Raw genomic sequence first — 144,179 nt, forward strand, 5'->3', positions numbered from 1 at the left:
CAGATGCCTTCCACTGTTTCCAGCAGACGAGTCACCAAATTTGGGGGCTGCCGTTTTCTTTGCTTTCAGGGCCACCTGTCACCTGGAGCAGTCCTGGTCTGGAGGCATGAAATAGGCATGTGCTCTAGTGCGCTTTAAATATGGCGCCCGGAGCAAGGAAGCGCTGAGGTCATGGCGTGATGGACAAACCCGAGCCCACCCGCCAGCGAGCCAATGTATGCCCTGTGAATGCATAATTAATGAAGTGGCTTGTGGGATGCACTGGGATTGGACGATATGGTGCAAAAAGCCGTCATTGCGGTCAGCGGGTAAAACGTCCTTTTTCCCGCCCACTATCGCACTTAGTGCAAATCTGCCCATTGCTTCAACTATATTGTATGGTTAGAGCTGAAATATTCAGGAGGCTCAGGTCATGTTAGAATAGGGAGCACAGATCGTGACATTTGGTAAGTAAGGGTCACTGAGAGTGAAAGTGAAGCAGCAACAGGTCAGGAAAAGTGATGTCAATAGCCATGTAGTGGGATGGCTAGGCCGAGAGTTGGCTTAGGAGTGGAGTGGGTGGATTTGTAAATGACTGAAAAACAGAGAGAGGCTGGACCCAGAGTTGACCTGGAATGAGCACCAAGATGGCTGCTTTCTTTCTTGGTATTCATGCGTCACACTGATATACCACATTTGTTCAATTCATTATCAGGATGCAAACGTTGCTTGTATATGGGCATTTATTACATAACCTTAGCTGCCCTGAAGAGGTGGTGGTGGACTCCTGAGTGACTTGTTAGGCTACTGTTGAGAACAATTCTATGTCAACCACCTTACTGTGGGACTGGAGTCACATATTGAACAGACTGGGTGAGGACTGCAGGTTTCTTTATCTTAATGAACCATTTTTTAAATCAACTATCCTGCAGCTTCATGATCATTTTCTGATACGTTTATTTCCAGATGTAAAAATAATATATACAGTTCTATCTGTTCTGGATGTATGAGATATCACACTTAATAGTAATATATAATAGGCAATACAAATTTGACTTTCCACTAACTTGGCAAATTGGTAATGATATCATTCTCATGCTTCAGAAAGAGTAATCTTTCGATAATCAGCCAATGTTTTCATTATTCTAAAGCATTCATGTGTTTTGCATATTGAAGCTTGATCCTTCTTGAAATCTGCTAAAGTGTTGATTGAATTTATGAATTTTGCAGTGGACACAAATATTGGATCAGGAATAATGGATGATTGTCTTTCTTAGCCTGAGCGTGCCTGAGGGAAATGAAATGCTTTTATCCATTCTCTTATTATCTTCATCAACAGTGTGGCAGAGGTAAAATAAAATTATTTGCTTATAACAGCACCACATGCAGAAGTTTCAGTCCTTGCATGAGGGATGAACAGTAACTGAATAACTACGGGGAGATATTGGCAGAGATATATGATGGGCAGGCAAATTATTTGCTATGTATAGCATGAAAAAGATTTCAAGCACATACACAGGTCTACAAATTACTACTAAAATAACTCCTAAAACCGCTAATTAATCTGGCTTCCAGTTACACCCCTGTTAAGGCAACAGTAAAAAAAAAAATAGATTTAAACAGATCCAGGCATGTCAACACAATACCCTGGACAGTAGAATTCAAAGTGGCTTTTTGCAGCTTTGGTTTCTGTAGACAGCAGGCTTAATACACAACTACTGGAAGCTTTTCACACTTCTGGTAGATCTTATAATGCCTCCCCTGACACATAGCCTCAATCTCCTTTATACATGTTTCTCCCTTTTAATGTAAATTTCATTGTTCTCATATGTCTTTGGAACTTTACTTTTCTCATAATATAAATCTATTCATGGTGCTAATAATGTCAATAATCTTTGGGAAAAATAAACACACTGCTTGGCCTAGCTTCTCTGGCTAAGTGTAACATTTGAGCTTTAAACTCTAGACAATGCATCTACTATTATATTTTCTCATCCAGCCACAAGTATAATCTGTAGATTAAATGGTTGCAGTAATAAACTCCATCTGAAAAGCCTTGCACTTCAGTCTCAAACTTTGTCCAGAAACTTTAAAGGATGTGGTCTGTATAAACAATTGTTTCTGATGAATTGTTTGCAATGTAATTCTCGAAATTCTACAATGCTAACACCAAACCCAGAGTCTCCTTCTCGACTGTTGAATATCTTCTCTGTTGTACATTCAACTTCTGTGAAAAATACCCTATCGGTTTCTCAATTCTAGTTTCATCTTCCTGTAACAGTACGGCCCCTATACCTATATCGCTTGTGTCAATGGCCAACTTAAATTGCTTGGCATAACTGGCTACTGCCAAACTGGTGTCAAAGTCAATACAGTTTTCAATCTGTCAAATGCCTCCTAACACTCCTGTGTCCATTGAAGCTTCTTGTTCTTTTTTAATAGTTCAGCAAATGGAGCAACCACTTGGCTAAAATTTGCTACAAATTTCCAGTAAAACCCACTCACGCCCAGAAATCTCAAAACTTCTCGTTTTGTTGTAGGCCCGGGGAAATCCATGATAGCTTTGACTTTCACATCTCCCGGAGTCACCTTACCATGACCAATGGATTGGCCTAGATTTGTAACTTGCGCTTTTGCAAATTTACTTTTAGCCAAGTTCGTCACCAAATTAGCTCCTTGCAGTCGACTAAATAATTCTTCCAGATGTTGTAAAGACTCCTCCCATGTTCGACTGAAAACTATCAAGTCATTAATATAAACAGCACAATTGTTCAGTCCTGCAATTAATTCATTTGTTAGTCTTTGAACTATTGCAGATGCATTTTTCATACTATATGGCATGACTTTAAACTGATGTTGCCCATCTGGCATCACAAAAGCCCATACCCCCGTTGCTCTCTCCGATAATGGTACTTGCCAATATATTCTCAGCAAGTCAATCTTTGTGATAAATTTTGATTGTCCCACTTTCTCAATGCAATCTTCCAACTGTGGTATAGGATATGACTCTGCTTCTATCACTGCACTCACCTTTCCATAGTCCACTGTTAGGAAAAAGAAATAGCTTAAGTAATTTATACTTGTATTTTTGGGTGTTAGGACTGAGTTTTAGCTTTGAAGCTTAAGTTTGATTTGTATTTCTGTATCTATATGTTAAGAAAGGTCAAATGGAGTTTTAGTTCCACTTTAAAAGGCTGCTTGCATTTCTAATGAGATGTTTATGATCCCTTTAAAGTGAAAGTAAACACAAGAGTAGGGAGAACAGTGCTGTTGCCTAGCAACAGTGCGCCAGATAGGCAAGTTCCTCCCACAGGCACACACACACAAGAAAAAGGCAGCAGTTTGTTTTGGAACCTGTTTGAGTTCAGTTGGCTTGGAAGCAGCTGTGAAGCAGAAGCAGCCTAAAAGGGGAAAGATAGCAAGTCCCAAGCTAAGAAAAACCCCAAAAGTCCAGGGGATTGGAAGAAGAGAATGTCCAAAGAAGACCTTCAAGTTAAAGAAAGGACAGGAATCTGGGAAAAGGTCCTGTTGGGTGAAGTTAACAGTTAGGGATAAAGAGAAAGGATCCAAGCTTTAGATTTAAAATGAGAGCAGCTTGTAAGAAGCAAAAAAGTTCAAAGAGACAACTGAAGATCTATAATTCTTTGCTATGGGCACGTGAAGCAGTGGTATACTGTTAAGGCTGAGTTGATGAGAGAGAGTGCATGGAAGGGTGGTAAGTAGTGAGGAGGATAGCCGTAAACTGCAGGAGGATGTCAATGTACTGATCAGGTGGGCAGAACAGTGGCAAATGGAATTCAACCCAGAAAAAGTGTGAGGAAATGCACTCAGGGAGGGCTAACAAGGCAAGAGATTACACTATGAATGACAGGACCATGGAAAGTACTGAAGATTAGAGGGACCTTGGTGTGCATATCCATAGATCCCTGAAGGTAGCAGGACAAGTAGATAACGTGGTTAAGCAGGCATATGGGATTATGCCTTTATTAGCTGAGGCATAGAATATATGAGCAGGGAGGTTATGCTGGAGCTGTAAAAAGCATGGTTAGGCCACAGCTGGAATATTGCATGCAGTTCTGGTCACCACATTATAGGAAGGATGTGATTGCACTGGAGGGGGTGTAGAGGAGATTTACCAGAATGCTGCCTGGGCTGGAGGGTCTGAGCTATGAGGAAAGATTGGATAGGCTGGGGTTGTTTTCCTTGGAGCAGCAAAAGTTGAGGGGGGACCTGATAGAGGTGGATAAGATTATGAGGGGCACAGATATGGTGGATTGGAAGGCACTTTTACTAATAGAGGGGTCAATAACTAGGGGGCATAGATTTAAGCTAAGAGGTAGAAGGATAAGAGGGGAGTTGAGGAGGGTGGTGGGGGTCTGGAACTCACTGCCTGAGAGGGTGATTGAGTCAGATACTCTTGTAACATTTAAGAAGTATTTAGATATTCACTTGTGTTGCCATAGCCTTCAGGGCTATGGGCCAAGCGCTGGAAAATGGGATTAGTGGAGTCAGATCTTTGTCGACCGCTGCGGCCATGATGAGCCGAATGGCCTCCTTCTGTGCTGTAAGTGTCTGTGAGTCTGTCTGTAAAGTCCAGCTTTTTAAGGCAATACTCTCTGCCCCTTTCCTTCATTCTTTCCTCCATTGCTAACTTTTCCTTCTGGAGATCAAGTTTTTGCATTTCCATTTCTTTTTGAAATAGTTTCTCTTTTTCTTTTTCCTCCAATTTGAGTTTCTTCAATTCCTTTGTTTGTTCAAATTCAAGCCTCCTCATTTCTAACAGAAGTCTCACTACCTCCAGCTGTGACTCACTGGTGTCAGGTATCACTTCCAACTTTAAATGCTGTGGTATCACTTCGACTATGTCTGCTTTCTTTGCTCCTACAGGTAACCTCAACTTCAACTTATCTGCCAACCTGGTTGACTTACCCTTAGACAGAGAAATGATCCAAATCCAACTATTAACATACTTTTACAATAAATCATCATAATATTATGAGAATTATTATCCTTTCATGACACCATGGTCAGAGAATATGGCCTCCACCTTATCTTTCTCTCTTTGTGCCACAGTTATTTCTGTTTCTTCAGAAGGGTCATGAGGACTCGAAACGTCAACTCTTTTCTTCTCCGCCGATGCTGCCAGACCTGCTGAGTTTTTCCAGGTAATTCTGTTTTTGTTTTGGATTTCCAGCATCCGCAGTTTTTTTGTTTTTAAACTTCAATTCTGCTTCATTGACAGTGAAGCACTTTGGGTCGTCCTGAGATTCGAAAAGGTTCAATATAAATGCAAACTCTTTCTTTTGTTTACTCCACTGATCTGTACTGCTACCTTCTCCTTAGGATGACCTGCTCAACTCCTGTATCCTTAATTCCACTTCATTCTGCTTTTCACCCTTCAATCACTCCCTCTCATTGCCACTTGCTTTCCATAAGGCTGGATGTGGAAGTGTGGGGTTTCCCTGCCTTACCCTCCCCCTCATCCTTTCTTCCCTCTCCCTCATATCAGTTTCTCTGAGAGGCTTTATTTGCTTTTGAAACTCAACTTATTTGGATGATTTAAAAAAATCAAATTAAAAGGAGGAATAGCAATCTTTTATCTTGCCTCTATTTGTCTCTCTTTCTTTCTCTCTGGAGAACTCTTCACTCCTTTACCATGTACAAGGACAAAGGCAGCAGGTGTATGGAAATATAATCTCTTCAAGCTCCTCTCAAGCCCCACATTGTCCCAGCTTGGGAATATATCACTGTTTCTTCATAGTCACTACATTACTGCAGTGACTACACTTCAAAAGTACTTAGTTGGCTGTAAAACATTTTGTGATGTCCGGTGGTCATGAAAAGTGCTATATAAATTGTAAGTCTTGCTTTCTTTCTTTCACTGGGTCAAAACTCTGGAACTTTCTACCTATCAGCACACTGGGAGTGCCTTCACTATATAGAAGGCAGCAGATTGAGATGAAGCCTCAGTATCACCTTCTCAAGGGCAGAAGGATTGTCAGGGGAAAACATCAACCAGAAACCACTCTCCCATCGTTGACCCCACTGCTCTTTCCCCAGCTTTGATCTCCCACAGTGACAGTGGGCCCTTTTCAACTAACTTGCCAAGGCCTTTGTGCAGCTACCCAACATTAGTGGGGTTTCCAAGACCATCCAGGCTGCAGCTGTTGGTGAGTCCAAACAATGACTCACATTGCCGAGGTGTGTCCACTGACTAAACTCGAAGGTGTGCTTAAAGGACTCCATCTAACCACTGACAAGGCTGTTGCTTGGCTCTGTGACCATACATTTGTTAAATAAGTTTAAAAAAGGCAACTTGAAATTGTTGTATAAAGGGTTAATGTTAAATATGTAAATATATAGTCTACATCATCAGTGTTGTAAGATCACATGATAACAGATCATATAGAGAGATGGTTTTATGTGGATTCTCGTGCTGAGTCCACCATGTAAATTGTGAGAATAAAGGTCAATAAAAGATAGAGTTTGCTAGCGGCATTGCCTCCAGCATTGTCTGTAAGTCCAGGACCATGACTACCAAAAACAACAATAACAGATGGTGACAGTGATTAAACATGATGAAAGAAATGTTATGACCACAGCAGATGTTGATTGTGGTGCAAGCCAAATGTAGTTGACTCTAAACTAAACTCTGAAATAGCCTAGCAAGCCACTCAGTTCAAGGGAAATTAAGATTGGGCAACAAATGCTGGACTTCCCAGCAATGCTCACATCCCTTGAAAGAATAAATAAAAAAAAAACAAGGCATAAACAAAGAGACAGCAACACATGAAGAAGTTATCAAAGCTTTTGGTACTTATTTCAGTCTTCGGAAAAACATTGTAGACAGAGCAAAATTTAACAGTAATGATCAGGAGAGAGCATGGAATCCTTTGTTAATGAGCTGTATTGATTAACAGAAAATTGTGAATCGGGGTCCTGAAAGTCAAATTAATTAGGGATCACATTGTTATTAGAGTCTTAGAAGGGTCACTATTGGATACTTTGCTGTTGCGGGAAAACTTGACGCTATCTGTGCAAATAATGAAGCTGACAGAGAGAGCAAAACAAAATGTTTCATCAAGGCAAAAAAGAAATCTTGTGGAGAGAACTGGCTGATACAATCCAGTTTATAGAACGTAAAAATTGCAGCACCTCTAACCCAAAACAGAGAAAAAGAAAAGAGAGTGCAGTAGCCGCCATTATTTATTGTTCTCCCTATGGCAGGAAAAGGCTGCACCAGGGTGAAGGTCACCCTTCCAAAAATGTGGAGTGCCATTCCTGCAAGAAGGAAGACCATTTCAAATCTGTTTACTGCAGCAAATAGGTCTCAACAAAACAATTAAAGGAGAAACAGCCAAGATCATGTGCCATTCCAGTGATAGAAGACATTGAAGAAGTTGAAGAATAAAAAGAACCAGAAGTACCATCCTTGGGAGAAATTATAGGAGCAAATTGAAACTATTGGATTGCAAATATTATGGACATAAAACAAAATTCAAGTTGGACACTGGAACAGGAATTTCAATTCTATCAGACTCAGAAAAGTGATTGAAGCCAGACATACTCCAGCTATCGACCATGAAACTCCATGGTCCAGGAGGCAATCAGCTTAAAGTCAAGGGTCATTTGACTGCTAAACTCCAGCTCAAAGGAAGTGAAATCACAGAAACTTTGTACATGATTCATAATCGAGGATGTTCACTGTTAAGTTGAAAAGCTTGCACGGATCTGCAACCCATCTTTCAAGGAGATGAATTGGAAAACCTTGGATAAACTGGACAGAAGGTTTCTCTGGAACAGCAGGAAAAGAACCAGACATATATGGACAAGGCAAGCAGCAAATAACAGCAGTTGGATCATCACACATTCCTATAATAATAATAATAACAAAAAAACTGCGGATGCTGGAAATCCAAAACAAAAACAGAATTACCTGGAAAAACTCAGCAGGTCTGGCAGCATCGGCGGAGAAGAAAAGAGTTGACGTTTCGAGTCCTCATGACCCTTCGACAGAACTTGAGTTCGAGTCCAGGAAAGAGCTGAAATATAAGCTGGTTTAAGGTGTGTGTGTGGGGGGCGGAGAGATAGAGAGACAGAGAGGTGGGGGGGGGGGGTGTGGTTGTAGGGACAAACAAGCAGTGATAGAAGCAGATCATCAAAAGATGTCAACGACAATAGTACAATAGAACACATAGGTGTTAAAGTTAAAGTTGGTGATATTATCTAAACGAATGTGCTAATTAAGAATGGATGGTAGGGCACTCAAGGTATAGCTCTAGTGGGGTTTTTTTTAATAATGGAAATAGGTGGGAAAAGGAAAATCTTTATAATTTATTGGAAAAAAAAGGAAGGGGGAAACAGAAAGGGGGTGGGGATGGGGGAGGGAGCTCATGACCTAAAGTTGTTGAATTCAATATTCAGTCCGGAAGGCTGTAAAGTCCCTAGTCGGAAGATGAGGTGTTGTTCCTCCAGTTTGCGTTGGGCTTCACTGGAACAATGCAGCAAGCCAAGGACAGACATATGGGCAAGAGAGCAGGGTGGAGTGTTAAAATGGCAAGCGACAGGGAGGTTTGGGTCATTCTTGCGGACAGACCGCAGGTGTTCTGCAAAGCGGTCGCCCAGTTTACGTTTGGTCTCTCCAATGTAGAGGAGACCACATTGGGAGCAACGAATGCAGTAGACTAAGTTGGGGGAAATGCAAGTGAAATGCTGCTTCACTTGAAAGGAGTGTTTGGGTCCTTGGACGGTGAGGAGAGAGGAAGTGAAGGGGCAGGTGTTGCATCTTTTGCGTGGGCATGGGGTTGTGCCATAGGAGGGGGTTGAGGAGTAGGGGGTGATGGAGGAGTGGACCAGGGTGTCCCAGAGGGAGCGATCCCTACGGAATGCCGATAAGGGGGGTGAAGGGAAGATGTGTTTGGTGGTGGCATCATGCTGGAGTTGGCGGAAGTGGCGGAGGATGATCCTTTGAATGCGGAGGCTGGTGGGGTGATAAGTGAGGACAAGGGGGACCCTATCATGTTTCTGGGAGGGAGGAGAAGGCGTGAGGGCGGATGCGCGGGAGATGGGCCGGACACGGTTGAGGGCCCTGTCAACGACCGTGGGTGGAAAACCTCGGTTAAGGAAGAAGGAGGACATGTCAGAAGAACTGTTTTTGAATGTAGCATCATCGGAACAGATGCGACGGAGGCGAAGGAACTGAGAGAATGGGATGGAGTCCTTACAGGAAGCGGGGTGTGAGGAGCTGTAGTCGAGATAGCTGTGGGAGTCGGTGGGTTTGTAATGGATATTGGTGGACAGTCTATCACCAGAGATTGAGACAGAGAGGTCAAGGAAGGGAAGGGAAGTGTCAGAGATGGACCACGTGAAAATGATGGAGGGGTGGAGATTGGAAGCAAAATTAATAAATTTTTCCAAGTCCTGACGAGAGCATGAAGCGGCACCGAAGCAATCATCGATGTACCGGAGAAAGAGTTGTGGAAGGGGGCCGGAGTAGGACTGCAACAAGGAATGTTCCACATACCCCATAAAGAGACAGGCATAGCTGGGGCCCATGCGGGTACCCATAGCCACACTTTTTATTTGGAGGAAGTGAGAGGAGTTGAAGGAGAAATTGTTCAGCGTGAGAACAAGTTCAGCCAGACGGAGGAGAGTAGTGGTGGATGGGGATTGTTCGGGCCTCTGTTTGAGGAAGAAGCTAAGGGCCCTCAGACCATCCTGGTGGGGGATGGAGGTGTAGAGGGATTGGACGTCCATGGTGAAGAGGAAGCGGTAGGGGCCAGGGAACTGGAAATTGTTGATGTGACGTAAGGTGTCAGAGGAATCACGGATGTAGGTGGGAAGGGACTGGACAAGGGGAGAGAGAAGGGAGTCAAGATAACGAGAAATGAGTTCTGTAGGGCAGGAGCAAGCTGAGATGATCGGTCTACCGGGGCAGTTCTGTTTGTGGATTTTGGGGAGGAGATAGAAGCGGGCCATCCGAGGTTGGGCGACTATCAGGTTGGAAGTTGTGGGAGGGAGATCCCCAGAGGAGATGAGGTCAGTGACAGTCCTGGAAACAGTGGCTTGATGTTCAGTGGTGGGGTCATGGTCCAGGGAGAGGTAGGAGGAAGTGTCTGCGAGTTGACGCTCAGCCTCCGCGAGGTAGAGGTCAGTGCGCCAGACAATAACAGCACCACCCTTGTCAGCGGGTTTGATGACAATGTCAGGGTTGGACCTGAGAGAATGGAGTGCAGTAAGTTCAGAGAGAGACAGGTTAGAATGGGTGAGAGGAGCAGAGAAATTGAGACGACTAATGTCGCGCCGACAGTTCTCAATGAAAAGATCGAGAGAAGGTAAGAATCCAGAGGGAGGGGTCCAGGTGGAGGGAGAATATTGGAGATGGGTAAAAGGATCCGTTGAACTGGGAGAGGACTCCTGCCCAAAGAAGTGAGCCCGGAGACGAAGACGGCGGAAGAAGTGTTCAGTATCATGCCGAGCCCGAAATTCATTGAGGTGAGGGCGTAAGGGTATGAAACTAAGTCCTTTGCTGAGCACTGAACGTTCAGCATCGGAGAGGGGAAGTCAGGGGGTATAGTGAATACACGGCTGGGGTTGGGACTGGAAGAAAGGGTGGGGACGGAGGGACAGGCAGGGGTGGAGGGTCCTAGATGGGTGTTGGTGTCGATGAGTTGTTGGAGCTTGCGTTCCTTAGCACTTGAGAGAAAGAGAAAAAGTTTCTTGTTGAGGCGTCGGATGAGCCGAAGGATAAAATGAAACTGGGGGCACGCGCAGCTTTGAAAAAGGGTAGGGCGGTGCTGCTGGAGGGAGAGGTCGAGTGTGATCATATGGCGGCGCATGGCACTGAGAGTGGATTTCAGAATGTGACGGGAACAGCAGTCCGAAAAACGTTTTATGTCCCGGAGATACCTGTAATCCTGGGTGGGTTAGAAACATGAGGGGTGGAATTTCAGTTGAAATCCACGTGGGGTAAGTCGGAGACGGAGACAGTCACTGAGAAAGGAGATATGGCTGTGAAAGCGGGTTTTAGTAAACACCTTGTCAAACACTAGGAGGGAAATGGAAAGCAACGAAGGTGAACAAGGCAACAGAGAGATACGAAAATCTTGTCGCAGAGAGGAACAGAACTTCTTCAAGGAGGTAGGCATTTCTTGAAGAGCAGTGGCAGTCAATTAAACACAGAGATAAAAACAAAAAAACTGCGGATGCTGGAAATCCAAAACAAAAACAGAATTACCTGGAAAAACTCAGCAGGTCTGGCAGCATCGGCGGAGAAGAAAAGAGTTGACGTTTCGAGTCCTCATGACCCTTCGACAGAACTTGAGTTCGAGTCCAGGAAAGAGCTGAAATATAAGCTGGTTTAAGGTGTGTGTGTGGGGGGGCGGAGAGATAGAGAGACAGAGAGGTAGTGGGGGTGGTGTGGTTGTAGGGACAAACAAGCAGTGATAGAAGCAGATCATCAAAAGATGTCAACGACAATAGTACAATAGAACACATAGGTGTTAAAGTTAAAGTTGGTGATATTATCTAAACGAATGTGCTAATTAAGAATGGATGGTAGGGCACTCAAGGTATAGCTCTAGTGGGGTTTTTTTTAGTAATGGAAATAGGTGGGAAAAGGAAAATCTTTATAATTTATTGGAAAAAAAAAGGAAGGGGGAAACAGAAAGGGGGTGGGGATGGGGGAGGGAGCTCACGACCTAAAGTTGTTGAATTCAATATTCAGTCCGGAAGGCTGTAAAGTCCCTAGTCGGAAGATGAGGTGTTGTTCCTCCAGTTTGCGTTGGGCTTCACTGGAACAATGCAGCAAGCCAAGGACAGACATATGGGCAAGAGAGCAGGGTGGAGTGTTAAAATGGCAAGCGACAGGGAGGTTTGGGTCATTCTTGCGGACAGACCGCAGGTGTTCTGCAAAGCGGTCGCCCAGTTTACGTTTGGTCTCTCCAATGTAGAGGAGACCACATTGGGAGCAACGAATGCAGTAGACTAAGTTGGGGGAAATGCAAGTGAAATGCTGCTTCACTTGAAAGGAGTGTTTGGGTCCTTGGATGGTGAGGAGAGAGGAAGTGAAGGGGCAGGTGTTGCATCTTTTGCGTGGGCATGGGGTTGTGCCATAGGAGGGGGTTGAGGAGTAGGGGGTGATGGAGGAGTGGACCAGGGTGTCCCGGAGGGAGCGATCCCTACGGAATGCCGATAAGGGGGGTGAAGGGAAGATGTGTTTGGTGGTGGCATCATGCTGGAGTTGGCGGAAATGGCGGAGGATGATCCTTTGAATGCGGAGGCTGGTGGGGTGATAAGTGAGGACAAGGGGGACCCTATCATGTTTCTGGGAGGGAGGAGAAGGCGTGAGGGCGGATGCGCGGGAGATGGGCCGGACACGGTTGAGGGCCCTGTCAACGACCGTGGGTGGAAAACCTCAGTTAAGGAAGAAGGAGGACATGTCAGAAGAACTGTTTTTGAATGTAGCATCATCAGAACAGATGCGACGGAGGCGAAGGAACTGAGAGAATGGGATGGAGTCCTTACAGGAAGCGGGGTGTGAGGAGCTGTAGTCGAGATAGCTGTGGGAGTCGGTGGGTTTGTAATGGATATTGGTGGACAGTCTATCACCAAAGATTGAGACAGAGAGGTCTTTTTTCCAATAAATTATAAAGATTTTCCTTTTCCCACCTATTTCCATTATTAAAAAAAACCCCACTAGAGCTATACCTTGAGTGCCCTACCATCCATTCTTAACTAGCACATTCGTTTAGATAATATCACCAACTTTAACACCTATGTGTTCTATTGTACTATTGTCGTTGACATCTTTTGATGATCTGCTTCTATCACTGCTTGTTTGTCCCTACAACCACACCCCCCCCCCCCCACCTCTCTGTCTCTCTATCTCTCCGCCCCCCACACACACACCTTAAACCAGCTTATATTTCAGCTCTTTCCTGGACTCGAACTCAAGTTCTGTCGAAGGGTCATGAGGACTCGAAACGTCAACTCTTTTCTTCTCCGCCGATGCTGCCAGACCTGCTGAGTTTTTCCAGGTAATTCATCACACATTCCTGTTGGGAAGCCTGAACAGAAGGATAAAAATCTTGTGGATGAGGTAGTCATACAGGTCACTAACTATGAAATTCCTACCAGCAACCTCACAGAAGCTGAATGAAATATGGCAAGCATAGAATACAGATAAAGAATGTGCTAGAATTAGAGAATGTTGCAAAAATAGATGGCCAGAATATGTCCTAACAAGCTCATCCTGAAACAGTACTTTGTGCAACGCAGATAGCTCAGTACTGTGGACCATTTATTAATGTGATGAGAGGTTGGTCATACCAAAAATCCCCAGACTCGAGATCCTTCAAAGAATACACCAGGGACACCTAGACATTAAAAAAGTGCCACGCTGGGATGCGAAAATCGGTTTGGTGGCCAGGAACCTCAAAATCACTAGAGGGAATGATTTTGAGTTGCATCACTTGTGCAATCCATCACCAAGAACAAAAAGAACTGCTGACAGTGTCATCATTTCCACCCAGACCCTGGGAATGTATCGGAATGGACCTTTTTGAGCTCAAGTGGAAGACATTCCTTAGAGCTGTTGACTAATACTCCACATGGGTTGAGGTTACATGTCTCCATGGAACAAGCTCAGAAGCAGTCGTCAATTCACCAAAATAAATTTTTGCCACACTTGGCATTCCAGACCTTATCATTCGAGTCAATGGGTCACAGTTTACAAATGAAAGCTTCAAGGACTTTATGGAAGTCTCTGGATTTGTCCACGCAACTAGTTCAACTAGGTACCCACAAGGCAAATGGTGAGGCTGAGAGGGGAGTGAGAATGGTCAAAGCTTTGTTGAAAAAGAATAACATCAACTTAGCACTGTTGAGCTACCATTCCACGCCACTTCAGAATGGGTTAGCTCCATCAGGACGACTGATGCAAAGAAGACTATGGACTCAACTTCCTGTTCTTCCGCATGCGCTCATGCCGTGTCTAAAAACGACTGATATTGAGAGAGTAAGGGAGAAGGAGGATGAGTATTGTGCAAATCAGACTAAGAATTACAATCGCCACTAGAGAGTGCATGAGTTGCCAGAACTCTAACCAGATGAACCAGTCTGGATTAGAGACCAGAATAGAGAAGGCCAAGTACTGGAACAGACACAAAGTCCAAGATCTTACCTGTTGAGGCTGAGAAAGGGATAGTGAGAAGAAATAGAAGTGCACTCATATCAACAAGGAGAGAACAACAATAGATCAAGAGTGCTCCCTGAACAGAGAACCTATAGTCTGAAGATTCACATGTTACTCTACAGAGTTAAAAAGAGAACACGGAGGACCTGAATTCTATGCTGCCTCTGAGAAGGATGCAGACAAGCTGAGGACGTTTGGTGAAACTACTACAACACTTATCTCTGTGAACTTGGCAGAGACTTCGGTGGGGGCAGAGGGGACATGTGAGAAAATGTAAATTTTATTTTTTGAGTCAGAGACTTTGGGGGGGGATATAGTATAAAAGGTTAATGTTAAATATTTTTATATATATATATATATATATACACATCATCAGTGACATAAGATCATATGATAAGGGCATAGCGAGTGACAGTTCTATGTAGAGCCTTGTGCTGAGTCACCCGTGTAAATAGCTAACATAATGTTCAATAAAAGACAGAGTTTGCTAACAACATTGCCTGTAGCATTATCTGTAATTCCAGGACCTAGACTACCAATTCCAAAATCAAAAACAACAATAACAGAGGAATGGGCAATGAATGCTGGCCTAACAACGATGCCTACACCCCAGATAATGAATTAAAAAAAAAACTATCTCTCACACAATGTGATGCCACATCCACAGAGTCAGCCAATCACATTTTTGTCTCCATGGCAGTGATTATATACCAATGAATTTGAATCTTTAATGAGTTGTTTATTTTTAGAATTACTTAGGAACCCCGTACAGCTTGTGAGATGAAAAGTGGTCACCCTGATCAAGACCTTTGAAAGCCATCACACTGGAACTGTATTACCAAATCTGCAGATCCCCTGTGGCTGATGTGTAGCTATATATGTGTAATAGCATTTTCTGCCTTTACTAAAAATTGGGAGAGGTGCTTATTTTTCATTATAATTTTCTGATCCTCCTACTAAAATCACAACAACTTGTGATTTTGAAATATGACTCTTACTGTGTGTGACATTTCATGAACAAAACACTTGCCCTTATCATGTGCAACCTGCAATAACGATTCCTTATCCCTTCTCGACCTGCTATGGTTTCACTGAACTAGTTATAGATGGTGGAAAGTTTATTAAGTCCAGCTCTGGAGTGTGCAACTTTTGGGGCAAACATCTCAATGGCAACTGAGAAGAGGCTGGCTTATTGCCAACTGAGCAATGGAAACTGATTTTCCGTAATGGTGGATCGATTTCCTTTTCCTAATAAAGGTTCAGGGCTTTCGTAAAGGTTATCAGTAGTGCTCATGCTAGCTGTCAACTGGCAAGAGGACCAGTTGAGGCCTTATAAAGGCAGAATGAGTTAGTTCCTGGGGTAGTGTATATATGCCTCATTGACACTGGGCAGGTGGTGGTAAATCTGCTGCTACGCCAACCAGCCAATGGCTAGCCAGAAGAAACAAGGTAGTATTTTGTTGGAAACAGAGGTACCCCAAATTCTATCCATAGGTCTGCCTCAAATAATGGTTCCCGATCAATATTTCAGAACCTCTGATGGTAGGTATGACTTGAATGACAGCCTTTAACCCGAAAGCAGTAACAGCAAGGAAAATTTGACTGGGAAGTCTGCAATTGTTTGTAAAAACATTTGAAAAAGACTAAGAGTTTGTATCACTTGTAAAGGAGTCAATTATAACTTTTGGATAATCAGAAATGCTGGCCCATGTGACCTACGATCCTTGACCTGAAAGCAGTACTGACAGGAAATTGAATTATGGAAACCATGTGGTAGACAGACACAATGAGCTGGAGAGAGAAGGCAGTCAGCAAGCTGAGTCAGAGAGTTAGATTCTTGAGCAGTTGGAAAACACGTTTAGGACTGTGCTGCTGTTTCTGCCCAGAATCGGCCATAGCATGTGAAGCTAAAGGCAGTTCTGGTGGATCCATGCTTCCCATGACCTAAGCGAGCTGAAAGTTGAGATCGTTCTGGAAGGAATTGTGCCATTGTAAAGGAGATTGCACGAGCGCATTCATATCAACGAGGAGAGAACAGCAATAGAATTGATTGGCTATCCATATAATCAAAAGGACTCCCTGAACAGAGAACCTGTAATCTGAAGATTCACATGTTACTCTACAGAGTTCAAGAGAGAACACGGAGAACCTGAATTCTGTGCTACCTCTGAGAAAGAAGCGGACAATTTCGGGGAGTTTGGTGAAACTACTACAACACCTATCTCTGTGAACTAGGCGGAGACTTTGGTGGGGGCAGAGGGAACATGTCGGAAAATGTAAATTTAATTTTTGAGTCAGAGACTTTGAGGGAGATGTAGTATAAAAGGTTAATGTTAAATACGTGTGCGTGGAAGCTGCTACTGGAAAAGAATCGGCTATGTCCTTGAAGGAAAGGGACTGGAATTCTGTCCGAGGAAGATCCAAGCTTGGAAGAACTTTGTGACTGAAATTAGGGCCTTACTGGATTGCCTAGGAAAGTAAATGAGATTTTTCTTTTATTGTATTTGCTATTCTACATGTTATTTATAGTTCCTATTGACCATGATTTACCTGTGCATTTATACTTAACGTACATTGATTCTGATTCATGGTAAGTTATTAGAAAAAGTGAAATCTTATTCGGTAATTTCTTCATTTGGGGGTTGTTCGATAAAATTTTGGCTTACGATCTTGGCATAACATAATTTCCAGCTACGGAACAGTACACAAGTTAATTTTTAACTACCTTGACAAGAACATAACAATCAGCTTTTCAGTTGTTTGATTTTATGAGAACAGATCTTTAATTGATGGAAATTACTACTGAAATTACACAGTGCTTAATGAGCAACACCATCTAATAATATATTAAGTATTAACTTTCTACAAGCGAAGCAGCAGACCGTTCTTTTTTTCTAGGTGAACTGCCTTGTTATTTTTGGTCTTACCAATTCATGCAATAATTGTAGTGGAAAGATGGGCTCAGTTCACAGACCTTGAGTACAGAAGAGCAACAGTTGATTTATTTGCAGTGTTTAACATGATTAGATTAACATGGGAGGGTAGATAGAGAGAAACTATTTCCTCTGGTGGAGGAGTCCAGAACAAGGGGTCACAACATTAAAATTAGAGCTAGGCCATTCAAGGATGAAATCAGGAAGGACTTCTTGACACAAAAAGTAGTGAAAATCTGGACCTTTTTCCACCAGGGTCAGCTGTAGCTTAGTGGGCAGCATGCTTGACTCTAAATCACAAAGTTCCTGGTTCAAGTCCCACTTTAGGATGGAAGCATAAAACTTCAGTGTAGTACTGAGTGACAGCTATACCCTCAGAGGTACTGTCCATCAAATGTGATGTTAAAATGAGGCCCTTCTGCCCTCTCAGGTGGATATAACCCATGGTGTGGTATTCCAAAGGGCAGCATGAGAGTTATCCCTGCAGTCCTGACCAATGATCATCCTTCAACCAACACCACAAATAACCAATTACCTGGTCATCATCATCACATTGCTATTTGTGGGAGCTGCTGTGTTTGCAACATGTGAGTAGGTCATTTGGCACTTCAAGCCTTGCCATTCAATACAATCATGACTACACTTAAAAATTACTCTATTTGCCATAAAGCACTTTTTCAAGGTTATGAAAACACAAGTTTTTCTTTTCTTTTTTTCAAAAAAGCTGTTGAGACTGGAGGTCATTTGAAAATTTCACAACTAAGATTGATCAATTTTTGTTAGGCAATGATATTAAGGGTTACAGAACAAGGGTAGATAGATGGAATTAGGTCAGTTTTGACTTAATTGAATGGCACAACAAGCTTGAGGGGCTGAATGGCCTACACCAGTGTTCCTTTGCCAATTCTGTCTTCATATTTGGGTGAAAAGTCATCTATTTTACATGTTTTCACAACAATGTAGTTAAGTTTCAAAAGCAAGTAGTTGGGTGCTTGAACCACCTGCTTGTCACTTTGTGGAGCTGCACTACATGTGTCATAATTCACTGCTCATTCACTGAGTAAGAAAAACTCTGAGGCCATTTTTCATTAACATAATCCAGAGAACACAGGCACAGGCTCCCCTTTCTCTTCCCCCCACACAGGTGAAAACCAGTCTTATATATACTTAAGAATAATGCCCTAACCTTTACCCAGTTAGTAACAGCTCCTCACACTTACTAGAGCATGCACTTATTGTGACAGGATTGCAATATTAACATCTCCTGTTGCATTATCCAGATACTTTTCTTGGCCAAAACAAATGTCAGTCATGGCTCAGTTGGTAACATTTTTTCCTCTGAGTCAGCAGGTTGTGGGTTCAAGTCCTTGTCCAAAGACTTGAGCACAAAAATCAAAGCTGACTTTCCTGTGCAGTACTGGGGGGAGCTGCACTGAGATAATAAACGGAGTTCCCTGTGCTGTTTCTCAGCAGCATGTAAAAGATCCCACAGCTCTATTTCAAAGAGAGGGGAGTTATCTCCAGTGTCCTGACCAATACCTATCCCTCAATCAACAGCAAAAACAGGTTCTCTAATCATTATCACAATGCTGTTTGTGGGAATCTTCTATGCACAAATTGGCTATCACGTTTTGGACACTTCAAAAGTACTGGCTGCCAAGCCCTTTGGGATGTCCTGTGGCCATGCAAAGAAAGGTGTTACATAAATACAGGTCTTTATTTTAACAAATTCCAACACAACCACATTTACGCCTCCACCGCTCTGCATTTGGGTTGACCCAGTCTCAGCTTTCGAACCAGTTTTTATTATAGAATCAGAGAATGGTTACAGCACAGAAGGAGGGCCATTCGGCCCATCATGCTAGTTTTGGGGCAACCACCTGTCCCTTCTAAGATGGAAGCCTCGATTTATCACTGTAAAATTAATTCTCATTGACAGCAAAGCTGAGGCCGGAACTCAAGCCATGGGGACCCAGTTCGGGGCTGGGATAGATTAAAAAAAATATTTTAGCCCAGGTGGCGAGCTCCAGAGCCAGAGCCCGGGCACCACGTTATCATTCGTGCCACAGGATTGGTCTATCCCTCAATTGATGCCCACCTTCCTCCTCTAGCACAGAATCTTTTGCCGGTATCAGTTTGGGTGGTATCTGGGGAACCCACCCCCCTACCACCACGAACAGTCCGCCGCTTGTTCTCTCGGTGTGGACTTCTTGGGCCTGACACTGAGCTCTCCTCCCTGTTGGGAGATCGCAGCTGACAAGTGGGACCCCAATAGCGGGAGATCCGGGGAAGCAGCGCCCTCAGGCGTCCGTGACCCCGGAAGTGCTCTCCTCATGGTTACTGCGGAGACGCGGCGGTTGGTTGGTGGTGGTGGTGGTGGTGGTGGCGGCTGTGACGACGACAGCGGCCCCCATGCTTTGAAAGGCAGCTTCAAAACACATCGCCGTTCGGCGCTCGCCAAACCTCCCTCGGCTGATACAACTGAGCTGACAAAACATGGCCGGCCATTTACCTCCTTGTGTCATTGACTGCGGGACGGGGTGAGTCTGGTGTCCTGGGCAGAATCTGCCGGCGCCTTGCGGGTCGGCCTCACTGTCAATCACAGCGGATGCCCTGGTTACGGGCGGCGCCAGCTGTTGGGGGCGTGGTCGGCGAGCGAAGGGGGCGTAGCTAGGCGGTGCAGGGCGTGGGCGCGGCCAGGGCCAGGCCTGGGTTGGGGAGGACATGTGGTTGTCGTGGGTGGTGAGGGGAAATTGTACACTGGCTTCTGTGCCCAGCAGGAACACTTGGAACTGCTGTTGCATGTGTTAGCCCATCAAGTCCATGCCAGCTCCCTGTAGGGCAATCCAATCAATCCGATCTCAGTAGCCTGACCAGCTTCTTCCCTTGAAGCCCATCCAATTTCCTTTTGAAATCATTCATGGTACCCTCTCCCACACTTGGGCAGCATATCCCTGGTCATTATCATACTATGTTCAAAAAAAAAATTCTTCCTCACATCCCACATCCCGCACTAATCTCTCGCTCAAAACCTTAAATTATGTGTCCCCTAGCCCTTGTACCATCAGCTAATGGGAACAGCTTTTCTTATCTACTTTATTTAAACCTGTCACTATCTTGTACACCTCAATCAAATCTTCCCTCAATTTCCTTTCCTCAACCTAACCTTGTAGCTAAAATTCCTCATCTCTGGAACCTTTCTGGCAAGTCTCCTCTGCACCCTATCAAGTCTTCAGACTTGCTTGGATGAGTGCAGCTCCACCATCCAGGGCAAAGCAGCCCTTTCAAAAGCATTCACTCCCCCCATCATCGACGAACGGTGGCAGCAGTGTGTACACCTACAAGATACACTACTTAGACAGAACCTTCTAAACCCATGACCACTACCATCAAGAAGGTGAAGGGCAGCAGACACATGGGAACACCACCACCACCTGGAAGTTCCCCACCAAGCCACTCACCCCCCTGACTTGGAAATATATCGCTGTTCCCTCACTGTCGCTGGGTCAAAATCCTGGAACTCCCTCCCTAACAGCCCTGTGGGTGTACCTACACAACATAGACTGCAGTGGTTCAAGAAGGCAGCTCATCACCTCCTGAAGGGCAACTGGAGATGGGCAATAAATACTGGACATCCACATCCCTATAATGAATTAAAAAAAAGGACTCTCGCATCCTTCCCAAAGTGTAGTGACTAGAATTGGATGCAATAGTCTAGTTGTGGTTTTTCCTGCTAAAAAACAACTGCAGTAAAACTAAAGCAACTCAGCTGGTTGCATTTGTCAATATTAACCATTGTAATAATGCATTTATAACCTTATTTATAATGTCTTTTATATCTTGTGTTATTTTTAAATTTTTGGCTATCAATGTTTTGCAGTAGCTTTATAACATTCAATTTTTGTATTATACCCAGCATTATCCTGGAACTCCCTCCCTAACAGCACTGTGGGTGTATCTACACCACATGGACTGCAGTGATTCAAGAAGGCGGCTCACCACTACCTTCTCGAGGGCAATTAGGGGGTGGACATAAAAATGCTGGACTAGCCAGCGGCGCCCACAACCCGTGCAAAAATAGGAAAAAATTATGGTTGCCTTGATTCTTGAGCATAAAAATCAATACTGTCATTCTGAGGGAGTGCTGCATTGTCACAATTGCCATTTTTTGGCTGAGGTGTTAAACTGAGGTCCTGTTTTTTCTCTTGGGTGGACATAAAAGGTACCATTGCATTATTTCGAAGGAGATCAGGGGAGTTATACCCAGTGTCCTGGCTAATATTTATCCCTCAATCAACACTGCAAAAACAGTTTATCTGGCCACTATCTCTTTGCTGTTTGTGGGAGTTTGCTGTGTGCAAATTGGCTGCTGTGCTTCCTGCATTACTACAGTGACTACACTTCGGAAGTACTTCATTGGCTGTGAAGTTCTTTGGCAGGTCCAGTGTTTGTGAAAGATGCTATATAAATGCAAGTATTTTTTTATTTGAGTTTATGTTTTGTTATTAAAATTTAATAATTCTTTGAACTTTATTGCCTTTAATTGTACAAAATGCAGCATTATTTATATTTAATATGGATGTTTTTGACCAATATTATTAAAAGATCTTAACATTTATTTACATCAGAGCTGTTTTTTTTTCTCTGCTGCCCTACATTGTTGCTTTAATTTCTGTGAACCATCTCCAAAGTCCTCATTAACTTGTTTTGACATTTTTAGCTGGTTGCTTTTGGAACAGAGTGGTGTTTGTAGCTTTTATGTACAAACTGAACTGTTGTGGTCGCCGCCTGTTAAATCAGTGTCGTTTGTTGTTGTTTGCTGACATGTTTTAATTATCTGGTAATTCAATTGGTGTGATTTTTTTTTGAATTGGTAAAATAAGCTATATAACTTTTGAATCAAGTCTGATAATGACATTGTAGATGTCACCTGAAGAAAGGTAAATAATTTGCCAATCATGATTTCCTTTTATGGCTTTTTAAAAAACAAGTCAATATTTTAATTGCTCTTGGTTTTGTTATGTACAAATTTGCCACTTCAATTGAAAGAAAAGCTGCACCGCCCACCAAATAAATTCGCCAGCAGATATAGAGCGCAAAGTGACCAATCGGAACAGTCTAGACAAACAAAAACTGTATTACAGATTTGTTTGGAAGGTTATTCATTCGGGAGTTAGCCACTTCTATAAGGAGCAGTGTTTTGTGTGTGCTTTTAGTTCTGGGAGTACATTTGTCTCTGTTTGCTTTCTGCACCATGCACTGACAGAAGCTTTAAAGGCATTTGGGCAAACTATGGACAGTGACCCAAGTCTGAGCTAGCAAAAGGCCGTTGACCTGAAATGTTTACCCTATGTTTCTCATTGAATAGATGCTTCCAGACCTGCTGAGTGTTTTCAGCATCTTGTGACATTATATAATTTCCAGATATTTGCTTTTTGCTTGGATGGTCTATGCCCTAGTCTTCACCTGAGGCTAATCAAAATGATCCAGACATTTGGGTATATATGCCTGGGTTACATCATCTTCCTTTTGAATTTTATGAGCTCTTTGTTGAGAGAGCAGTGTGATAAAATCAAGAGCTCAGGATTTAATGTGGTACTTTGAGATGATGCTTATTCACTGTGCTGCCTCCTAGTTCTTGGGGCAGAGGGCTGAAGCTATTCTGAGAGCAAGAAGCAGCACCAAGTATAAAAGTCAGATGAAAATATCTATCTTTATTAAAAGAAATTAATACTATTAGGCTGGTAGTGCAAATTTCTTGTATGTTTAACTTGTGTATTACAACTATTATGGGATAGTTGGATAAACATTTTGAAGCAGAGAAAAATGTAGGGCTATGGGGAGAGATTAGGCCTATACCCATTGGAGTCTAGAGGAACGAGAGGTGAGCTTGCCAGGTTGGATGCTAGGAGGATGTTTTCCCCTGGTGAGGGAGTCTAGAACTAGGGGCCACAGTTTAAAAATTAGGGGTCTCCCATTTAAAATGGAGATGAGAATTTTTTTCACCTCAGAGTCATTTGTCTGTGGAATTCTCTTCCTCAGAGAGCAGTAGAGCCTGGGTCATTAATATATTCAAGGCTGAGTTGGATAGATTTTTGATTGACAAGGGAGTCAAGGGTTATGGTGGGCAGACATGTAGGTGGAATTGAGGCCACAATCAGATCAGCCATGATCTTACTGAATGGCAGAGCCGGCTCGAGGGGCCAAATGTCCTAATCCTCTTAATTTTTATGATTGGGGCGGTAGTATAAATGTTGGGTTGCCAACAGAATGTGCTGGCCAACATGATGGGCTGAATGGCTTCCTTCTGTGCAATAATGATCTGTGAATGGAAGAAAAATAAAAATACAACATAATAGTTGCTGGCTGATAAATATATTTGATGTGGAATTGAACAAAGAGCTATTAATAACAGACCTAGCAGTTCACAACTACGTTCAACAGGTGCTGTGGGCCACCAGAGTAGCAGAATTGTATTCCATCACAACTTGTATTCTTATGGACTGGCATATACCTCACTTCACCACCACCGCCACCATCATTAAGGCAGATAACCATCCTTGGTTCAATGAAAGTTGTGGAAGACCATGTCAGGATGGCCTCAGGCATATCAAAAATTGAGGTGTCAACCTGGTGAAGATGCAATGCAGGACTACATGCATGCTAAACAATAGCAACTGGATGCTATAGACCGAGCTGAAGTACTCTGTCACCCTGCTTTGTGGACAATGAAGCAAATAATGGCAAGGAGTCTTCATGAACATCCCCTCTTCAATAATAGTGGAGCCCAGCAAAAGGCAAGGGTGAGACATTCAGCTGAAGTGCCAGTGGACAGGTGGCATAGTGGTAGCATCACCACCAGTAGGTGGAATTTAAATTCAATTAATAAAACCTGGAATTGAAAGCTGGTCTCCATCATGGTGACCATGAAACTCCCATTGATTGTTGTAAAAACCCATCTGGTTCACTAATGTCCTTTAGGGCAGGAAATCTGCCATCCTTACCTGGTCTGGCCTCCAAGTGACTCTATGGGTGACTTTTAACTGTCCTCTGAAATGGCCCAAGCTGCCACTCAGTTCAAGGGCAATTAGGGATGGGCAACAAATGCTGGCCTTGCCAGTGACATCCACATCCCATTAAAGAATTTTTAAAAAATCTCCTGACTTCCTAAAGCCCCTTCACATTCGACAAGGCATAAGTTAGGAGTGTGTTGGAAGACTCTTCACTTGGATGAGTGTAGTTACAACAATATCTGAAGCACGCGCCATCTGGGACAAAGCAAATCAAAATGATGTTCACCCCATCGATCAGTTTAAACATCCACTTGTTCCACACTGGATGTGGTGTGTACTATCTGTGGAATGCACTGCAGAAAGTCGTCAGACACCCTAAATGTGCACCTTCACAACCTAAAAGACGGGGGCAGGCGAATGGGAATACTGTCACCTCCAAGTTGCATACCATTCAAACTTGGGCATATGTCCCTGTTTCTCTATTGTCACTTGGCCCAAATCCTGGAATTTCCTAATTAAATGCATTTGGGAGTAAATTCGCCACATGGACTGTGGTGGATTAGGAGGAATGCCTATCACCACCTTCTCAGGGGCAACCGGTGCTGGGCAATAAATGCCAGTGACACCCATATCCCAAAGAACGCATAATTTAAAAGAGAAGTCTTCAACGGAATAATTTGTACTGTTGACAAAATTTGAGGTAAGCAGTGTTTTTTCCCAGCTGGGTTTCCTACCCTGCATAAACAAACTGCACAATCAAGGAAACCGGACTCAATGTCGCTGTAACACTGCTCAACCTTATGCAGCTATGTATGCACGTAGTGTCACTTATTTTTATTGCCATGCAAGAAATGCACAATAAGAATTCCCCTTCAATCACTGAATAATTTAAATCCTAAAGTATGTAACTAGGTGTTCTAAGTTTTTTGTGTAATTATGATTTCAGTAAAGATTTGTTCAGCTCAAATGACTTATGATACCATTCTGAATCAGTGAAGTAAAAACTGGTGGTGAATTAACGTTGCCACAGACGGCACAGCATCTTAAATAATGATGCAAAGTAGAGGCTTCCATGTTGTATATGGGAATTTTGCTGTAACCACTTTACTCATTATGCCTTTGCGTGCACCCCATCAGCTTTCTATTCTAATCCAATTATATTACATAGAATGTACAGCACAGAACAGGCCATTTGGCCCAACAGGTCTGTGCTGGTATTTAAGTTCTATGAGCCATCTACAATCTGTCTTCAATTCCTTCTATTTCTTTCTCCCTCACTTACTTGTCTAATTTCCCCTTAAATGCACCTATTTACCTCAACCACTCCATGTGAGAACAAGGTCCACATTGTCATCACTGAGTAAAGAAGTATATCCTGAGTTCTTTCTTAAATGCTTTAGTAACTATCCAATATTTCTGACCCTGAGTCTTTCATCACCTCCACCTCCCACAAGTGACAGCAGCTCTACGTCTGCCCAGCCAACCCCTCTCATAATATTAAAGGGCACTATGAGAGCCCTAGCTTGTCTTTCCTGGTACTTGTTACATCTCAGTTCAGGAATCAGCCTTAAATATTTTTTGTACTTTCTTCAATGCTCCTCAAGACTTTTTTGTTTGGTAATATGGAGAACAGAAAACGCACTTAATTACATTGCACTTCATTTGCCATTTACACGCTCATTTTACAAGCTTGTTAACGTCTTATGTTTCGCTGCAACCTTCCCTCTAATTTGGAATTGTTTACCAAAGTTCTTGTACTAATTCTAATTTCTGAGTCCAAATCAAGTTTATCTATTGCATCTTTGAGTAAAGATTTCAACATCACACCTACCACAGATGTTACGCTAACTGGCCTATAGTACCATTTGTTTTACATCGCCTTTTGAATATAGGATTTTCCTTGCCCTTTCAACACATTATTTAATATGTTTATTTTAAGAGTTTATCAAATTATCACTTAAATATTCTGATTGACTTGCTTCAAATAACAGCTGTATAATGTCTACCAAATTCTAATAACTCTTAATGGAAGATTTTTATTCATTCATGGGATGTGAACATCGCTGCCTAGGTCAGCATTTATTCCCTATCCTAGTTGCCCTTGAGTAGGTGGTGGTGAGCTGCCTTCTTGAATTGCTATGGTCCACGTGGTGTAGGCACACCAATAGTGCTGTTAAGGAGGGAGTTCCAAGATTTTGGTCCAGTGATGGTGAGGAACAGCGATATATTTCCAAGTCGGGGTGGTGTGTGACTATAAGGGGAACTTGCAGGTGGTGGTGTTCCCATGCATCTGCTATCTTGTCCTTGTAGGCGGTAGATGTCACCAGGTTGTAAGATGCTGGTTTGGAGAGGGAAGAAATTACCTTTTGGACCTCTCCCTTTTTAATGCTTCTGGCACAAATTTTCAGATTGTGCCCTCTTGTTGCCTACTGTATTGGCCCACCAGTGTAAATGATCTTTCAGGCTTGTTTTTCAGTTTTGGAAACAGGAGCATAGGCCATTCCAATCACCTGTTCTATCATCCAGTTATGAATGATCTGTGCCTCAGCTCTATTCACAGTCACTAATCCATTTCCCCTTCCTTTGCCTAACAAAAATCCATCAGTTTTGGAAAATTTTAAGTTGACCTTGCATTTTGAGACGTGAGCACCAGTGCTCATTTTGTGCAAGAAGTGCTTCCTGGCTTCCCTCATGAAACACCTAGCTTTAATTTTAAACTCTAGTACAAATGCAAAATATAGCAGAGTTTACATTTCAGGTAAATTATCTATCATCAGAACAGATCTGATGAAGGGCCATTGACCTGAAACATTAACTCTCTCTTTCTCTATCCACAGACTGACTTCTGAGTATTTCCAACATTTTCTGGTTTTTATTTCTAACTTCTATAGTGTGCTGTCTTTCTTTACTCCTCCACCAGAGGAAATAGTTTCTCTTATGTACCCGACTGAATCCTTTTATCAGTTTTGTTATGAGCACAGCCAGTGTTAACTGCTGCGCAAAACAAATCCCAGAGGGAAACTTGGCTTAAGGGCCACACCCTTCTTTTTGTATTCTGAAAACAAGAGCACGATGTACTGATCTCAGCAGTAAGAGGTCCAGTAACACTTCTGGGATTTTAAAAGTTAAAAGTAAATGTTTTATTAACCAAAGAAAACTTAAGCACACAAAATTACAGTTACACAATTAAGGTTACTCTTACAAAACATTCCCCAAAAAGACACTCTATTTGGTCAGACCCACAAGTAAAGGCAATGCTCCCTTATAGATGTTAACTATAAACGAATTCCAGTAATATTACACAAGGCAAACTGCTGTAGCTTCAATAAAGGCATACCATATAACCTCTATTCTCTTCCACTCTGCAGTGGAATCCACTTCAGAATAAAACTGCTTGTTGCAGCCCAAGACTTTTCTGGCTTTACTGGATGGCATCTAGGTGGCTCCACCCCTCAAATGGCATCCTTTCCCAGCTCCAGATATATCCATACTTAGCTCGCCACAGTAACTCTAAAATACCATTTTTTTCCTCACTTTTATCTCCAGTCCCATTGTTCACACATCTCTTTGAAACACAAATCCTTCCAAATATAAAATCCTTTATGTCTCTATCTTGTCTTTGCTTTCGGGTCAATAAAATATAATATCCCCATTACTATTTACCTATGGAACTCCTGAAAGATGCAAACACGTTTCATTTTATCTTTGATATTCAAACTCTCAACTTATCTAAAAATTAAAAATGTTAGATCTAACCTATTTACTTGTATCTCAACCTAACACCTCTATCTTTTTCATGTTTTAAACCCCTCAGCCAACCTGACTCCAATTAATCTCTTGTCCAGCTTAATTAAACCACACACACACAGCCTTCTTTACAGAATAACACAATAGCCCCCAAAAATATTTTTAAAAAAATCCATTCTCACATTTTAAGCACCTTGATTAAATCACCCCACAATCTTCTAAATTCAAGGGAATGCAAGCCAAAATGTCCTCATAATTCAATTATATCATGACTGATCTGTGCCTCAACTAGTTACCCGTCAAGTGAAGCTTTCAAAAGGGAATTGAATCATTATCTGAAACAGAAAAAATTGTACGGCTACAGGGAAAAGGCAGGGGAGTGGCCCTTCAGAGGGCCAGCACAGCCATGATGGGTTGAATGGCCTCCTGTGCTGTAACCATTCTATGATTTCAAAGATATTTGACACATTAAAAGCGCAAGGACATTTCTCAGGTGTTTGTGAAAAGTTTTGGCTTTCTAGCCCAGATCTCTGAATAATAATGCAAAGGTTCTTGTGAGGTTATCTTCGGGGAAATTTTAAACTGTGCATACTTCCAAATACTTCTAATCCAATTCATTTTTGTCTGCATTGTGAAATACAGTTTACTTTTAAAATGTTGAACTGGTTTATTACTTCATAATTCATAGCTTTTTAAAAAAATTAAAAATCTATGTGGAATACTATATCCCCAAAAAATTACTTCAACCTTCATTCTCCCTTCTGGGACTCCATTCTTTCTTCACCACAACACACACTTTCCCAGTTCCCCCTTCAAAATCCACTTAATTTACAAGGACACTGTGCCTCTCTGACCTTTACCCTCCAGTTCACAAGCACCAATCGCTCACCAAAATCACAGCAACACTTCTGATTGTGTTTGTTGATATGAAGAAATTAGGGAGCTATTTTCCTCACAATTCACAGCAGTTTTAAGTAAGGAAAGCACTCACTAAGTTGAAAAAGTAAAATTAGTGTTTTCCACATTTTCTGTCTAGTAAAAAGACAAACCTCCTTGGCTTTTTTTATTTTGAGCTTGTCAAATTGAAACAAAAGATCCTTGACTTGAGTTATTGCTACCAATTCAACGCTTCATCTGTCAAATGAGTAAAATACAAGCTACAATATAAAACTAACAAGCATCTCTCTCATGCATGGTAGTGTAGTTGTTATGGTACTAAACCTAGAGATCGTGAGCTCAAATGCCACCATGATATAACTTTAAAATTGAATTCAGTAAATAATGTAATTTGTGACCTATGTCACTGTCAATGGCTGGGGTGGTGGTATTCTTTCACATCTACGATACGTTTTTAAAAGTATATAAGTTTTGTTCAGTTTCTACTAGTGGTGCGTGTCCACACATCGCTCTTGATATTATTGTACGTAACAAAATTCATTCCGTGCATGGATGGAAAATATTAGAGGGAACATTGCACATGGACACCCAGATCCCTCTGTACCTCAGCATTCTGCAGTCTTTCTCTTTGGCAGATGGGACATAATATGGAAAAATGTGAAGCTGTTCACTTTGGCAGGAAGAATAGAAAAGCAGAATGTTATTTATATGCAGAATGCTGCAAAGCAGACAGATTTGGGTGTCCTTGTGCATAAATTACAAAATGTCAGCTTGTAGGTACAGCAAGTAATTAGGAAGGTAAATAGAATGTTAGCCTTTCCACTCCATCTCCCTGTAATAAAGGTAGGAAGACCTTGTTACCACTGAACAGAACACTGGTGAGACCTCACCGAGAGTACTGTGTATAGTTTTGGTTTCTTAAGGAAGGATATATTTGCATTGCAAGAAGTTCAGAGGAGGGTCAATAGAGTGATCCTCAGGAGGAAGGAGTGCCTTATCAGGAATGGTTAAGTAGGTTGGGCCACTACTGATTAGAAAGATATAAGATTCTGATGGGGCTTGACAGAGTTGATGTTGAGAGGATGTTTTTCCTTGTCAGGGAATCTAGAACTGGGGCACAATTTAAAAATAAGGGGTCTCCCATTTAAGACGGAAATGAGGAGGGATTCCTCCTCAGAGGGTAGTTAGTCTTTGGAATCTCTTCCATAGTGAACAGCGGAGGTGGATCATTGAATATATTCAAGGCTGGGACTGGGGAACTGCTGGCCACTTGGTTGGTTGGCAGCTCTTAGAGGCGAAACCTCCCCCTGAATGAGGGTGATTAGTCAGACTGATTGAAGACAGTTCCCAATGCCAAGGAACCATTGATCTGGAGACCCAGGTAAGTCCAAGGTTTTGCTGGAGCCTGGATGGTGGGTCCCAGTAAGGTAGGGTGAGGGACTGGGTTTGGAGGACCAAGGGGTGCTTTGGAATACTGTAGAGGATGTGGACTCCAGTGGGCACATACCAGTAGTGGTGGGAGGGAGGTCCTTAAGTGGCTCTCTCAAATGGCCCAAGGGTGTAAAATTCCAGCTGAGGTGGGTATGTGATGGGCATGGCACCCCTGCCATTGCACCCGATTTCAGGCTCCCTCCACCTGTCAGCCTGCTTCTGTAGGGAGCCATAAAATTCCACCTTTTGTTTTTCTGCCTTCTCTTTACGAATGTTACATGTTATGGTCACAAGTAAATGCCTGTGCTTTCTTGTTTTGAAACTCTCAAATGTCTTGTTATGAAAGAAAATGTATTCATTCTATTATGCTGTATTAAAGCTCAAAGAATTAAGGATCAGGGTAAGTTTGCATTATGAATTTGCTGAAGTCCATGTCCAAATGCAGCAAGAGCTGGAAAATATCCAGGCTTGGCCTGACAAGTGGCAAGTAACATTGACTATCTCCAACAAGAGAGAATCTAAACATCGCCCCTTGACCTTCAATGGCATTACCATCACTGAATCCTCCACTATCAACATCCTGGACCAGACCAGAAACTGAACCAGACTAGCCATATAAATACAGCAAGAGCAGGTCAGAGGCTAGGAGTCCTGCGATGAGTAACCCACCTCCTGACTCCACAAAGCCTGCCCACCATCTATGAGGCAAAAGTCTCACTTGCCTAGATGAGTGCAGTTTCCACAACACTCAAGAAGCTCGACACCATCCAGGACAAAACACCCCACCTGATTGGCACCACATCCACAAACATTCATTCCCTCCTCCACTGACGCACAGTGGTGGCAGTGTGTACCATCCACAAGATGCACTGCAGGAATTCACCAAGGCTCCTTCGACAGCACCTTCCAAACCCACAACCACTGTCACCTAGAAGGTCAAGGGCAACAGATAGATGGGAATACTACCACCTGGAAGTTCCCCTCCAAGTCACTCACATTCCTGACTTGGAAATATATCGCCGTTCCCTTCACTGCCGCTGGGTCAAAATCCTGGAACTCCCTAACAGCACTGTGAATGTACCTACACCACATGGACTGCAGCGGTTCAAGAAGGCAGCTCACCACCACCTTCTCAAGGGCACCTCGGTATGGGGAATAAATGCTGGTCCAGCCAGCGAAGCCCACATCCTATGAGTGGATTATAAAAAAAATTGTTTCAAAGTTATGTCATGATGTGGGCATCGCTGGCTAGGCCAGAATTTATTGCCCATCTCTAACTGCCCTTGTTCAGAGGGCATTTTAAGAGTCAACCACATTGCTATGGTCTGGAGTCACATGTAGGCCAGATCAGGCAAGGATGGCAGGTTTCCTTCCCTAAAGGATATTAGTGAACCAGATGGGTTTTTACAGCAATTGGCAATGGTTTTATGGTCACCGTCAGACTTTTAATTCCAGATTTTTTTGTCTACTGGCACTTTTTTGGGGTTTCTTTCAGAGCAGCAAAGTGAAACATTCCATTGACTATTTGTGAGTTCGATATTTTAAAGAAAAGTCTGAAGTACATTTTTTTCCCTCTCCCCTTCAGATATACAAAGCTTGGCTATGCAGGTAACACAGAACCACAGTTTATCATTCCTTCATGTAAGTACTATAAATGTCCTTGTTAATTATCACAATGTTACCATTTAACATGTGTTTTGCACTATTTTTATTCTACTGTAATGGTATAATAATATTTTATTGACAAGGGGGAAGTACAGTAGGGAAATGTTAAATTTTACCTGTAACAATGTTTGTAGAGCTCTAATGTTTTATTTCAACGGAGCAGATGCATTGTAGGATCGCTCTGCTGGACTGTTGCTACCATTTGGATTAGGTTCTCTTTTGGAGAAAGCCTGACTTACTATGGTCTCTTTCCATTTAGCAACTGCTTGGGTCTCACCATCTCTATATAATCCCTAGAAGCTATCTTCTTTAAATCTGATTGTGACTTTGTACTAGTAAGAAAGTTTTGGGTGAACTTCTTTACTGTGAAACCATATATCATGTCTGTGGCATGATTCCCAGGATGTTGGAATACTGTTCCATGGTAGCAGGGTGACAAATTTTGTTTCCCCTGTTTTCCCCTACTCCCATCCTATACTGTTCTGCTCACAATCTCCATTCCATTCACATAAGAATGGACTGACGGACACTCTACTCTCAGGAAGGCAGAGCAGTAACAATAAGACCAAGGGCCATTCCTGCACACTGATCCATTCCTCAAGGCCACACTTCAGAACTGCATTGGTGGAGGCAAGAGAGAAAATTGGCTCCTTTTACCTTTCTTGCACAATCTTGAAAGGCAGCTAGTCGTTTTGTGGAATTTTTAAAAAAAAATGTTAAAACTGCATTTTTTGGCAGTAATACAAGCTCCCAGGATTGGGGGGGGCGGTGGGGTGGGTGGGTGGTGGAATTTTTGGAAGAGTGTAAAAAGGGCTTCAAGTTGGCTTTTCATCATTTTTACATTACTATTGTAATGATGTGGCAGGTGATGTGTGCCAGGCAGATCAAATTCACAAGGGAAACTTCACCACGCTATCATAATGGTTTTGCAATTTGTATTTATTACGAGAAGATTTGTGTACTGAATTCAGAAGTAATGAGTCCGCTAACACCTTTAGAGATCTTAAAAACGAAATGAAAACATTTATTAACAAAAGAAACGATTTCAAGCACAGACATAACATTCCAGTTACTTAATATTACAAAAATCCTGAAATTCCTAATTAACCTGACTCCCTATACACTCCCTTTAAGGCAACAGTCCAAAATAAGTTTTAAATTTAAATAGTTTACCATAGCACCCACTCGGTTGTTGAATTCCAAAGGATTTTTTCCAACTTTAGTTACTGGACACAGTAGACTTTTGTAAACATGGCTGGAGGTTCCCCCAAGGCAGTTTTACACACTCCTTTTAGTTCTTATATGGCCCCCCAACATTGCCTTTCATTCCTCTTTATATATGTTTCGCTCTCTTTAATCTATAAATTCCGTTGTTCTGTATGTCTTTGGAAATTTACTTTTCCCATAATACAAAAATCTTTCATGTTGCCAATTTGGTCAGTATCTTTTTGGAAAAATATAGCTAATAATCTTTCCCCGTTTACCTTGTTAGTTGTAAATATCCTACCATCCCTTTGAAACCCAAACAACTTCTTCACTTATCTAAAAATGCAAATTTCCTTCACACCCTATATGCTAAGACCTCATCTATGGTTACTCATTAGCATTTCAAATGCCTTTTACCCCAACTTCTTTTGATAATTTCAAGCTTGCAGCCTATCTGACGCTAATATAATCACATAGACAGAACCATCTACACTCACACCCATAAGTCTACTTTGCAATAAACCACAATAATATTATGAAAATTATTATAGTTTTGTGACACCATCCAAAACAAATTTCATCCCAATAGACCTCTACTGAGGAGAGAGCATCAGTTTTTTTTTTTGCCCTTGTTTTCCACATTGATTTCTTCTTCCCTTTACATCCATAACCCTTGCTTTTGGCTTGGGTATGTTACTAATTCATATTCTTGAACCATCAATTTGGTCAAATGGAATTCCTCTTCTTTCAAATTTCCCCCCTCCTAAGTACAGTTTTCTTTTTAAAGAGGGTGTGATGCCTTCACCTGTTGTTCTTCAGTTAAGTGCTAGGAAAAAGTCAGGTTATCTGGTGACAACTTGCCCTGGAATAAATATAATATATACAGTAGTACCTCGCTTTACATTGATCTGTGCAACGTTTTCTTCATTATAATATTGCCAAAGCATTAGGGAGGATTTTTTTTCTCTTCATTCTTGATATCGTGGTGTCACTGGCTAGGCCAGCATTTATTCCCCATCTCTAATTGTCCTTGTGAAGGTGGTGGTGAGCTGCCTTCTTGAACCACTGCAGCCCATGTGGTATAAGTACACCCACAGTGCTAAGATAAAAGCAAAATACTGTGGATGCTGGAAATCTGAAATAAAAACAGAAAATCTCAGCAGATCTGACATCATCTGTGGAGAGAGAAACGGGGTTAATGTTTCGAATCCATGTGACTCTTTAAAGAAGCGCCTTTGAAGTTCCATGGAAGAAGAGTCATACAGACTCAAAAAGTTAACTCTGTTTCTTGCTCCACAGATGCTGTCAGACCTGCTGAGTTTTTCCAGCATTTTCTGTTTTTATTTCACCCACAGTGCTCTTAGGGAGGGAGTTCCTGTATTTTGACCCAGCGACTGTGAAGGAACGGCGTTGTATTTCCAAGCCAGGATGGTGAACAGCTTGAGGTGAACTTCCAGGTGCTGGTGTTCCCATGTCTCTATGTTCGCTATGACATTGCTCTTGACCCCCTCGGTGGCTACAGCACCACCCAACTCGCCTCCCTGCTCTAGAACCATCAATTTGCTGTTTTCTAATCCAGGCAGCAGAGTCCAGGGAGACACACTCTGGGGAGCTTAACTCTAGTTTATACATTCATTCTTATGGAAAACCTGATTTCTTTAACGTTACTTTGCTTAAAGTTGTACCTTTATGGAATGCAACTAGGACATTAACTGTGTTATAGAATCTACAGCAATTTGTAATCTAGTCAATAATTGGGACTGCATTGCTTTTAAAGCACCATAATCAAGGTTTTATAAGTGGGGCGGAAAACTTATTTTTCTTGATGTGGTGGGAACATAATTTGTATAAATGTATTCTGTAATTTCCTGCTTTGTGACTACATTAGACTAAATTTCATTGCGAGCTCTTGCTGTGATTTTTTAATTTAAATTTTTTAATATCCACCATCTGAGTTGCTGTTTAAAATAATGCCCACTGATATATTTGTATCTTGGCTTTTAAAGGCAATTTCTCCAGGGAATGACTTCCTGGACTTCATTATTGTTACTTACCTGTCAAATGTTGAATGCTTTACATATTTACCAAATTAGCACAGTTTTTAAAATTAAATAATTTACTGGAGAGTAAAGTACAGTAGTGTCTTCTTATTTACTCTGTGTAGTTAATGCTGCAATATCAAGAAAAGGGTACAAGCCATGAATGAATTTACTCCCTTTGACATGATTAACAAGAGTAATTTTTTTTATTCTTTCATGGGATGTGGGCATCGTTGGCAGGGCCAGCATTTATTGCCCATCCCTGATTGTTGTTGAACTGAGTGGCTTGTGAGGCCATTTCAAAGGGCAGTTAAGAATCATCCATATTGCTGTGGATCTGGAGTCACATGTAGAGCAGACCAGGTAAGGATGGCAGATTTCCTTCCCTAAAGGGGATTAGTGAACCAGATGGGGTTTTATGATGTTTCATGGTCACATTCACTGATTTCATTAACTGAATTCAAATTCCACCAGCCGCTGTGGTGGGATTTGAATCCATGTCCCCAGGGTGTTCACCTGGGCCTCTGGATTACGAATTCAGCGACATTACTACTATGCCACCATCTCCCTGTATTGATCATGTAGCTTCTGGTCTGCTGTAAAGGAACTGTTTGTTTCATGCCACAGTGGCATGACATGCTGCACCTGAAGCAGTTAAGTGAAGAGACATGAACCCGTGGCAAAAGAGAGTGGACATCCACAACATTCCTCTAGTCTGAGTAAATATGGTATCACAATCGAACCCTGCATGTGCTGGATGAGTGCACTTGAGTGGAGGCTTCCAAAGCATTGAAGGAGAATGAATATGGTCCCTATCAAATTTGTCAGTTCAGATAAAGGTTTAGAAAGACGATCTGATGAAAAAGCAGAAAGTGTGATCTACTGGAAATTTTTAGTTCTCCATGATAAGGAAGGAAGAGTGCCAGAGGAGATAGGAAAATCTCCATTGCAAGCCAGGTCACAACAACAGAGACAAATGCAAGTTGATGGAATTGACTATATTGCATGAGCTTAGAACAGAGAAAATATTTAAAAGGATGCTGTTGAATGATGTGGGTTTGAGCACTAAGTATCACATTTGAGGCATGAAAATGTGAGCTGCAGGAGAGTGATGGCAATCTGTTTGGAAGGTTGGAATGCAAGATTGGATATGGTTCAGTGTGGGAGAGGTGACAAGACCTGGCAATACAGGGAATAGTAGTAAACCCATGCAGAAGATGTGATTGGTGCAACTCGCCGCCGGATTCCCAAAGCCTGACCACTATCTACAAGGCACAAGTCAGGAGTGTGATGCAATACTCCCCATTTGCCTGGATGAATGCAACTCCCACAATACTCGAGAAGCTTGACACCGCCCAGGACAAAGTAGTGCACTTGATTTTCACCCCTTCCACAAACATTCACTCTCTCCTCCACTGACGCACAGTGGCAGCAGTGTGTACCAGCTACAAGATGCACTGCAGGAACTCACCAAGCCTCCTTAGGCAGCACCTTCAAATCCACAGCCTTGAGACCCTTGTCTTGAACCATGCTTTTGCTTACTCCTGACCCTCATTTTCTTGCTCCCTCCTTTCCTACTTCACTACCAATGCACTTTAATGGACTGAAACCTCTCTGTCCAGAGTGAACACCATAGAAAATAGAATAAAGGTCAAAATTTGTCAATGAGGAGAAACTTGGAAGTCTGGCAAACAGTGAAGATGATCTCTAAGTAGGAAGAATGAGGAGAAGCGATATTAACTATATATTGAAGGATAGACAGGAACAGAGAACTGGGGTGTATGTACACAGCTATTTAACAGTGGAAGGACAAGTTGAGATGGCCTTTAAAAAATATATTGGTTTGTTGATTTTATGGATGAGCATTAAAGCAAGGAAGCTATGCAGAACCTTTATAAAGTACTGATTAGGCCCCAACTGAAATATTTTGGCGAATTCTAGGCACCATACTTCAGAAAGTATAAGGTGTTCAAAATTAAGGAGAACATTACAATACTAAAGAGGGAGGACATTCTAGAGGGCCTATTTGGTTAGCAGGGAAACATTTAGTGAACACTAATCTTGGTATCATGAGGCATAGGTTAGCAATGGAAAAGGACAAGCGGCAATTATTTATTTAATTGGGGAGGACCAATGGGTGAGAATGGACCTGGCCCAGGTAAATTGGAATCGAAGATTGGCAGACAAAACTGTAATAGAGCAAAGAACTGACTTTAAAGAAGAGAGAAATTGGGTACAGTCATAGGCCATTCCCATGTCGGGGAAAGGTGATGGCAAATAAATACAGAGCACCCTGGATTGCAAAAGATATGAACCAGAAAAAGAATGGGTATGACAGATATCGGGTAGATAATGCAAGTGAGAACCAGACTGGATATTTAAGAATCAGAGGGGAAGTGAAATAACAAACGAGAAGCAGAGAGAGAGAATGAAAAGAGGCTGGCAGCTAACAAAGGGGAATCCAAATGTCTTCTATAGGCATAAAAATAGTAAAAAGGTTGTAAAAGGAGGAATAGGGACATAAAAGGGAATTTATGCATGGAGGCAAGAGGTATGGCGGAGGTACTAAATGAATACTTTGCATTTGTCTTTATCAAAGAAGAAGATGCTGTCCAAGTCATAGTGAAAGGGGAAGTAGTTGAGACACTTGATGGGTTAAAATTGATAAAGAGGAGGTATTAGATAGGCTGTCTGTACTTAAATTTGATAAGGCACCAGGACCAGATGAAATGCATCCAAGGATACTGAGGGAAGTAAGGGTGGAAATTGTGGAAACACTGGTCATAATCTCCCAATCCCAGGGATGAAGAATTATAGTTAAATGGATAGATTGGAGAAGCTGGGACTGTTCTTGGAGAAGAGAATACTAAGAAGAGATTTGATAGAGGTGTTGAAAATCATGAGAGGTCTGGATAGAGCACATAGGGAGAAACTGTCCCCATTGGTGGAAGGATGGAGAATCAGAGGCCACTGATTTTAAGATGATTGGCAAAAGAAGCAACAGTGACATGAGGAAAAACCAGAACGGTTAGGCTCTGGAAAGCACTGCCTGAATGTGGTCGAGGTAGATTCAGTTGTGACTTTCAAAAGTGAATTGGACAATTATCGGAAGAGAAAATGTACAGAGTTATAGGGAAAATGCGGGGGAGGTTCACTAGGTGAGTTGCTCTTGCAGAGCGCCGGCACTGATGCTGTGGGCTGAATGGCCTTCTTCTGTGTTGTAACCAGCCTGACTCAATAACAAAGTTGTGAATGGCTTTGATACAGTAAATAAGAAATTGTGTTTCCAGTGGCAGAGGAGTTGATAACCAGAGGTACCAGAGGGCACAGATTTGGGGTGAAAGGCAAAAGAACCAGAGCTAAAAACAAAGTGCTGGAAAAACTCAGCAGGTCTGGCAGCATCGGTGAAGAGAGAAACAGAATTAACGTTTCGGGTCCATATGACTCTTCTTCAGAACTAAAGAGTAGAAATGTGATGGATTTTATACTGTTTAAGTGGGGGGTGGTGGAGCAGGTGGAGCAAAATGGAAGGTTAAGGATAGGTGGGAGCTCTGGAGAGATTGACAAGGATATCATAGACACAGGACAAAGTGAATGGTGTTAATACTAGTGTTATAGACCCAAAGAAGGTGCTGAGAGTGGCATAAAGATAAGTTAACAGAATGTGTTAACAGCTGAACAAGGGTCAGCACTCTGAAAGCAATACATAGGGCCATCTGTCACTTGTTTCTGTCGGGTTGTGGGGAAGGGGTGGAGGAGGCAGGAAGGGAGGGGTTGGACAAAAGGGATAAAAAGAAGATAAAAGATAAATAAAAGAACCAGAGCCTTTTTTTTAACATTGTGATCTGGAATGCTCTGTCTGAAGAGGTGTGATTGGAAACAGATGCAATGGGAACTTTCTAAAGGGAATCAAATAAATATTGAAGGGAAACAGTTTATAGCGTTATGAGGAAACCAAGAAGAGAGACTAATTGGACAGCTCTTTCAAAGAGCCAGCAGAGGCACGATGGGCTGAATGCCCTCTTGTGATGTATGATTCTATGCTTCTATGATTTCAGTTTGAGTTTGTGCAACTTATAAGGGCTTGTGCAGGAACAGTTTAAACTTTGAAGGCTGAGAAATTTTTATTTTACTTAAGACGTCCATCTCTTGAATAGTTGCTTGCACATACATTGCTGTGACAAATCATTTTGATGCATGTTATATTGTTACTGAGAAGTTTGAGTATGTGCGGTCACTTGGCTTTTATCCTTTCCAGTTACTTCTCATTGCCCCTTTAACAAAACCAAAGTTTGTAGCCCCTAAACTGAACAAATAAGATATCAAGTAGTTACAGCTGACTTCCAGCGTTCATGTACATTAGTTGCCATGGTTACTTTGAGCCTTTAGCTTTTTAAGAGATTGCCAAATTGCAATAACTGTAATGCATTAACTATGTTTAAGTGGGTGTAATTGATTGATTGCTTTCAGCTTTTGACTGACCTCCTGCATTTTGTATCTCACTAGGTATAGCTATCAAAGAATCAGCCAAGGTAGGTGACCATGCTCAGCGGAGATTGGTGAGGGGAGTGGATGACCTAGACTTTTACATAGGCGACGAAGCTGTAGATAAACCCACGTATGCCACAAAGGTAATTTTAAAATTTTACTTTTCCTTGCTGTCATTACATGGTCTGAGACAAATTAAATACCCTGTTTTTAAGATGCAAGACAAAAAGCTACCCAGGACCAGTATAAATCTGGTACAGTGTCAGAAAATCCTTGGTGTACTAATTTATTTTCCACCGCTCCCTGTGATTGCATCTGGGCTATGAGGTTGGTGTGGCCAGCAATGACGGGCTATTTTCTTCAGAAGAAATAGAATATCTGTAGGGCTGGCCACCTCAGACTTTTTCTCTTGTATCTCAAGGCTGATTACAAATGATCATTTTAGAGTTATAGAACCATAGAACACTATAGCACAGAAAACAGGCCATTCAGCCCATCTAGTCTGTGCCGAAATATTATTCTGCTAGTCTCATTGACCTGCACCTAGTCCATAACCCTCTAGACCTCTAGCATCCATGTATCTATCTAATTTATTCTTAAAACTTAAGAGTGAGCCCGCATTTACCACGTCAGCTGGTAGCTCGTTCCACACTCTCACCACTCTCTGAGTGAAGTTCCCCCTAATGTTCCCCCTAAACCTTTCTCCTTTCACCTTTCACCCTAAAGCCATGTCCTCTCGTATTTATTTCTCCTAATCTAAGTGGAAAGAGCCTACTCGCATTTACTCTGTCTATACCCCTCATAATTTTGTAAACTTCTATCATATCTCCCCTCATTCTTCTACGCTCCAAGGAATAAAGTCCTAACCTGTTTAATCTTTCCCTGTAATTCAACTCCTTAAGACCCAGCAACATCCTAGTAAATCTTCTCTGCACTCTCTCAATCTTACTGATTTCCTTCCTGTAGTTAGGCAACCAGAACTGCACACAATACTCCAAAGTTGGCCTCACTAATGCCTTATACAACTTCACCATAACATCCCAACTCCTATACTGCATACTTTGATTTATGAAGGCCAGTATGCCAAAAGCTTTCTTTACAACCTTGTCTACCAGTGACGCCACTTTCAGGGAACTATGTATCTGAACTCCCAGATCCCTTTGTTCCTCCGCACCCCTCAGTGCCCTACCATTTACTGTGTATGTCCTACCTTGGTTTGACCTTCCAAAATGTAACACCTCACACTTTTCCGCATTAAATTCCATCTGCCATTTTCTGGCCCATTTTTCCTGTTAGTCCAGATCTCTCTGCAAGCTTTGAAAGCTTTCCTCGCTGTCCACAACGCCTCCAATCTTAGTGTCATCAGCAAACTTGCTGATCCAATTCACCACATTATCATCCAAATCATTGATATAGACAACAAACAACAATGGTCCCGGCACAGATCCCTGAGGCACACCACTAGTCACAGACCTCCAATCTGAGAAACAATCATCCACTACCACTCTCTGTCTTCTCCCACACAGCCAATTTCGAATCCAGTTTACAGCCTCTCCATGGATACCAAGTGTCTGAACCTTCTGAACTAACCTCCCACGTGGGACCTTGTCAAAGGCCTTACTAAAGTCCATGTAGACAACATCCACAGCCTTTCCGTCATCTACTTTCTTGGTACGCTCCTCGAAAAACTCTACAAGGTTCGTTAAACATGACCTACCATGCACAAAGCCATGCTGACTATCCTTAATCAGCCCTTGGCTGTCCAGATAATTATATATCCACTCTCTCAGAACACCTTCCAATAATTTACCTACTACTGACGTCAGGCTCACTGTCCTGTAATTACCTGGTTTACTTTTGGAGCCTTTTTTAAACAACGGAACAACATGAGCTACTCTCCAATCCTCCGGCACCTCACCTGTGGCTAAGGACATTTTAAATATTTCTACCAGGGCCCCTGCAATTTCTACACTAGTCTCCCTCAAGGTCCGAGGGAATATCATGTCAGGCCCGGGGATTTATCTACCTTTATTCACTATAAGGCAGCGAGCACCTCCTCCTCTTTAATCTCTATATGTTCCATGAAACTACTGCTTGTTTCCCTTCCTTCCACTATGCCAGTTTCCTGAGCAAATACTGATGCAAAAAAACTGTTTAAGATCTCCCCCATTTCGTGAGGCTCCACACATAGACAACCGCTCTGATCTTCAAGGGGACCAATTGTGTCCCTTACTATCCTTTTACTCTTAATATACTTGGGTTTACCTTCACATTATCTGCCAAAGCAACCTCATGTCTTCTTTTTGCCTTCCTGGTTTCCTTTTTTTAGTATTTTCTTACATTTTCTATACTCTACAAGTACCTCATTTGCTTCTTGTTGCCTATACCTGCTATACACCTCTCTCTTCTTCTTAACCAGATCACCAATATCCCTTGAAAACCAAGGTTCCCTATGCCGGTTAACTTTGCCTTTAATCCTGACAGGAACATGCAAACTCTGCACTCTCAAAATTTCGCCTTTGAATGCCTTCCACTTACTGAACGCATCCTTGTCAGAAAACAACTTATGCCAATCCACTCTTCCTAGATCCTTTCTCATTTCCACAAAATTGGCCTTTCTCCAATTTAGAATCTCAACTCGAGGACCAGACCTATCCTTATCCATAATTAGCTTAAAACTAATGACATTGTGGTCACTGGATCCAAAATGTTCACGTACACATACTTCTGTCACCTGACCTGTCTGGTTCCCTAATAGGAGATCAGGGATTGCATCCTCTCTCGTTGGTACCTCTATATATTGATTTAGAAAACTTTCCTGAACGCATTTGACAAACTCCAAGCCATCCAGCCCTTTTACAGCATGGGAGTCCCAGTCAATATGTGGAAAGTTAAAATCTCCTACTATCATAACTTTCTGTTTCTCACATCGATCTCTAGAGATTTGCTCCTCCAATTCTCTCTGACTATTGGGCGGTCTATAATACAACCCTATTAGTGTGGTCACAATTTTCCCATTCCTCAGCTCCACCCATATGGCCTCTGTAGACGAGCCCTTCGGGCTGTCCTGTCTACTCACAGCTGTGATATTTTCCCTGACTAGTAATGCCACTCCTCCCCCTTTCATCCCTCCCCCTCTTATCACATCTGAAACAACGGAACCCCAGAACATTGAGCTGCCAGTCCTGCCCCTCCTGCAACCAAGTCTCACTAATAGCAATAATGTCGTAATCCCACGTGCCAATCCACGCCCTAAGCTCATCTGCCTTTCCGACAATATTCCTTGCATTAAAAAAGATGCACCTGAGAACACGTACGGATCCTTAATTTCTGTCTACACATGCATTCCTCTCTTGACCTTTATCCTCCTTCACCTCACTATCTGCTTTAACACTCTGGTTCCCCTCCCCCTGCAAATCTAGTTTAAATGCCCCGGAGCAGCACTAGCAAACCTACCCGCAAGGATGTTAGTCCCCCTCCAGTTCAGGTGCAAACCGTCCCATCGGAACAGGTCCCACCTTCCCTGGAACAGAGCCCAATTGTCCAGAAACATGAAGCCCTCCCTCCTGCACCATCTCCTTAGCCACGTATTTAGCTGCATTATTCTCCTATTTCTAGCCTCACTAGCACGTGGCACGGGTAGCACTCCTGAGATCGTAACCCTGGAGGTCCTGTCCTTCAACTTAGCACCTAACTCCCTAAACTCTTTTTGCAGGATCTCCTCCTCCTTCCTATCCATGTCATTGGTTCCTACATGGACCACGACATCTGGCTGCTCTCACCCTCCCTCCTGAGAATACTGAGAACTCGATCCGAGATATTGCGGACCCTGGCACCAGGGAGGCAACAGACCATCCGGGATTCTTGATCTCTCCCACAGCACCTTCTATCTGTCCCCCTAACTATTGAATCCCCTATCACTACTGCTGTCCTCTTTTCCCTCCCTCTATTCTGAGCTGAGGATCTAGCCTCAGTGCCAGAGATGCGACCACTACAACTTGTCCCTGGTAGGTCGCCCCACCAACAGTATCCAAAACGGTATACCTATTGTTGATGGGAACAGCCACAGGGGTGCTCTGCTCTTTCTGTCTATTCCCCTTCCCTCTCCTGACATTCACCCAGCTGCCTGCCTCCTGACTTTTAGGGGTGACTGTCTCCCTGAAACTCCCACTGTCTCCCTGAAACTCCTGTCTATTACTGCCTCTGCGTCCCGTATGATCCGAAGTTCATCCAGCTCCAGCTCCAATTCCCTAACTAGGCTTCTCAGGAACTGCAGCTGGATGCACCTTTTGCAGGTGTAGTCATCAGGGACAATTGTGCTGTCCATGACTTCCCACATGCTGCATTTGGAGCACTCGACTGCCCCAACTGCTGCCTCCATTACCTACTCCTAATTTACTTAAAGGACTTTACCCGGCCCTACCCCACTGGGAGCAAGCTCGTCCTCAGCCTCTGCTCGCCAAAATATGTAACAAGGTAATATAGTGTGAAAAAGGTTATAGACCAATCCTACAATGGGTGTGGTTAATTGAATGTTCATTTGGTAGTACAGAACTTGAGTATTGCTGAAAAAAGAGACATGCTGTCAAAGCATTTCATCTTGTACTCATCAGGACAGAGATTGTTATGATATGGCAGGTGGTAATTACTAGGCTGACCAAGTCCCAAAGGGAAACTTGGCCAAGCTATCATAACAATTTGAAATTTGTATTTTTATTACGGGAAGGTATATACATTAAAGTCATAAGTAAAGAGTCCACTATGACTTTTGGAGATTTTAAATATTAAATTAAAATATTTATTAAGAAAAGAAAACTTAAACACACAAGATTACGGTTACACAGTTAAATTTATTTCCCAACATTTCCCAAAATATTTCTACTTTGCTAGACTCCCAATAAACATCCTATTCCAGGCAACAGTCCAAATAGATTCTTAATCTATAAAACATCCAGTAATGTTACCACAAGGTACCCACTGTTGCTATAAGGGAGAGATTTCGCAGCTTCTTCCTCCCTCTCACTCGACAATGGAACTCCAGGGCTTTTAACAAAACCAAGCATTTCTCTGGGATGGCTTGAAACTGGTACTTCATAGTACACTCTTCAGGATCTCATGTGGCCAGTCCAAAAAATCTTTCAATCTTTCCTTCAATATATTTTCTCCCCTTTTATTCTTTTAATCCATTGTTTGAAATTTTCTTTGAAACTCAAAGGGCTGAATTTTCCCCCTGTTGGGGCGGGGGAGTTGATGGGCGGGCGCATGCGGGTGCGCTTCCGATTGGCGCCATTTTACATGGGCTGGCCAATTAAGGCCCACCCAGTGTGATGTCTGCAGGGAAGCACTATGTGCTACCTGTATGGGCGGGGAGGAATGCCTAAAATGGAGAGTATGCTTTTTCACGCACGCTCACAAAAGAGTGCACTCATCTTCCTGAGGCTAAGTGCTGCCTCAGGGAGATCGCCTCTACTTTCAAAAATATTAAAACTAGAAAAAAAAAAATTCTCTTACATGTCCCCTCATGTGACAATGTCACATGAGTTGGGACATGTTCATAATTTCCAAAAAAACTTTATTAAAATTTTTAAAACTGTACATGAAACCTCATCTCGCCTGTGGATGAGGTTTCATATTTTTTCTACTTCCTGCTGGAGCTCCCGGCCTGTCCGCCAACCTTAAGGTTGGACTGGCAGGTCCACTAATTGCTTTAATTGATCTGTCAATGGCCTCAATTAACCATTGACAGGTTGGCGGGCATGCAGCTGACTTTGCTGCGCCTCTGCCTTCCTGAAAATTTAAATGGGGTGCAGTGACGTCGGGAGTTCCACCCGACGTCACCGTGTGTCATCTTACGCATTGGCGAGCGGGCCCCACCCCCGCTCGCCGATGGTAAAGTCCAGCCCAAAGTCTTCTAAATGTAAGATCTTTCATGTTTCCTACTTGTCTTTGCTTTTGGGCCAATAAAGCATGATATCCCCACTGCTTGTTTACCTATGAACTCCTGCAAGATGCAACCATTTTTCTTGTCACCTTCTAATTCCCCTTTGAAATTCAAACAACCTCTCAACTTATCTACAAATGCAAATGTTAGCTCGTCCATTTCCATTTCAAAATGCCTTCTTTTACACCTAATCCCATTTGATGACTTAAACCTTGCAGTTTGATTGTCTCTCACACACATGCGCACACACACACACACACACACACATATACACCCCGCCGCCCACAAGCCTGCTTCAGTGTCCCATAATAATATTACAAAAAAATGATATTCCCTTTACAAGATGGAAGAATACCTTTACAATTGGTACTATTGCGTATCAGTCCTGATGAGCCCAAGATGAAAAGCTTTGACAGCATGTCTTTTTTTTCAGCAATATGTAAGTGAATATGTTCTAATGAAACAAAATGCACTTTTGCCTGCGTCCCTACTTCTATTTGATTGTTGCAACCTACTGACTCTCCTAATGTTTTTGCCTTGCTGACTTGCCTTTCCCACAGGAGCAAAGCTGATGGGTGATGGAGGCATGTAATCTCAGGGGGAATACTCATTTTGAAGCATTATGTAGAATCTACAGCACAGAAACAATTGGTGCTGGTGTTTATTCACCACGCAAACGTCCCATTCTATCTAACCTGAGCAGCATTCCTCCTGTTCCTTTCTCCCTTGTCTTTATCTAGCTTCCTCTGAAAGGCATCTCTGCCATTTGCCTTAACTACTCCATGTGATTGCAATTTCCACTTTCTTGGCAAAGCAGTTTCCCTCCATATTGGATTTATTAGTGATTATCTTATGTTTAATTATCTTATTTTTATGGCACTAGTTTTGGACTCTTCCCACAATTGGAAACAAACCCATTCAATTGTAACGCAAAAGTAAAATACTGCAGATGCTGGAAGTCTGAAATAAAAACTGGAAATGTTGGAATTACCAGAGGGTTGTGGATGCTTCATTGTTGGATATATTTAAGGCTGGGATAGACAGATTTTTGGCCTCTGAGAATCAAGGGAAGTGGGGAGCAGGTGGGAAAGTGGAGCTGAAGCCCTAGATCCTCCATGATTGTATTGAAGACAGAGCAGGCTTGACAGGCCATAGGGTGCACTACTGCTTGTATCACGTGTTGTTGTGTTCTCAGCAGGTCAGGTAGCATCTGCGGAGACAAACAGAGTTAACGTTTCAGGTTGATTACCTCATCAAGGATCATTGAAATGTTAACTCTTTTTCTCTCCACTTGCTGAGTATTTCTAGCATTTTCTGTTTGCATTCAATTTTAAAGCTATAACAGATATCTCTATCAGGTCATCCTTAAGTCTCCTCTTTTTTCCAGAGAAAAGAACCACAGTCTGTTTAGCCTTTCCTAATGGTTTTCCTCAGTCCTGGTATCATTCTAGTAAATTATTTTTTTGTACCCTCTTGATTGTAAACATATTACAAAAGCCATGTCGAGAACAGAACTCTGTACACGCTTCTGTGTGGTCTCGCCAAAGGTTCTGCATAAATTTCCACAAAACTTCTGTTTTAACATCTGCTTTTCAATTCTGTTTCTCTGGAAGGGATGGGCAATAATTGCTTGCCTTGTCAGTGATGCTCACACCCCATGAGCGAATCATAAAAAAAGAAATAAATCCCTGTGTTTTGTTCACATTTTTATGGCCTTATTAACCTACTTAATAATTTGATCCCTTTGCATCTGCATTATGTACCCCATTTAGACTACCTTCCAAGCAGTTTGAGTTTATAAGAACATATAAAGGAATAGTTAAAGTAAACATTGGTCCCTTAGAGGCAGAATCAGGAGAAATTATGAAGAATTAAGAAATGGCAGAAATGTTGAACAAATATTTTGTAAGTCTGCACTGTAGAGGAGTGAATACCAGAAATAGTGAGGAACCAAGGGGCTCATAAAAGTGAGGACTTATTTAGTATCAGCAGAGTAAAAATATTAGAGAAACTGAAAGACTAAACAACAAACCCTCTGGACCTGATGGGTCTACATCCGAGAGTTTCACAAGAGGTAGCAGAGATAGTTGGTGCCCTGTGTTATGAGCACAGCCTGTGTTAATTGCTGTGCAAACCAAATTGCAGAGGAAAACTTGGCTTTGGAGACTGCACCTGGAGTACCCTGGGCAGTTTTGGTCACCATTTCTAAGGAAGGATATGCTTGCACTGGGGGTTCACTAGATTGGTTCCTGGGATGAGAAGGTTGTCCTGTCATGAGAGACTGTTGAAATTGGGCCTATACTCTATGGAGTTTAGAAGAATAAGAGGTGATCTCATTGAAACGTACAAGATTCTGAAGGATCTTGACATGGTGGATGCTGAAGGTATTTCCCCTGACTGGGGAATTAATGCATGTAGACACAGCCTCCGGATAAGAGGTCGATCATTTAGGATTGAGATGAAGAAATTTTTGTTCATTCTGAGGGTTCTGAATCTTTGGAATTCTCTTCTCCACAGAGTGATGGATCCTCCAGCTTTAAATTATTCAAGGCTGAGATCAATAGGTTTTTGGTCTCTCAGGGAATCAAGGGTGAAGGGGTGCTACTACACTCTCCGATTCCGTAATGACCACACGGGACTCGGGCTTCTTTTAACTGGTTTATTTGAGCATATGCAAGGGAGCTGCTACCGTTCCGTAAAATGGTGACCCAGCTCCCCGATTGATTAAATTCCATTATTTTTGTTCTATTTTCTTAACACAATACATTTGAGTACATTCGAATACATCCAATCGGTAACCGACACACCAATTCCATAGTATCTCTATCCTATTGAATAAATAAACATGTGAATTTGCTATCCAATTATTTTAATGCATGTATAACTATACCATCCAATCAGAATTAAGGCACGTATATATGATATATATATAATTTTGATTCTTGCAACTCAAGACTATATATGCTTCATCAAAGCCCCCTCTTTTGTCCATTGTTCACCTTCCCATGTCTAAGCTAAGATCGTCTGCCCCTTCCCTATCTGTCGAAGAGCACACTTAATCTATTCTTGATGTCATGCTTTTTGTCTCCAAACTGACTCTTAAGGCTGTGCAATGTTCACTTGGCAATCTTCAACTGCTAATATGCTTAGCAGCCATGTCTGCCTGGAGATTTTAAGTATTTCCAATGAGTTCTTACTGTACTCTTTTTTTCAATAAATTTAATTCCCCCTAACAGAGGGAAATGGGGGGTGAGCAGGAAACTAAATTTTAGGCAGAAGATCAGCCCATGATTTTGTTGAATGGGCCATGTAGTCTACTCCTGCTCCTGTTTTTTATATTCTTAAATATGTAGCCTCCTTATCTATAGTAGTGACACTATTAAGGTATTTTTAAGATTAATGGTAGTGACATTATTAAAGTATTAATGGCCAATCATAATGATCCTGTCCATTTGAAGTTGCCTATGCTTTATACATATACCACATAATTTTTTTTTTTTAGAAAAAGTATTCAAGCTTGTACCTAAATACTAGCAAATCCTCATGTCTGATCAAATCTATGTTGGTGCAATCTAAATTGCAGTGGGCCAGAGACACACAAGCCATTGAAATGTCAGTTATCCCTATCCTATCAAAATGCACTAAAATTCTCTGTTGAAATTCATTTGTCATTTACATACCCATTCTGCAAGTGTACGAAAGTCACCTTGTATTTTGTCGCACTCTTCCTCAGTATTAACTATACCTGCCCCCTTCCCAATTTGTTGTATAAAGATCCTTCACATGCTGCAAGTAAGGCATTCACTCTCCAGACTCAGACTAAACTTTAAATCCATCACTGTGCAGAGCTCTTTACTCCCCACTCCCATGGTTGAACAAGAGGTACCAGTTTCCACAAAAAGCATCTTCCTTATTTGCCTCTAGATGTTGTGTTAAAGGCCTAGGTCAATGCTGGTCATTTTAGCTGCAGCAGAAGACTTGATCCAGGTTAATTGGGAGAATGTGATGTGCCTGGTATTCTCTCTGATTTCATTTGTAGCATCTAAGTGTCTCCCCTATTCCCTTTGGGACCCTGAAAGCTGCAAGCGGAATAAACGAAGAAGAAATTCTGGAAGTCATAAATGTTTTGAATGTGATTTTAAGCACTAGGTGCTTGGAGTTAGAAGATAGGACACTGGTAATACAAGTCTAACTCTGATCAGATGATGTGACTTTGGGAACCTTCCCTTCCCTATTTCATACCATGCAGCGATTAATTAATTAACCAGCTTTATGTTCCTGTTAAGCCATAAGATCTAGAAATTATTTGGTGAAAGTAGCTGAAGAAAAGAATTACATATATATGAAAGGTGACATATCTATCTCTGACGTTGGAGTTTTGTTTCTATTTCTAGTGGCCCATTCGACACGGAATAGTTGAGGACTGGGATCTAATGGAGAGATTTATGGAGCATGTGATATTCAAGTATCTACGAGCAGAACCTGAAGATCATCACTTTTTAATGGTAGTTACACTATGAATGTGTTAATGGCCAATCATAACGATTCTGTTCATTTGAAGTTGCCTATGCTTTATACATATTCTACATAATTGAAAAAAATGTATTCAAGCTAAATACTAGCAAATCATCATGCTTGGTCAAATCTATGTTGGTGCAATCTAAATTGCAGTGGGCACGCAAGCCCTTGAAATGTCAGATATCCCCAGTGTATTAATAACCTTATATTGGCATACACTTTTTGGCCATGATTTTCTGGCCCCAGCACGGTGGATCCTGCTGCAGCAGATGCAGCGAGCCAGCCAAAAGCAAAAAGCCCATTGGCTTTGGCGAGACCGGAAGATCCAGCCGATGGGCAGGGCCAGAAACTTTTTGCTGTATTTAGTGTATGTTTTATTTATAATATAAAAACCAGAGCTCAACGTTTATAATGGAAACTGCCCATATAAATTTATCGCACTGTAATTACTACTCCAGCCAGCGGTGGAAGTTCAGTGCCTCAATTTTACATGATCTTGCTCCTTGGCCTGCGCTGCAGAGAAACATCTGTGGTCCGAACTGCTCTTTCTAGAAAGATAAGATCAAGAATAGGCCATTCACCACTTTGAGCCTGTTCAATGGGATCTGTCTCTTAACCCCATTTAGTCGCTTGATACCCACATCTACTTAACCCTATCTTGCCGCAGACTGGATCAGCCTCTGCCGGGCTGAATTGTAATGTCCTTTTAGGACTGGTCTGCTGACAGGTGCTGCTGGATCCAGCAAATGAAGAATGGGCACCTGGAATTGTACACTAGGAGCAGTTGGCTTAAAGAAACGGAGAGAAAAAATTGGCAAAAAAAAAAAAAAATCAGGTCTTACTCACCAGAACGGTGTTCAGGAACCCTTTGTGTGCTTAAAGCTTGAACTTTTTCTCTTGGCAGCTTTGCCGAACTTTGACTAAATTTTGAAGACAGTAAAATAGCCATTTTAATTGAACTTGGGGTGGAATTTTCCCAGATTTGCACTAAGTGGGCGGGTAAAATGATGTTTTGCCTGCGGCCGCGATGGCGGGTTTACATGCTGTATCATCCTAAACCCGCCTCATTATATATGCATTCCTGGGAAACACGCCGTTTCCGTGGTGGACGGGCTCGCCATCACCCCACCGCCGCATCACATGGTGCGCCGTGTTACAAGTCCAACCGCAAGCACAGCGCTCATTGCTTCTAGCTCACCACTGCTGCACAGAAGACATGGCCAGCAAAAGGAAAAAAGACTGCAGCCCCCCCCCCCCGCTTCAAAGACAAGTCCCTCAAACGACTGCTGGATGACGTGGGGGCCCACTGGGATGTCCTGTATCCCCATTCTGGCCACAGGATTGGCAGCAATGAATCCAGCTTGGGAGGCAGTGGTCAGCATTAATGTCCTTCAGAGGAGAACAGCCACCCAGTGCCGCAAGAGGATGAATGATTTCCTCCATTCCTCCAGGGTAAGTCGCTCTTCTCATCACTCTCAACTCACACACTCAAACCCACCACACATCCACAGGGCCCTCACTTACTGCCAGTTCAAGGGACAGGTTCACTGTCTCACACACACCGTCATTGTCCTCATCCCATCCATGGGACCACTCACCCACACAGGCCAGGCATACTTATCACCTGGCTCGACAGGTGTCTTGCTTGCTCTTTCTCCATCTGTATCCATGCAGGACAAGCTGGCACACAACAAGAGAGAGAAGTAGCAGACCAGTGGCGGGATGCCAAAATCAAGGTCCTCACAGACTTTTTGAAAGTTGAGCCACCCAGCTGTCCAGAGTAGATCTGGACAGGTCCTGTGCTGACCGTGAGGTCGGTGCTGCTCTACGAAATGAGGATCCAGCAGTGCAACATCCATCGGACAGCCATGCTGTGGGTGACGTGTCCTGTCTTACAGGCCACTGCTATGCACTAATTATCTCTCCTTGCTTTTGCAGGCACATCTGCCAAACCGCTGACAGAGTCCATGACCCTGGGCCTCCAATCAAGCCCCGAAGAACCCTCTGGAGAGGAATCAGGAGGCACTCTCCCTGAGGTCCCGTCACGATGCTCACTCACACCCTCCACCAGCACAGAGGCATACACCTCGGTGGGACCTAGCTTTAGAGTAGCTCCAGGAGCACAACCTGGTGAGCACATCACACTGTCCAATCCACAGCAGGCGGCAGTAGGGACTTCTAAGGTCCCCGGCACTTGGAGGACTGCTGGAGGCCAGAAGGATTGTGAGTCTGAGTCAGATGACGAGATGGACTCGGTCATACCTCAGTTGCTGGAGCTGCAAAAGCAAGCTCGGGAGCATCAGGAGGGGTGTCCACTGCACTCCTCATATTGCAAGGCGCGATGAAGGAGTCCGGTGGTCTTCAGGCTGAAGTGTTAGTGCCGGCATGCCGATGCATCGAGGTCAACACTGGTAGGGTGGCGGCTGCCATGGAGACCTTGTTCCAGGACTTTGCTCCTGTACTGCTGGGCTGGCTCAACTCCATCGTTGATGCCATAGTTGGCATCTGTATGTATGCGAGAGGGGTGCTGGGCAGCTCAATCTCACTCCTGCTACCCCTGTTCCTCAAGGAGTCATCCTGGGGATCCTGGGCACCCACAGGGAAGAGGAGCAACAGGTGCACACTCTGGGGCTTATCCATCCAGGTAACTCCAGGAGTGTCCGGCCCACCTGACTCCCCTCTTCCTGTGACCTCAGCAGCTCCAGCTCCACAGGCCAAGGAGGGTGCCACTGCCACACAGCATGACCCAGAAGGGGCTGGGGCCCTCTAAGTCTCAGCCCTCCAGAGGACGCCCACCAAAGTCATCACAGACGGCATTGCAGTCAGCAGGCTGCCTCCTCCTCTGCTGTGGATGCTTGGGGAGCAACATGACAGGGTTAGGAAAGCTAAGGAGAATTAGTTGCACAGCCTGGGCATGGGTGTTAATCACTTGTACATAACTGTTCACTGTTGTCAATAAATTCCCAAGAATGTCTCCCTGCCTATGGCTCCTTGTTCTAATGAGCAGTGTTCTTGTTACTCAGATGTGAAACCTTTCTGCACAAGATAAAAGGCAGGTGTCTCAGCCCAGGGTCTCCTCCCTGTGCTCTGTGCAGCCTTCAGATCAAAGTGATGGTCCGGCCTCACACTCCCTGGAAACATCACTGATGCCTGCACCTTGGCGGTGCTGGTCATTGCTGCCAGAATGTAGTAGGCAGACGCCACAGAGTTCTCTCCATGTGCTGTCAGCACCTTTTAAGGAGGGGCTGGCCCCCATCTCTTCAGCATCTATGACCGCTGATGCTGTGCTCCAGCTCCTGAAGGAGGACAAAGCATCAGAACTTCTAAAGTATCATGGCTGCGTCTCTATGATATGACCCTGATCACACGAAGTGCAAGCGAGTTGTCCTGAGTCAGACATTCTCAGAGGCTATGTGAAGATTTACGGAATGTCCTCACTGCATGTTGTTATCATCCTCCTGCAACTGAGCAACTGCATCTCCATGACAGGAGTATTCTCACGGGGTATTTGCGCTGCCGTAAGCCAGACTAGAGTGGAACGTTCACAAATGCGATGTGAAGATCTATAGGGTCACCTCACTGCATGTTGTCATCGTCCTCCACAAATGTAGCAGCTATGAGGGCCTCCCGAGTGCCCCTGACTCATCTAGCCAGTGCGAGGGCCTCATCTTGTTGTTGTCGCTGCCGAGGACGCCCTCAGTCTCATCCCTGTCGGCGTCGTCCTCATTGGAGGAGACATGCAGTTCCTCCATCTCCTCCTCAGCCACCTCCTCTCCCCGTTGCAGCGCCAGGTGTAAAGGGCGCAGCAGTGACGATGATGTGTGCCACCTTCTGCGGACTGTATTGTAGGGCTCCACCAGACCGGTCCAGGCATTGGAATCTCATCTTCATCAGACGTTGGTCGTCTCCACCAAGTTGCAATCTGCAGCATGAGCCTCATTATACTGTCGCTCCGCTGTAGCCTGAGGCCGCCACATGGGCGTCATCAGCCACAGCCTACCCTTGTCCCCGAGGAGCCAACTGTGTAGCTTCAGTGGACAATGGAAGACTCCAGGGATCTGTGACTAACGGAGGATGTAGGCATCATGCACACTCTCTGGAAACCATGCGCATACCTGGAGGATGTGTTTTTGGTGGTTGCATACCAACTGCACATTCAGTGAATAGGATCCCTTGCAGTTGATAAAGTCCACCGTTTGTAGTGACGGAGACCTGAGTGCCACACGGGTGCAACCAATTGCACCCTGCACCCGTGGGAATCCTGAGATCTGGGAGAATCCAATGGCCCTTGCACCCTGGCTGTCACAATCCCGGGCGAAATGCACAAAGTTGTGTGCCCTTGAAGGTGGTGTCCGTGACCTCATGGGTGCATTTTTGTGTAGTGGCTTTTGATATCCCACCGAGGTCACCTGTGGAGCCCCGAAAGGAGCCCCGGCATAGAAATTGAGTGACGTGGTCCCTTTCACAGCTACTGGAAGTGGATGCCCTCCATGTCCCCTTGGCACCCAGTCTTGCAGTAAGTGGCAGATGTGAGCAACTAGGACCCCAGACATGCGCAGTCGTCGGCAACGCTGGTTCTCGGTCTTCTGCAGGAATGACAGGCGCCGACTAGACATGGCTCACTGTCGCTCTTGGGCAGTGTGTGCGGGAGCCCCAGCAGCCCTTTCTTCCTGAGGTTGCTGCACTTGCTGTTGTGTGGCTAGGAGCCTCAGCCGTGCTCTCCTCCATCTTCCCTGCCCTCTGTAGGCCATCAGGCATACAGCTAGGTCACCAGGCTCCATGCTCCTGATGTGGTCGTCCTGCAGCATGAAAGAGAGACATGGTTAGCCTGGGTGTACTTAGCACCTTTCCTGGCCCTGTGTGACTGCTCCTTAACGCTTCCGGAGAGTGCTGGTCACCCCTCAGATGGACAGAGATGAGTGCGCTGCATGGCTGTCCTGTCAGCCTGCAACACGGGGGGAGAATGCTCCTAACTGGGATGCTGAGATTGCAAGGGGCTTTGAGCACATTTAGCAGTGACTGCTACATGGCCCGCAGTCACAAGGAGATTGTACAACATGTGCAGTCCAACTGCTCCGCGGTCCAGGGAAGTGGTCGTGGACTTGCAGTCTGTGCCGGGGGGCGGTGATGGGTGGGTGTAAGGTCTGGTGCCTCCGTGTTGCTTGCATGGGTGGGCAGTCCAGGAGCCTGACCAAAATCATATCACTGTGACTGCGGCTGAACTGTCTCAGTTGCAGAGGAATGGTCAATTTGTACAGGTGTCCCTGCTGTGTGGCCACTTCCCTCGCCTAAACTGCCCTCTGCGTTGATTCTTGTGCACAGGACCCAACACCAGGGCAGCAGTTGCCCCCCCCCCCCCCCCCCCCCCCCCCCCCCCCACCGACCAAAGTCGCCTCTGTGGCTGGGCAGATCGTGCCATATTGTCCACATCCCCTGCCAGCGGGCATGAAAAATTCTGCCCTTGATTTCTGGAAGTGCTGGTAGAAATCTATTTAACTTCAGCTCTTGATGCATGCTTTTATTTGAACACAGGATGTAATCTTCCCATTAAATAACATAATTGGTGTGAAATGTCTTGTCAGTTTTGAAATTGGTTTTGGGGCAAATGCATAGAGGCGAAGGATGATGTGAACTGATAATTATAATCCTTTGTCACTTCCTGCCTTTCTGGGTAATATGGGAATTGACTGTGTCTGGGCTGGGGAATGTAGAAGCGTGGGAGGTCACAGAGTTGGCCTATTGGTGTAGTATGGGAGACATGAAGAATTAAAGAAAAATAAAAAGAAAATATTCAAACTAATGGAAAAATATAAATGTACAAGATGATGATAATGTGGGTTGTATGATATGTACTCATTTCTGTTCCACGTGTTAATCGTGGACTGATTTTGTTTGCTTTTAAGTTGTATTTTGGCATGAATGAGCATTTGTAAATCCGATTTCTCTTTTTATGCAACAGAATGTAAAACAGAAAAAATATGCCCCAGAAAAAAATCTCTGGTTCTTTGTTTTGGGAAAGAAAAGGATGTACACATATTGGTACGCCTTGTATTTTGGACAGATTGGTGATAAATCTACTTAAATCCTTTTTTCAATTGTTACTGTTGTAACTACCAAGAACCTGTAGTTTCTATGGTTGAAACATAATTATCAGGAAGCAACTATCTTATTCTGTATCAGGCCTTTGTAATATTTGTCAATCGTGCAAATAGAGCAGAAAGTGCTTAACTTAAAAAATGTTTCAGGAAAGCCCTCTTTTTATTCCCTGCACCAAATTAGCTTTTCTTGTCCAGGTGCTAACAAATTAAACTCAACTCTTGTAAAGTGCAAGAGTTCTTATCACCATACACTTACAGAAATAAAGTTCAAGAATGCTCTGTACTCCCTGCTTAACCCAAGTATTCATTCTTTTAGAATAACAAGAAATTCAAAAACCAGAACCACATTGGTTGTAACATTGAAATTCACCCTTTAAAACAATTAGTTGTCAATTAGAAAATGGTGCAAAACAAAGTCTGAGGATACTGTAAGTCTAAAATAAAACTGCTTGACTTACACAGGAGGTCAGTACGTATCTTTAGAGAAAAGGTGGTTCTGAGGCAAGAGTTGAACTGCAAACGTTGCACTGAACATTGTCCTTAGCAGATGATTACAAATCTCTTTTATATCTTCAGCATTTCCTGCTTTGCAGAACGATGCTGTGAGTGAGGCAGGTAATGGAACTGAGCAGACAATAGGGGAGGAGCCTCAGGCTTTGCAGTTGTCAAACAGGTTTGAGGTGCTCACAACCTGTGTGGATGAAAGCGAAGTCTGCAAGGTGGATGAGCTGGCTGGCCATGACACTGCAGTACAGGAAGCCGTCCAAGCGGGGGGGAACAGAAAGAAATGTAGTGCAAGTAGGGGATAGTATAGTGAGGGAGATTGACACTGTTCTCTGCAGAAAGGAGCGAGAGTCCAAACGACTATGTTGCCTGCCTGGTGCCAGGGTTCTGGTCATCTGCTCGGGGCTGGAGAGGCATTTGCAGTGGGAAGGGGAGGATCCAGTTGTCGTGGTCCATATTGGTACCAATGACATCGGTAGAACTAGGAAAGAGGTTCTGCAAAGACAGTATGAAGAGCTAGGAACCAAATTAAGAAGCAGAACCTCAAAGGTAATAATCTCTGGATCATTATCTGAGCCACGTGCAAATTGGCATAGGACAAATAAGATTAGAGAGACGACGGTGTGGCTCAAAGACTGGTGTGGGAGAAGTGGCTTCCAGTTTGTGGGGCACTGGCATCAGTACTGCAGAAAGTAGGGGTTGTACCGTTGGGATGGTTTACACCTGAACCACGCTGGGGATGAGTGTCCTTGCAAATAGCATAACAAGGGAAGTAGAGAGGGCTTAAAACTAAACAAGAGGAGTGAGGGATCAAGCTTGGGTAGAGGTAGCAATTCAAGGTGCAGAGTCAAGACAGGATAGCAAAATGGTAATATGAGAAATGGCGGCCAGAGAATGGCAGGAAGGGACAGAGAGAAAAAATCTAAGAATAAGTCAAGACTAGATGTTACAAAGGTAACAAAAAGACAAAACTGAAGGCTCTCTCTCTGAATGCACACGGCATTCATAACTAAGTAACTGAATTGATGGCCCACATTGAAGTAAATAAATATGATCTGATAGCAATTACAGAGACATGGCTGCAGGATGACAAAGATTGGGTCCTTAATATTGAAGGATACATGACACCAAGAAGAATAGAAAGCTAGGTAAAGGTGGAGGTGCAGCACTGTTAATTAAAGAGGGCATTGGTGCGGTAGTTAGAGCTGACCTTGGTTCAGGAGATCAGGATGTAGAATCAGTTTGGGTGAAGATGAGGAATAGTAAGGGAAAAAAGTCATTAGTGGGAGTGGTCTGCAGGCCCCTAACAGTGTAAGACAAAGTATTCAAGAGAAAACATTGTGTGCTTATGATAAAGGGACGGCAATAATCATGGGTAATTTTAATCCACACACAAACTGGAAAAATGCAATTGGCAGCAGTAGCCTGGATGAGGAATTCTTAGAATGCTTTCGAATGAGTGTTCTGGAACCAACCAGAGAGCAGGTTATATTAGACTTGGTATTGTGTAACATGACAGGGTTAATTAATGACCTCAGAGTAAAGGCACCCCTAGGTAGCACCTCTTTCTCCAGTTTGAAAGGGAGAAGAGCGGCTCTAAGATTAGTAGCTTAAGCTTAAATAAGGGCAACTACGTGGGGATGAAAGCTGAAGTGAACTGGGGGCTAGGCTAGAGGATAGATCAATAGAGAAACAGTGGCAGAGATTTAAGGGGATATTTCAGAATATTCAGAATAAGTACATTCCTACTATAAAGAAAAATTCTAAGGGGAGGACTCACCATCCATGGTTACCAAGAGCTTAAGGAAAGCATCAAAGTTAAGGGAAAAGCATACAACTGGCAGGACAGATGATTAGACAGAATATAAAGACCTGCAGAGAATGACTATAAGGTTAATCAGGAGAAAGGAACTAGTATGAAAATGAGAGGAAGCTAGCTAGAAATGTAAAAACGGATAGCAAGAGTTTCTACGGGTATTTAAAAAGGAAAAGAGTAAGTAAAGTGAGTGTTAGTCCTCTAGAGAGTGACACTGCGGAGCTAATAGTAGATAATAAGGAAATAGCGGAAGAAGTGAACAAATATTTTGTGTCTGTCTTCACTATAGAGGATACAAAAAACATTCCAGTAATAGCTGCAAATCAGGAAGTGAAAAGGAGAAAGGAACTTGGTGGAATTGAAATCACTAGGGAAATGGTATTGAGCAAATTGATAGAGCTGCAGGCTGGTAAGCCTCCTGGTGCCAATGGATTACATCCTCGAGTCTTATGAGGTAGTCGATGCGCTGGTGTTAATTTTCCAAAATTCTCTAGATTCTGGAAAGGTTCAGATTGGAAAGCAGCAAATATAGCTCCTCTATTCAAGAAGGGAGGGAGGCAGAAAACAGGAAACTATAGACCAGTTAGCTTGACATTGTCTTGGGAAGTTATTAGAATCGATCATTAAGGAGGGTATACCTGGGCACTTAAAAGAGCTCAAGACAATTGGGAAGAGTCAGCATAGTTTTGTGAAAGGAAAATCATGTTTAACCAATTTATTAGAGTTTTTTTTGAAGGAGTAACAAGCAAGTGAATAAAGGGAAGCCTGTAGACGTACTGTACTTGGATTTCCGAAAGGCATTTGATAAGGTGCCACTTCAAAGATTATTACTGAAAATTAAAGCGCATGGTGTAGTGGGTAACATATTAGCATGGATAGAAGATTGGCTGGCTGGCAGAAAGCAGAGAGTATGCATAAATGGGTCTTTTTCTGATTGGCAGGATGTGATGAGTGGAGTCCCACAGGGGTCTGTACTGGGGCCTCAACTTTTTACGATTTACGTTAATGACTTAGATGAGGGGAGTGAAGACATGGTAGATAAATTTGCAGATGACACAAAGATAGGTAGGAAAGTATGTTGTGAAGAGGATACAAGGAGGTTACAGATGGATATAGATAGGTTGAGTGAGTGGGCAAAGATCTGGCAAATGAAGTTTAATGTGGGAAAATGTGAAGTTGTTCTCTTTGGCAGGAAGAAACAGCAGAGTATTACTTAAATGGAGAATGGCTGCATAATTCTGAGGTGCAGAGGGATCTAGATGTTCTAGTACATGAGTCACAAAAAGTTAGTATGCAGGTACAGCAAGTAATTAAGGCTACTGGAAAGTTATCCTTTACTATGAGAGGGATTGAACATAAAATAAAGCATGTTATGCTTCAGTTATACAGGGCATTGGTGAGACTGCACCTCAAATACTTTGTGCAGTTTTGGTTTCTTTATTTAAGGAAGGATGTAAATGCATTGGAGACGGTTCAAATGAGGTTTACTAGATTGATACCTGGAATGAGTGGGTGGTCTTATGAGGAAAGGTTGAACAAACTAGGCTTGTTTCCACTGGAGTTTACAAGAGTGAGGGGTGATTCGATTGAAGTATATAAGATCCTGAATGGCCTTGACAAGGTGGACGTCAAAAAGATGTTTCCTCTTGTGGGTGGGTCCAGAACTAGGGAGAACTGTTTTAAAATTAGTAGTCGCCTTTTTAGGACAGAGATGAGGAAATGAGGGTTGTGCGACTTTGGAACTCTGTGCTTCAGAAGGTGGTGGGGGTGGAGTCATTGAATATTTTTAAGGCAGAGGTAGATAGATTTTTGTTAGGCAAGGGAATCAAAAGTTATCGGGGTTAGATGGGAATGTGGAAATCGAAACACAAGAAGATCGGCCATGGTTTTATTGAATGGCTGACCAGGCTCGAGGGGTCGAATGGTCTTTCATATGTAATCCCAATGATGACAAACATGATTTTTCTTTTTAAATGATGTAATCAAAGATAAAGGCCTAGGTCCATTCAGAGGTTAAAGAGGAAATATTCGATAAATGTGGGGTGAGTGATTTAATTTGCACCTAACTTGAAGCCCTACAACTCTCTTTGATCTCTGCGCTCCACTAATTCTTGCCTCTTGTATGTCACCAATTTTCTTCATTGGCAGACCTGCCTTCAGCAGTCTGGAATTTCCTTGCTAAACCTCTCATTTTTTTTATCAAACGCCTTTTTTAAATCCCTGTACACCACAACAACTGCATTATCCTCATAAACCCTCTCTGTTACCTCATCAAAAAAAAATCGATCAAATTAGGCTTTCCTTAATTAATCCATTCTTGCCCAAGTCATTGTTAATTTCACCTCAGATTATTGTTTCTAAAAGCTTTCCCACCACCGCGGTTAAACTGACTGCCCTGTAAATGTTGGACTTATCCTTACACCCATTTTTAAGGATGTAATTTTCTAGTCGCCTGCAACCATTTCTGTATCTAAGGAGGATTGGAGAGCCTCTGCAATTTCCACCCTTACTTCCTTCAGCATCCTAAGATGCATCTGACCTGGCCCTGGTAACTTAACAATGTTAAGTACAGCAAGCCCTTTCAGTGTCTCAGCTACATGCTGTTTCACCACAACTATGGCAGCATCATCTTCCTTGGTCTTTTGGCCATCGATCATAATGCCTCTTAATGAAGCTCAGCATTAAATTTTGTTTGCACTCCTGTGAAGCATCTTGGGACATTTTACTACATTAAAGATACTATATAAATGCACCTTGTTATTCAAATCTTTAAGTTTTTAGGAGAAGGCAAGATAGAAGAAAGTACGAAGCTTCAGGTTTGAAGCTTTGGGAAAGAATCAGTCGGCCTTTGATTCAACACAGTGGAGCTGTAAGCAGAGAAAGGAGTGTGGGAAAGGGTCTGCATGGGGTTTAGAAGGAACAAAAGGAAAATGCAAAGGAACCTTTTGGTGCTTTGGCTCATTTTTCTTGTTCATAAGTCCAAGAGATGTACTGGAAGAGCCTTCCCAAACATGGGAGAAATGTTGGAATCTAGGAGCGACTTGGGACTTATAGAAGTAAATTATAGAAAAATGTTTGGAACAAGAAAGAAAGAGACTGTTGAGGGCAACTTTAACAGTGAAAGAAATGTGGAACTTCTATCTGAAGTCAGAGGAGATATTGAGGTTAAAAATATTAATGGATAAAGAACTATTAAAGAGATAGAGAGGGTAGATTCAGGGAAGATGTTTCCCCTGGTTGGGGAGTTTAGAGCAAGGGGACATAATTTCAAAATAAGGGGAAGTCACTTAGGACCAGGATGAGGAGAATTTTTTTTTAATGAGGGTTGAGGGTCTTTGGAATTCTCTAACCCAGAGGGATGTAGATGCTCAGTCATTGAGTATGTTTAAAGCAGAGATAGACAGATTTCCAAATACCAGTGACATGAAGGGTTATGGGGATAGTGTGGGGAAAAAGTCATTGAAGCGATGGAGAAAACTTGACGGATGGAATGGCACTGCTGCTCCTATGTTCCTCAACGTGGAGTCATCAAAGAGGGAAGGATTAGCTCTTATGGACTTTGGAGAGGCAACATATTTCAACTTTGAAGGGATGAAAGCAACAAAATTTTCATCCATTTAAAGCATTTAGTCTCGTGTATAACATTAATACACTCTTCTGTTGCAGACAGAACCACCTCTCAACACACCAGAGAATCGAGAGTACCTTGCAGAAATCATGTTCGAGTCCTTTAACGTCCCAGGTCTTTATATTGCAGTCCAGGTAAGGAGCTTGCAAATAGCAGAAGTTACATGGCATTTGAGAGAGATGCAATGGAAGAGTGTGCTTCTGTAAAAATATGGACTTCAGCCTAGACTTTCCCCACCCAGCCAATCTCGACAGTGCCACTGGCGGAGGAGAGAATTGGAAGGTAATCCTTGTTTGAATTTCTCGCATCTCTCGATGTTTGGAAACAGCTTGCTTGCCAGTCCTTATAGGGTTGTGTATGCGTGTGTATTTTTTTTACTTGTCAGTGTCTTGCAAACATTTTTGGTTTGTTTTGCCTAAGCAATCAAGTAATGGAAAGAAATTAAAATCAAGAGGTACATTGTATTCTGACAAGCCCTTGCACTATTCAGTCAAATCTGTTGTGTGACAGTTTTTTTTTCTCCAACGGTCGTTACAGGTCAGAAGTTAAGGTTAATAAATTTTGGCAGGCTAAACTGAGTGCACGATTGGAGTAAACTTGAAGTTCAAAATTTCACAACATCAACTCGTCTTCTTCAAATTTAGGGTTAGCACACTCGTTCATCAATGTCACTGAAGCATGCCTACAGAAATTCATTGTGAGATAGTGCAGGTTTATTAATTGGCAAACTGTACAAATTGTTACTGTTGTGTGCCAGATCAATTTCTGAGTAAGAGAGGGGACTATTTTCATAAACCTCTACAATTTGTCAGCATTCTGCTGAAATGGCTGTATTGGACAAGGTAAAGAAGGAACCACTTGGATTGTAGTTGAAAAATCCTATTTCTCTACCCATAAGCACACTGCCCTCGCCGCCCTCCCTTTCTCTTGTGCAGGACTTGCCTTACTTCTGACACTTGGATATTCTACTTTGAAGGATGATAACTACACCCCATATTTACTAAAAAAGAAGTAAATTCTTTGAAATGACCTTTGAAGCGTGGAAGAGAGTTATGACTTCAAAGATATCACAGCGGAAAATTTTTAATTTCTTTGTTTAAAATAGAAACTAAAGTGAGGAACATTGAAACTGGATTGGTTCAACTTGAGCTCAACAGAATTCTTTCACAAGATTGTGCACCAAAGATTATCCTTGAGCCTAGGTTAGTTTGAGTTTTGAAGTAGGGGACTTTAAGGACTACAGTAGATGTGACCTAGCCGCTGTTTGTTGGTTGAGTGACTTTTGCCTTTACCTGAGATTTCTTGTTTTTTCTGCTTCATCTGCGTGTTTGGAATGAAGAGAGCAGAATGCAGAAATGTTCCTTTACCCAATTTACTGATTCCATCTGTAACCATGGAAACGGAAATGCAGTACTTTGGTGCAGTGACACACAAAATATACTCCCACATCTTTCTAATTTAATAGATCTTCCTTGCAACATCTTTGTTAGAGAATACTCTTATAATGGTTTTTTTTTAATTTAAATTTTCAGATAGAGCTTTGAATTGGCACTTGCCAATGCCTTAAAGAGTTCACAAGGTTTTAAAAATTCAGTCTTATGCTTACCCAGGGAGTGGTTAGATGCTACCACATGATGTATTTGAGGCAAATAGCTTACATGCATTCAAGAGGAAGCAAAATGCGCAGGTGGGCTGGGGGTGGGGGAGAATGGAATAGAAAAATATGCTGATGGGGATAGAGGAAGAGGAGAGGGAGGATACGTGTTTGGAATGTTACAATCACGTCAGAATCAACACACAAAAGAACAGTGATCACCAAATAATGGCAATGAAAGATAAATAAACAAGATTTCACCTTATTTTGTATTTTAATTTAATGATCAAATCATTATCAATATGAATTATACATTACACAGTGGATTCAACAAAGTTACCACTTGGGGAATAGTCTGGTGATATCAGCTGGCATTATGGATTCACTATTGAAGAGTTGTGAAAAATGTTCTTTCCAGGGTTAACAAATGGTATTGTCATCCTTCAGAAGAGAAACACCATCCTGCGAGTGAAAAGTATTTTGTCCATTTGACCTTCATCTATAGATGGCCCTGGTGGCTTCAAAAAATCTTTGCATGTCATGACGTTCAGCAGATTGTTGAATCTCTCGGGCTTTATCTTTCCACCACATGTTCTTTTATCTTCTGGCTTTGTCTTTGGGCATCAGCCTTGAGCTGTTGGAATGTCGTCTTCATGACTTTCGACCTTGGGTTGTTCTGCAAGACAATTTGTTTTGTCCTAGGAGATCACAAATTTCAGCACCATTTTCATCGAGCCGGTCCTGGTGACGACGATGCTTGAACCCGATGGTCTGGGCACTGGAGCCTAGTACAGCTGACTTTTATTTGGCCCCACTGTGGTAGAATCCATAGGTGAGCTGCAACAAGCTGTAGCCCTGATGGTATTCCAGATGTAGTCCTCAAAGCTGGTGGGCTTTTGCTCACATCAACACTTCATGAACTCCCCCCATGGATTTGGGAGAAAAAAGATCTTTTTCTTGCCCCTGCCCTGCACCCTTCACCACCCCCCCTCACCTGACTTCAGGGATGCAACAATTGTAACTAACTTCAAGAAGGAAATACAGGGTTCCTGCGGGTCATGGAAAACCTGGAAAAGTCATGGAATTTTATTAAGACCTTGAGCAGAATTTCAATCTTTACCAATATTTTCCTGATGTCCATTTCCCCCTCTCCTTAATCATTTGCTTAGCTTTGCATGCCCATAATCCAGTACAAATTTTGCTCTTCTCCTGCCCTATCCCGCCGATTGTCACCCCTGATTTTGTTGCTTTGGACACAGTCAGAACAACAGCAGTCATTGGACCAGCAGTATCCTAGATTCTCCATGCCTCCTTTTTGTCTTGTGTGAGGAGAGATGTGTTTCTTGGTGTCAGTTGCAGAATTTTGCTGTTGTGGTAGTGGAGGACTCAGTGGGTGCTTTCTTCAGAGCTGGAGCGCAGTAAATGAGGTAAGGCAGAGCAGGAACAAGCACCTTGTAAAGGAGACAATGTCTACAATCATCATGTTGCATGCCTATAGTCAAGACCCATTCACTCCGCTCTTTTGCATGAGGCCAACTGAAAACTACTTCAACATAGAAAAGTCATGGAATTTTATTTTACTAAAGGTGTAGGAACCCTGGAATTAAATCATGCTGTGAAAACAATTGAGATATTTCCCTCTTCTCCATAGCAGGGAAAATCCTGACACACATTCTCCTGAATCGCCTACTTCCTGTGTCTGAGGAAATCCTCCCAAAGATACAGTGTGGCTTTAGACCTTCCAGAGGAACTTCTGACATGGCCTTTGTTGCAAGGAAAATCCAAGAAAAATATCAAGAATGACACCGCTGCATTCATTGACATGACCAAAGCATTTGACTCAATAAATCATGAGGCTCTGTGGATTGTACTCCAAAGGTTAGGATATCCAAGAAACTTCATCACAATCCTGCAATTGCTTCATGATGATATGACTGCAACTGTCTTGATTGGGAGATCTGAAACAGACACCTTCAAAATTCAGACACTTCCCATATGTTGGCAGCCACCTCACTCAAAAAGCCACCATTGATGAGGAGATCCAACACCTGATCAGCTCTGCCAGCACGGCTTTCTACAAACTACGGCAGGGAGTGTTTGACAACAAAGACCTCTGCAAGTCAGCAAAAGTCTTAAGTGTACAGAGCAGTTGTCATCACCATATTCCTGTACTGCAGTGAGACCCGGACTGTGTATCAGTGACACACAGAAGCACTACAGAAATTCCATCAGCACTGCATCTTCCAGATTATATGGGTGGACTGCTGAACAAATGTGAGTGTCCTCCTTGAAGCGAGTTCCAGAAACGTTCGGGCAAAACTCTTGCAAAATCAACTTCTATGGACACTGTGTCCAGACAGCCGAAAAGTGTCTCCCCTGCTAGACCGTGTTTCTCAACTCTCAAATGGCCAATGTTCCAGGGGAGGACAAAGAATGACACTCTGAAATTTTCCTTGAAGAGCAGCAGCATTGATGTTAATGGTTGGGAGGAGCATGCTACCAGTCGTTCAGAATGGCGACAATTTTTCCATCAAGCTGCGTCATGCTTTGAGTCACAATGTCTTAATGATGATGCAGAGCACGGCAGAGAAGGAAACAAAAGGAATCGAACCCTGTACTCTGGATCCCATTACCTGGTGGGTTCCCCTTGTCCTCACTTATCACCCCACCAGCCTCTGCATTCAAAGGATCATCCTCCGCCATTTCCGCCAACTCCAGCATGATGCCACCACCAAAAACATCTTCCCTTCACCCTCCTCTGGCGGCATTCCTCAGGGATCGTTCCGTCCGGGACACCCTGGTCCACTCCTCCATCACCCCCTACACCTCAACCCCCTCCCACGGCACCTTCCCATGCAACCGCAGAAGGTGCAACACCTGCCCCTTTACTTCCCCTCTCCTCACCGTCCAAGGGCCCAAACACTCCTTTCAAGTGAAGCAGCATTTCATTTACACTTCCCTCAATTTAGTCTACTGCATTCATTGCTCCCAATGTGGTTTCTCTCTACATTGGAGGGACCAAACGCAGACTGGGTGACCGCTTTGCAGAACACCTTCAGTCTGTCCGCAAGCATTACCCAGACCTCCCTGTCGCTTGCCATTTTAACACTCCACCCTGCTCTCATGCCCACATGTCTGTCCTTGGCTTGCTGCATTGTTCCAGTGAAGCTCAATGCCAACTGGAGGAACAGCACCTCATCTTCCGACTAGGCACTTTACAGCCTTCCAGACTGAATATTGAGTTCAACAATTTTAGATCATGAACTCTCTCCTCCATCCCCACCCCCTTTCCGGTTTCACCCCCTTTTTTCCCAATTTATATAGATTTTTCTTTTCCTACCTATTTCCATTATTTTTAAATGTATTTGCATCCATTGTTTTATCTCTACCTTTTAGCCTTTTTTGATTCCTTCACCCCACCCCCACTAGGGCTATCTGTACCTTGCTTGTCCTGCTTTCTACCCTTAATTAGCACATTCCTTAGATAATATCACCACCTTCAACACCTCTTTGTCCTTTTGTCTGTGACATCTTTTGGTTATCTCCACCTATCACTGGCCCTCTATCCAGCTCTACTTGTCCCACCCCCCCTTAAACCAGCTTATATTTCACCTCTCTTCTATTTTTACTTAGTTCTGTTGAAGGGTCATTCGGTCTCGAAACGTTAACTGTGTTCCTCTCCGCAGATGCTGCCAGACCTGCTGAGTTTTTCCAGGTATTTTTGTTTTTGTTTTGGATTTCCAGCATCCGCAGTTTTTTGCTTTTATTTTTGCTTTAACCTGGTGGGACATCTTGCCTCATGTGCCCAAAGATCTATGAGTTGAGAATCAGCCTGTTCAGTCACATGAAGACCCATGGTAGAAGTTCGTGACCGTGAGTAGATGCCATCCTCAGATCGAGGGACAGATGACAATGATAAGAGTTAGATTTTGCTTTATTCTAAAGCTGCCTGCTAGTCATCTGTGGGAATGTTCCATTGCAATTATGTTGTATGTGATCTCACACATGGGCTAATTTCAATATGTCCAAAGGACATGCAAGGAGATGAAACTCTGACTGTCCAAAACTCCAAAGGTACAAACTATTGAATGCCACTACAGCTATTCCCCAGGCAAATTTCATCCCAAAGAAAATGGAGTTTGGTTCCCACCTAAAACATGTTTCCCAATCCGACAGTATTAACAGCCACAGGCGAATGTCAACGTACACACCAAAAAGCAGGCATCCTAAACAAACTGACAGATGTTCCATTGCCTATGGCTTTTCTTCAAATATAACCGATGAAGAAGAAAGTCTCCACTGTAGCCTCTGAGTGCTGTCAGGATACTGACTGAATCGTGAGGGCCAATCCCCTCTTTGTCTTTTTTCTTAATGCAATAAATGTTACAATTTTAAAAAGAAAGTACTAGATGTTCCAGGTGTAACAGTTCCTCATCCATCCGATACAAGGCATCAAGAATAAGGTAGAAGGCTGTCTATTTACAACCAGAATATGTCCCTTCTAATCTCTGTTATCCCTATTGAATCCCATATAATATTTAGTAGAGACCATTGCTGGAAATAGAGAGCCCATACTAAATGTCAGAATACTTTGTGTGTTACTGCTTTATCAGTGACTCATCTTGTGCATTGCTCCCAAACTATTTAATGTTGATCACTGAAATTGTAAAATGTTTTGCTTGAAAATGGGTCCGTTATGAATTGGTTAGAGATACTGAGGAAAAACTAATTACTGTCAGCTGAAGATTTGCTAAAGATGTTCAAGGAATATTTTCTTGACAGATATTTAAATGAAAAGTTTTGAAATAGCCTAGTGACATTTTCCAGCCTAAAATTGCAACATCCATTACTTAAACTGGAGAGATTGGCTCCAACTAACATGGAAGAAATTAATTATCCACGTTCAGTCAGAATATCCATAATTAACAGTGTGCAACCTCTTGCAAAATAGAAATATTTTCTTTGGTCTAAGGTTGCAATGATTCCAAAGAGAATCAGCAATGATTCTCGGACAGATTTATGCATTTCAATTCATTTTATTGAGTCATTACAGTGAAGAATGTTCTACTGAGTTGTTCCATAATCCTAATTATAATAACGATTGACGAAGGGCTGTTTGGCACTCTGTTTCATGCTTCGCCGCTGTTTATACGTTCAGCTAGCAGGCAGATGTTTTGTGTATAAATTTTCCTTCTCTGACAAGCAGAGAAAATCTATTGATCATCCTGGTGAAGCTATAGTGGACAACACTTCCTGTTGCCATAGGAGGAAATGCTACATTCAAAGTGCCTCCACCCAGGCTGCCGACAGGATAGAAGGGTACAAATAAACCCCTCTTATACCATTGATGTATTGTGAAACCAAGGTGTTCTCTGCCTGTTCAGATGATTTAAAAAAAATAGACCCTGTGGCATTTTATGAAAGATGATCAGGAAGCAGTTCTTTTGCCCTGGCCAAAGATCTTCTCCTAACCAATACTACCAAAAGACAATTGCCTGGCCATTCACTTCATTGCTGTTTGTTGGACTTCACTGTGTGCAAATTACCTGTTGTTTGCCTATTAAACAGTGGTTGTGTTTCAAAAACAAACTTGTTGGTTCTGAAGTGCCTTTGGCCTTGTTGAGTGTGTGACAGGAACAATATACGTGTTAACCTTTCTTTCAGTATTGTTGGACAATTCAGTACAAGGTACGTTCTTTTTAATACAGCACTTCTGGATTATATAATGGAGCGTGGCAGAATTACATTTTCTGAAGTTCCTAAGTTACTACTCAAAGAAATGGGGGAAATATTGTATTGCATATGTTACACCTGTGTAATTTATTAGGATTCATTTCAAATTGCAGGCTGTTCTAGCCTTAGCTGCTTCCTGGACCTCACGGCAGGTGGGAGAACGCACACTAACTGGCATAGTGATAGACAGTGGAGATGGAGTGACCCATTGTATTCCAGTGGTGAGTATAATACTTGAACATGAATAATTATCATACTTTCTACGAAAGGAAAAAGGCCTGGTTCACTTTGAGGTTTAAGCTGTATGTGACATGTGTTACAACTGGTAATTAAAATGTTTAAGGACTAAGGGTCAGTATTAAGACCCAATAGCACTGCAACAAATTGTGTAATTTTAGATGATGCAAGGTTATAATGGAGGTGTTCGAAATAGCGATTATTCGATAACTTTAACTGGGGACAAATTACCTCCACCGGTCCAAGCGCCTGATCCTAGAGGGCTAATTGTGAGATTGCTGCAAAAGAAGGAAAGTTAGAAAAAATTACTTACAGGGAATAAGTGATTGGACATGGAATTCCAAATCTAAAACACTGGTGTTAGCCAACTCTTACATTTTTGAAACAGATGGTCATAAATAATTGAAGAACAATTTAAAAACGCAAGTGCAAAGGTTGGATAGCTCTTTCAGAGAGCTGATACATATGCAATGCCAAACAACCATTTAAAACAACAAAAGCAATTCTGTCGGATGTGATTGAAACTTGTAAGCGTTCAGTAATTGCCAATTCTCCGAGAAGGTGGTGTGCTGTCTGTTTGAATTGCTGAAATCCTTGTAATAATTGAAAAAAAAAATTCTTGCTGTTCCATCCCCCTCTCAATCCCATCTTTTGCTCTATTTTGCTCTCTATATATGCTTTAGCATTACATTTAATATTATAACTTCCACTTCCTGGTTTAGACTCTGCATATCTCAGCAAGTCTTCAATCTGGTTAAGGAGACATACTGTTGCTTGCCCTTCCCACACAGCCCCTCTATGGAGTACACTGTGTTGAAATCAAATTATAACCATCACAGATTCCAGTGCAAAAGCCCATTTAAGAATTTCTTTGCACAAGTGCAATAAATCACTTTGTTGGCTGCTGACCACAAAATTTTGGACATTGAATCTTCATTGCACTGTAGATGAAAATGATAAATAATGGGTCCTGAACAAATGAACTTGTCCATCCTGGATTGTGTGGAGCTTTTTGATTGTGGCTGTACCCATCTGAGTAAGTGAGTGTTGCATTGACTTGAGCTGTGTAAACAGTGGATGGGCTTTGAGGGGTTATGAGGTGCTATAAAATTCTGATTTAATAAATGGTTATGGGGAGAGAAATATCTTTGGTCGTGAATGAAGGGAGTTTTTGTTTTTGTTTTCAGTTTGTGACTTAAAGAAGCTGATTTATTTCTTATGACATTGAGAGGCCATGCTAAAAAATAATGTGAACCAAGGCAGTTTTTTAATGTCAAGATTTAAGCTGAGAGATTGGGTGATTCAGTGGGTTGCTTACTATCTCCTAGCTCTGAGACCTAGGTTCATAGAAACTAGGAACAGGAGTAGGCCATTCGGCCCTTCAAGCCTGCTCTGCCATTCATTATGATCATGGCTGATCATTCAACTCAATATCCTGCTCCCGATTTCTCCCCATACCCTTTGATCCCTTTTGCCCCGTTTTATACCTAACTCCTTCTTGAAAACATACAATGTTTTGGTCTCAACTACTTTCTGTGGTTTCCACAGGCTCACCACTTTCTGGGTGAAGAAATTTCTCCTCATCTCAGTCCTAAATGGTCTACCCCATATCCTCAGACTGTGACCCCTGGTCCTGGACTCCCCCACCATCGGGAAGATCCTTCCTGTATCTATCCTGTCTAGTCCTGTTAGAATTTTATAGGTTTCTATGAGATCCCCCCTCATTCTTCTGAACTCCAGCAAATATAATCCTAATCGACTCAATCTCTCCTCATATGTCAGTCCCGCCATCCCAGGAATCAGTCGGGTAAACCTTTACTGCACTCCCTCTATAGCAAGTACATCCTTCCTCAGATAAGGAGACCAAAACTGCACACAATATTCCAGTTGTGGCCTCACCAAGACCCTGTACAATTGCAGCAAGGAATCCCGGTTCCTGTACTCGAATCCTCTGGCAATGAAGGCCAACATACCATTTGCCTTCTTTACTGCCTGTGTACCTTCAGCGACCGGTGTACAAGGACACCCAGGTCTCGTTGCACTTTCCCCTCTCTCAATTTATAGCCATTCAGATAATAACCTGTCTTCCTGTTTTTGCTACCAAAATGGATAACCTCACACTTATCCACATTATACTGCATCTGCCATACAGTTGCCTACTCACTCATCTTGTCCAAATCTAGCCGTCATGTTTAGATGAAACATTCTCTGTGTTGATTGCAAAAGATCTTATGCGAATTGGGGAGGTGATGGTGTAGTGGTAATATCACTGGACAAGTAATCCAGAGGCCCAGGCTAATGCTCTGGGGAGATGGGTTCGAATCCAACCACGGCCGCTGGTGGGATTTAAATTCAATTAATAAATCTGCTGACCAGAAAAAACCCATCTGATTCACTAATGCCCATTTAGAGAAGGAAATCTGCCATTTCTACCCAGTCGGGCTGACATTTGACTCCAGACCCACAGCAATCTGTTTGGCTCTTAAATGTCCTCTGAAATGGCTTAGCGAACCACTCAGTTGTGTCAAACCACTACAAAAAGGAATGAACAGGTAATTAGGAAAGCTAATGGAATGTTATCATTTATACTTGGAGGGGAACTTCCAGGTGGTGGTGTTCCCATCTATCTGCTGCCCTTGTCCTTCGAGGTGGTAATGGTCGTGGGTTTGGAAGGTGCTGTCTAAGGAGCCTTGGTGAATTCCTGCAGTGCATCTTGTAGATGGTACACACTGCTGCTACTGTGCGTTGGTGGTGGAGAGAGTGAATGTTTGTGTTTGTGGTGCCAATCAAGCAGCCTGCTTTGTCCTGGATGGTGTCAAGCTTCTTGAGGTTCCCTTCCAAGTAACTGACTTGGAAATATATCGCCATTCCTTCACTGTTGCTGGGTCAAAATCCTGGAACTCCCTTCCTAACAGCACTGTGGGTGTACCTGCACCACATGGACTGCAGCGATTCAAGAAGACTGCTCACCACCACCTACTCAAGGGCAACTAGGGATGGGCAATAAATGCGCGCCCAGCCAGCGAAGCCCGCATCCTGTGAATGAATAAAACATGAAAAAGAAATTATTCAGTTGTACAAGGCATTGGTGAGATCACATCTGAAGTATTGTGCACTGGTCTCCTTATTTAAAAAAATGTAAATGCATTAAAAACTGTCCAGAGAAGTTTTACTGGACCAATACCAGGAATGGGCAGGTTGTCTTATGAGGAAAGGCTGGACAGGTTAGGCTTGTATCTATTGGAATTTAGAGGAGTAAGATGTGACTTAATTGAAACCTTTAAGATCCTTAGGGACCTTGACGGTGGATGTGGAGAGGATGTTTCCTCTTGTGGGAGAATATGGAATTAGGGGTCACTGTTTAAAAATAAGGAGTCACTCATTTAAGACAGAGATGAGGAGAAATTTTTTCTCAGAGTGTTGTGAGTCTTTGGAACTCTCTTCCTCAAGGTGGTGGAAGCAGAGTCTTTGAAAATTTTTAAGGCAGAGCTAGATAGATTCTTGATTAACAAGGGGGTGAATGGTTATCAGGGGTAGGCAGGAATGCAGGGTTGAGGTTACTTTCAGATCAGCCGTGAGCTTATTGAACAGCAGAGCAAGCTTGAGGGGCTGATTGGTCTACTCCTACTCCTAATTCTGTTGTTCGTATTTAAACCAGACGGACCACCTGGCACTGACGTAGGCACGGACATGACAACAGCAGACCCAGCTGTGTTGACCCTGCAGAGTCCTCCTTACTAACATCTGAGGGCTTGTACCAGAATTTGGAGAGCTGTCCCACAGACTAGTTGAGCAACAGCTGGACATAGTCACACTCATGGAATCATACCTTACAGATCATGTCCCAGACATCACTATCACCATCCCTGAGTAGGCCCTGTCCCACCAACAGGATAGACCCACCAAAGCTTGCAGCACATTGGTATACAGTCAGGAGGGAGTTGCCCTGGTAGCTCTGAACATTGACTCTGGACCCCATGAAGCCTCATAACATTAGGTCAAACATGGGCAAGGAAACCTCCTGCTGATTACCAAGTAACGCACAACCCCCCTCTCAGCTGATGAATAAGTGCTCCTCCATGTTGGACACCACTTGGAGGAAGCACTGAGGGTGGCTAGGGCACAGAATGTACTGTGGGTGGGGGACTTTAATGCCCATCACTAAGAATAGCTCGGTAGTACCACTACTGAGTCTGAAAGGACCTAGCTGCTAAACTGGGTCAGTTGCAAGTGGTGAGGGAACCAACCAGAAGGAAAAGGCTACTTGATCTCGTCCTCACCAACCTACCTGTCGCAGATGCATCTGCCCATGAAATTATTGGTAGGAGTGACCACTTCATAGTCCTTATAGAGATGAAGACCTGTCTTCATATTGAAGATACCCTCCATTGTGTTGTGTGGCACTACCACTGTGCTAAATGGGATAGATTTCGAACTAATCTAGCAACTTGAGACTGGGCATCCATGAGGCACTGTGGGCTATCACATGGTAAGTTCTGATAAGTGCATTTCAGGTTTTAACTATAAATTAAGAATCAAGGTTTGACATAATATTAACCTTCAAGTAAGTTAGGTTAGCTTGTTAAACAGAGAACTGACTGGAATGGCAGTTATTTGTCAATTACCTGAAAGCAGTTGTTTCAAGTGGTGTTAGTTACTATAGCAGGAAGCTAAACTCGCTAGTGACTCATCAGAGGGTGTATAAAAGAGACAGGCTTTTCAAACTGCACAATCAGTAAAGGGGTACACGAGGGACAGATGACTATACTGGAGTGAGATGGAGACTGAGTGAGTAGCAAATTAGGTTCATGTGGGAATTAAAAACAAAAAACTGCGGATGCTGGAAATCCAAAACAAAAACAGAATTACCTGGAAAAACTCAGCAGGTCTGGCAGCATCGGCGGAGAAGAAAAGAGTTGAAGTTTCAAGTCCTCATGACCCTTCGACAGAACTAAGAATTTGGTGCACGGGGAAAAGAGTTATGGCATACATAGGAATTACCCATGATTATTGCCGATTATTGTAAATGTGTAATATCTACAAGATACGCTGCAGAAACTCACCAAGGCTCCTTAGACAGCACCTTCCAAACCCACGACCACTACAATCTAAAAGGACAAGGGCAGCAGATGCATGGGAACACCACCACCACCTGGAAGTTCCCCTCCAAACCACTCACCATCCTGACTTGGAAATATATCACCGTTCCTTCACTGTCACTGGGTCAAAAGCCTGGAACTCCCTCTCTAACAGCACTGTGGGTGTACCTCCACCAGATGGACTGCAGCGGTTCAAAGGATGGGCAATAAATGCTGGCCTAGCCAGTGAAGCTCACATCCCTTGAATGAATAAAAAAAATACAAGAAGAAATATTAGGTTCTATGATAAAGGGACAGCAATAATCTACATATAAACTGGAAAAATCAAATAGGCAGTAGTAGCTTGGATTAAGAGTTTATAGATTGCTTTCAAGAGAGCTTTTTTTTAGAGCAGCACGTTCTGGAACCAACCAGAGAGCAGGTTAAATTAGACTTTGTATTGTGTAATGTGACAGGATTAATTAATGACCTCAGATTGAAGGCACCGCTAGGTAGCAGCGAACACAATATGATTTAATTTTACATCCAGTTTGAAAGGGAGAAGAGTGGGCCTAAGACTAATATTTTACACTTAAATAAGGGAACTATTTGGGCGTGAAAGCTGAGTGAGCTGAAGTGAACTGGGATACTAGGCTAGGAGATAGATCAATAGAGAATTGGCAGAAGACATTTAAGGGGATATTTCAGAATGCTCATAAATATATTCCTACAATAAAGAAAAATTCTAAAGGGAGGACCCACCATCCCTGGTTAATTAAAGAAGCTAAGGAAAGCCTCAAACTTTAGGAAAAAGCATATAGCTGGACAAAGATGAGTGGCAGGTCAGATGATTGGTCAGAATATAAAGAACTGCAGAGAATGACTAAAAGATTGATTGGCAGAAAGAAATTAAAGTATGAGAGGAAGCTAGCTTGAAATGTAAAAATGGATAACAAGGTTATTTAAAAAGGAAAAGAGTAAGTAATGTGAGTGTTGGCCCTCTAGAGAGCAACAGTGTAGATAATAGTAGATAATAAGGAAATGGCAAATGAACAAATAGTTTGCTTCTGTCTTCACTATAGAGGAAACAAAAAACATTCCAGTAATAGCTGTAAATCAAAAGGTGGAAGAGAGAGGGGAACTTGGTGAAATTACAATCACAAGAAAAGCGGTACTGAGCAAACTGATGGAGCTGTGGGCTGACAAGCCTCCGGTCCTGATGGACTTCATTCTAGAGCCTTAAAAGAGGTGACTAATGAGGTAGTAGATGCATTGGTGTTTATTTTCCAAAATTTGCTAGATTCTAGAAAGGTTCCATCAGACTGCAAAGTAGCAAATATAGGCCCTTTCTTCAGGAAGGGAGGGAGGTAGAAAACAGGAAACTATAGTCTGTCGTGGGAAAGGTGTTAGGATCACTGAGGAGCTTATAACTTAAAGAAACTCCAGGTAATCAGGAGGAGTCAGCATGGTTTTGTAAAAGGGAAATCTTGTTTAACCAATTTATTGGAATTCTTTGAAGGAGTAACATGCGCTGTGGGTAAAGGGAAGCCTGGAGATGTGCTGTACTTCAATTTCCAGAAGGCACTTAATAAGGTGCCACATCAAAGATTATTGCGGAAAGTAAGAGCTCATGGTGTAGTGGGTAACATATTAGCATGGATAGAAGATAGGCTGGCTGACAGAAAACAAGAGTATGCATAAATGGCTCTTTGATTGGCAAGATGTAACTAGTGGAGTCCCACAGGGGTCTGTGCTGGGGCCTTAACTTCCTACAATTTACATCAATGACTTGGGGGATTGAAGGCATGATGGCTAAATTTGCAGATGACACAAAGATAGGTAAGAAAATATGTTGTGAAGAGGACATAAGGTGGTTTCAGATGGATATATCTAGGTTGAGTGTGTGGGCAAAAATCTGACAGATGGAGTATAATATAGGGAAATGTGAAGTTGCTCACTTTGGCAAGAAGCAGAATATTATTTAAACGGAAAACGGCTGCAAAATTCCGAGGTGCAGAGAGATCTAGGTGTTTTAGTGTATAAGTCACAAAAAGTTAATGTACAAGTACAGTAAGTAATTAAGAAGGCTAATGGAATGCTGAAGTTCTGATGAAGAGTCATACGAACTCGAAACATTAACTCTGTCTTCCTCTCCATAGATACTGTCAGACCTGCTGAGTTTTTTCAGCTATTTTTGTTTTTGTAATGGAATGCTATACTTTATTATAAGAAGAATTGAACGTAAAAATTAGGATGTTATGCTTCAGTTATAAAGGGCATTGATGAGACCACATCTCGAATACTGTGTGCAGTTTTGGTCTCCTTATTTAAAGAAGGATGTAAATTTGCTGGAGGCGGTTCAGAGGAGGTTTAATAGATTGATACCTGGAATGACCCGGTTGTGTTATGAGGAAAAGTTGGACAGACTGAGCTTGTTACCACTGGAGTTTAGAAGAGTGAGGGGTGATTTGATTGAAGTATATAAGATCTTGAACGGTATTGACAAGGTAGGCTTGGAAAGGATGTTTCCTCTTGTGGGTGAGTCCAGAACTAGGGGGACAGTTTTAAAATTGGGGTTGCCCTTTTTGCACAGAGGTGAGGAGAATTTTTTTCTCAGAGGGCTGTGTGACTTTGGAACTTCAAAGGCGGTGGAGGCGGGGTCATTGAATATTTGTGACAGATTTGTGTTAGGTAAGGGAATCAAAGGAATGGCCTACTTCTACTCCTATTGCGTATGCTGGTAGGCTGTTCCAGTACAGCTACAACATTGGCATTTACACAGCAATGTAGAAAATTGCCCAGGTATGTCCTGTCCACAAAAAGCAGGACAAATCCAACCCGGCTAATTGCCGTCCCATCAGTCTACACTCTTTCAGCAAATTGATGGAAAGTGTCATCAATAACCTGCTCACTGATGCTCAGTTTGGGTTCTTCCAGGGCCACTTAGCTCCTGACCTCGCTACAGCCATGGACAAAAGAGTTGAACTCCAGGGGTGAGGTGAGTCACTGCCCTTGACATTAAGGTGGCATGTCACCAAGTCTGGCATCAAGGATCCCTAGCAAAACTCGACTTGGTGGGATCGGGGCAAAACTATCCACTGGTTGGAGTCATACCTAACATAAGTAAGATAGTTGTGGTTGTTGGAGGTCAATCATCTTAGTGCCGGGCCGTCACTGCAGGAGTTCCTCAAGGTAGTGTCCTAATTCCAACTATCTTCAGCTGCTTCCCTCCATCATAAGGGCAGAAGTGGGGATGTTTGCAGATGATTGTGCAATGTTCAGCACCTTTCATGACTCCTCAGACACTGAAGCAGTCCATGTCCATTTGCAGCAAGACCTGGACAATATCCAGGCTTGGGCTGACAAGTGGCAAGTAACGTTCACACCACACAAGTGCCAGGCACTGACCATCTCCAACAAGAGAGAATCTAACCATCGTCCCTTGACATTCAATGGCATTGATGGTGATGGAGAGTGGAGGTAACGAAAGGGTTAGATAAATGCAAGTCTTTCTTTCCTCCTTTAATTTGACCTTCTGTCTCCAAGTTTTACTTGTGCAGTTTAATTTAAAGTAACAACAACATAAGAAATAGGAGCAGGAGAAGACCATAAACCCTGTCGAGCCTGCTGCAGCTTTCAGTACAATTGTGGCTGATCTTCGGCTTCAACTCCTCTTTCCCGTCTGCTCCCCATATCCTTGATTCCCTCAGAGCAAGTATCTGTCTACTTCATACAATCTTGTATGCCCCTGAGATTATCTCTCAGACAATTCCTTTCTGGGCTGTTGAGCCCAAATTTCTTCCGCCTTTTCTCTTGCATTCTTGTATTCTTAAGCACTGACTGTGGTAGCTGTCTGCACTGCTTGAATATGTCTTTCATTTCTTGACAATCAGAATTGGATATAATAGTCCAAATGTAGTCTGCCTATAGCACCATATGGTTTGATCACTATCTTACCTTTTTTCCCTGCTGTTCTGGCTATGTAGTTCCACATCCCATTGCCTTTGTTAATTGCTGCTCTGCTTTGGTTTGGCAAGTTTATCACTGAGTACACTAAGAAAGTCAGAACTTGCAATTCTAAAACACCTCAGGTTGTTCTAAAATATTTCCAAAGCTTTAATTTGAAGTGCAGTCACAGTTGTAATAAAGGAAACGTGGCAACCAATTTTCCCACAGCAAGGTCCCACAAACAGCAATGAGACAATAACAGGTTCTTTATTGTTTAGGGACAAATGTTGACCAAGACTCCGGTTTCTTTTAGCTTCATTCTTGGCTGTATTGACATAATTCATGGAATTGGTGCACTATCCACCTTGCTTCCTCTGTACACCACTTAACGTTTTACTGCATTAAATTTCCTCTGACATTGCTCTGCTTACTTGCATATCTTTCTTGTTGAACTCATTTTGCAGTTCCTGAGTTGCTGCTGCCAATTCCACTGCCCTTCCCAATTTGGTTTCATCTGCAGATTTGACCAGTTTTCATTGAGTTGCATAAATTGGAAAAAAGGGATGATTTCAGCACTGTGGTGCTCTGTCTCCGTCATGACTACTTTAATAAATACTCGGTTTTCGACGCTTCATGCAGTTTCTCACCCATTCTCGTGATATTTTCTTAAATCACTGCAGTGTCCCTGGAGCATACTTTGTCCCTAGAAACTAGAAAAACAAAATTGCAAGAGGAAGATACATGGTAAGGTGTTAAAGTGCATTTAAAACTTCAAGGTTTAGGGAAGTGTTATGTAAGTGGTAAGTGATTGAGAATGATGCGAGGAGGTGTGAGATAATTGCTAACGATGTGTAAATGGAATGTAAATGTATATAGGTCAGTGAAGATACAGGAGTTCATTCATAGGGCACTGTGCTGGAAAGATGTTTTTAAATTATTCGCTGATGAATAGGACTCTTTTGCTTACCTAAATTCATTTTTCATTTGAAAAAGCTCTTAGTTTAATTACAGGCACTAAAATGCTAAAAGGCATGAAATGTCCTTTTTTACCATTAGGAAATCTAGTTATGGGGCAGGGTAGAGCTTCAGTGGACCAAAACAAATCTAATGCAGCAAGGAAAGAGAACAGATCTGTGAAAGGCGAGAGAAATTGGGAGGGGTAGCAGGGGTCTTGTGGTGTCATTAGAAGTGGAGCAGATTGAGCAACGAGAGAGAGATCCTAGCAGATAACTTGAACAAACTGCATTGCATATCTAATACTGCAGTGCGTAAGGGTGAGAGATGTTGCCCTTTATCAGCCACCTTGAATCCTCCCTGCATGATGCTGTAAGTCAGACAAACCCGAATGTGTAAAGGGGAGAAACAGAGGAATGGATTTGTTATCAAAATTGTAGCCATGTGTCTCAGTGTGACATGATGAGGAGGATTTGGGAATCGAATGTGCCAACTTGGAATTAAAAATTTGCCAGCAATCACTAAGCTACCTTGACAAACCGAGGGAAATAACTGGGCGGTAACAATAAAGAGAACCTCCAGCCCAAGGGCCCCCAGCTGTGGACAGTACTTAGCTACAATCTCGGAGTTACCTAGCCTCCAATTTTGGGTGTGCTCCCCACGGCGCATGCTCCTTCCTTCTTCCCATCACCACTGCACCCCTTTCTCCCAATCCTTTGTTAACTTATCATGGTGCACACCCTAGCCCCCATCTTCCCCTCCCCAACTCAGTCCTATCTACCTCTGCACCAGGTGGCATCAAAAAACTATGTGGCTTCTGGGAGTGTGACCTAGACTGAAAGTAGTTTGAAAACTGACCTTCACAGCCTCTAGTTTCAACAGAATGAGAGAAGGTCAACTTCATACCTTCAACTGACATCTTTCACCCAACATAGATAAGGAAACATTCACATGATCCTGGCAGCTGCGTGATTAAATTTGTAGCCACAGAAGATATATTCCTGCACACTCTCATTTGGCGTGTTCAGTTTTCACTCCTTCTGGACAATGGTCCTTGAGGCCACTGAAGCAATGACCTGGTCTAGTTATGCCCAAGACACAAAAAGTTTTTTTTTTATTTGTTCATGGGATGTGGGTGTTGCTTGCCAGGCCAGCATTTATTGCTCATCCATGATTGTCCTTGAGACCTTGCTCTTGCAGACCTTGCTTTTGGTAGCAAAAAAATTAATGTGTCCCACAATAAACTTGGGAACACTGCTTGTTTTGGCAAATATTATACATGTGATGTGCAGGCGCTAATGGATCTGGGCAAATGACAGCATGTCTGGGCCCTTACAATGGACTAGTTTCCTACCCATCCCAAGTCTCCCCAGTCTTACTATCCCCACCACTACTAGCACACTGCTGAACTCCAGCAGGAACCAACTCTTGCCTCAGCCAAGTATGACACAATTGCACCCTTTTTTCTTCCCCCTCCTCTTTCTATCCGTCTTCCCCCCACAACTCCCAAGGGTATCTCTTGACCCTCGAGTAGGATTGACCCAGCCATGGAACTATATAACTAACTGAGTCACAATCAGTATACCGTTAAGCGTTATGAAACTTATAGCATGCACTATACACAAACATTATCTTGAAAGTATAAGAATTAGTACAAAATAAAGATTAAAAAAACAAACTGAAGAAAGTAAGAGTTAAAGAAAATATTGGGTTAAAGACATGAGGAGGCAGCGAGGTGGGATTTGCTCAAGAAAACTCTTATGTTAAAGGAATGGTGGGCAGATAGTTCTCCCTCTTTGGCTGCACATCCTTGGTGTAAATCACTTGACCTGCAGGGAAGCAGTGCTATTGTAAACCAACAAGAGTGTTGGCCCAGGTACTACTGTCTAGGTAAGGTCTTCTCTTCAAACACAAGAACTAAAACAAATATGGGAAGCTGATCCTGAACATTTGCACCCTTGATCAACATCATTTATTCGGTGAACAACTGTTGCTTTTTTCATTGAATGCATGATTTCATTTAGAGCTATCTTTATTCTGTTTCATAGAATCTTACAGCCCATCATGCCCGTGCTAGCTCTTTGAAAGAGCTAAGATAAAAGCAAAAAACTGCGGATGCTGGAAATCCAAAACAAAATCAAAAATACCTGGAAAAACTCAGCAGGTCTGGCAGCATCTGTGGAAAGGAGCGCAGTTAATATTTCGAGTCCCTTGAAACGTTAACTGTGCTCCTCTCCGCAGCTGCTGCCAGACCTGCTGAGTTTTTCGAGGTATTTTTGTTTTTGCTTTGAAAGAACTATTTGGCTTATCCCACTATCCTGCTCTTATCCCATAGCTCTGAACATGTTTGTTATCTTTAAGGAAGAAATTATAATAAATCATGCTTTATTGCAATTCTAACTCTGCATTCTAGATGGAACTCAAAGCCTGTTGCCCTAGTGGCTGTTAAACAAGCATAAAAGTAGAATGTGGCACTTGGAGGTTGTTCCTGACTTGGGAATAAGGTGGAAATGAGATGGGCCTTTGGAAACCAGCGTATAACTTGCTAGTTTTTATTGGGTTAGCTGAATGTAATACGTATCCGCATGCTTGAGTCTCCAAACCAAGCTACAGCTAGCTTCTGTTTGTTTGAATCAGAGTGCACATGCTCTTCCCATAGGAAGAGACCCCCTAATTGCCGAAGTCCAAGCCAAGTCTTTGGGACTGTAAAGTGTGCAGGAGTGCTGGAGTTTAACTACTACAAAGCACCAGCAAGTTTCCTGCTCCTTGTCCAACCAGAACCACTGTGTAACCATTAGATATTTGGGTTATGTAACCTGGAGCAAGGGGGAGAATGCTCGTGGCAGGCCTATCTCTCCAGTTGTAGTTTGTGAACCAAACTGGCTGTTCAATAATGTTCTGAAGAATTGAGGACCAGCCAATCAAGTTCTGGAAAATATCACAGCAAGTAACTTGGTTCAGAACTGCCGTAAGCAGGATGTCATCTTGTAGCTACTTACTCCCCAACTTGTTGGTAAATGAAATATAATTACATTGGGTAAAGGAGCTCTCAGATCTAAACAATGTGAGGCTGTTATTTAGTATTGGTATTGCTTGTTTGTAGAACAGTTACTTACTTGATGTGAGTGCTGTTATAATCCCACGTTGTATTTTTGTATAATTTTAAATTTTATGATAAAAGTATGGTGATGGATAATGTAAGTAGGCTTCAAATTCTGTGCGCTTGATTTAATATAATGTGAAACAATTTAGACAAGATAGAATTACTTGGTTGTAAAAATGACCGAATACTGAAATAAAAGAAGGAAATTGTAGCAAAGTGCAGTAGGTGACACAACATCCGAGAGAAAAGGTAATCTACGGTTCCATTTTTAGCCCCGATTATAGTGGAAAGCATATTTCTAAATTTCTGTTTTCAAACTAAAATCTGTGCTAGCTTCAGAGTAGGCAGATTGAAAGCTGATGAGGTTATGTTACCTTTTGTTACACACATCACAACAATTATAAAATGTCTTTGTTCCTTTCTGCAATTGTTTATTGTTCAAATGGCACTGACTTTTTGTTCCCTTTTAGTGCCCTCGACCTCTGCTTTTTTTAAAAAAACAAACTGGAGGTTGGTGTTCTATTAGTGCACTTTCTCCAAATCAATCCACATTTGCATTAAGTTAATACTGATTAGCAGTGAATTGTTCTGTGTTTGCACGTTGCTAATGGATACCTTTTAAAATTAATTAAGTAGTAGTTTGAAAGGAAAATTTTGATTCAGGAGCAAACAAGAATAGAGTGGCATGATTTGAATAATGTAAGCAGGCAGAGAGTTCAATTTAGCAATTGTTTCCGAACCTTAAAACTGGGAATCTTAGCTGTGCATTGTGCTGGTAAACTGTATGGCTTTTACTGGTTAATCCCCAGCAGTATCCCAGTGTACATTTGGGTGTTGCAATGTCCTTGCCAACTTCCAGTTGGTTCGGTGAAGAGGGGTGTGGGCGGTCTCTCGACTGGAGTTGTGGTAGGAATTTGGGCTAGGTGGGCTGCGGGGAAGGGTGAATGGGGGTAGTAAGGAGTGCCCTGTATAACACATGTAGAAATTCTATCCCTGTGCATTTCTCAGTCAGTTGGTTTAGCACATTTTCAGTGTGGCAACTGCTTTCTGTGTCTACCAGAATCCAATTTTAGGGATATGTAATGAAGTATTCTTGAGCATGCCATGTTTTTAAAATCTAATATGCAATTACAATAATATGTTAAATATAATTGTATTTTTATATGTTGCATTAGTGACTTTCTTTTATTCATTCATGGAATGCAGGCTTTGCTGGCGAGCCCAGCATTTATTACCCATCCCTAATTGCCCTTGAGAAGGTGGTAGTGAGCTGCCTTCTTGGACCGCTGCAGTCCCTGTGCTGCAGGTACACCCACAGTGCTGTTAGGGAGGGAGTTCCAGGATTTTAACCCAGCGACAGTGAAGTAATGGCAATATATTTCCAAGTCAGGATAGTGTGTGGCTTGGAGGGGAATTTGCAGTTGGTGGTGTTCCCATGTATCTGCTGCCCTTGTCCTTCTAGATAGTGATGGTCGTGGGTTTAGAAGGTGCTGCCAATGAGCCTTGATGAGTTCCTGCAGTACACCTTGTAGATGGTGCACACTTCTTCCACTGTTTGTTGGTGGTGGAGGGAGTGAATGTTTGTGAATGGGGTGCCAATCAAGCGAGCTGCTTTGTCCTGAAAGGTGTCAAGCTTCATAAGTATTGTTGAAGTTGCACTCATCCAGGCAAGTGGGGAGTATTCCACCGCACTCCTGACTTATGCCTTGTGGACAGGCTTTGGGGAGTCAGGAGGTGAGTCACTCACCACAGGATTCCTAGCCTTTGAACTTTTCTTGTAGGTACAGCATTTATATGGCTAGTCCAGTTCAGTTTCTGGTCAGTGGTAACCCCCAGGATGTTGATAGAGGGGGATTCAGTGATGGTAATGCCATTGAATGTCAAGAATCGATGGTTAGATTCTCTCTTGTTGGAGATGATCATTGCCTGGCGTTTGTGTGGTGCGAATGTTACTTGCCACCTGTCAGCCCAAGCCTGGATATTGTCCAGGTGTTGCTGCATTTGGACATGGACTGTTTCAGTATCTGAGGAGTCCCAAGTGGCGTTGAACATTGTGCAATCATTAGCGAGCATCCCCTCTTCTGACCTCATAGTGGAAGGAAGATCATTGATGAAGCAGCTGAAGATGGTTGGACCGAGGACTCTACCCTGAGGAACTCCTGCAGTGATGTCCTGGAACTAAGATGATTGACCTCCAACAACCACAACCATCTTCCTTTGTGCTAGGTATGACTCCAACCAGCAGAGAGTTTCCCCCCTGATTCCCATTGACTCCAGTTTTGCTAGGGCTCCTTGATGCCACACTCAGTCAAATGCTGCCTTGATATCGAGGGCAGTCACTCTCACCTCACTTCTGGAGTTCAGCTCTTTTGTCCATGTTTGAACCAAGGCTGTAATGAGGTCAGGAGCTGAGTGGCCCTGGTGGAACCCAAACTGAGCATCAGTGAGCAGGTTATTGCTAAGCAAGTGCCACTTGACAGCACTGTTGATGACCCCTTTCATCACTTTACTGATGATCAAGAGCAGACTGATGGGGCTGCAATTCGGGTTGAATTTATCTTGCTTTTTGTGTGCAGGACATACCTGGGCAATTTTCCATATGGCCAGGTAGCTGCCAGTGTTGTAGCTGTACTGGAACAGCTTGCTAGGGGTGCGGCAAGTTCTGGAGCATAAGTCTTCAGTACAATTGCTGGAATATTGTCAGGGCCCATAGCCTTTGCAGTATCCAGTGCCTTCAGCCATTTGTTGATATCCTGTGGAGTGAACTGAATTGGCTGAAGACTGGCATCTGTGATGCTGGGGACCTTCGGAGGAAAGGGAGATGGATTATCCATTCTGCACTTCTGGCTGAAGATTATTGCAAATGCTTCAGCCTTACCTTTTGCACTGATGTGCTGGGCTCCTCCATCATGAGGATGGGGATATTTGTGGAGCCTCTTCCTCCAGTGAGTTGTTTAATTGTCCACCACCATTCACGACTGGATGTGGCAGGATTGCAGAATCTACACTTCAAAAGTACTTCATTGGCTGTAAAGTGCTTGAGGTGTCTGGTGATCATGATAAGTGCTATATAAAAGCATGTCATTCTTCCTAATAAACAGTCATTATAGTAAAATAACAAAATTGAAGTCCCCATTTAATAATATTTATACGTCACCAAAAGATTTTACATTGACATCTGATTACACCCTGCTACTTTAATCAAATAAAATTAATTCAGAAAGGAATAAAATACACCCTGTTTGCAGCGCTAAGCAGTTAGCCAATAGAGTAGACAGAGGAATAACGAAGGATGTGAAGGCATGAGAGAAGGTGCAGAAAAGATTCACGAGAATGGTTCCAGGGATGAGGTACTTCAGTTATGTAGATAGATTGGAATAGCTGAGATTGGTCTTGGAGCAGAGAAGGTTGAGATTTAATAGAGGTATTCAAAATCATGAGTGGACTGGACAGAGTTGATAGGGAGAAACTGTTCGTATTGACAGAGGGATCGAGAACCAGAGGGCACAGATTAAATGTAATTGGCAAAAGAAGCAATGGCAACATGAGGAAAAATTCTTCACACAGTGAAGTCATACGGACTCAAAGTGTTGACTCCGTCTTTCTCTCCACAGATGCTGCCAGACCTGCTGAGTTTTTCCAGCAATTTTTGTTTTTGTTTTTTCAGTGAATGGTTAGGATCTGGAATGCACTGCCTGAGGGTGTGGTGGAGGCAGATTCAACCAGTGCATTCAACAGGGAATTGGATCATTATCTGAAAAGGAAAAATTTGCGGGTCCACGTGGAAAAGGTTGGGGAGTCACACTAGATGAATTAGTACTTCACTTTATTTAGAACTGCTGAATTGCTTTGAGTTTTCCATTTACCAAACACCACAGGCTGCTTTGCAAGTGGAATTTTCCAGCTATTCCATTAGCAGTTTGTTGAACTACCTCTGGAAATCCATCTTGTTCATTTTGACAGCAAAGCATAAGAATTGGTGGAAAAATTTTTAACCAAGTACTTTTTGGAGCTACCTTTTTGTATTCTGAGCAATTTGGCAAAATCCAAAAGATGTTAATGACGTTGGTACCCATCTGCATTTGTAGGACAGTATAATATGAAGGGCATTCCATTCATTTGGTCTGTCACCGATCGTGTAGTATGTAGTAAGTTTACACGCAAGAATTGCCTTCCTGAAAAGGCTGTGGTACTGGACAAAATTTCATTTGTCAAGCCTCCACGATTATCCTGCAGTGTCCAAGAGTTAAAAAAACATATAACTTCCAGAGCCCTGCAGAATCCTGCCAACCCAAGAGAAAACTCATATAGTCATTAAAAGAGAAGTTACTTTTTAATTAAAAAATGAAAGTAGTCGAAGAAAATTAAATAAAGTATTGAACATATAGGGAGCCATTGAGTAGAGTGGGGGACGGGGGTGGGGGGTGTGGGGGTGGGGTGGGGTGGGGGGGGTGGGGTGTGGTGGTGTGGTGGTTGAGGGGAAGGCAGTTTGACTAGATTAACCAAATCCAGTAATGAAGAATCTGTTTATTTCTCAGTTGGCGTGGGACGGCTGAGAGGATGCCTGGGTGGTTGGAGATCCCATGACAAAACCTCCAACCGGAGTTGTCAACTTTAGGACAATTGGAGCTTTCAATGCTGAGATCAATAGATTTTTTTATTAGTTAAAGGGACTAATGGATCTGGAGCTAAATGGGTAAATTGAATTGAGCAAACTGGATGGGTTGAATAGCCTACGCGTGCTCCTATATTGCTGACCCTCAGGATGTTGATGGTTAGGGAACTGTGTAATGGAATAATTGCAACAAATAATTTGGAGCAGATTCTGGCAAAATTGCAGAGAACCTTCAGAATATTCTAGATGGAGAAGTAATTTGCAACATACAGAAAAACTCAATTGCATGGGTTTGCAGCAGGGGGTGCTGCTCTTCTCTTATTGAAATAGTGACGCATTGTTTGTTTTAACCAATGTTATTATGTACCTTTTGGTATATTGATTTATTGTGTAAAGTGTTTTGCACTCCGATTTAATATATACCTAAGGCTCTAAATGAAACTTTTATCCATCAGGGATGCACTATTTCTAATGAACGTTATTAAAAACGTGACTGGTCTTTGTGTCTCATGAAATGGTTTAGTATTGGTACTCAGATTTTGCAGCATGTCTTTTTTCTCTCAGTTGATTTAAGTTGGGTTGCCCCACAAGGGAGGTTTTATATAATGGAAAATAAAATGCTGGAATCCAATAGGACTCTGATTTCTCCCCTTGCCCCCAAATCTGTATAGATCTAGATTAAACAAATGTAGTAACCTTGTATTTGAATCATGTGACAGTGGCTAATAAACATCATTATAAATAACCAGAAGTACTGTGATGCTGCTGTTGATTTTCTGTCTAATTTGAGGTCCTGCCAATCTGGGAGATGATCTTTCTTATCCCTAGCTTCCAATCTTCTGCTTCAATCTCGCCACTAATTAATCAATCTCTCTCACCCTTCCTCCTCACCCACTTGTAACCATTTCCATTTGATCTATTTTAATGTAATAATTTCGCTCCTGACTTTCTCATGAATTCCAAATATACCTACATGTTTTAAGATTTGTTTGGACAAATGAGCTTTTCTGCCATCCGCAGAATTTAAGCCGCTGGTGTCATGTGTACAAATAAAATAAATTACGAAATATTTTGATTATTAAAAGGACCTAGACAAGATCTTGTCAAATAGGAGTCCGGCTTATTAGAAATGCTTCAAGGGAATACTGTGGATAGCTGGGCTAGAAATTGTTTGCAATGTTGCTGACTCATTACTTTGTCTTGTACTCTAATTCAATCTTTCCCAAAACCCTTGAAGCGAGCAATCTTATGCTGTATTTCCCTCAGTCCTTCTTCCTCTCGCAAGCATCAGCTTTAGAAGCCAGGCATGGCATCACTTTTTATTTTTTTTAAACCTTGATGCTGTGTTTTTCTTATTATTTTGTTTCAGATGCAATAGGCCTCAACCTTTCAATTCAGTATCCCAGTGGAAAAAGTAAAGAAATGCCCTTCACCATATTATTAGCATATGTAAGCAAAAAGCAATGCCACTATTTTGTTGGCATATGTTTGGAACCTGTTTCTACCCCTTTTTATTTTTTTCTGGTCAGCTGCCACCTGCACATAAATCCTTTGTGTAGCATATGCTGCACAGTATTCCCTAAGCCAGGACCACAAATCAGGAAAGGGCAAACTGTATTAGATTTCTTCTCTGCTATGATTTTTCCAGTCCATGGCACTGTCAGCAAACTATCTTTAACCCCAAAGATTTTCTGTGGTGTTAGGCTGGGTGGGGAGGTTGGTGGTGGTTGCGCAGGGTGATTGTGATGGCAGTGGGATGAAAAAATGGTTTGAAAAGGAGGAAGAATGGAACGTGAGGAAGGATGAATATCTCGGAGTTTTACTTGATGACTTGTGAAGATTGAGTCTTTGTGAAGAACGTTTCCCTCAGAAAATCAAACCAATAGATATAGCTTTCGTGACAGGGTAGATTAGACACAGCCTGCACAAGTGAAGCATTTAGATGGCCTTTCTGCTTGCTTCCTTATGTTCAGAAACTCCTGACGCTCTTGTGGCAGTGACTCTCATTTTTGAAATCAATTCTTTGATCACTAGAATAATCTAATTGGTCTTGGGTTTCTGTAAAATTTATTTATTTATGATTTGATCAAACTGCCCAGTGAATTAAGTTTATGATAAGCTACACTGATATTTCTGAAGCAAATTTCTATAATACATTTTACATTTTTTCCTTCCTTTTGTTTTGTAAAAACACCAAAGGCTGAAGGTTACGTCATTGGAAGCTGCATTAAACACATCCCTGTTGCAGGTCGAGATATTACCTTTTTCATTCAACAGCTCTTAAGGGAAAGGGAAATTGGAATACCACCTGAACAATCCCTGGAGACTGCCAAGGCCATCAAGGTGAGAATCCAGAATAAGCGCCCTTTTTATTTCCCAGGGTTGACATCCTGGGCCACTCCTCCATTGTCTCTATTACCTGCTCCCTGTCTCCTGACTCCAGTCATGTAAGTGCAGGTGGTGCAACACCTGTCCTTTCACCTTCCCCCACCACCTCCCATCCAGGGTCCCAAACACTTCTTCCAGGTGAAACAGTGATTTACCTCTACTACTTGCAACTTATATGCCATCATCGCTCCTCATGACGTGGTCTCCTTTACAAAGGGGAGACCAAACACAGATTGAATAATCTGTCTGCTAAATACCCCTATTCAGCCTGCAAAACTGACTCTGATATTCCAGCCATTTGCCATATTAATTTCCCATCTCTCTGTTACTTCTCTGTCCTTGGCCTCCTACAGATTTCCAATTAAACTCAACCCAAGCTCAAGGAACAACACCTCATCTTTTCCATTTGGCCTCAACACCAAGTTCAATGACTACAGATCAAAGCCATTTTCTCAGATAGCAGGTGCTGGCATTGGTTCTACTGAAACCATTTTCCACATCTTGTTTCTTTAATTTCCCACTACCATCCCCTTTTGCCTTGCATCATCATCCCTTTCATCTGTTAATCACTCCTCTCGCAGACTTTTCATTTATGCTCCTTCTTCACTCCAATTTCTTCCTGGCTCTGTGCTTCTAAACTGTTACAACTCTAATTTTTTCCAGTTCAGATGAAAGGTTATTAACTGAAACGCTAACTTTGTTTCTCTCCTTAGATCCTGCTGGTCCTGTTACCAGCATTTTCTTATTTTAGCCCCTTTGTTTATTTTCTTACATAACCAACCATTTTGGAAATAAAAGCACTGGCAATACAGTGTAATCAGAAGATAGAAAACTCATTTTATTTTCAAATTTAATTTGTTCTTGTTTAGTTGTAATAATGTCTGAAACGCAGGGGGTTTCTTTCTTTCACTGTCGCTATTGAAGTGGTTTGATAAACCAGTTATATAAAGGGAGATTATCAGCTTCAATATTCTGGCACATGCTGGAAAGCCCCTATTAAGAGATTAATGGAATGCGTAATTTCCTGATATGCATTTCTGATTGTCAAAGTGGAAAGCCTCCCCTACAGCTCTACTGGACGAAGTTTGGTGGAGGGAGGGGGGGGTGCGGTGGCTGTATTTTTTACTCATGCCTGATTTAATTTTTCTTTTCAGAAATTTATTGTATATGACTGTGCAGTAAAAAAAAACCTTCTAATGAAACTCCCAAGTATTTTGTCAGTTACCTAGAATCAAAATTAATTTTGCTCTTTGTCATAAGAGACTTTAGGCCTCATCGGTCATAGAACACCTTGTGATTAGCTTTATGTTTTTTTTAAATTATTTTGCTCACACTTTCTGATGTCAACTTTTGTTTTTTTTAGGAGAGATATTGTTACATCTGCCCTGATATAGTTAAGGAATTCACTAAATATGACACTGATCCTGGGAAATGGATCAAGCCGTACATCGGTATCAATGCTATCAGCAAGCGACAATTTGCTGTAGATGTGGGCTATGAGAGGTTCCTGGGACCTGAAATTTTCTTCCATCCAGAGGTGATTAAAAAGTATCTACTATAATTCTGGCTTTGTTTTGGGCTGTGTACGTTGTCGATGATTCTACTACCAGCTTTTTCAGAAAAGTAGCAATCCAATTTTAGGCCTAGATGTGTGCATGATTTGTGGATGAAAATGATTGAATAATTAACTATATCCTTAATGCACAGTGACAAACAGAGAATGACGCACCTAGATATAGCCCACCTTACCCCATTCCTCATCTTACACTTACTGTTGGAGCAGGACAAATTGATGCAATGGAGCCGTAAGTGGAAACAACATTGATGTAGCCCCAGTAAAGAGAAATTGTTCTATCGTCTGAAATGACAGTGCTTTTCTGCACTGTACAAGGATGCCTCCTAATGGTCTGATCGGTTGGATCTCTTTACATTCTTCAATCACTCCCACTACAGTTTTTGTGTAGTCAAATGCATTATTGTCTTCAGAAAACATTTTGAATTCAATGCTTGAATTTATCATTGGACCATAACTTCCTCGGAGTAGCAATCAACGTCGGATTGCCACTCCATGCCCACTTACCTATGCCAAATTTCTTCCGTGCCTGTCTCGCCTGACCTTCCAACTCACGCCAGGTGAAATCCAGGCAGCGGAGCTGTCTCCAAAGTCCAGCGTCGCAGTCCAGCACCATCAAATTGGAGGAGGACACGCCCCTGTTTTTACGGCACTAGCTGCCAAAAAGCAGGTAAGTTTAAAGGTCTGATTTGAAATTGACAGGCTAGGGAGACGCTAAGTGCCTAAGGTAAGTTAAGAGAGGTTGGAGGTGGAGGTCAGGTGGGGATGGGCGGAGCGGGGAGGACATCGGGAGTGGTGTGGAACGGGCTGGACATTAGGGGAGGGGGGTAGGGCTGCGGAGTGATCGGTCATCGGGAGGTGGAGGAGCGGGCAGGAAATTTGGGTGGGCTGAGGTGTGGTGGGGTCGGACATTGGGGGAGGTTGGGCGGGGGGAATCGGACATCGGGAACTGGGGTGTTGGACATTTAGGGGACTGGCGGGAGTTGGAATTTTGGGGGGAGTGGGTCAGACGTGGAGGGGGTGGGGCGTCGGGGGGTAGTGTTGAGTGAGGAGTCCTGTGCAGGTGGGGGGAATCCCATGAGAGGTCGGTGGGTTGGGAATGTTGTGGGGGTGGGGGGTGGTTTGTCAGGAGTGCCCTGGCGGGTTGGGGCTGTGGAGGGAGTCCCATGGGGGGGTTGGCCTGGGTCTTTACGATAACTACCCAGAAGTTAGAACAGATTTTAATTCTTCTAACTTTTTCTGGGTAACTATTGGTATAACCCCGGCAGAACTGTACGAAGTTTGCGAATTAAATCTTATTTTCGATAATTCCCAGTGCAGCGCAATTGTCCAGAGGAATTGCGCACTCCCGGGCAATTGCTGTGCAGATCCTTACCTGGGAACTTCCCAGAAGGATTCCCAAGCGTATCTTTGGGGTACCCCCCAAATCTGACGCTCGGGAGCTCGGAGGTTACGGCCCTATCATTTCACGATATCACAGAATGTTTCGGCTTGAGCACTGCATTTACATGCAGCTGGATCTTCATGACACTTGCAATAGCTGCTCCTACAGCCAACATGTCAATTACTATCGACTATATTTCTGCCCCAGCGTGGCCTCCTTGCAGCGCTGGGAGGCAAATCTTGGCGAGCAGGTTTGAGCCAAGAGGAGGAAAGAACTTTTGAAAGAAATGAACTTTCATGGCCGTGGGTTGGTGGGGGAGGGTGTGTGGGGGGGGGGGGGGGGGAGAATAGAGCAGGGGAATGGGACCAACTGGGCTGCTCTAGAGAGCTGGCATGGACTTGGTGGGTTGACTGGCCTCCTTCTGTGCCACAATGATTCTATGACTCTGTAACTTGCATTTATGATAAACATATCCATTAAGGCATCTGAAAACATTTCACATTCAGTCACTATTGCTATTGTAGAGAACAAATAGCCACTTTGTGCACAGTAAGGTCCCACAAACAGTAATGAGATAACGATGGTGGGTTTATTCTTGGAACATAGGTGTTGTTGGAAAGGTCAGCATTTATTCATTTATACTGTCAAGCCCCCTCAGAATTTTATGTTTCAATAAGGTCACCTCTCAATCTTCTAAACTCCATGAGTTTAGGCCCAACTTGCTTAATCTGTCCTCATAAGACAACTCCTTCATCCCAGGAACCAAACTGACAAACCTTCTCTGAACTGCTTCCAAAATAAGTATGTCCCTCCTTAAGTGAGGAGACCAAAACTGTACACAGTACTCCAGGTGCCACCTCATCAATGGCCTGTACAGTTGTAGCAAGGCTTCCCTACTCTTACACTGCATCCCCCTTGCAATAAAGGCCAACATTTATCCTCTATTTTCTGTTAGTTACCCTCTATTCTGCACTCTGCATTCTGCACTCTATTTAAATAATTTCCTGCATTTAAATAATATTCTGTTTTTCTGTTCTTCCTGCCAAAGTGGACAAGTTCACCCTTTCCTACAATATACTCCTTGTGCCAAAATTTTGCACACTAATTTAACTTATCTTTATCCCTTTGAAGCCTCCTCGTATCTTCCTTACAACTTGCTTTCCTACCTATCTTTGTATTGTCAGAAAATTTGTCTACAATACAGTCTGTCTTTTCATCCAAGTCATTAATATAGATAGTTAATAATTGAGGCCCCAGCGCTGATCCCTGTTACACTCCACTAGTTAGTTTGCCAACTTGAAAGTTACCTATTTATCCCAATTCTGTTTCCTGTTAGTTAGCCAATCCTCTATCTATGCTGGTATATTATCCCCTATAACATGATCAAATGTCTTTTTGAAATCCAAATACATGGCATCTGCTGACACCCCTTTATCCACCCTGCTCGTTACATACTTAAAGAACTCTAATAAAATTGTCAAACATGATTTCTCATTCACAAAACCATGTTGACTCTGCCTGACTGCATTATGATTTTCTGCTGCTGGCTCCTTAATCATGGATTTGATACAACTAGGAGGCTGATATGGGTCAGCCATATTTGGTGTGGGTCTGTTCTTCCTGCCAAAGTGGACAAGTTCACCCTTTCCTACAATATACTCCTTGTGCCAAAATTTTGCACACTAATTTAACTTATCTTTATCCCTTTGAAGCCTCCTCGTATCTTCCTTACAACTTGCTTTCCTACCTATCTTTGTATTGTCAGAAAATTTGTCTACAATACAGTCTGTCTTTTCATCCAAGTCATTAATATAGATAGTTAATAATTGAGGCCCCAGCGCTGATCCCTGTTACACTCCACTAGTTAGTTTGCCAACTTGAAAGTTACCTATTTATCCCAATTCTGTTTCCTGTTAGTTAGCCAATCCTCTATCTATGCTGGTATATTATCCCCTATAACATGATTAAATGTCTTTTTGAAATCCAAATACATGGCATCTGCTGACACCCCTTTATCCACCCTGCTCGTTACATACTTAAAGAACTCTAATAAAATTGTCAAACATGATTTCTCATTCACAAAACCATGTTGACTCTGCCTGACTGCATTATGATTTTCTGCTGCTGGCTCCTTAATCATGGATTTGATACAACTAGGAGGCTGATATGGGTCAGCCATATTTGGTGTGGGTCTGGAGATTGCATAAGGGTGGCAAAACGAGGGGAAAATGCTGGTCAGGACAGTAGGAGACAGTAGTAGAGGCCAAGCAAGCCTCATAGTTGTATCAAACTACTACTATAGCAGCTCCAAGCATCAATGGCTCCTATCCACCTCAGCACAATTCCCTTTTTAAAAATTGTGCTACAGGTTCTTTTAGTGCTCACGTTAATATGCGATATGCACGTCAATATGCAATTCGGGCTTTAGTTTAAAATTGAATTTGTAAATGTATGTCCTGTTAGTTAGACAATACAGCACTTCCTCAAGTCTTGCACTGAAATTTCAGCCTAGGTTATATGCAGGATCTGACTCTGAGGCAAGAGTGGTGTGTTATGACACAGCAGTTGGTAAAGGCTGAGTGACTTAAAATCCCAGAGGGAAGCTTTAAACAATTGTCATAACCTATATTTTCAATTGGTATATTTGAATTCAGAAATGAAACTACCGAACCTCCAGAGATTTTACTATACATCAAAGCACCTACACTAGCTGGCTTTAATCCAATTAAGACACACACACCCACAGACACAGACCCTACTACAAGTCCAATTTAAAAATAATTTCCAATAACATTGTATACACTAATATCTTTATGACAGGTGTCGGCTGAAAGTAAGTCACACCACAGTTGGTCTTTATACATTTTGAGGTGCTGTTGTTTGAATGTTTAAATTAAACATTTATTAATTTAACAAGTAATTAAACACATCCACATGCCTACAGATTACTACCATAATAACTTATAAACAAATCCCCAAACTAATCACTCTCAGGTAATCTTCCCCAAGGCAACAATAACCCATAGACTTAAACAGGCAAAGCACATTTTATCTTACAAGTTCAAAATGAGATTTCTTTCAATTTGGTTCCTCTGCACAGTTGTAGGCTTACAGGCTCTGACTTCCACACAAACAACTTTTTTTTCTGTATATACCTAGCCTTCCCTTCGAATGTAAATTCTCATTGTATCACTAGGCCCTTTGAATTCCACCTCTTCTAATAATAAAATCCCTTTCATAGCACCAATTTTATTAGTAATATAAAATTATTGTTTGGTGTCCCCTAGCCAGGTGCAAGATTTCACCCCCAGCCTTTGAATGGTTTATTCAACAAAATGCAAATGTACCCTCATCCTTAATGTTTAACATCCCAAAACTACTATACGTCAAAGCACCTACACTAGCTGGCTTTAATCCAATTAAGACACACACACCCACAGACACAGACCCTACTACAAGTCCAATTTAAAAATAATTTCCAATAACATTGTATACATTAATATCTTTATGACAGGTGTCAACTGGTCTTCATACATTTTGAGGTGCTGTTGTTTGAATGTTTGTTATTTGTGAAATTTTTGACTTTGCAGTATTTTAATACTTACTGAAATTAAGCACTGATTATTTTAAACCCCACATTGCTCCAATGAAATAAGGGCAGGGAACTTAACTCCCAGCAGGTGAAAGTGTAGTGTGAATAGGGAGAGGTTTCAGGAGGTTCTCCATGCGGGTCAGGATCTCTGTTCAAAAATCGAGGTACAATGGTTTAATTCGGATGCGTCACTCAGCACCCCCCTTTCCTGAGTTAAAATTGGAGTTTTAGGATTGAAGCATGACTCTGACATGGTATATATTTCAGCTTTTCATCGTCTCTGAGTAGTGATTTATTTGGGAAGCATTTTAAACAATATTTATTCTGCTCCAAAATGATATTTTTATTTATTGCACTTGCTGAATTCATACAAACTTGATTTCAAATAGCAAATTCCAATGAGATTTTTTGCATGGAAAATTAAGCCATTACATTTTTGTGATATGGAATTTCTTACAGCGAAAACTTAAGATCCTGATGGACATGGTTTAATCTCCAGAAGTTAATGAAACCCAGTCATGTCTGATCAATTGGACATACTTGATCTATCATGAGGACTAGTTTTTCTTTTAGATCTCACCTTAAATTTTTGCCCAAACTAAATCTGAATTTGATCTTCAACAAAATTCCTAGTCTATGTTTAGATGAGTTGGACATGAAGTGCAACTTCCATTGTGTGAACTTGAAAAGAACCCCTGTCTTATTAAGATGACAGAATTAGGTCACTTCTGAAATCTGGGCAGTTTTCATATGGGACGCAAATACCAGAGTGATGCCAAATGGAAATTGGAAGAATGCTCACTCTGCTTCTACGTTGCTTTTGGCGTCTGTGTGATGTTCACCTGGGCCATAATGAATTGACATTGGCAAGAAGCAGTAAATAGCAAATTCGGCAATATTCTCGGCCACGCAGAGAGTATACAAGTGCAGTACATAAGTAGTTGGTGCCACAGAAAAAAAAGCCCTTTAAAAGTGAAAATAAACTTTTGAAGTTTGATTGTACCATGATTTGCACGTCAATGATTGGGAACAGCTAAATAGTCTGTTGCCACCTTTAGTCATGAAAAATATTAGTGGACTTGGAGGCAGTAAACTTGCACTGTGCATGGGCCTTTGAGTATACATACCAAGCTTTGTCTTCCCTTCTTCACTCCGATGAAAGTAGAGAGGGAAAACAGATAAATATAAAAGGGACAGATGAATGTATTCATCATACTTTATGGAATGTTTGTCATTTCCACTGGGGCTGTGGCTGCTTATAAAAAGCTGCTGTTGGCAACCTCTGTGGATTCTTCCACAATTTTATCTACTATTGTTTGGTTGCCAGAGAGGGATGGACTGCAGTTTGACAGTTCTGTTCTAAACGAAAGCCTCAATCAGGAGGGATACTTTTCTCCTGAGTAGTGGTGTGTCAGGTTGTAATATGTGAGAAGTGCTTTGAATTTGAAGCATGAGGGAGGTTTGTTTTCTTGCTTTGGGATGATTCGCAGGACAGGAGAATAATGATTGAATAAACATCCTGCAGTGATGGAGAGGACAGCTTTTTGGAATCGTCGGTGGTGGCCGTTCCTCGATTCGAGGATGACATCTACTCGATTGCGAGTTTCTACCATGGGCCTTTGTGACTGAACAGGCTGAGTTTTGACCCTCTGATCTTTGAGCACTTGGGACAACGTAGTGGGTTCTGGAGTTTCTTTTATCCCTTCATGGGGTGTGCATTTATTGCCCATCCCTAACTGCCCTTGAGATGGTGGTGGTGAGCTGCATTCCTGAACCGCTGCAGTCCATGTGGTGTAGGTACACCCATAGTGTTGTTGAGGAGGAAGTTCCAGGATTTTGACTCAATGCCAGTAAAGGAACAGTGATATATTTCCAAGTCAGGGTGATGTGTGACTTGGAGGGGAAATTGCAGGTGGTGGTGTTCCCATGTGTCAGCTGCCCTTGTCCTTCTAGATGGTAGAGGCTGCGGCTTTGGAAGGTGCAGGATTTGTTTCCTTTTCATTTGTTCTCTGCTGCCACTCTGCCTCATCGTAAAGACGTAAAGACGTTGAGACTGAAAACATAATGCAGTTTGATGGGCAAGTTATCACCATTCTAAGTGATTGGTAGCAAGCTCCTCCCAGTCATTAAGGTCAATGCTGCCTCACTTCAAAGAGTGCTTCAGAGAGTATTTGAAACATTTTCTTTGTCCTCCCATGAAATGTTGGCCATTTGAGAGTTGAGAGAACAGCACCTGGCAGGGAGACTATTTTCAGCCATGCGTATCATGGCCAGTCCATTAAAGTTGATTTTTCAGGAGTTTTGCCTAAATGCTTATGCACCTGACTTCAAGAAGGACTTTAATGTTCGTTTGACGGTCCTCCTAGTAAACAGCAAACTATTTACATGTCAGGATGGTGAGTGGCTTGGAGGGGAACTTCGAGGTGGCGCTGTTGCCATGTATTTGCTGCCCTTGCCCTTCTAAATGGCAGCATTGGTGGGTTTGGAAGGTGCTGCCTAACGAGCCTTGGTGAGTTTCTGCAATGCATCTTGTAGATGGTGCACACTGCTTTTACTGTGTGTCGGTGGTGTGGAAGGGATGGCCTTGTCCTCAATAGTGTCAAGCTTCTTGAATATTGTTGGAGCTGCACTCATCTAGGCAAGTGGAGTGTATTCCAGAACACTCCTGACTTGTGCCTTGTAGGTGGTGGACAGGCTTTGCGGAGTCAGGAGGTGAGTTACTCATCGCAGGATTCCTAGCCTCTGACTTGCTTTTCTAGCCGCAGTATTTATATGGCTAGTCTAGTTCAGTTTCTTGTCAGTGGTAACTCCCAGGATGTTGATAGTTGGGGATTCAGTGATGGTAATGCCATTGAATGTCAAGGGGTGATGGTTGGAGCCTCTCTTGTTGGAGATGGTCATTGTCTGGTACTTGTGTGGCGTGAATGTTAATTGCCACTTATCAGCCCAAGCCTGGATATCATTAGACTTTTAATTCCAGGAGGTTTTTATTAAATTAAAATTCCACCGCCTGCTGAGTGTTACCCTGGGTCTCTGGATTACCACTAGTAACAATACTACCACACCACTGCCTCCCCAGGAGGCGGTAGGGTCATTAGATTATATGGAGGGGGAACAGGAATAGGCCATTCGGCCCATTAAGCTTGCTCCCCCATTCATTAAGATCATGGCTGATCTGATTGTGCCCTTAACTCCACTTTCTTGCCTGCCCCCACCATAACTCTGGACTCCCTTATAGTTCAAAAATCTGTCTAACTCACCCTGGAATATATTCAATGACCCAGCCCCCACTGCTCTCTGGAAGAGAATTCCAATAACTAACAACGCTCTTGAGAGGAGAAATTCCTCCTCATCTCTGTCTTAAACAGGAGAGCCTTATTTTTAAGCTGTGATCCTTTTCTCGATTCCTACACAAGATGGCACATTCAGCACCCACCCTGTCAAACCCCCTCATAACCTATCCTCCTTAGGTGGTAGAAGTCATCGTTTTGGAAGGAGGCCTGGTGAATTGCTGCGGAGTCAGGTTCATAATGGCGTAGACGGAGAGTGTTCAGCTCATCGAGTCCAGTTGGTCCCATTTCCCCACCTATCCTTATATCCCTGCAAGTTTAATTCTGTTGCATGCTCATCCAGTTTCTTTCTGCAATCATTCATCCTCTTCACCTCCAATGTTCTCATATTCAGTGAGCTCCAGATCATTACCACAAACTGCATTTAAAAAAAAAATCCTCCTCACATTTCCCCCAGCATCTCTTGAGCAAAGCTTTAAAGCTGTGTCCCCTGGTCCTGGGTAGTTTTTCCTTGTCTACCTTATCCAAACCTGTCATGATCTTGTACACCTCCTAACAAATCTCCCCTGAATCTCCTTTGTTCCAAGGGAAACAACCCCAGCTCTCCTCTAACTTAACCGCAATAGCTAAAAATCTCTCATCCCTGGAGCCATTCTGGTAAATCACTTCTGGATTCTCTCAAGGACCCTCGCACCCTTTGTAAAGCACAGTGATTCGAACTGAATGCGACACTCTAGTTGTGGCCTAACCAGAGCTATACAAATGTTCAGCATAACTTTCTTTTTTTTATACTCGGTACCTCAGTTTATGAAGCCCAGGATCCCATAAGCTGTAATAACTGCTCTCAATATGTCTTGCCACCTTCAAAGATCTATGCACCTAAAAGCCAGGTCCCTTTGTTCCCGCTTTAGAATTGTGCCATTTAGTCTATATTGCCTTTCCCTGTCCCTTCTGTCAAAATGCATCATCCCACATTTCTGGATTAAATTCAATCTGCCACTTGTCTGCCCATTCTGCTGACCTATCTATGCCCTGTTGCATTCGATTGGTATCAAATTCACTGTCTGCCACACCTCAAAGGTTGGTATCAGAGGCAAATTTTGAAATTTTACAGGAGGTGAGTTACTTGTACAGAATTCCCAGCCTCTAACCTGCTCTTGTAGCCACAGTATTTATATGGCTTGCCCACTTCAGTTTCTGGTCACTGGTGAGCCCCAGGTTGTTGATATTTTGGGATTCAGCGATGGTCATGTCGCTGAGTGTCAAGGGAAGATATTTAGATTCTCTCTTGTTGGAGATAGTCATTGTCTGGCATTTGTGTGTGCGAATATTACTTGTCACAGGTCTTGCTGCATTTGGACATGGACTGCTTCAGTAGCTGAGGAGCCATGAATGGTGCTGAACATTTGTGCCATCATCAGCGAACATCCTCACTCTGATCTTAGATAGAGGGAAGGTGATTGATAAAGCAGCTGAAGATGGCTGGGCCTAGGGTACTGCCCTGAGGAACTCCTGCAGTGATGTCCTGGAACTAAGATGATTGACCTCCAACAACCACAACCACCTTCCTTTGTGCTAGGCATGACTACAACCCAGTGGAGAGTTTTCCCCGATGCCAAATGACTCCAGTTTTGCTCGGGCTTCTTGATGCCACGCTCGGTCAAATGCTGCCTTTATGCCAAGGGCAGTCACTCTTACCTCTGAAATTCAGCACTTCTGTCCATGTTTAGGCCAAGGTTGTAATGAGAGCTGGAAGCAAGTGTCCCTGGTGGAACCCGAATTGAACGTCAGTGAGCAGGTATTGCTGAGTCAGTGCCACTTGATAGCAATATGGATAAAACTTTCCATCACTTCACTGATAATCGAGAGTAGACTGTGGCAGTAATTGGTCATATTACATTTTCCCTGCTTTTTTGCTGCTATTATATACATTGACAATTTTTCACATTGGCAGGATAAATCCAATCCAGCCAATTACCGCCCCATTAGACTACTCTCAATCTGACTAGAGGTATATGCTGGGCCATTAAGTTACAGATTGTGCTTGAATATACCTTTAATATATGCCCACACCCCATGAACAAATATTTAAAAAAATATTAAATTCTGCTGCTGCTGAAGGACACGACACCTCATGGATGCCCAGTTTTGAGTTATCTGATCTGTTCTGAATCTACTCCTTTTAGCACAGGGTAGTGTCACACAATATGATGGAGGGCACCTTTGGTGTGAAGATGGAGCTTTGTCTCCTCAAGGACTGTGGTGGTCGCTGTTACCAATACTGTCATGGACAGATGCAGCTGCGACTGGTAGATTGGTGAGGGTGAGGTCAGTAGTGTATGTCTTGATTAGATTTTCTTCTGCACCCTTCAGCCCAATTGATTTTGCAGCATGAGTTGCTGGAAGTGGGGGTTGAATCCCACCATGATGAAAATTTGAATTCAATAAATAATCTGGAATTGAAAGTCTAATGATGATCACGAAACCGTTACTGATTGCTGTACAAACCCATTTGGTTCACTAATGTCCTTCAGGGAAGGAAATCTGCCGTCCTTACCTGATCTGGCCTACGTGTGACTCCTGACCCATAGCAATTTGGTTGACTCTGAAATGGCCTAGCAAGCCACTCAGTTCTCAAGGGCAATTAGGGATAGGCAATAAATGCTGGTCCAGCCAGCGATGCCCACATCCCATGAGTGAATAAAAAAAACTTTTTTAGCTCAGGACCGTGCCCACAAGCAGGTCCTGAAAGCAGCACATGCCCATTTTGTTACAGAGCATGAAAACTCAGTGGTATTTACTGGAAGAAAGTCTGGAAGAAGTTGCATGACTTAAGGCAATTATACTACTGTAAAATAGCAAGTGTGGCAAGTTGGCTGTCACAAGTGAAAATAGATTAATGCCATTATATCAAAGTAAATGTACGGTGGGAAGGTATTTCACATCATTTGACTTAAATCTATGCTGCTCCAGGTATTATCTTGCCTCTCACAGTACTTTCTCCAAGTGGAAACATCATACTCCTCCACTTTCATTGCTCACTTTCTCCCCACTTTAAGGCCTTTGAAATTAAAACATGTTTCCTATTGTTTTCAGTCTGTGCTGTCTGATTCCTCCTCAACTCATTCAACCACCCAAACTTACTTCTGTCTGTTGTCTTCAATTTCTCCAATTCAATCATGTTCCTTAACCTCATCACAAACAAATAAACCACCCTCTCAAGATTGCCAATCACTTCTTCATCCCCTTTCTCTTGTGCATTCTCAAGCCCATCTGTAACTTTCACATTTGGAAAACACTACCTCAACTCCATCGCTCTAGCTGAACACAGAGTCCTCTCCACCAGTGTCATCATCAGTTTTCACATTGCATTCATGTTCAACGCTTTTACATTCACCAGATCTCAAACAGCCTGTCACTTCCAAAGTTACCCTGTCCACCATTGTGGATACAAGCCCAGCATACACCACAAAAGTATATTGGGGAGCACATCTTTGCCTAATGTGGTTTCACACTTTGATGTCCTTCTTAAAGTAAAGCACTTAAACTAGTAGCAATATAGATTATAGCTATATACCTGTATTTATAAAACCTTGTATCCCATATACTTTTTTTTTACCAAAGAGAGGGAGAGATGCTGTATTTTGGTTTGAAGTTAATTGTGAATGTAGTTGATGTTTCACACACAGTTGGAAAAAAATAAATTAAAATTGTGTTTTGCTTTTGCAGTTTGCAAATCCGGACTTTATGCAGCCTATTTCAGAGGTAGTTGATGAAGTAATACAAAACTGTCCCATAGATGTTAGACGTCCGTTGTATAAGGTAATGCAATTAACGTTTCATTAAAAAAATGTGCTCTTTTGCATTTCCCCTGCCAAGCTCTTCGGTGAAGTGCAAAGCTTGGATAATCTTGTTTTGCCTGAAAACGTGTTCAAACAGTAATGTTTGGAAAACTCCAAACAAAGTAGAAGCCTGTTCCAGTAGAAAATTCCACATGGAATCCAGCCTTTTTTTTAAAGCTGCAGATAGAATACCGGAAATAAACATTGTGTTTTTTTTTTTGGTTTCTGTTGCCAATTTTCATCCCTGTTCACCTGTCCCAAAGAGGATGACAATTTTCCAGTTATCGTCCAGTACTTCCATTATTCAAATGCAAGCTTTGATGTGTATTGATAGTCTATTTGACTGGAGGAGGGTGCGTGACATTTGTCTTTGACCATACAAATACTCTTCCAGCATGGTTCATAAGTTAAACACAAAGGAGCAAAGGGTCAAAACCCTGGAACTCCCTCCCTAACAGCACCGTGGGTGTACCTACACCACATGGACTATAGCGGTTCGAGAAGATGTCTCACCACCGCTTTTTCCAGGACAATTAGGGAAGGGTAATAAATGCTGGCCTAGCCAGCGATGCCTACACCCCATGAACAAATGTTTAAAAAAAAAATTGGTAGAATTTCCAGTTCATCAGCTCGGGCATACTTAGCTCAGCATGCTCCATACAGACTGATCACACTTGATGTACATCGCAGTTATTCACCGGATAAACTTGCCAGATCACTGGGGGAGTCAGCATTTTGTGCAGTCATCAACGTTTATGGCACAGAAGGAGGCCAGTCGACCTGTTGTGTGAGACAGCTCTTTGTTAGAGTAATCTAAAAGTAATCCTATTAGACTGTGCACTCTCCATAGCTCAGTATCTTCGTCTGCTTTGATCATTTATCCAATTGCCCTTAAAAGATGCAAAAGTCTTTGCCTCAACCAGTAACCTCAGTAACCATGATAGTTAGAGCAGCTCATGTTTCTTCTCATAATTAATTTTTCATCTGTGGCATCATCCTGGTGGATTCTATGCTGTCGTTGACTATTGTGTCCATTTTATAAGTGTCCACAACAGTGCAGAGTACTCTAACTGTGCACTAACCATTGCTTTAAAGCAATTTATCATGACTTCTTTACTGTTGTACTCCATTACCCCTATTTAGATAAATAAAACCATAAATTATAAACTTGCACTTTCAGGATATTACGTAATCCTTGCTGTCTGTGGTTATCGACACCCTTTACAGCCTTTCTGCTGAATGATACTATCTTCCCTTGTTTTTCATCTTGAAATGTGTGCCATCACATTTTTCTATGTTAAATTTCATTTCAAGTCCATTCTGCCAACCTATTGGTTGAATTTGGCTTTTTGAACTGCCCGAATGCCCTGTATAAAAGATGGCGCTGAGTAAGTTATTTTCACATTCTGTCTGTGTTGCTGAAACTACAACTTACAAAGGTAATAGTTTTATTTTGAAATAAAATCAGGAAGTGTTGAAAACATTCAGCATGCCTGGCAGCGTCTGTGGAGAGTGAAACAGAGTCAACGTTTCAAGTCAAATATGACTCCTTCAGAACTGTTTTATTTTAGGTTTATTTTGGTTGAAGATTCTTGCTCCATAAATAGGGGGAAATATGTGGAGGTAGTTTGAGCCAATACTTTCATCCTTGCCTTATAGCCCACATGAATGTCACATCAAAGTCATCCAGCATAGGCCATTTCTCCCTCATCCCCCAGTAAGCATGTAGGATTTATAGGAATCCTATTATTTTTCCTTTCCCAGAAGGGGAAACAGACTTGTGTGACAGGCCGTCCTGGTTCAAAACACACATCTCTTGTGTTAACTTATAGGTGCATTCTAGCCATTGCTGGCTGCGTAAGCCCTGCTGGATAGAATTGTTTTAATTTAGTTTGTTTTACAAAGAAGCATTTCCTTTTTCACATTTGAGCAGATATTGGCTGTGCCATTTGAGATTATATTCCTGAAGTAGATCTGCATTCTGCACGTCAATGTAAAGTCACTGGATCAGAATTTATATTGCAGAAACAGGCCATTAGGCCCAGCTGGTTTATGCTGGTGTTTATGCTCCACACAAGCCTCGGTCACTCTACTTCTAAGCCTACCAACATATCCTTCTATTCCTTTCTCTCTCCATATACTTAGTTAGATTTTCCATAAATGCATCTATGCCATTTGTCTCAATTGTACCTTGTGGTATTGAGTTGCACAGTCTCTGGGTAAAGAAGTTTCTCCTAAATTTTATTAGTGGCTATCTGGTTGATCTCTACTTTTGAATTCTCCCACAAAGGAAAACATTTCTCTGCATCTATCCTATCAATCCCTTTCATAATTTCAAAGCTCTCTATCAGCTCAGCCTTCAGTTTTCTAGGGAGAAGAGCTTATACAAGAATTCTTCTATTAGACAATTTGACTTGAGAAGAGCAGCAGCAGCACACAAAGTGCAGGACACAGCCTAAAAAGTGCTTGATCTTCAACAAAGGCTTTCATATGGAGTGTTTTCCTTACCTACTATTTCAGGTTTGTGGTACAAGAGCTAGGTGGCACTGCTGTACTGTTGGTAAACTCCTTTGTTGAATATTGCAAGTGTTTTTTATCATTTAGCTTTGATTTTCCTTTTTCTTTTCACTAATACTGTTTAAACTTAAAAGAAATCCAATTCTACACTGTGTTCTCTTTATGTGCATGGATATCTCGGGGACTTGTGATGAGTTATATGAGCGCCACGTAAAAATAAATTGTTTTTAATTTGTTAAAATTAAATCATCCCTGTAGAACATTGTTCTTTCTGGAGGTTCAACAATGTTTAGAGACTTTGGACGTCGTCTGCAAAGAGATCTAAAAAGAGTAGTGGATGCAAGATTGAAAATTAGTGAACAGCTTAGCGCTGGTCGAATAAAGGTGAGTTGTTGTCTAATTCTATTGTTTTTCATTTAACAAGTTTAGATAATCCAACTATCAATATAATTCTCCCCTTTTAAAAATTAATTTAACGCATTCCCTTTTTTAAGGCCTGACTTTTTAATTCATATGGCTGGGGAAGCAGTTCCGGTTAGTTGAGGGTAACAATCCATTCAATGGCATCAGCTGATGCAGTGTGAATGTTTATGATGCCACCAGGAACGGACCTCAAGACAGAGGTTCAGTATCTGGGCGATGGTCTGACTTGGATGGCCATGTTGTGGCATGGTGGATGGTAAATGCCGAGCTGCTCAAACCCCAGAGGGAAATTTGAAACAGTTAAGACAGCCCATAAGACATAGGAGCAGAAATTAGGCCATTCGGCCCATCGAGTCTGCTCCGCCATTCAATCATGGCTGATAAGTTTCTCAACCCCATTCTCCCGCCTTCTCCCCATAACCTTTGATCCCCTTACCATTCAAGAACTTATCTATCTCAGTCTTAAATACACTCAATGACCTGGCCTCCACAGCCTTCTGTGACAATGAATTCCATAGATTCACCACTCTCTGGCTAAAGAAGTTTCTCCTCATCTCTGTTCCAAAAGGTCTTCCCTTTACCCTGAGGCTGTGCCCTCGGGTCCTAGTCTGTCCTACTAATGGAAACATCTTTCCCACGTCCACTCCATCCAGGCCTTTCAGTATTCTGTAAGTTTCAATCAGTGCCCTCCTCATCCTTCTAAACTCCATCAAGTATAGACCCAGAGTCCTCAAACATTCCTCATATGTTAAGCCTTTCATTCCTGGGATCATTCTCGTGAACCTCCTCTGGACCCTCTCCAGGGCCAGCACATCTTTCCTGAGATACGGGGCCCAAAATTGCTCACATATTCTAAATGTGGTCTGACCAGAGCCTTATAAAGCCTCAGCAGCTCATCCCTGTTTTTATATTCTAGTCCTCTCGAAATAAATGCCAACATTGCATTTGCCTTCTAACTACCGACTCAACCTGCAAGTTAACCTTAAGAGAATCCTGGACCAGGACTCCCAAGTCCCTTTGCACACCAGATTTCTGAATTCTCTCCCCATTTAGAAAATAGTCTATGCCTCTATTCTTCCTCCCAAAGTGCATGACCTCAGTTCCCCACGTTGTATTCCATCTGCCATTTCTTTGCCCATTCTCCTAACCTGTCCAAATCCTTCTGCAGCCTCCCTGCCTCCTCAATACTACCTGTCCCTCCACCTATCTTTGTATTATTTGATATACAACTGTTTTGCAATTTGTATTTTATTTCGAGATATGTGCCTTGAATTCAGTAGTAATACGTCTACTGAGTGTTAGAGGTTTTTTAGAAAACTAAATTGAACATTTAATAGTAAAAGAAAATATTTTAAGCACCTAAATAGGTCTACAAATTACTACTGTAATAACCCCTAAATTCTCTAATTAATACCTGGTTACACCTCCGTTAAGGCAACATAAAACACATAGAATTAAACAGACCTAAGCAAAGCATACAATACCTTGGACAGTGATATTCAAAGTGAATTTTCTTAGCTTCGGTTCCTGTAGACAGCAACTTGATGCATAGAGGCTGGAGGATTTTCACATTTGTGTTAGACCTTAGAATGCCTTCTTCCTTACACATAACCTCATCTCCTTTATATATGTTTCTCCCTTTTTAGTGTAAATTCCGTTGTTCCAATATATCTTTGCAACTTTATTTTTCTCATAATATAAATCTTTTGTAGTACTCATATTATCAGTAATCTTTGGGAAAAATAAACACGCTGTTTGGCTTAGCTTCTTCTGGCTAGATGTACCATCTTACCATCTCTTTGAAATTCAAACTATCCTAATTTGTCTAAAAAATGCAAATGTTACTCACGCCTCACATTCTAAAACTTCAGCCACGTTTACATAGTTAGCATTTCAAACCTAGCTTCCCTTTTATACATTCAAAAGCTCCAGACCAGCTGCCTCCAATTCAATTAAATCCCCCACATGCACATCCACACACACAAACTAATCCAAACCCCACTATTAACTTACCTTTACAATAAATCACAATATTGTGAAAATGATCATATTTTCATGACAGCCACAGTCACAATTTGAGCTGTTCTGCTTGTGGAGCAAGTGATCGCATCTTCCCAGGCCTGTCCTTGAGTGGTTGTTGAGGGCGGTCTAGATTTTCCATGGAACATTGAAGCCTGGAACTTCTTCACTTGGGTCAATTAACCAGGTTGCAGTTGGCGATGTTTACAGTCAAACAGGAGGTAAGCTATCAAGTGTTGGGGCTCTTGTCAGTTTGCAGGGAGTTCCAGTAGTGGCTACAGGATTTCAGATGAGTCTGTGGATTTTGGTTTTGACATCCTGTGTCTGTGGGAGTGCTTCGCTGTCATCCTCCTTTGAGGAGGATGTTTTCCCTGCGGACACTAGGAGGTTCTATATTTTCTAACACAGAAAGTCACTCAAGCTGACTTGGTCTCGACATCCCAGAGATAATCCTCATGACTTCCCAGAGTGGATATCCGCCACGTTTGTGTGATGGCCCTTGAGCCAGGCTGAGAAGTACTTTGGTATTGGGTGGACCAGCGTGAGTGAAGCAGTGCGTATTGTGTTAGCTCTGCTGCCCCAGGTGGTGCCCGCCAGTTTCTACGAGACTCGCTGTCATCTCGACCTTGGCTATGGTATTCTGGAACTGTTGCCAATAGGTCAATGTACAGTCAAAAGTGATGCCCATGTATTTTGGCTTTGGTTCGTGGGTGTGTGGTTGGCTACAGAATTAGACATGAAGTTCTTGACCTCTGGCATTCAGGTGGAAGACTAAAACACCAGCCTTGGCAATGTTTGGCCTAAGTCTTCCTTTTTTTGAAGTAGGCTTCTGGAGAACACAGATCTTCAGTGAATGTTTTCTCAACGTCCTGAAGTTCTATAGCCTGGAAAGCCAAGGCCAAGTCTTCAGCAGTGGAGAAGAGCCGTGATTTTGTGAGAGGGAGGTCACTGGTATTAATGTTGGAGGGAGCCTGTCCAAGGACTGATCTTTGTGGGAGTCCAGTTTTGGTTATGCATGGGCGGCTGATTTAATCTCCAAGGTGCATACGGAGCTGTCACTTTCTGATCATGGAGTTGATTAGTTGTATGGTTTTCACACAGTAGATGACTTTGCAGAGTTTCAGCAGCATGCCTCTGCGCTGCACTGTGTCATAGGCACAGGATAAGTCAACAATGGCGGTTCCTGTCTTCAGGCCTTTCTGGAAACGGCCTCATTGTGTGAACTCAGTGTCAGGACCTACTCAGAACAGTTGTGGCCTGTGTGAAAACCTGCTTGTTTGTTTGATGGAGGGTGCGTGTTGCTGCTTCCAGGGTGCGACACAGCCTGTGTAGCAGGAGATGTTCCAGGACCTTGTATTTTATTGAGAGCAGGGTGATGTATCTGTTGCTGCGTGTGTCCTCGAGTAGCTTCCCTGGCTTGGCAATTACCACTTCACAGTTTCTAATAAAATCAAAATACCGGCCAGCAAGCAAGATGGCAGAGGTTAAAGCAGCCCTGATGCAGTCTCTGAAGACTATCTCACAACAGACAGACTTCTAAAGCCCCTAAACAGAGAACAGGGCCCTGGAGGTAACCGGTTCGGCAAAGCAACAGGAATCGATGGGATTTAGCCAGAATTCCTGAAGAATGCTGGATCACAGGGAAGGAGGTGGCTCGCAAAGCTGTTTACCAACATCACGGCCACAGGCACCATTGCAAACATCCGGTGGCAATCCAAGATAGCCATTGTCAATCCAGGGAAACCACTCGACAACGCATGCAGTTCTGCCTTATCACCCTGCTCTCAGTAACGTATAAGGTTCTGGAATGCCTCCCTCTAAACAGACTTATGCCTGATTTATAAACTGTTTGGCAATAGACAAACAGAGAATACATATATTAAGCTAGGCATGAGTGGTAGGTGAAGTGCGAGAATTACTCAAGGCCAATATGCTAAACAACTCCTGTCCATTGTTGTCATTAAACCAATACTTATGACTTTGAGGTACTAACTGTAAGTTTTTGTGAGATTTGTTTTAAAATTCATATTACTGGTTTGAATTAGCTTGCCTTAGGAACAGAGGTTATTTTTAAAAGGGAGAACTTAATGTTCTGATTGAGTGACCCGCTCAGATTAATTTTCTTCTTTATGTACATATTCATTTTAAGATATGGCATTCAAATATGTTGAGGCAGTCTGGCTGTGATGAAAATGTGACCGATTTGTATTATGTTGTTCAGTCTTTTCAGTTTCCTTTCACCATAAATGTACAAACACACACACAAGTTACAACATGGAAACAGGCCATTCGGCCCAACCAGCATGTGTCAGCATTTGGCCTCGGCTTTAACAAATAGTTCTAATCACATTCACCCACTTTTTTCCCATAGCCCTGTGTTCCCTTCTCCCTTCATTCATTTACGTAGAATGTTGGCTGAGTTTCTGCCTCAACCATAAACCCCGGAAGTGAATTCCGCAGCCTACCAACTGTATAGGGAAATTTATCTTCCTTTCCTGTTCTCAGATTTAACCTTGTATCTTTAGCTCTTCATTTGCAACACCTCAAGCGCTGGAAACAAGCTGTTTCTTATCTACTCTATCCCAACCATTCATATTTTTAAATACTTCTGTCATATCCAGAAATCTGCAATGGTGGAAGGGAGCGATAGTTTTGCCAATTAAAAAGCCCCAATTTTTTAAATGTTTAAAATTTACTTCCACTGATTAAACTGGCAAGTTAGATTGAAAAGGTTAACTGGAAGAGAGTTTGAAAGGTGTGACTGAACAAGTTTCTATTCCTGTTACTGTACAGTAATGACTGTGAAACTATTAAAGCATTCTGAATCAGCTATAAAGACTGATTTTCATTTTATTCAATAAGCCTAAGCCAATTGAGGTCCAGGCGATAACCCACCATATGCAGCGGTATGCAGTTTGGTTCGGTGGCTCCATGCTTGCATCAACAGTAAGTGGACAAACAATTCTTACTGAAGCAATCTATGTTACATATTAATAATTTAAAAGCAGTGCATGAAAACCTCAGCAGGTCTGGCAGCATTTGTGGAGAGAGGAACAGAGTTGATGCTTCGAGTCTAATGCGACTCTTCTTTGAGATTGAAAAGAGCTAGAAATGCAATAGGTTTTATGCTGTTGAAAAGGGGGGAACGGTCAGGGATAGGTTAGAGAGCAGGAGGGATTAAACGACAAAGATGTCATGGAACAAAAGGTAATGACCGTAATAAAGAAACAAAACATTGGCCCAGCGTAAGTGTTAATGGCAGAATGAAGGACAGCTTTGTGTGAAAGCAAAACATGGAAACAAGATAAAGATTGGAACTTGGCAAAAAAAAAATCAAATCAATTTGGAGAACAGAGTTCATGATCTGAAGTTGTTGAAGTCAATGTTAAGTCCGGAAAGCTGTAAAATGCCTTTCCTCTAGCTTCTTTTGGATGTCACTGGAACATTGCAGCAGGTCGAGGACAGACATATGGGCATGAAAGCAGGGTGGTGAAGTAAAATGGCAAGCAACTGGAAGATCGGGGTCATGCTTGTGGACTGAGCAGAGGTGTTCTGCAAAGCGGCCACCCAGTCTCCGTTTGGTCTCGCCAACGTAGAAGAGAATGGATTGTGAACAACTAATGCAGTAGACTAAATTTAAAGCAGTACAAGTAAAGCACTGCTTCACCTGAAAGGAGTGTTTAAGGTCTTGGACAGTGAGGCGAGAGGAGGTAAAAGTGCAGGTGTTGCACCTCCTACGATTGCATGGGAAGGTGCAGTGGGAAGGGGACGAGGTGTTGGGGATAATGGAGGAGTGGACCAGGGTGTTGTGGAGGGAGCGGACCATTTGGAATGCTGGGAGGGGAGGGAAAGATGTGTCTGGTGGTGGCATCATGCTGGAGGTGGTGGAGGATGATCCTTTGAATGTGGAGGCTGGTGGAGTGGAAAGTGAGGACAAACGAGACCCTATCATGGTTCTGGGAGGGGTGGGAAAGGCAGAGGGCAGAAGTGCGGGAAATGTTTTCTCTCATTTTTATATGGCAACATCATTTGACTGAAGTCTTAACTGTCTCTAAGTCATCGCACAGGATAAGTGAGGGACAGAGTAGAAGTAGAAAGAATTCACAATATCATCATTGCTTTCTTTTCCTTTCGACAGCCTGAGTTTTACCAAGTGTGTCACACGAAAAAAGATTATGAAGAATTTGGTCCTAGTATTTGTCGGCACAATCCAGTCTTTGGAGTCATGTCATAATGGCAGCTATGAGTAACTGCAGCATAGGAACTGAAGACCCTGCTACAGGACAGGATGGGTGTAAGAACTGGCAAGTTTGTACCACTGCTGAATTTAAATCTGGACATTCATACTTGGAATGCTTAATCCGTCAGGGGTGGACGCTGTCTAGAATCATTTCTACTAAGCTCAACATGTGCCAGCTATTTATGTTCTCTCAACGTCCCTTTATTCCCTTATTTAAGCTTAGTGCACCTAGTGTTTTGGTTTTGAAAAGTAATGCGAGCAGCATTAATACTCCCTTTCTAGTGAAGGAATGAAATGGTTTAACTGAAGGGATTTGTTTCCCCTTTGTAAATATAGAAAGATATATTGCAGATCATGCGACAGTTTGGCTTATATTTCATAAATTGTTTTGTATTATAAGATTGTAATTTTCTCAGCACAATATGGATGAGTGTGATGTGTATTAATGTATACAGTTGAACATCTTGAACTTGGAAATATGGAGCTCCCCAGCAGCTGCTGTTTGTTTATTTAAAAGAAAATAAAGTTTTCTCTTAGGACAATTTTTTTTATTGAAGTAAAATTATCCTCAAGTTTGTTCTTTTTTCAGTTTACAGTATTGGTTGTAATATCATGTCTTATAGATGTTGGTGCTTCTTAAATAGTTATTTATTACCAGTGTTTCAGGGTTGCTTTTTTGAGCCAGGATATAGAGAGAACTGTTAAATATTTTGAGATTATAATAGATGGATGAAATGCTACCGTGCACCATTTTAATAAAGGCACTTCACAAAGCATATGCTCCAAGACTTCATCATTTCGTCTTTTGTAAGGTTTTGCCTTTAGTGCATATCTACCACTATATTAATTGGATCATTTTTTTTGAAGTGATTCTAATGAAGGAACTTTAAATAAAACAGCGCAAGAGGATTTATTATAGTGCTAAAAGATTGAATCATTCAGTAATTACATTAATTGAAATTTTGAATTAAACAGGAGCAGACCGTAAACCATTTCAATATCTTACTACTAATTGCTTAAATATCTTGAAATGATATACTTCAGTATTTAATTCATAGAATGCAACACAGGAGGCGGCTAAGCTGGCTCTCTGCCTTTCCACTTTCCTCCCTTTTCCCTGTAGCCCTGCAATTTTTTTTATCTTCAGCTGTTTATCTACTTCTCTTTGAAAGCCACAATTGAATCTACATCCCACCCCTCAGGCAGTGCATCCCAGATTCTAACTACTTGTGTAAAGTTTTTCTTCATATCGCCGCTGGTTCTTCTTGCCAATCACCTTTTCTTGGTGTCCTCTGGTACTTTGCCCTTGCGCCAATAGGAACAGTTCTAACTCCTCTTGTCTTAAAGCGTGAGGTTACAAACAGGAATACTAGTCGTTAAATCTAACGTCTACCTTTGTAGTTTACTAACACCTGACTTTATTACATACCTTTCTTTGTAGAATAGTAAAGTGGGAAAACTCACAAGTAGGGCACAATATAGGAAAGATGCCAAGTAAAGGGATTCTGGGAGTTTGTATCAGGTTTTTAAAGAACTTATTGGCAGCAAACGGGCAAGGCCTTGAAGGCTGCCCGTGGGAAAACTCTTTGTGTGAGAATGAAATATAGATGTCTCTACCAGATAAGGAACCACAGCAAGTAAAAGCATTGAGATACCAGATCCAACACAAAAAACATTAATTACGTAAATATGTAATAGCCGCATAACTAGGGATAATTTGGTCAAGGAAGATGCCCTTACACTCGGGGCTGAAGGTGATTGATGTGGGGAAGGGGCTAATTGGATAACAGCCAGATCTTGGCACTGAGTTTGTCACCTTCATGGTGAGGAGCATAACCATCCAGAGACAAGAACGAAACAAGACAAGGGAGAGGGCGAGAGGCTAGAAGGCCAAAAGAGCAAAGTTGTGAGAAACCATTTTATGCAGTCTGCCATCCAGATCTTGACAGAGGCATATATTTCTCCAGAATTTGCCGCGCCCCTAGCCAAGCCGTTCCAGTACAGCTACAACACTGGCATCTACCCGGCTAGGTGGAAAATTGCCCAGGTATGTCCTGTATACAAAAAGCAGAACAAATCCAACCAGGCTAATTACCGCCCCATCAGGCTACTCACGGCCATCTGTAAAGTAATGGAAGGGGTCTTAAACAGTGCTATCAAGCGGCACCTGCTTAGCAATAACCTGCTCACTAATGCCCAGTTTGGGTTCCGCCAGGGCCACTCAGCTCCTTACCTCATTACAGCCTCGGTTCAAACATGGACAGAAGAGCTGAACTCCCGAGGTGAGGTGAGAGTGACTGCCCTTGACATCAAGGTAGCATTTGACCAAGTGTGGCATCAAGGAGCCCAAGCAAAATTGGAGACAATGGGAATCAGGGGAAAACTCTCCACTGGTTGGAGTCATACCTAACACAAAGAAGATGGTTGTGTTTGTTGTAGGTCAGTCATTTCAGCTCCAGGACATCACTGCATGAATTCCTCAGGATAGTGTCCTCAGCTCAACCATCTGCAGCTGCTTCATCAATGACCTTCCTTCCATCATAAGGTCAGAAGTGGGGATGTTCGCTGATGATTGCACAATATTCAGCACCATTTGTGACTCCTCAGATACTGAAATAGTCCATGTCCAAATGCAGCAAGACCTGGACAATATCCAGGCTTGTGCTGACAAGTGGCAAGTAACATTTGAGCTGCACAAGTGTCAGGCAATGACCATCTCCAACAAGAGATAATCCAACCATCACCCCTTGATGTTCAATGGCTTTACCATCACTGGATCCCCCACTATCAACATCCTGGGGGTTACCATTCACCAGAAACTGAACTGGACTAGCCATATAAACACTGTGGCTACAACAGCAGGTCAGAGGCCAAGGATCATGCAATGAGTAACTCACCTCCTGACTCCCCAAAGCCTGTCCACCATTGACAAGGCACAAGTCAGGAATGTGATGGAATGCTCCCCACTTGCCGGGATGTATGCAGCTCCCACAACACTCAAGAAGCTTGACACCAACCAGAACACAGCAGCCCGCTTGATTGGCACCGCATCCACAAACATTCACTCCCTCCACCACTGATGCACAGTTGCAACAATCTACCATCTACAAGATGCACTGCAGGAATTCACCAAGGCTCCTTTGACAGCACCTTTGAAACCCATGACCACTACTATCTAGAAGGACAAGGGCAACAGATAGATGGGAACGCCACCACCTGGAAGTTCCCCTCCAAGTCACTCACCATCCTGACTTGGAATATATTGCCATTCCTTCACTGTCGCTGAGTCAAAATCCTGGAACTCCCTCCCTAACAGCACTGTAGGTGTACCTACACTACAAGGAGTGCAGCAATTCAAGAAAGCAGCTCACCACCACCTTCTCAAGGGCAACTAGGGATGAACAATAAATGCTGGCCCAGACATTGAAGCCCACATCCCGTGAATGAATTTAAAAAAGTTTAACTAAGTTGCCGCGCAAGTTTATTGACATAGTTTAACTGAGAACTTAATAAATTTGTTGCTGACTTTGCCTTAATAAAGTTGGTTCACAAGAAAGCTTTGTTGCCAATTCTGTTCCTGCCTTAAAAACCTTACAAAAGCATTCATGATTTTGAACGCTTCCATCAAATCTCCTCCTGATGTCTCTTCTCTAAGGAGAACAACCCCAGCTTTTCCAATCTATCCACATATCCTTACATCTGGAAGCATTCTTGTAAATCTTTTATGCAACCTTTCTAAATTGCAGTGCCCAGAATTAGAGACAATTCTCCAGGTGATGCTGCACCAGTGTTTTATAAAGGTTTACCATACGTTCCTTGCTTTTGTACTCTATGCTTCTATATATAAAGCCCAGGATTTCATGCCTTTTTGACCATCTTTCTCAACCTGCCCTGTCACCATTAACGATTTGTGCACATACGCCCTTGTGTCTCCCTGTTCCTGCACCCACTTTAGAATTGTACCCTTTTTCTCCTTGTTCTTCCTACGAAAATGCATCGGCAAACTTCTCTGCATTAAGTTTCATCTGCCACCTATCTGCCCATTCCATCCGCCTCTTCTTGAAGTCTATCGCTATCCTCCTCCCAGTTCATAATGCTTCCAAGTTTTGTATCATCTGCAAATCTTAGAGTCTGGTGTACATTCAAACATATCAAGAAAAGAATGGGCCTTGTAAAGGCTCCTGGAGAACTGTGCTCTATACCTTCAGTCCAAAAAACAACCATTCACCATTCACTCTCTTCTTTCATTGTGTTTCCTCTCACTCAGCCAACTTATGCTAATACAAAAACAAAATATTACTGATGCTGGAAATACTCAGCAGGTCAGACACCATCTATGGAGAGAAAAACAGTCAATATTTGATGACCTTTCATCACAACCCACAGGCCGTAACAGTTCTACTGACCGTTCAGCCTCCCCCTCAGAGTGCTGTGCAGCCAATCAGTGACAACCTAGACCCGAGTGCCAGAAAGGTAACATACCATTCTGGATGCGCATATGGAGCTGCAGAAATGCCTGTCTGTTCTACATGTAGCACCGCCTATTATTCCAATCTTCCCCTTGCCCCACTGTACAGCGGAGCCAGCTGTGGCGCTATGGATTTAGTCCTGGCTGCACGGCACAAATGAATCATCACTCTCGACGGCGTTCAGAACTGAATGCTAGTGAGATGCACTCCCAGCACACTTGTACTGCCTGCCCGGTCCTCTTTGACTGGCAGTCACTCATTTCCTCTCTATCTACACACCCTTAAGCTGCCAGGGGAGCACACCCATAAACATACTCTGTTTGAAGGCCTCAATCTCTCAGATGCACCACAGTGGCACCCGGAGCTTGAGCTGCTCCAGCTGACAACACTTCATGCAAATGTTGTTGTCCAAGACATGAGAAGTGTCTTTTGGAACAGAATGTGCACTTCCTTGAGGTGTTCTGTTATGCCTCTTTATTAGAATCATTACACTTAACAGAAGTAAACTAAAGACTTATATAGAAAAACTCACCAGTTATTCACCAATCAACCTTCCTTTGTACTGACGTCACTTCTAGTTTATTTTTACTTTGCTCCCTCATCCACATGCTCACTCCACTTTGCTGCTCCCCCCAAAACTCCTCCAGATATGTGCTCCTCACCTCCAGGCTTTCCGACCAGCTAATCATCTCCATGCTCTCCTGTTATGCCACTGCTTGATTTTTTTTAGGCTTGTTTTTGCAGGGCTTTTTCTCTCCACTGCTCATTTTCTCTCTGTTGTGTTCTCAGGCCTCCCCCTGTTCTCACTGTGCTTATTCCCTCTGCTGCACCTTTTATCTCCATTGTGCTCTTATCTGTGCTCTCTCTCTCTCTCTCCACCACTCTTTTTGTCTCTGCTGTGGCCTCAGGTCTCCCGTCTTTCTCCTTTGGCTCTCATCAGCCTTCAAATTTAATAAGTAAAGCTGTCCTACTGCCAAGGACAGACAGGCGTAGCTTGGACTCATACAAAAAGGATTTCTTGGCATTCTCATTTTCCTGGCTTGGCTATTTGTAGTTAGTGTTTTTTATTTGGATTTTACATGTGTATAAAAGTTCTTTAAATTGGATCACATGTTGGTCAATAAGAATCGGAGTGATAGTGCCATGAAAATATCAGAAATTTCATTATACTATTGTGATTTATTGTAAAAGTGGGTTAATAGTGGGGCTTGGATAGTTTCTCTGTGTGTGCGTGATCTAATTTAATTGGAGACAGCTGGTCTGGAGGCTTTTGAGTCATCATAAAGGAAGTAGGTTTGAATTGCTAAATACATAAACATGGCTGAAGTTTTAGAATGTGACGTGTAAGGAAAATTTGCGTTTTTAGATAAACTAGGTTAACTTGAATTTCAAAGAGGTGGTAAGATGTTACACCTAGCCAGAAGAAGCCAAGCTAAAAAGTGTGTTTATTTTTCCCAAAAGTTACTGATAAAATTAGTACTGTGAATCGATTTGTATTATGAGAAGGCGAAAGCTCCAAAGGTGTATCTGAACAATGGAATTTGCATTAAAAAGGGAGAAATATTTATAAAGGAGATGAGGCTATGTGTCAGAGAAGAAGGAATTCTAAGATATAACACAAGTGTGAAAAGCCTCCAGCCTCTATGTATCAAGTTGCTATCTACAGGAACCGAAGCTGAGAAAACTCACTTTGAATTCGACCGTCAAGGGTATTATGTGGTTTTGCCTAGATCTGTTTAAATCTATTCGCTTTTACTGTTGCATTAACAGGAGGTGTAACTGGAAGCCAGATTAATTAGGGGTTGTAGGAGTTATTAAAGTAGTAATTTGTAGACCTATGTATGTGCTTGAAATCTTTTTTGTTAATAAATGTTTAATTTAGTTTTCTAAAAACCTCTGAAGTCGTGGTCGTCTTATTACTTCTGAATTCAGGGCATGCATCTCAAAATAAAATACAAATTGCAAAACAGTTGTGACTGCGTGATCACGTTTCTCTCGAGGATTTGATCCGCTTGGCATACATCATCTGCCACATCATAACAGTAGGCAAAGCCCTTGCAACAGCGATGTGCTTTCTGATCCCCATGCAGGTTAGATGTCCTATTCTCTGATCAATATATGGGTCATTTTGTCTATTCTTACAAGGGAAATGAGAATAGGAGGGAAATGAGAATTGAGTTTTTGGCTGGTCCGTTTAGTGCTTGCTTACTTCCTGAAAATCCTCAGTGGTGGAGTTTTGAAAGCCGCAGGGAGTAAAAGTGGGCAAGTTAAGAAATGGAATCGGTAAAAGCAAGAATGTGTGAAACTTTTGAAGTTAGCAAAACCAGGGCTGAAGTTTTATTATGAAACAAGAGATATGTGCCAAGGATTGGTTGGCAGCTTTCTGTTTTCTTTTCCAATACAGAGAAGTTGTTGCAATCTAAGTCCATCCTATCAGTTAATCTTCAACAGCTATGCAAATGTCCATGGACTATCGAGAGACTGTCTCAGGAAATAATGTTACAGAATGCTGAGTATCACAATTGTCGAGAGAATAACATTTCAGACGGATTTACTGTCTTCTTTTTCTCCATGCCCTTTTCCTTTTGCTGACGTATTATTCCTTTGACGGTGTTGGATTATCTTGCTGTGCAGATGGACCATTTTTATTTCACATTCCATGGGGACTGCTGACAAGGTATCTTCTAAATATTAAGGATAGAAAGCATGACAGTGCTGATGATGAATAATTTTGGTTTTCTCCCTTGTAACCCTCACTGTTCTCATTTTATATAAAACATTTGCAATATTCAGTGATTGATTTTCACCCCGTTTCTGCTCCCCCCCCAAAAAAAAACTCAATGGATCTTTTGCTGCTTGTGCCAATTTCTTTACGAACGTCTTGCAGCAGCAGCAGTGAACTTCAGCAAATGATCCACAGGAAGTGTTAATGAACTGGAACCTGAAAGGCTTCCAAGATTGATGACTGAGCCCTTTATAAAACCATTAATAAAGAGCACTGTCCAACAGTTCATAACAGCTTTAATGTTCATTCTGTTAAAATCATTACAAGTAAATGGTCCCTTTTAACCTTATTTTAATACACATGGAGTAAAAACCTTATTAATTTCCAGGAGTAATGTATCTGCTGGACAGTGGGGTACATGACTTTAATTTCCATTCGATACCTCAAGCAACAGAACCATAAGCAGAACTAGATCCTGTGGGCATTTTATGGAAGGAAACATAATGCATAGTACTTGACACAGTGAGCATTGTGCCACATACTCATAGAAAACATGGGCATGATGCTAATACAAATCGTGCGTGTCATTGGCAACAATGTTCCTATAAATATTTGAGAAGCTAGATTAAGGTGCTCATTCCATTCTGCCACCGTGGAACAATGTAAGTGGCACCATCCATTTTGTTTGCTTATTCCTTATATTTTTTCTATTTACTTGGAGGAAATGACCACTTTAAAATTGTGCACTGTTTGAGTCCATTTCTTTCTTTGCAGAGTTGATTAATATCTGGTGAACTGACGGGGAAAGCTGTTTTAAAAATTTGTTCACAGGATGTGAGCTTTGCTGGCTGAGCCAGTATTTATTGCCCATCCCTAACTGCCCTTGAGAAGGTGGTGGTGAGCTGCCTTATTGAACCACTGCAGTCCATGTGGTGTAGAGGCACTCAAAGTGCTGTTAGGAAGGGAGTTCCAGGATTTTGACCCAGCGACAGTGAAGAGACGACAATATATTTCCAAGTCAGGATGGTATGTGTCTTGGAGGAGAACTTGAAGGTGGTGGTTTTCCCAAGCACCTGCTGCCCTTGTCCCTCTAGGTGGTAGAGGTCACGAGTTTGGAAGGTGCCGTTGAAGGTGCCTCGGTGAGTTTCTGCAGTGCATCTTGTAGATGGTACACACTGCTGCCACTGAGCAGCCATGGTGGAGGGAGTAAATGTTGAAGGTGGTGGGTGGAATGCCATTCAAGCAGATTGCTAAGTCTTGGATGGTGTTGATGTTCTTGTGTTGTGGGAGCTGCACCCACCCAGGCAAGTGGAGAAATTCCATCACACCCCAGACTTGTGCCTTGGAGGTGGTGGACAGGCTTTGGGGATTCTGAGCCTCTGACCTGCATTTGAAGCCACAGTATTTATATGACTGGTCCAGTTCAGTTTCTGGTCAATGGTAATGTTGATGGGGATTCAGTGATTCAGTGTTAAGGGGAGATGGTTAGATTCTCTCTTGTTGGAGATGGTCATTGCCTGGAACTTTCGTTGGGCAAATGTTACTTGCTACTTGTCAGCCCAAGCCTCAATATTATTTGGGTCTTGCTCTATATGGACACAAATGGCTTCAGTATCTGAGGAATCACAAATGGTGCTGAACATTGTGCAATCATCCGTGAACATTCCTACTTCTGACCTTACAATGGAGAGAAGGTCTTTGATGAAACGGCTGAATATGGTTGTGCCCAGGACACTACCCTGAGGAACTCCTACAGCGATGTCCCAAGACTGAAATGATTGAACTCCAACAACCACAACCATCTTCCTTTGTTCTGGGTATGACTCCAACTAGTGGAGAGCTTTCCCTCGATCTCACGGACTTCCACTTTGCTAGGGTTCCTTGATGTCACACTCAGTCACATGTTGCCTTGACAAGTAAAGCTCTTTTGTCCAGTACACGGCCAGCTTTTTTAAAATTTGTTCACGAGATGTGGGCTTTGCTGGCTGGGCCAGTATTTATTGCCCATTCCTAGTTGCCCTTGAGAAGGTTGTGGTGAGCTGCCTTCCTGAACCGCTGCAGTCCCTGTTGTGTAGGTATACCCACAGTGCTGTTAGGAAGGGAGTTCCAAGATTTTGACACAGCAACAGTGAAGAAACAGTGATATAATCCCAAGTAAGGATGGTGAGTGGCTTGGGGGGGGACCTTGCAGGTGGTGGTGTTCTCATCTATCTGCTGCTCTTGTCACACTCAGTCAATGACCATCACTAGATGGTAGTGGATTTGGAAGGTGCTGTCTAAAGAACCTTGGTGAGTTCCTGCAGTCCATCTTGTAGATGCATCCCACTGTTGCCACTGTGCGTTGGTGGTGGAGAGAGTGAATGTTTGTGGATGTGGTGCCAATAAAGCAGGCTGCTTTGTCCTGGATAGTGTCAAGCTTCTTGAGTGTAGTGGGAGCTGCACTCATCCAGGCAATTGAGGAGTATTCCATCACACTCCTGTGCCTTGTGCCTTATAGGTGGTGGACAGGCTTTGGGGAGTTAGGAGATGAGTTACTCGCTGCTGGATTCTTAGCCTTTGACCTGCTCTTATAGCCACAGTACTTATGTGGCTAGTCCAGTTCAGTTTCTGGTCTATGGTAGCTCCCAGCATGTTGATAGTGGGGGATTCAGTGATGGTAATGCCATTGAATGTCAAGGGGCATTGGCTAAATTCTCTCTTGCTGGAGGTGGCCATTGCCTGGCACTTGTGTGATGCAAATGTTACTTGCCACTTGTCAGCCCAAGTGTGGATATTGTCCAGGTCTTGCTGCATTTGGACATGGACTGCTTCAGTATCTGAGGAGTTGTGAATGCTGCTCACCTTCCAGGAGTGGAGACAGCCAGACCTGCGAGGGACATCTCTACTCAGGCAGTGGGCTGAGTTTGAAAAAAGAATCCAAGAGTGACATCACAGGAAAACAATAAGTTCATTGGCTGGTGAGAAGCTGCTGTTAGGGAGTGTGTTTAAATAGCTTAAAACTAGAAAAACGTTTCATTTATAAATAAGTAGCAACTTGGATTTCAGTAAGGAACATTAGCAATAGGGAAATGAAGTTAAATCAAGTCAAAGTGAAATAAAGTATTAAAAGTAAACCAAAGTAAGATAAAGTTGGCATAAGTGTAGTAAAGTTGTTACTAGTAATTTTTTCTACTCAATCTACTTACTCTAAGCATAATAAATAGTTTTTAGAGTTACAGGATGGCAGGTCACCTCGGCCAAGTGGAGTGTACATCCTGTGGTTTGTGTGAAGTCGTGGATGCACCATGTGTCACTGGCTGCACATTCTTGAGCCACGTTTCTGAACTTGAGCGGCAGCTGGATTCACTGTCGTGCATCCTCGAGGCAGAGGACTACATGGATAGCATGTTTAGGGACATGACCACACCACAGGTCAGAAGCGTACAGCCAAAGAGGGAATGGTTAACCACCAGGCAGTCTAAGAGAACCAGGCAGGTAGTGGAGGAGCACCCTGAGTCTATTCTGCATGCTGATCGGTTTTCCATTTGGATGCTGATGAGGGCGATGGCTGCTCGGGGGAGTGCAGCCAGTGCCAAGCCTGTGGCACCACGGGTGGCTGAGCTGGACCGTGGGGAGGGAGAAGAATGGAAGGTCAATAGTGATAGTGGATTCCATAGTCTGGGGATTAGACAGGCTTTTCTGCGGCAGTAAACGTGACTCCAGGATGGTATGTTGCCTCCCTGGCATCAGTGTCAAGGATGTCACAGAGCAGCTGCAGGATATCCTTCAAAGAGAGGAGGATCAGCCAGAAGTCGTGGTCCACGTTGGTACCAATGACGTTGGAAGGAAGAGGGATGAGGTCCTGAAAGCAGATTTCAGGGAGTTAGGAAGGAAATTAAAAAGCAGGACCTCAGGAGCAGTAATCTCAGGGTTACTCCCAGTGCCATGTGCTAGCGAGGATAGGAATTGGAGGATTGATTGATTAAGTACATGGCTGGAGAACTGGTGTAGGAGGGAGGACATCAGATTCCTGAGGCATTGGGACTAGTTCTGGGGCAGGTGGAAGCTGTTGGAGTAGGTTTAAACTAGCTTGTCAGGTGGGTGGGAACCTGAGGGGTGGCCCAAATTGGAAGGAAGTAAAATTGATAACAGAAAGTAGTAGTGAGACCAGAAGGCAGGAGAAACAAAGCAGAGCATTGAGTATGCTTCGAACGTGGAATTATGTCAAAAAGACAAAGTTAAGGGCACTCTACCTGAATACGCGCAGCATTTGCAATAAGATAGAGGTAAATGGGTGTGATATTTACACAAACATGGCTGCATGGTGATCAAGACTGGGAACTGAAAAGTCAAGGATATTCGATGTTTAGGAAGGACAGACAAGAAGGGAAAGGAGATGGAGTTGCGCTGATAACAAGAGATGGGATCAGTGCATTAGTGAGGGAGGATCTCAGATCAGAAGAACAATGTGTGGAATCTTTTTGGGCTGAGCTTAGAAACAGCACAGGGCAGCAGACATTGGGTAGACTTGTTCATAGGCTACCAAATAGTAATGGTAATGTGGGATACGGTATTAATCAGGAGATGAGAGAAGCATGTAGCATGGGCAATACAGTAATCATGGATGCCTTCAATCTGCATATAGACAGTGTAAACCAATTGAAACTAATGCTGTGGAAGACGAGTTTCTGGAGTGTGTTAGGAATGGTTTCCTAGATCTGTATGTTGAGGAGCTGACTAGAGGACAGGCTATTTTAGGTCTCGTATTATATAATGAGAAAGGACTAATTAATAACATTGTTTTAAAAGAACCTTTAGGGATGAATGACCATAATATGATAGAATTTTAGTTTATGTTTGAAAGTGAGGTAGTTCACTCTGAAGCAAGGGTGTTAAAGTTGAATTAAGGAAGTTATGAAGGCATGAGGGACAAATTGGCTGAGGTGGATTGGGAAAATACATTAAACGGCATGATTGTACATTGGCAATGGATAGTCTTCAAAGAACTATTACATAGGTTACAGCACCGATACATCCCTTCAAGATGCAAACCCCCCTAAAAAGTCAGTCAACTGTGGCTGACAAAGAAAGTTAAGGATTGTATAAGATTAAAAGAAAAGGCTTATAAAGTTGCCAGAAGTACTAGTAAACCTGAGGATTGGGAGGTTTTTTAGAATACAGCAAAGGAACACCAAGAAACTGGTAAAGAAAAGGAGAATAGAATATAAATGCAATCTAGCAAAAAACATAAAATTGGACTGTAAAAGCTTCTATAGGCATGTAAAAAGGAAGCGCTTGGCTAAGACAAATGTGGGTCCATTACAGGTAGAGTCAGGAGAATTCATAATGGGGAATAGAGAAATGGCAGAGAAGCTAAATGATTACTTTGTGTCTGATTTCACTGAGGAAGATACAGGACTCTCCCAGATTTAGAGATCCAAAGGACCAGGGAGAATGAGGAGCTGAAAGACATTACTATAAGTAAGGAGGTTGTATTGGAGAAATTAATGGGACTGAAAGAGCTGATATTCCACATCCCAGAGTGTTGAAAGAGGTTGCTATAGAGATGGTGGATGCATTGGTGATCATTTTCCAAAACTATAGATTCTGGAATAGTTCCTGAAGATGGGAAGGTAGCAAATGTCACCCCACTATTTAAGAAGGGAGGGAGAGGGAAAACAGAACTATAGACCTGTTGGCCTTACATCAGTAGTAGGGAAAATGCTAGAATCTATTATAAAGGATGTGATAAATGGATTCTTGGATAATCATGATCTGATTGGGCATAGTCAACATGGATTTGCGAATGGGAAATCATATTTGATGAATTTGTTGGAGTTTTTTGAGGATGTTACTAACAAAATTGATAAAGGAGAATCGATGGACGTAGTGCACTTGGATTTTCAGAAGGCTTTTGATAAAGTCCCCCACAGGAGGTTGAATAGCAAAATTAAAGCACATGGGATAGGAGGCAATATAGTGGTATGGATTAAGGATTGGCTAACAGGCAAAAAACGGTAGGAATAAAGAGTCATTCTCACATTGGCAGGCTGTGAATAGTGGGGTACCGCAAGGATCAGTACTTGGGTCCCAGCTGTTCACAATATATATCAATGATTTGGATGTGGGGACCAAATGTAACATTTCCAAGTTCGCAGATGATACAAAGCTAGGCAGGAATGTGTGTTGTGAGGAAGATGTAAAGTGGCTACAGGAAGATTTGGATAGACTTCGTGAGTGGGCATGAGACCATACCAGATGAAATAAATGTGGAAAAATGTAAGGTTAATGCACTTTGATCAAAGGAACAGATGTGCAAAGTATTTCCTAAATGGTAAGAGATTAGAAAATGTAGATGTACATAGGGACCTGGGTGTCCTTGTCCATAAGTCACTGAAGGCTAATATGCAGGTGCAGAAAGCTATTAGGAAGGCTTATGGAATGTTAGCCTTTATCGCAAGAGGATTTGAGTACAGCAGTAGTGAAGTCTTGCTTCAATTTTATAGAAGCTTGGTTAGGCCACAGCTGGAGTATTGTGTGCAGTTTTAGTCCCCTTACCTCAAAAAGGATATTATTGTCATAGAGGGAGTACAACGAAGGTTCACCAGACTTGCTCCGGGGATGGCGGGACTGGCTTATGAAGAGAGATTGGGGAAACTCGGCCTGTATTCTCTAGAGTTTTGGAGAATGAGAGGTGATCTCACTGAAACCTACAAAACACTTAAAGAAATAAACAGGGTAGGTGCATGTAAGATGTTTCCCCTGGTTGGGAATTCTAGAACCTGGGAACACAATTTCAAAATAAGGGGGAAGCCACTTAGGACCGAGATGAGGAGAAATTTCTTTGCTCAGAGGGTTGTGAATCTTTGGAATTTTCTATCCCAGAAGGCCGTGGAAGCTCAGTCATTCAGTATGTTTAAGGTAGAGATTGATAGATTTCTGATTAACAATAATGTAAAGGGTTATGTGGATAGTGTGAGTAAAAGGCATTGAAGTGTTCCATCAGCCATGATTATATTGAATGGTGGAGCAGGCCCGACGGGCTGAATGGCCTTCTCCCGTGTTCCTAACATTGTGCAATCATCAGCGAACATCCCCATTTCTCACCTTATGATGGAAGGAAGGCCATTGATGAAGCAGCTGAAAATGGTTGTGCCTTGACACTACCCTGAGGAATTCCTGCTGTGATGTCCTGGAGCTGAAGTGATTGGTCTCCAACAGCCGCAAACATTTCCTAGAGAGTTCCCCCCTCCGACCCCCCCCACCCCCACCCCCCCCCCCCCAACCGATTCCCACTGATTCCAGTTTTGCTAGGGCCCCCTGATGCCACACTCAGTCAAATGCTGCCTTGATGTCAAGGGCAGTCACTGTCACTTCACCTCAGGAGTTCAGCTCTTTAGTCCATGTTTGAACCAAGGCTGTAACGAGGTCAGGAGCTGAGTGGCCCTGGCAGAACCCAAACTTAGCGTCAATGAGCCGGTTATTGCTATGCAAGTGCTGCTTGATAGCACAGTTGATGACTCCTTCCATCACTTTACTGATGATCGAGAGTAGACTGATTGGGTGGTAATTGGCTGGGTTGGATTTGTCCTGCTGTTTGGGGACAGGACATACCTGGGCAATTTTCTGGGTGGATGCCAGGGTTGTCGCTGTACTGGAACAGCTTGGCTAGAGGCAAGGACAAAGCTAGGCAATTTTTCACATTGATTGAAGATTGTTGCAAATGGCTTAGTTTTTACACTGATGTGCTGGGTTCCCCCATCATTGAGGATGGGGATATTTGTGGATCCTCCTCCTCCAGTGAATTGTTTAATTGTCCACTACCATTCATGACTGGATGTGGCAGGACTGCAGAGCTTAGATGTGATCTAAAAACAAAAAAACTGCGGATGCTGGAAATCCAAAACAAAAACAAAAACAGAATTACCTGGAAAAACTCAGCAGGTCTGGCAGCATCAGCGGAGATCGTCAACTCTTTCCTTCTCCGCCGATGCTGCCAGACCTGCTGAGTTTTTCCAGGTAATTCTGTTTTAGATCTGATCTGTTGGTTGTGGTACAGTTGGAATTGCAGGTGGTGTCTGGGACGTTGTCTGCAAGGTATAATTCCGTATGACTGTGTCAGGCTGTTGTTTGGTTATTCTCTGGGACAGGTCTTGCAATCTTGGCACAAGCCCCAAGATGTTAATAAGGAGGACTTTACAGGGTCGACAGGGCTGGATGTGCTGATGTTGTTTCTAGTGCCTAGGGCATTATTCTTTTTTGACTTTGTAGCAGTTTGATGCAACTGAGTGGCCTGCTAGGCCATTTCAGAGGGCAGTCAAGAGTCAGCCATATTGATGTAGGTCTGGAGTCACATGTAGGCCAGATCAGGTAAGGATGGCAGATTTCCTTCCCTAAAAGGGCATTAGTGAACCAGATGGGTTCTTATGACAATGGCTCCATGGCCACTGTTACTGAGACTCGCTTTTACTTTCAGATTCATTAACTGAATTTACATTCCACCAGCTGCTGTAGCAGAACTTGAACCCATGTTCTCAGAGCATTAGCCTGTACCTCAGGATTATAACACCAGTGATATTACCACTACATCACCACGTCCCTATCACTACCTGTTAGAACCTCTCTGCTGCCTCATTATTAGGTCTCGCTCTTGCCTTATCTCCTCTGACTGGTCTACATGGGCTTGCCAAGCGGATGAATAGTTAAGATAAAAGCAAAATACTGCAGATACTGGAAATCTGAAACAAAAACAGAAAATGCTGGAAAAACTCAGCAGGTCTAGTAGCATATGCGGAGAGAAAAAGAGAGTTAATGTTTCAAGTCCGTATGACTCTTTTTCACTGTTCTGAAGAAGAGTCATATGGATTTGAAACATTTACCATGTTTTTCTCTCCACAGATGAGTAGTTAAGAACCTGAAACAGTGGGAGAATTAATCGGAGCAAGATCATGATTCAAACAGTAAGAGGGATTAACCTTGTGCAAGACCACGGAAGACCTAAAAATATGTGAACAACCTAATTTGATTTAGAATATCACACCCCAAAGTGATTACACACATTGGAGCAACATCCAACAATTTGTTCTATGCGCACTATTCTTCTGCAATTTGCCCCTAAATATAGATCAACAGGAGTTTATAGTGAAGAAAAATTGGTACACTTATGGTAGTGTAGACTCAGAATTCTACTTGTATTTATATATCCTTACTATAGACAATCATATGCCCGTAAAACTTTTTAGGAAGATGGATATTTTACTTTTAAAAAGGCAATATGGCATATCGATCATTTACCTTAGTATCAGGTAACTTTTATGGTTTTTGTACAGACAGGGACATATCTGTGGGAAGTTACTTGAAATGTAAATACCCTTCCCAGGTTCTGATGACCATCTCTCACCATTTGAATTGAAGAAATTTAGAATGACAATGGATACCAGCCTTGCCTGCCCCATGAAGATGGAATTTCAAATAAAGAGATTTTGGAGGCTAGTCATCCCATGTTAATGGGATATCAAACATCCTGCACTGTGTGGAAAATTGCTTAGACGTCAACCTATTGTATGGACAATGGAAAGCAGTGATACTATTGTCACATGGCAGAAACTGGCTTATGATAGGAAATACCTGGAAATAACTTATTAATCCACGATGACCAGCCAGGGCAAGTTAATCTTGGACCAACACGACAGAGGAAGAGATCTCACCGAACAAAAAGAAAGAACCCTGCCTCAAAAAGGTGTTGTCAAGAAGAGAAGTGGAGCTTTTTTTTGCCTGCAGGATTATAATTTTCACTACAGGATTTCGACCACAAATTTTGATTAAAAGACAGAAACATCTAACCTCCATTGCCCTTAGTGAAGCAACAGCGAATCCTTCAGGCCTGCAACATTTCAATTACCATCTTGAGAACTGTTCATAGAAATGACCTTTTTCTTTTTATCCTTTAATTAAAATGCATGCTACATCTTTAGGAGTCATCTTTTCTTGTTTGTCTATCTGTGTGGATGAGGAGTGGGTATTTGCTGTATTTACATTTAGGGTCTTGTGGAAAATAAATGTTTATTCTTCCTTTTGATTAAAACTTACCAGAAAGCCTATTTTGTGTGTGTTCTTAAAAATTACAGCACTCAAGGGGATTAAACGCTTGTATAAAATGCATCTTGTTGCAATCAGTTGAAAGGTAGAAAAAAAGAAGAAATTAGCTCACATCACTTCTCTGTCCATAACACCCCTCAATCCCTGTAGGGGATGGTGGAGTAGTGGTAATGGACTAGTGATCCATCAGCCTGGCATGGGTTCAAATCCCACTATGGCAGCTGGTAGATTTTTTTAATTCAATTTCTCAGTAATGGTGACCATAAAACTACCATCAATTATTATAAAAATCCTCTGGTTCACTAATGTTGTTTAGGGAAAGAAATCTGCCATCCTTATCAGGTCTGGTCTACACGTGACTCCAGACCTGCAGCAATGTAATTGACTCTTGACTGTTCTCAAGAGATGGGCAGCAAATGTTGGCATTGCCAGTGATGCCCGCATCCCATGAATGAATTAAAAAAAAAACTTCTTTCGCTTAGAAATGTCTGTGTGCTTTTTACGTTGTAAGTGATTCTGTTAGAAGGACAATGACCATAATGGGCAGGTTGGAAGGGAAGTGCATATTTTGGAATAAAAACAGGCAAAGTACAATGTTCAGTTCTTGCAGAGCTGCAGAGACATTCACATATGGTCTAAGAGTTAAACACTCAGTAATGTGAGGATGGTGCCTTCTTTTAATTCTAGCATTGGCTGACCAATGCAAACAAATAGAGCACTATCTGCAGGAACGCAGTATTTAAAATCCTAGCACAAAGAGAAACTACTGCATCGCTCCCCACATCCCCCACCCCACCCCTTCCCACTTTACGAGAGCAGGCATGCGCTGCAGGAGGAAGTTAATCAGATAGTGTAAGTCACGTCTCAAAACACAGCAGCAACCGTCTGAAAGATTTAGATTATGGAAGTGTATTTCTCTCCCTTTCATATGGAAGATAAATACACTGTATCCCAATGCAGTTAAAATCTACCGCAGTCAGATAGATTTTGATTAAAACCCAATGTTAAAAAGCCACCTTTCCATACCAATATACTCTTATGAAGGGAGAATATAATTAGACCAGATAGATCTGAATTTTCACAGATCTATTTAATGAGAAAAATTGATGTTTTGATGAATGGCTTATGCTTTTAATCGATTTTAAAACACTTCTAAGCAAAAGTGTTTCTCACACAACCTTTTTTTTAAAAAAACATGTGATTACTTCAAATCAGTAATAGAGCTAAATATGAACTTATTGATCAAAATTTATTCCTGATATGGCTGTACTCTTCATTTAATAGTGCTTTGCCTGGTTATAATTAAACTTACCTTACCTATTAAATGAATTTGTCAGCTGTGGCTCAGTTGGTTGCACTCTCACTTCTGAGGCTTTTGGTTCTTGGTTTAAATCCCACTCTGGGACTTGAGCTCAAAACACAAGGATGTTACTCCAAAGCAGCACTGAGAGAATACCGCATTGTTGACGGTGTTATTTTCCAGATGAGATGTTAAACCTGGGCCCTGTCTGCTGCTTCAGGCGAATGTGGAAGATTGTATGCTGCCATTCCAAAGAGCAGGGGAGTTATCCCTTGAATCCTGGCCAATATTTATAACTCAGTTGACATTGCAAAATCATACTATCTGGTCCTTATTATGTTACTGTTTGTGGGAGCTTGCAGTATGCAAATTAGCTGCTGCATTTCCTACAACAGTGACTGTACTTCGAAAGCACTTTCCTTGGTTGTAAAGTGCTTTGAGATATCCGTTGTTGTGAAAGGCTTCCTTTTTTTAAAAACATTCAGTAACCAACACGCTAAATTATTGCTCTTCCTAAAGGCTGCGTTTGCTGCCAATACCATGCATGTGTAGTGGTATGCTGATGACAGGCCACCACTTTTATAGGGGGCAAATGAGCAGCAGGGCACATGGAGGGCATCACTGGCCCTGGCAGCAGGAGGAGAGATTGTTGTGAATTTCTGTCCTGGACTGACAGTGACGGATTTTGGGAACTCCTTTTACAGGGGGTTAGAGAGGAAGGATTTGCAAACGGGAAGTTACAATCTTTTCCTTGTGGGGCATTTTACTGCAGTCACAAGGAAAAGATTTTAGCTTCCCATCCGCAAATCCTTCCCTCCCACTTGTGTCACTTTGAGTTCCAGGCGGCAGACTCCAGCAGTGACGTCATTGGATGTCTAGGCACGGGTGGACCCAGTGTGCATGTGCAGATGGGTATCGGCGGCCATCTTGCACAGCCATACTGCGTTGGCAGGAAACACAGGCCGGGATTTTCCGTGCCCGCTGGTGTTGGGCATGTTCGGTGGCGTGAATGGACAATATGGCGTTATCAGTTTCATGATGGTGTGAAACTAGTTCGCAAATGTCCACTTAGCCCTCCGAAGGTAGGCTGCGTTTCCCACCACTGGATATCGGGAACCTCATCAGCGTATCATTATTAGGCCTGCCTGCCGGAATTGACCCCCCCTGCTGGATCGTCCGTCCATGTCGGCAAGTGTGATATGTAGAATTAGGGACTTACCCGCCAGGGCTTTGCTCACATCGCAGACATCCGAGGAGCAGAGGATGCTGGAGCCCTACCCCAGTGCACACTGGAGGAATGTCCATGCCATGCTGGGTTGATTCCCATGGTTATGGCTCTGCCGCGAAGCAGCTCACAGAAGTTGGAAAGTCACTGCTGATGCTCAGAACGAATGATGGTTGAGGGGGTGGGAGAGGAAGAGGTGTCAGGGGGGTGAACTTGGGACGGGGGGAATGAAGGTGTCGGTGAGGGAGGTTGGGGGGGTGCGGAGGGAGAACAGCAGGAGGAGAGGGTAACGGGGGGAGAATACCGCAACTGGGGAGGTAGGTGTAAGGGGAGTGGAAGGTGAAAGGGAAGGAGTGCGGAGAGGGGACGGTCTCCAGGGAGAGGAAGAGGTGCGGAGAGGGGAGGGTGTCTTGGGGGAGGAAGGGGTGCAGAGAGGGGAGGGAGTAAGGGTGAATAAGAGTGGAGGAGGGAGTCAGGAAGGGGGTAGCAGTAAGGCTGGAGGAAGCAGTGAGGGTGGAAGGGAAGTGGAGGAAGGAGTCAGGAAGGGGAGGGACTAAGTAGGGGGGGGAAGTCCAGTGGGGAGGGGTGGTTCTGGGGACAAGGGGTTCTGGGGGGGGAAGAGTGCAGAGGGGGGATATGCAGGTGAAAGTGCATGGGAGGGTCGGATGGATTCATGACTGCCTCCTGGGGAGTGAACTGAGGGTGGGGGTGGGATGAGGGAATGACTGAGGGCAGAGTGAGGTGGTAGGGTGGGAAGGTGAGGATTCAATGGTAGCAATAGAACAGCGGGGGTGGTTAGTGGGGACCCAGAGGCAGACACGGACCCTGGTGTGGGAAGGAGGAGATTGGGGAGGTGAGTATGGATGGGGGTATTTAACACCAAGATAGATAGGTTCTTGATTGGTAAGGTGATCAAAGATTACGGGGAGAAGGTGGGAGAATGGGGTTGAGAAATTTATCAGCCATGATTGAATGGCGGAGCAGACTCGTTGGGCCGAATGGCCTAATTTCTGCTCCTATGTCTTATGGTCTTATGGGGTGGGGTTTTCTGGAACAAAGAGAATGTGCATGTTCACCTGGACAACCCGAAGGAAAAGGGTCGTGGCTGGTTGGTAACGGAGGGGAGGTAGAAAGTGATGTCATCGGGGTCAACTGTGATGGGGAAGGGGAAATGGGTAACTGGGGGAGGGTAAAGAATGGGGGCATGAAAGTAAAACCGAATTAGCACCATACTATCCAAATCAAAAGTGAAATGAGAGTTATGGTGGGCGAGATCATGTGCTGCATGGGAATGTGATCAGTAGGTGGGCGGAGGTGCAGCATTCAAAATGCTCAGAACATTGAGGTGAGTGTGATACATGAAGGATCCCCGTGCGTGGCAGAGTGCTTGCACAAGGCTCTGAAAGGCCCTGCCACACACAGACTTCTCCCTTCAGAATCACTCGTGGGCCGGCTGCTCCACCTGCAGGGATGGGTCTTCTGGGCTGCTTATTTCCACCTCTTCACTGGAGGAAGAATCCTCTTGGCTGCAGATGAGGACGTGGATTGAGCTGAGGGACTGGCTGTCTGAGGGTGTTGGTCCCTTGGCAGAACTCTCTGAACCAAAGTAGAAATGAGTAGTGCAGGCAGCAGAGTCAAAAGAAGGAGAAAGAGAGCACGCAAAGTTGCATTGAGGGAGGGATGAAGTGGTGCAGGAACCTCAGTTTTGCTGCCGACCTCACCATTACTGTAGGCAGGGCCCACATCCTCACCAGTCAGCATGATGGCACACTCCTCAAAGTGAGTGAGGGGCCTAAAGTGGGCCATTCCACCCCTGGTCTGGAACATCTCCCTGTTGATGTGAACAGGCTTCTCCAGCATGAAAACGTGGAGAGAGTGTGAGCTACATACATGGCACTGCATGGAATGTTTGAGTGGTAAGCGGAGCCATGGACAGGATGAGGACATGAGCTCCAGAGGATATGAGCCTGATGGAGATGTGAGGGTGTGTGTGAGAGTTAGTGGTGTTGTCCCTTGAGGTGTGAGATCCCTGTGGATGTGTGATGGGTTTGTGTGTGAGTTGAGAGGGACGAGAGGAGTGAGCTAACCCTGGCGGAACGAACGAGACCATTCGTCCTGTATTGGCACTGGGTGGTTGTCCTCTTTTGCAGGGCATTGATGCTGACCACCACCTCCCAAATCTGGTTGGTCACGCCGCTGCTCATCCTGCGGCCAGAGCGGGGGTAGAGGACATCCCGAAGGGACTCCATGGCATCCAAAAGGCGTTTCAGTGACCTGAGAGCTGCAGTCTTTTTGCCTTTTGTGGACATCTTCCCTGCAGCAGTCGTGGCTGGAAGCACTGAGATGTGTGCATGCCTGGACTATAAATATGGGGCCCGGTGTGATCAAACGGCAGGTGAGTCAGAGCGGGTTTGGGACAATAAAGGCATGAAAACCTGCCATGGCGACCAGCGGGGCTACCCCACTTAGTGCAAATCTGGGACGACTCCATCCACAGTGTTTCCTAAAAAGGAAATGCAAAATGGGAGTGGGCCTCCTGTAGTGTGGCTTGTGATGCGAGTGATATTATGTATCTGATAAGGCCTATGGGGGAAGTGTTTTAATGAAACACAGTGTGCTTAATGCCATTGAGGTTGGAGCAGGGAGGGAAGGAAACCTAGCTAGAGCATATGGAACCAACAAGGGACGTGTGAGGGGAAAGGGGTGCAGATGGTGTGCATGCATACAGAGACAGGGAGCTGGATTTTATGGCGTGCTGTGCATGATCTTACACACTGTCCTACAGCAATTAGGAGCAGCGTTAATTGTTTTAAGAGAATTCCACTGCTATGTTGGGAAGAAGTCCCGCCTTAGAGAGCTGCTGGTCTGTCAGCCGGCCAGCAGCTCTGTAATCCCAGCTGTGCCAGGCAGGAGCGGTGGCCACTATCGGGATTACGGGAATCCCGATGACGAGGAGCTCGACTTAGGGTAAGTCCGGGGTATCATTAGGGCCAGGTTGGCAGGCCCTAAATGAGGGGATTAAGTGGGGTGGGGGTGGTGGGCTTGAGAGGCCAGACAGGAGGGTAAAGGGAGAAGTATGGCATTGGGGATGGGGGGTGGGGAGGGGCACCTCTGATGGGCCCAAGCGACCCACAAAACAGGTTCCCCCAACCTTGCCCGACACCAGCCTGTGCAGCCAAATCTGCCAGGCTACCCTCTTGGCAGGAGTCCCACCCACCCCACCCCATCATGGCTAAAATATTAGCAGGGGTGGGATATGATTTTTAAGTGGCCATTAATTCATCACTTAAGGGCCCTCGATAGGCTCAAGAGTGGATCGATTGCCCGATGCCTCCCTTGCTGCCTGTAGAATTTCAGTCACGTTGTGGGGGGGAGGGGGGAGTGGGGGAGGTTAGGTGGTGGGCAGGTCACTTGCTGAATTTTATGAGGCCCCCTGCTTTCAAATCCACCGTCAGGGGAGTGTAAAATCCAGTACTGTTTCAGCACAGACAGTTAAGGAGCAAAACTTTTCCAAGTCCAATCCACTGTTGAGATTGAATTTACCTCAGATCTTAGCATTATGTCACATCCATCTTTCTGACCTGTTACAATAGACACTGCCGCAAACTGCAAAACATCTAAGGTAGAGTTTCTGCTTGGTTTCAATGTTTTTTTCAGTGTCATTCACCCAAAATCAGCCAAACAAGCTCAAAGGATCCAGGAATTTTAAGCAGAAACTCAGTCCAGCTAAAGTATGTTTGGATTTCAAAATGTAATCATTACTACATATCTTAACTGGCTTGCCATAGTCATGTAACCTCTGCCATGAGGGACTCACCGCAGGCAGCCATATTACATTTAGGTCGATAAAAGCATTACACTAGATAGACTGGTGTCTTTGAGCTCGTAACATGGTGTCAGAAGTGGACCTAAGATTGAGTTTAGAAAAACAAAGATAAGCCACAGCTATTGAAAGAGGAACACTGAAATTTTCCAAACTGCTAAAAGCTGCTGAAAAAAAAACAGTCAAGGAAAAGCTAACGCAAGTTGAAGGCTGTAAGTAAAATACTGGGTGAGAGAAAAATAGCTGTAAATTTTCCACTACCAGCTCCTGTTGAAATAAAAGGAGATACGTGGTAGAACTGGCAATTTTTCCATTTGCAATGGCAAAACTACGAGATTGCAATGGATTTATTTCACAATCCAGAATAGCAACACTTTTAGCACTGCTGGGAAGAGATTCCTATAACATGTATTCTACCCTAAATCGATCCGATGAACAGACAAAAAAAACAGATTTCAGAAATCTTGAAAGGCTTTAAGGTACTTTGAACCCCAAGTGAATGGTATGTGTTCAATATTAGGGCTCAAGGTGAAAAAGAGTCCATTGATCAGTAAGTGACTGCAGTAACACAGCTTGCAGAATCATGTGAATTTGAGCAACTTAAAGATTATCTCATTGAAAATAAAATTATCTTAGGCGTAAGAGATCCAACAGTGAGAGCAAATCTACTGACAGAGGAGAAACTTACTCTCAAGAAAGTAATAGACATGTGCAGAAACACAGAGTTTGTAAAACATCAGCTAGAGCACATGTATGGCAGAACAGACCAGGAGATATATTATGCCGAGAGACATTCCAGGCCGAAAGACCAGAACAATCATGGACAAGGGGCAGGCCACAAACGCTGCAGAGGACATCATATGAAAATAAAGAAGGATTGGGGAAAGCAGTGTTTTAACTGGAAGAAGTTGAATAATTTTGCACACAAGTTTTTGGCTAGAAAGAAGCAAAAGAAGCCTAAACAGATGGCCACTGGAGAGATTACAGCAGAAGAGTCTGATGAAGCACTATGCACCATACAACAGTTTGGTTCTGTCAAGTCTGAGGGTGATATATTTTTTGAGACTGTTAGAATGATGACCGCAGAAGGAGAGCATCAAGTGAACGAGAATTGTCAGATAGACACCGTGCGTTATGCAACACCATGACCTTCACAAACCTGTGTGAGGTGATTCAACGTGTTTCAAATCTGTAGCCTTTGAAAGTAAGGTTGAGGCTATAAGCTGGCACGATACTCATACCAAGAGGATGAAATAGTCTGAGAGCCCAGCAATGGCAAGAATGAAGATCTGAAGCTCCACATCTTGGATGGTACACAACAGCCACTCATCTCAGCTGGAACAAGGACTGGTAACCCTAAACATGCCAACAGAGCTTACAACATGTTATAGCACACAAAACCATTGATGGCTGGGAACAGATCCTAGAGGGTTACAAAGATATGTTTACAGGATTTGGATATCTACCTGCAGAATATCATCTTGAACTAGCTGACATTGTAAGACCGATTCAGCATTTGCCAAGAAGAGTTCCAGCTGCCCTCAAGTGAAGCCTAAAAAACAAGCCAGAAGTGCTGAAAAAGAAGGGAGTAATCAAAAAAGTGACAACTCCTACAGACTGGGTCAGCAGCATGGCAGCAGTGAAACAACCTGAAAAACTGAGTGTATACTTAGACCCAAATGATCTAAATAAAGCGCTGTGGAGATCTCACTACCCCATGTCAACCATCAAAAGAATTTTATGACAACCTGCCAAGGCAAAGGCAAAGGCTATTTGCGAAGGATGGTTACCGGCAAGTGAAGCTGGACAAAAGCAGCAGCTTTCTAACGACATTCTGGATGTCATTCGGGAGATACAGATGGTTTGCTGGCTGTTTGGAATTTCCATGGCTCCAGAAGAGTATCAATGCAGCATGAGATGTCCAGTGATCTTTCCAGAATGGAAGCCATAGTGGATGATCTTCTAGTCTATGGATGTGGAGACACAATGAAAGAAGCCATAGCTGACCATGGTCAGAATTTAATGTGACTGCTAGAGAGAGCTCGCCAGAAGAACCTGAAACCAAACAGAAAATATTGCAGTTGAAGATACCTGAAGTCAAGTACATGGGTCATTTTTAAAAAATTCATTCACAGGATGTGGGCTTCGTTGGCTAGGCCACCATATATTGCCCATCCCTAATTTCCCTTGAGAAGGTGGTGCTGAGCTGCTTTCTTGAACCACAGTAGTCCATGTGGTGTAGGTTCTGTGCTGTTAGGAAGGGAGCTTCAGGATTTTGACCCAGCGACAGTGAAGAAACGATGATATATTTCCAAGTCAGGATGATGAGTGGCTTGGAGGGGAACTTCCAAGTGGTGGTGTTCCCATGTATCTGCTGCCTTTGTCCTTCTAGATGGTAGTGGTTGAGGGTTTGGAAGGTGCTGTCTAAGGAGCCTTGGTGAATTCCTGCAGTACATCTTGTAGATGGTACATAGTGCTGCTACTGTTCATCGGTGGTGCCAATCAAGCAGGCTGCTTTGTCCTGGATGATGTCAAGCCTCTTGAGTGTTGCGGGAGCTGCACTCATCCAGGCAAGTGGGGAGTATTCCCCACTCTTGACTTGCACCTTGTAAATGGTGGACAGGCTTTGAGGAGTCAGGAGGTGAGTTACCCATCACAGGATTCTTAGCCACTGACCTACTTTTGTAGCCACAGTATTATATAACTAGTCCAGTTCAGTTTCTGGTTAATGGTAACCCCCCAGGATGTTGATAGTGGGGGAATTCAGTGGTGGTAATGCCATTGAATGTCACGGGGTAATGGTTAGATTCTCTCTTGCTGGAGATGGTCATTGCCTGGCATTTGTGTGGCACGAATGTTACTTGCTACAATATCCAGCCCAAGCCTGGATATTGTCCAGATCCAGCTGCATTTGGACATGGACTGCTTCAGTATCTGAGGAGTCGTGAATGGTACTGAACATTGTGCAATCATCTGCAAACATCCCCACTTCTGACCTTATGACGGAACGAAGGTCATTGATGAAGCAGCTGAAGATGATTGGGTCGAGGACACTACCCTGAGGAACTCCTGCAGTGATGTCCTGGAGCTGAGATGACTGACCTCCAACAATCACAACCATCATCCTTCATGCTAGATATGACTCCAGCCAGTGGAGAGTTTTCCCTCTGTTTCCCATTGACTCCAGTTTTGCTAGGGCTCCTTGATGCCACACTCAGTCAAATGCTGCCTTGACGTCAAGGGCAGTCACTCTCAATGGACCATGGGAGTTCAGATCTTTTGTCCATGTTTGAACCAAGTCTGTAATGAGGTCAGAAGTTGAGTGACCCTGGCAGAACCCAAACTGAGTATTAATGAGCAGGTTATTGCTAAGCAAGTGCCACATGATAACAGTGATGACTCCTTCCATCACTTTACTGATGACCACTATTCATGACTGGATGTGGCAGGACTGCAGAGCTTAGATCTGATCTGTTGGTTATGGAATTGCTTAGCTCTGTCCATCACTTGCTGCTTATGCTGTTTTGGCATGCAATTAGTCATTTGTTATAGCTTCACCAGGTCGAAACTTCATTTTTAGGTAAGCCTGGCACTGCTCCTGGCATGCCCTCCTGCACTCTTCATTGAAGCAGGGTTGATCTGCTGGCTTATAGTAATGGTAAAGTGGAGGATATGCTGGGCCATGAGGTTACAGATTGTGTTTGAGTATAATTCTGCTGCTGCTGATGGCCCACAGTGCCTCATGGGTGCTCAGTCGTGAGGCACTAGATCTGTTTGAAATTTATCCCAGTGCCACACAACATGATGGAGGGTATCCTCAATGTGAAGGTGGGACTTCATCTCTACAGCGACTGTGTGATGGTCACTCCTACCGATAATGTGATGGACAAATGCATCTGCAGCAGGCAGGTTGGTGAGGATGAGGTCAAGTATGTTTTTCTCCCTTGTTGGTTCCTTCATCACTTACCCCAGACCCAGTCTAGTTGCTATGTCCTTTAGTACTCGGACAGCTCAGTCAGTAGTAGTGCTAGCAAGCCACTCTTGGTGATGGACATTGAAGTCCCTCACCCAGAGTACATTCTGCACCCTTGCTACCCTCAGTGCTTCCTCTAAGTGCTGTTCAACATGGAGGAGCACTGGTTCATCAGCTGAGGGAGGGTGGTACATGGTAATCAGCAGGTTTCCTTGCCCATGTTTGACCTGATGCCATAAGACTTCATGCGGTCTGGAGTCAATGTTGAGGACTCCCAGGGCAACTCCCTCTGGACCGTATACCACTGTGCCACCACCCCTGCTGGGTCTGTCCTGCTGGTGGGACAGGACCAAGCCAGGGATGGTGTTGGTGGTGTCTGGGACATTATCTGTAAGATATGATCCTGTGAAGTATGTCAAGCTGTTACTTAACTAGTCTGTCAGACAGCTCTCCCAATTTTGGCACTAGCCTCCAGATGTTAGTAAGGGGGCTTTGCAGGGCTGAGTTTGCCTTTGTCGTTTCCGGTGCCCAGGTTGATGCCGGGAGGTCTGTCCTGTTTCATTCCTTTTTTGAGGCTTTGTAGAGGCTCGGTACAATTGACTAGCTTGCTAGGCCATTTCAGAGCCAACTAACCACATGGAGTCACATGTAGGCCAGACCAGGCAAGGACAACAGATTTCCTTCCCTAAAGGGCATTAGTGAACCAGATGGGTTTTTACAACAATCGACAATAGTTTAATGGTCATCATTAGACTTTTAATTCCAGATTTTTGGATTCTGTCCTGGCAGGATTTGAACCCAGGGGATTACTAGTACAGCGACAATACCACTATGCCATCATAGGGACAGCAAAAGTTCTTCACCTGGATCCTGACAAGGTGTAGCAGAGATGTAGCAACTAACAGATGTGAAAGCAGTGCAACAATTTGTTGGATTTGTGAACTCTTTAGCAAAATCTTTGCCCAATTTGTCGTCAGAGTGTGAACCATTACGCAAGCTCACTGCCAAGAATGTGCAGTGGTAATGGGCACAGAACTGGAAGCACCATTCAGTAAAATCAAACAATTAGTCATGACAATGCCAGTGCCAAAGTACTATGATGTCAATGATGAAGTCATCTTGCAGTGTGAAACCAGCGAGACAGGTCTTGGAGCAACCCTAATGCAGCGAGGAGAACCAGTTGCATTTGCATCCAGGGCATTAGCACCAACTGAATGGCGTTACGTTCAGATCGAGAAGGAAAGCCCGGCTGTTGTTTTCACTTGTGAGCATTTTCGTCAATACCTGCTTGGGAGAGACAAAGTGACACAAGCCACTTCAAAGCATTTTTCTCAGGCCTCTACTATCTGCTCCAATTCATCTGCAAAGCATATTACTTTGTTTACAGAGATATCATCTGGATGTGACACACAGGCAAGGGAAACAGATGTATATCACTGACATACTGTCGAGAGCAGCACTCCTCATGAACGAAGTTAAGGATGCGACAACAGAATGTGAAATTTTCAAAATTCAATGTGAAACAGCAGCTCGACATTCTCTGGAAGTCATTAACCCAGCAGAGGCATTGAATCTGACAGACAGGCACCTTGCTCAAATACAAACACATACAAACTTGTGAAATAGGAGCAGAAGCAGGCCATTTAACCCCTTGAGCCTGCTCCGCCATTTAATAAGATCATGGCTGATCTGTTTGTATTACTAACGCCACATTCCCATCTACCCCCGATAACCCTAGATTTCCTTGCCTAACAAGAATCTATGTACCTCCACCTTAAAAATATTCAATGACCCCACCTCCACTGCCTTCTGAGGCAGAGTTCCAATGTCGCACAACCACCTGAGAGAAAAAAATTCTCCTTACCACGGTCCTAAAAGGGTGAGCCCTAATTTTAAAACAGTGCCCCCTAATTCTGGATTCACCCACAAGAGCAATCATCCTTTCCACATCCCCCATGTCAATACCGATCAGGATCTTATATACTTCAATCAAGTCACCTCTCATTCTTCTAAACTCCAGTGGAAACCAACCCAGTCCGTCTAACCTTTCCACATAAGATAAGCTACTCATTTCAGGTATCAATCGATTAAACCTCCTCTGAACCGTTACCAATGCATTTACACTTTTCTTTAAATACGGAGATCAAAACTGCACACAGTATTCCAGGTGCGGTCTCACCAATGTCCTGTATCAAGCAAACTACCCAACAAGAGGCAACTCTTCAAGTCTTGCATGAAGTAGTGATGAAAGGATGGCCTGAGAGCATCAAGGACATAACTATGGTCACAAGAGCATATTGGGCATACCGAGATGAATTGACAACCCAAGATGGCATCTTGTACAAAGGAAATAGAGTTATCATCCCTAAAGAGATGAAGCGCTTCCATGCAAGTCACCAAGGAATTGAATCGAGTCTGAGGAAGGTAAGAGAAGTACTCTACTGGCTAAACATGAACAATGAAATTAAAGACAAAACAAAAATAAAAATACCTGGAAAAACTCAGCAGGTCTGGTAGCATCTGCGGAGAGGAGCACAATTAACATTTCGAGTCTGAATGACCCTTCAACTGAACTAAGTAAAAATAGAAGTGAGGTGAAATATAAGCCAACATTGAATTAATTAAAGACAACATTGGCCATTCTGGTGCTCGTAAGAGTGCCAAGCTAACCAAGCTACAGAGCCGTTGGTGACGCATGACACCCCAGACAGACCATGGATGAAGCTAGGAGCAGACCTCTTCACTCTAGTAGGAACTGATTATCCTATCACTGTAGACTACTATTCTGACTACTGAGAGGTGACTTCAATGATGACGGGAGAGATAGTAGAATGCCTGAAAGCACATGTCAGTCATTACGGCATTCTAGACATTGTGCTAAGTGACAATGGCCCTCAGCTTACAAGTGAAGAATTCAGCCGCTTTGCAAAGGATTGGGAAATTCAACACTGTACATCATCTCCACACTATCCCCTGTTGAATGGAAAGGCTGAGGCGGCAGCGACAATTGCCAAAGGAATCATCAAGAAATCTAGCACAGAAATCATCAAGAAATCTAGCACAGATGTATACAAGGCAATCCATGAATGGAGAAACACACCGATTGAAGGCCAATAGAAAGTAGTCCAATCCAAAGACTAATGTCATACCTCACCCAAACTACCCTTCAAATAACAAAATAGCTACTGAAGCCAGAAGTAGTAACAGGCATGAGTGAAAAAATCAAGGTGAAACAGCAGAAAGCAAAATTTCATTTTGACAAGACTGTCAAACCATTACCAGAGCTGAGCATTGGAGAGTCAGTCAGGGTACAAACCTTCAATGCTCTCAACAGGAGTCAGCCCATATGGCAACTTGGGACATGCATGGAGCAGTTGTCACTTTGATCGTATGTGGTGGAAGTGAATGGCCAAAGATGCCGGCCCAACTTGCAGGCATATACAAACAATGAGAGAAGTTGCTCCTTCACCGCAGATGGCCAATAAGGAAGATAGGATCTCACCTGCAGCACCAAGTACGAACACCTGTCACTCCCAGAGATCCACCTGTCCCCGACAATGGAAATAGAACAACAGCAACAGTTACCACGGCAACAACAAGTGCCACGGCAAATGATGTTCCTAGAGAGGAAACTTCACCCAGACGAACAGCCAATGACAATGCACACATGTATCATTAAGAGCCCTCCACGAATTAACAACTATGTTTGCAAAGCATGTGCAGTGACTGACGAAAATAATGTACAGTTTGTCAATGCATGAGAACAGTTGTGATATGGTGGATGACTTGGGTAACTCACAGTTACATATGATAGTGCACGCAAATTTGTCTTTTTTGGTTAGGAAAGGATGTTTGTAGCTTTTGTTCGTTCTGAAAAGGGGCATGTTAGGGTCTTGAAGTGCAATCATCGCTACATGTTGTATCTGGCTTGCTGTAGTCATGTGACCTCTGCATGAGCGA

At 42.9% G+C, this 144,179-nt stretch overlaps 1 protein-coding gene across 4 annotated transcripts; it reads left to right on the forward strand.

Moving 5' to 3' along the window:
• Positions 1–19,461: 19,461 nt before the first annotated feature.
• actr3b (actin related protein 3B) lies at positions 19,462–113,403 on the forward strand. Of its 4 annotated transcripts, XM_041183080.1 has the most exons (12): positions 19,462–19,646; positions 31,780–31,835; positions 39,611–39,735; positions 49,928–50,038; positions 62,136–62,231; positions 69,538–69,645; positions 89,559–89,702; positions 91,111–91,284; positions 103,316–103,408; positions 106,204–106,329; positions 111,250–111,333; positions 112,526–113,403. In XM_041183080.1, exons 1-12 carry the CDS (start codon positions 19,603–19,605, stop codon positions 112,619–112,621), a joined length of 1,257 nt encoding a protein of 418 aa, XP_041039014.1. In that variant the 5' UTR covers positions 19,462–19,602; the 3' UTR covers positions 112,622–113,403. The 4 variants fall into 4 exon arrangements, with proteins under 4 accessions (XP_041039014.1, XP_041039015.1, XP_041039016.1 ...); XM_041183081.1 differs by lacking the exon at positions 103,316–103,408; XM_041183082.1 differs by lacking the exon at positions 91,111–91,284.
• The last annotated feature ends 30,776 nt before the right edge of the window (positions 113,404–144,179 follow it).

The sequence above is a fragment of the Carcharodon carcharias genome, chromosome 3 (genome assembly GCF_017639515.1).
Source record: "Carcharodon carcharias isolate sCarCar2 chromosome 3, sCarCar2.pri, whole genome shotgun sequence".
In the NCBI taxonomy this organism is placed as follows: domain Eukaryota; kingdom Metazoa; phylum Chordata; class Chondrichthyes; order Lamniformes; family Lamnidae; genus Carcharodon; species Carcharodon carcharias.

What these genes read in the sequence shown, in the direction of transcription:
- actr3b (XM_041183080.1), top strand. Translation starts at nt 19,603, where the DNA reads ATGGCCGGCCATTTACCTCCTTGTGTCATTGACTGCGGGACGGG. An exon ending in GTCATTGACTGCGGGACGGG is followed by an intron (nt 19,647 to 31,779) that starts GTGAGTCTGGTG and finishes TCTCCCCTTCAG; the next exon opens with ATATACAAAGCTTGGCTATG. An exon ending in TTAGACGTCCGTTGTATAAG is followed by an intron (nt 103,409 to 106,203) that starts GTAATGCAATTA and finishes TCATCCCTGTAG; the next exon opens with AACATTGTTCTTTCTGGAGG.